Source organism: Ahaetulla prasina, chromosome 8 (assembly GCF_028640845.1).
Source record: "Ahaetulla prasina isolate Xishuangbanna chromosome 8, ASM2864084v1, whole genome shotgun sequence".
NCBI lineage: Eukaryota > Metazoa > Chordata > Lepidosauria > Squamata > Colubridae > Ahaetulla > Ahaetulla prasina.
The window spans coordinates 26,152,547-26,296,725 of record NC_080546.1 but is presented as its reverse complement, the minus strand read 5'-3'; the positions used below and the strand labels follow the sequence as shown (position 1 = coordinate 26,296,725).

At 38.5% G+C, this 144,179-nt stretch overlaps 1 protein-coding gene across 1 annotated transcript; it reads left to right on the top strand.

Moving 5' to 3' along the window:
* The first annotated feature begins 68,226 nt into the window (after window positions 1-68,226).
* TACR3 (tachykinin receptor 3) lies at window positions 68,227-125,690 on the top strand. Its single transcript, XM_058193125.1, has 5 exons — window positions 68,227-68,660; window positions 94,157-94,345; window positions 95,169-95,319; window positions 121,360-121,556; window positions 125,381-125,690. The coding sequence occupies exons 1-5, from the start codon at window positions 68,227-68,229 to the stop codon at window positions 125,688-125,690; spliced, it is 1,281 nt and encodes a 426-aa protein (XP_058049108.1).
* The last annotated feature ends 18,489 nt before the right edge of the window (window positions 125,691-144,179 follow it).

Genomic DNA, 144,179 nt, shown 5'->3' with positions numbered 1-144,179 from the left:
ACCACTTAATACTTTTGCCTAAAAAACATGAATTTGTCCCTGAAACCAGAAGAAATCAAGTTCTATTCATAAGAGACTTTATTTTACAATTATAATTCAGCACGATATATGGTTTCAAAAGCAGCAATATGCATAAATCTACAGCAGTCCAAACTAAAGACTGAATATTTAAGAACTTGGAGCTTTTTACCAAAATTAAAATTGAGCAATATGACAGCAGGGCCTTTTTCTGTAGCTCCTAGAGCCCCTCCTCACAATAAAAGCTGCAAATAAGTGACAGTTTTTCACAATTTTTCTGTAAAAAAAAAAAAACAGGCTAAGAAGAAGTAAAGTTCAAAATATTCTATCCTAGTTCTAATCTTCAAAATTAAAATGCTAAAATATGTCTGGAAACCAACCCAACCCTTCATGAGTATACAATTTTTCAGTAGGTACCAAGCCAAATAAAGTCTATGTGGTTCAGCATCACAATCGGGGTGGGTTCTATTTACCTTTATTACTGGTTCGCATCATGCCTGCGTGCGCTCGATCCGCTCACACGGAAGAGGTTTGGTTATGTTTGGGTCAGTGGGCAGAGCCTCCCGCCAGATTTACTACTGGTTCTATAGAACCGGTCTGAACCGGAGGCAACCCACCACTGATCACAATAGCTCCTCAGCTCTGCCCCAGTCTCACACAACAATAAAATCCAATTGTTCCACCCTTTTTGTGACCTTGCCACCAATGTTCTTATTTCTTTTCTGTGGCAAAGAAAAACACACATACAGCTTCTGGGAGACATTATAGTATCAGATTGCAGATTCAGAATGCAAAGTCTCTATATAACCCCATGTAACAGGAGTCACAGTTGGCTTATTTTAGGAGCATGATGAGTTAGTAGGAAGTGAACAGCATGATCCTCATCTGAAGGTGTAAGTTACAGTGATCATGGAGAGAGCTTTCTGAAGAGTCAGATCTCCCCAGAAATTATTTTAAGCTTCCCACTTTGGGAAGAAATTGTATACTTTTTTGTTCTCTCATTTCATTGAATTTCCTCTTTGGCTTAAAATCAGAAATTGGTATTCTGCTGACCATCAGGTTTGAGGAACCAATGGTTCTCAGAATTCAGCATGTGGTTGCTATAATGAGCAGAGATGTCACTGTGGGGAATGAAAGAGATGGAAAAGAAAGCTTAACCAACTAACAGGGCAATATACTGGAGATGAGAAAGTCATACCTGGCTTTCATTTTCAAAATTAAGCATTGCTTTAGATCCTAAAAAGCAACTTAAGGGGGCAAGTAGTCATTTCTTGTAAGCTCTTAGTGGAAGAACCATCTTAGAAAGTTTAATCCAGAACTCACTGGGTCCTTCAACCAAAAACCTCACTGGGTCCTTCAAACAAAACAAAGTCTTAGAAGCTGATTTCCCAGTATGGCAGAGACAATAATTGTATTTTAAAAATCCATTCTAGATTTCACTAGAAGTTTTTCACCGTCATAAAGAAGACAGCATAAACGGCATTCATTAGCATCCATCAAATAAATATGAGTATTTGTGAGATGAATATGTTTCTATAAATTCCATATAAAATGCTATCTAGACTAAAGATCAGGGGTGAAATCCAGCAGGTTCTGACAGGTTCTGGAGAACCAGTAGTGGAAATTTTGAGCAGTTTGGAGAACAGGTAGCGGAAATTTTGAGTAGTTCGGAGAACTGGCAAATACCACCTCTGGTTGGCCCCAGAGTGGGGTGGGAATGGGGATTGTTCAATCTCCTTCTCCTGGAGTGGGGTGGGAATGGGGATTTTGTAGCATCATTCCCCTGCCATGCCCACTAAGCCACACCACACCCACCAAGCCACACTCACAAAACCAGTAGTAAAAAATTTGGATTTCACCACTGCTAAAGATATAAAATTTACTCCAATAATTTAAGATAATTTTTTTCCATAAAATGATGTATAATGGCATTTGACACCTGCGTAACCTTAAAAAACATGTAAGAACATATCAAGAAAATGTTGAAATCCAGCAGGTTCTGACAGGTTCTGGAGAACCAGTAGTGGAAATTTTGAGCAGTTTGGAGAACAGGTAGCGGAAATTTTGAGTAGTTCGGAGAACTGGCAAATACCACCTCTGGTTGGCCCCAGAGTGGGGTGGGAATGGGGATTGTTCAATCTCCTTCTCCTGGAGTGGGGTGGGAATGGGGATTTTGTAGCATCATTCCCCTGCCATGCCCACTAAGCCACACCACACCCACCAAGCCACACTCACAAAACCAGTAGTAAAAAATTTGGATTTCACCACTGCTAAAGATATAAAATTTACTCCAATAATTTAAGATAATTTTTTTCCATAAAATGATGTATAATGGCATTTGACACCTGCGTAACCTTAAAAAACATGTAAGAACATATCAAGAAAATGTTGAAATCCAGCAGGTTCTGACAGGTTCTGGAGAACCAGTAGTGGAAATTTTGAGCAGTTTGGAGAACAGGTAGCGGAAATTTTGAGTAGTTCGGAGAACTGGCAAATACCACCTCTGGTTGGCCCCAGAGTGGGGTGGGAATGGGGATTGTTCAATCTCCTTCTCCTGGAGTGGGGTGGGAATGGGGATTTTGTAGCATCATTCCCCTGCCATGCCCACTAAGCCACACCACACCCACCAAGCCACACTCACAAAACCAGTAGTAAAAAATTTGGATTTCACCACTGCTAAAGATATAAAATTTACTCCAATAATTTAAGATAATTTTTTTCCATAAAATGATGTATAATGGCATTTGACACCTGCATAACCTTAAAAAACATGTAAGAAGATATCAAGAAAATGTTGGCTTTATATATTAAATAAAGAATAAAAACTTTAAAAAAACATATAACCCACATCTGCATTTCACTTTCCATATATATATTCTGTTTTTATGTTTATTTTATATATAGAATTTTAATAACATTATTTTATATAAAATAAAATGCTATTTTTTAAAAAGAGAATTGCTTTTATTAGGGCAGAATCCATTTAAAATCTAACATGGCTTCTTTATAGGGAAGGAAAACAATGGCTTGAAAACTGCATTGCCCGTGCATTTCCTTTTGCATACTGATGGCATTGACACAGATTTGAGATATTCCAGATTTTGGATAAAGTTCTATATATCAGTTGAGTTCTATACAGTAACATTGTTTCAGATTCCATCTATACCTCCGATTCATTTGCATTCATGTGTACATTTCAGGATTTGGGTAATTACAGATGAACTAAATCATTGCACATCATAAATTGCAGGGTTGGAAGCCTCTGGGTGTTCCAGCTGCTATTAATTGGATACAAAGAATTAATTGCATTTTAAAACTGCATCCAAAATTAGCAGCTTCTCTGTACAAAAGATGCAGATTTGTCAATCTGTTGTCATTTCTGACATGGCGAATTCCACCCTAAAGGCACCCCCTTTTCTCCCCAAGCCTTGTTATTTAGTAGAAAAATAAATTTTCAAGCACCAGAATCCATTTAAAGTTACAAACTTCACAAGAATAGAATAGAATAGAATAGAATAGAATAGAATAGAATAGAATAGAATAGAATAGAATAGAATAGAATAAATAGAATAGAATAGAATTTTTGTTGGCCAAGTGTGATTGGACACACAAGGAATTTGGCTTGGTGCATATGCTGTCAGTGTACATAAAAGAAAAGATTTCTGAAGTTCCAATTCTGTGACTTTCAGTGACTTTAAAAGGAAATAATATCTCAGGTAACTAATATGGGATAGTGGTTACACTGCTCTAAATTCCCTATAAGATACAAAGCTAAATTAAAGTATTTTCATAGTCTATTAGTCCAAGACTGATGCTTCAAATTGCCTAGGATGATTATTGTCTGGGTTGATTATTACCCAAGGATAACATCTCCTTAGTTTTGGCACTATTTATATAATATTTTATTGGAGCTGCCTAGTTATATTTTCCATATATTACAGAGACAAACTGCTTTCAAGATCAACTGCAGTGGACATAGATGATATATTTGATGGAATACTGTAACACAGCAGGTTAAGACAGTCTCCAAAATTACCTACCATACAGCAATTAGGCTGGAAAAAGCTCTTTCCATTGGCCGTTCCTTATCTTCCTTGTCAGAAATGTGACAATTTGAGATGAAAGATGGAATAAAATAACATGAAACAAAACAGAGGAAAGAATAAGGAATGGGTGGGACCTTCAGAATAGCTAAGATTCTTCTCCACTCCCTGCCACTGGCCTTCAGCCATGACTTGTTGCAGATGTCAAGGCATAATTTGTACTCACTTTGTTGATATGGAACTGAAGAAAAGTTTTTATGTTAGATTCTGATAGGACATTGCTGGCGAACCTATTCGGCACTGAGTGCCAAAATGGGAGTGCAGACACGTGTGCGCTGGAAACCAGAAGAGCAGCTGCCTGGTGCGCATGTGCGTGCCAGGAAGACAATCTTCTGGTTTCCGGTGCTCCTGTGCATGTGAAAACCAACTGGCTGACACACCGGAACCTGGAAGAGCAACAGGCGATGACGCTCATGCCCGAAGAGATGGCTCTGTGTGCCACTTCTGGTACGTGTGCCATAGGTTCACCATCATGGTGATAGGACATAGTCCTGAAAGAAGAATGGATGACAGATATGGAGAGGGAAAATGGGAAAATCATAAAAACTATGAAGTGGCCAGCAACCGACAAGTGATTGGCTGCAGCTTGTCAGTGAAGAAGGTGTCCACAAAAGGGAACCATGAAAGAAACATTTTGCCTCATTTCGGAGAGGTAGTTCTTTTGATCACCCAGCTTACCTTTGGATATCTTTGCCTTATCCCTATATTTGTTATTGAGGAAAAAAATAGAGCTATATACCTCACCTTAATTCTGGAAAATAATCATAACAAAAAATAAAGAGATAAATTAATAAATAATCAAAAATAATCTATTTTATATGTGATTATGACAGACTACCTCAGACAAGATGTACCTTGACTGCTGTATCCAGCTAAGCAGAAGCTGGCTAGTCATTTCTCAAGGATGACATAATTTCATTTTGTACTGAAAATCCTGCATTAGTTAAAAGGATTGGTCTGGAAGACATCCAAGATCTATCCAACCTGTAATTTCTAAACTATTTAATTAAATGCCTAAATATTTATTGCCTGAAACTGATTGTTCAAATTACTAATATTTCCGGACCAATACCTCATGTATTTTTTACTTGCTCTTTATTCTGTTTTTTATTTCCATATAATTTGTTCAGGTTGCTGCATATGAACTGTTTGCCACAGTTCATGGTCTTGCAATTTGTGATACTGTTTCTATTACTTTCATTGAAATAATTGTTATTTTTAATGCACTTCTATGAAAGATTTCCTTAAAGGTAGGCAATTTAGCTCTTCTGCTTTCCACCAGTTGTTCTGAAATAGCATCGTCAATCAAAGTGCATTTGAGAGCCACAGTATCTTCCAGAAAAAGAAAATGCTGGAGTGAAGATTATAACTTGTCTAAAGCCCTGTGAGGAGCTTTGCAATGAGAAGTGTCTGTTCTGCAGGTGGAAAAAATTAAATTCAGTCATTGGTAGTTCCTTTGTAGAATTCCAGGGAGCAGCTACTAAAAAGACATATCCATAAAGTAAAGTTCTTTCTGCGCCAACTCAGTAAGCTCAAACTGCCCAAGGAGCTGCTGATTCAGTTCTACAGAGGAATTATTGAGTCTGTCATTTGCACCTCTATAACTGTCTGGTTTGGTTCTGCAACCCAACAAGAAAGACACAGACTTCAGAGGATAATTAGAACTGCAGAAAAAATAATTGCTACCAACCTGCCTTCCATTGAGGACCTGTATACTGCACGAATCAAGAAGAGGGCCATGAAAACATTTACAGATCCCTCACATCCTGGACATAAACTATTTCAACTCCTACCCTCAAAATGATGCTATAGAGCACCGCACACCAGAACAACTAGACACAAGAACAGTTTTTTCCCGAAGGCCATCACTCTGCTAAACAAATAATTCCCTCAACACTGTCAAACTATTTACTAAATCTACACTACTTTTAATCTTCTCATCGTTTCCATCACCAATCTCTTTCCACTTATGACTGTATGACTGTAACTTTTTGTTGATATCATTAAGGGTTAAATTGTATCCTATGACCATCATTTGTGTTGTAAATGTTGTACCTTGATGAAGGTATTTTTTTCTTTTTCTTTTATGTACACTGAGAGCATATTCACCAAAACAAATTCCTTGTGTGTCCAATCACGCTTGGCCAATAAATTCTATTCTATTCTATTCTATTCTACAGCACCACTGGTAGGGTAGACACTGCATACAATACATTTAGATGGCTATTGCTCTGGCTTGCAAAATGTAAAAATAGTCCAGTCAGTCCCATTTAACACAAGCATTCCTATTTTACCAAAGCAGCATGAAACCTAACATATCTGCTCGTTTTTGTGAGCATTAAAGAAAATGCATGCACTTTATTAGAAATAAAGAGCTTGTAGACACCAAGAGCTTGTGGAAGCAATTGGAACTTGAATGCTTCTTCAGTTCTAGGCTTGTTAGGATTGATGTAAATCTTATCAGACATGAAATATGGGAAGATAAATCAATTGAAAGCTATATTAACAGAATCTTGCATGTTTGAAAGTACAATTCTCCCTTTCTCACTTTTACCGCCTGATAACCTAGGTAGAATTCCTCCTGAGCCATTGGGCAATGCTCTCTCTTAATCTGTTCCCTAGGCAGCTTCTCTTTGTCCAGTCTTGAAAGGTCATTGCCACATAGCGTTACACGACTTTATTATATTAAAAATAAATCTTTTTAGTTGATTCATCTAGTCTGGTGTTGATAGTTTGATGGTTTCTCTAAAATGTCAACAGGATTTTCTGTAATCATCCAACCATCATCATGATACAGTAGTTGTAATGAGGAAAGACTTTATAATGTGTCAATGGTAGATGGATAGTGATTTCCTGCAACAATGTAATCAACTATTTTCTCATAGAAGTAACTTTAAGGATTATGTAAGAAATTGATGTATTTCTGAGAGTGGCTAATTATATTCTGAAAAAGATGTGGATCATTACAAAATTATTGAGGATAACAACAATAACAAAACCCTATGCACATTAGAAAAACTGTAGCAGAAGACATAAACTAACAAAGCATATTCATATCAATCAAACTTTGGCACAATAATTATTGCATTTGAATTTGCTGCGTGGAATAACTAATTATAAGAACAGTACATGGTTTATGAAATCTCAGAATAAAAAAAATGAGCAGAAGCCTTAACACTGAAGTTAACATAAAACCTACACACAAAGGTCAATATCTCCATTTTGATTCTCACCACAGGAGCACAAAAGGGGAGTTACCAGAACCTATGCCACCGGCTGAAAGTTTGCTTATCAGCAAATATGGAAAAAGAAAAAGAACAAAAACACAACAAGGAAGCCCTCAGAACTTGACTGTATGAAATCCCCCCCCCCCAAAAAAATGAAGACCTAGCAAGAGCACCTTCATAAAAGACAAAGAAGAGAACAACAAACAAAGCAACTTTGTCATTCCGTATGTTGTAGGAATATCTGAAAAGCTCAAAAGTATTTTCAAACAACACATTATACATACTGTACACACTTTAAACTCCAAAATACACTAAGGCAGAAGCTTGTCCATCCCAAGAACAAAACACTCAGACACAAACTCAGCAATGTGATATATGCAGTACAATGCAATGAGACATGTGCAGATCTGTAACTGGAGAAACAAAACAACCACTTCACAAACACATGGCACAACATAGGAGAACAAAGCCATCCGGACAAGATTCAGCAGTCCATCTGCATTTGAAAGGCAAAGGCCACTCTTTTGAAAACAGAAAAGTCCACATTCTGGACAGAGAGGACTGCTGTTTTGAAAGAGGCATCAAAGAGGACATCTACATTAAGATTGAAAAGTTCTGTGTTAACAGGGGGAGGGATACAACACCACATGTCTCCTGTTTACAACACAGTCCTTTCAGCAGTTCCAAGAAAGCTCTATACCCATTGGCACCACTCAGGTGATCATGAGGGCAGAGATAAACTTCCAAGTGGCTTCAATGACCCTCAAAATGAGTACTAATGGACCACATGACTGCTAGGAATATAAATCCTTCCATCCTCCACCATTCAGTCAGAACTGGAGAAGCTTCTTGGATGTCTTCAAGGAAAAACAAACTTCAGTTACCTTTTAATAAATGCTTTGGGGACAAGCATGACCTGGATGACTGAGAATCTCCGTAGACAATGCATTCTAACATTCCCAAAAATATTTTCAAAGAATGATAATTTCCTAGCCTTTATTTGACAAGACATCTGTATAGTTTGTAAATACTTATTTATTTATTTATTTTATTTATTTTTGTACCGCCCTATCTCCCTAGGGACTCAGGGCGGTTTACAGGCAAATAAAAATACATATAAATACAAAATAAAACATCAATTAAAAAACTTATTCCAAATAGCCGAATAATTAAAAATAACAATGTACATAATAAAACCCATTAAAACCAGTTTAAATTTAAAATCTAAAATCTAGTCCAGTCCTGCGCAGATGAATAGATGAGTTTTAAGCTCGCGGCAAAAGGTTCGGAGGTCTGGAAGTTGACGAAGTCCTGGGGGAAGCTCGTTCCAGAGGGTGGGAGCCCCCACAGAGAAGGCCCTTCCCCTGGGTGTCGCCAGACGGCACTGCCTGGCCGACAGCACCCTGAGGAGTCCCTCTCTGTGAGAGCGCACGGGTCGGTGAGAGGTATTCGGTAGCAGCAGACAGTCCCGTAAGTAGCCCGGCCCTATGCCATGGAGCGCTTTGAAGATCATTACCAAAACCTTGAAGCACACCCGGAAGGCCACAGGCAGCCAGTGCAGTCTGCGCAGGAGAGGTGTTACGTGGGAGCCCCGAGGGGCTCCCTCTATCACCCGCGCAGCCGCATTCTGAACTACCTGGAGTCTCCGGGTGCTCCTCAAGGGGAGCCCCCTGTAGAGAGCATTGCAGTAATCCAGACGAGACATCACGAGAGCGTGAGTGACTGTGCATAGGGCATCCCGGTCTAGAAAGGGGTGCAACTGGCGAACCAGGCGAACCTGGTAAAAAGCTCTCCTGGAGACGGCCGTCAAATGATCTTCAAAAGACAGCCGTTCATCCAGGAGGACGCCCAAGTTGCGCACCCTCTCCATTGGGGCCAATGACTCGCCTCCAACAGTCAGCCGCGGACGCAGCTGCCTGTACTGGGATGCTGGCATCCACAGCCACTCTGTCTTGGAGGGATTGAGCTTGAGCCTGTTTCTCCCCATCCAGACCCATACGGCCTCCAGGCACCGGGACAGCACTTTGATAGCTTTGTTAGGGTGGCCCGGGGTGGAAAAGTACAGCTGAGTATCATCAGCGTACAGCTGATACCTCACACCGAAGCCACTGATGATCTCACCCAACGGCTTCATATAGATGTTGAACAGAAGGGCAGAGAGAATCGACCCCTGCGGCACCCCACAAGTGAGGCGCCTCGGGGCTGACCTCTGCCCCCCCGTCAACACCGTCTGCGACCGATCGGAGAGATAGGAGGAGAACCACCGATAAATGGTGCCTCCCACTCCCAATCCCTCCAACCGGTGCAGCAGGATACCATGGTCGATGGTATCAAAAGCCGCTGAGAGGTCTAAAAGGACCAAGGCAGAGGAACAACCCCTATCCCTGGCCCTCCAGAGATCATCAACCAATGCGACCAAAGCCGTCTCAGTGCTGTATCCGGGCCGGAAACCGGACTGGAACGGGTCTAGATAGACAGTTTCATCCAGGTGCCAGGGAAATTGACATGCCACCACACTCTCTACAATCTTCGCCGCAAAGCGAAGGTTGGAGACTGGACGATAATTACCTAAAACAGCTGGGTCCAGGGAAGGCTTCTTGAGGAGGGGCCTCACCACCGCCTCTTTCAAGGCGGCTGGAAAGACTCCCTCCAACAAAGAAGCATTCGTAATCCCCTGGAGCCAGCCTCGTGTCACCTCCTGAGTGGCCAGTACCAACCAGGAGGGGCACGGGTCCAGTAAACACGTGGTGGCATTCAACCTACCCAGCAACCTGTCCATGTCCTCGGGAGCCACAGGGTCAAACTCATCCCAGACAATCTCCACAAGATCGCCCTCAGCCGTCTCATCTGGATCCACCCAATTTTGGTCCAGACCGTCCCGAAGCTGAATGATTTTATCGTATAGATAACCGTTAAACTCCTCAGCACGTCCCTGCAACGGGTCATCCCGCTCCCCCTGGTGAAGGAGGGAACGAGTCACCCAAAACAGGGGGTTATCTGCCGACGCAATGAGGGACGAGACGTAGCAACGTCTCGCTTCCCTCAGTGCCACTAGGTAGGTCCTATTATAGGACCTAACTAGTGTCCGATCAGCCTCCGAACGACTGGACCTCCAAGAACTCTCTAGGCGTCTTCTCCGGCGTTTCATCCCCCTCAGCTCCTCGGAGAACCAAGGAGCCGGTTGGGATCTACGCCGGGTCAGAGGCCGCAAAGGCACGACACGGTCTAAAGCCCCAGCCGTGGCCTGTTCCCAGGCTGCGGCTAGTTCCTCAGCCGTGCCGTGAGCCAGACCCTCAGGAAACGGCCCAAGCTCCATCTGGAACCTCCCCGGGTCCATCAGGCGCCTGAGACGGAACCAACATATTGGTTCCATCTCCCTGCGGTGTTGGGTAGCGGTCAGAAAGTCCAGGCGAAGGAGGGAGTGATCTGACCATGACAAAGGTTCAGTGACTACATCCCTCAAGTCCAGATCCTTCAACCACTGACCAGAGATAAAAATCAAGTCCAGCGTGCCTCCCCCAATGTGAGTAGGGCCATCGACTACTTGAGTCAGGTCCAAGGCCGTCATGGAAGCCATGAACTCCCGAGCTGCTACTACTCAAAATAATTTTCTCCCCACTCTCTAGAAAAAGGGTTACACTAGATTCTGAAGGTAAAATGTGTTTTGAAATACAAAGGGAAATATCCTGTATTACTCTTTAGTACATCAAGAATTGCTACAAAGAGATCATGCTCTCTTTTCAAAAATAGTAATTTATATTTCTCAGTGAATGTTCAGCTTCTGGTTTGTATCCCATAATAAGGGATAATCTATCAATCTCAGAGGCAGTCAGGTCTGTCATTAAACTACTTATAACATCAGGTAGTCTTGTTTTGCTGTTTTAATATTTGAAGAGGCTATCATATGATCTCTTGATTGCCTCTGCTTGTTATAATTGAATTAATTCAGTTACTTAAATCCACCATCATAGGATTTAATCTAAAAAATCACCATCTTTATGAGATCCTATGATACCACTGACCTTTTGCCTGAGATGCTGAAATCTGAGTATTTAAGCACAAATCAAAGGCTTGCAGGATCATTTTAGATCCACTCACTCACCTTTCAAGTAAACTAAAAACTGTTGAGCTCAGAGTCTGTAGACATTCTCAGTCATCCAGATCATGGTTGTCCCAAAGGTGCTTTTTTTCAGGAGGCAACTGGACTTTCTTGTTTTTCCTTTGAGGACATTCCGCTTCTCATCCAAGAAGCTTCTTCAGCTCCTTCCATTCCCCACTATCCTGTCAGAGCTGAAGAGACTTCTTGGATGAGAAGCGAAATGTTTTCAAAGAAAAATCAAGAAAGTCAAGTTGCCTCCTGAAAAAGCACCTTTGGGACATGTTGAGCTCAGATCAGATAAACTTTCCTGAACATCTTGGAACACCTTTACACTTTACAGGAAAGTGATAGAAAATTAGTCTTCAAACTTAATATTGGTTTTAAAAAATAAAAATAAAATATGACCAGTGCTGCACCTGAATCTTTAAGCACCCATATTTAAGGCATGGGGTTCAAAAAGAACATATTCAGGTACAAAAAAATGTCCTGAGAGAAGACAAGAACCTTGTTGGAAGGAATTCTCAGTCCCTGATGATCTATCCAAGGTCCTGAAAGTCATGTTATTATCTTGTAGCAGACAGGAAGGCCTGGAGGAATGTTGTCCATGGAGTCGCGATGGGTCGAACATGACTTCGCAACTAACAACAACAAAAGCATGAAGGCGAGCCCTGTTTTTTCTTTATATAGTAATCTGTTCTTCTGTTTTGGAATTCATTCTTATTTGAACTCTTCCATCTTCTCTGTGGGTCCTTATAACTAAGATAGGACCAGTATCCTTATTATATTCTGATACCCCATTGAAATAAATAAGAATTATGAACAAATGAAGCTGGAATTCCTAAATAATTAAAGAATTTAACAAAAAGGTAGTAATGGAGATAGATAAGAATTTTATGCACTTTCATTTTTTTATAAAAATCCCCAGACTCATAAATTTAATCATAAAATGCATAATATGATTAATTCATGCAATGCCATCCTATCCAAGAGTTCAAAAAGATCTGCAAAAGAAAATACATAGATATGTAAAAACAGCCCTCAGACTATTCATAATGTCTTTTTTCAGGGATGATGTAGTTATAAATTCCTTCTATTTAACAAAATGAAAGAAATGGGACTTTGGAAAGATAAAATTAGAAAAAGGTAAAAATGCCCAAAGCTGCAAATAGACTGATGTAGCCCTCTTTCAGTCTGGGAAATTGTCAGTGAAAGTTTTGTTGAACTCTGATCAGACTTGGGTACCTATAACAACAAGCATAGAAGCGGTGAGATTTAAACTCTTTTTTCATACTTGTTATTTTTATGACCTACGGCACTTCCATCTGTGTTGTTAAATATCTCAAAGAAAAGCTCTTCAGTGCAACTGCATTTGGTGATATTTTCATTTAGCTAGATAAAAAACCATGGGATGTTTCTGAGATAAGAAAGTTCCATTAGAATGAATTGCTCTTTTCCTCTTCCTAATAGAATACTGTAACAGAGTTGGAAGGGACCTTGGAAGTCTTCTAGGCAAGCGGCTCCCAACATTTTTGGCACCAGGGACCGGTTCCATGGAGAGACGTTTTTCCATGAACGTTTTTGGTTTTGTGTGCTGCCTGCATCCCACAGGTGGTTTTGTGTGCTGCCTGCATCCCACAGGTGGGGCTTTGCTTGGTTGCAGCATGGTTTCTGGCAGGCTCTGGACCGGTGCCAGTCCACAGACCAGATTTCTCAAGCAGGAAATCTCATTCAGACAAATTGTTATCCAATCTCTTCTTAAAAACCTCCAGTGTTGGAGCACCCATAACTTCTGGAGGCAAGTCATTTCACTAATTAATGTTCTAATTGACAGGAAATTTCTTCTTAGTTCCAGGTTGGTTCTCTCCTGGATTACTTTCCATCCAGTAATTCTTATCCTGCCTTCAGGTGTTTTGGAGAATAGATTGATCCCCTCAGCTTTCTGGCAGCTCCTTAGGTATTAGAACACCGCTATCATATCATCCTTAGTCCTTCTTTTCATTAAACTAGGCATACCCAATTCTTGCAACCGCTCTTCATATATTTTATCCTCCAGTTCCCTATTCATCTTTGTTGCTGTTCTCTACACTCTTTCTAGAGTCTCAACATCTTTTTTATATGAAACATCTACAAAAAAACAACCAAGCTCAGAGAGCACCAAGGACCCACAGAATACTATTTATGAGGTCACTATCCAGAGCCAGCAATAAAACTGATGCAAAAGACTTACTTCATTCTAGCTGGAAAGCTTTACTTTCCACAAAAAAAAGAACATTTTTCTAAGTATAATCCATAATTCTGACCATGCTAAAAATACTATTTGGATCTTAATATACAGCAGTATTTTTTGAATATTTTTTTTTATTTTATAAACAAACAAACATTTAATACATCAGTCATTCCTTCCGTGTGGCATCTCGGTGTTTTTTTCGTGGCTCCATCTTTTTGTTGCTTTTTCTTTCTTCATTTCAATTTAATCTATTACAATTTTTTCACAAGTAACAATATTTTAATTATATCATTTTCTTACATAACTATCAATTTGCTTATCTATATCTTTTTTTCTAACCAATGGTAAAATTGATCCCATATCTTTAAATATTCTGAATCCTCTCTTTCTTTGATCATCAAAGTTAATCTATTCATTTCTGCACAATCTAAAAAAATTTTGATAACTTCTCCTTCCAGGGGTATTTTCTCTGTTTTCCAGTTTTGTGCAAAAACAATTCTTGCTGCTGTTATTACATGTATAATCAAGTAAATATTTTCTTTACTAATTTTCTCTGGGAGAATACCCAATAAGAACAATTCTGGTTAAAGTAGTATTTTAATGACTTTTTGTCTGCTGTTACTCAGATGGTCAATTCCTTACCCTAGTCCACAGTTACTTAAGTTTTAACTGCCACAGAGAGATGCCATCAGAAAAATATTACTAAAACTAGAAGAGGAGACACAGCATTTGGAATGGTTATTTTTTAAAAAAAAAATCTGGACATTGAAGAACCTTTTGAGTACACATACTTATACACTGCCAAACAACTTGCATGAATGAAGCAAATGTATACTGTATGTAAAATCCATCATTACATAAATTAATGCAAAAACTATAATTTAAAGCTCAGCTATTCCATACTCTTCTCAAATGTAATACCAGCATTTCTTCTAAAGGTGAAATGTGTATCCCACATTTCATGAATCTGAAATTCTATTTCTGCCCCTAAGGAATCACATTTTTGCAATCCGTATTACATTGAGCAGCACAAATCAGACCCAGACATCAAGGTAAGCAAGTCTGAGAGAGCAGCAATAATTGTATTTTATTGAAAGAGGATGGAAGAATTATTTATGGGATTGTTCTGCCTACTAGCAAAGTATCCTTTCTTTACTTTCTTTACTTGGAAAGTATCCTTCTAATCAAAATACTGCCACTGAAGGTGGAAACTTAGATTAGGTTCAGTTTGGCAAAGCTTGTGAGCAAGTGGTATCCTGGAAGAGCTGAGCATTTTTGTGGGTATTCTTGGACAGACATGCCTATTTTCAAAGTGGCTATAACAATGATCAGCTAACCAATAAATGTTTCTTTTATGGACAAGAGGGTACACTTCCAGAGAAAGTACTGTATTGCAGGCATTCTGCCATCTCTACTTTCTAAAAATGCTCGAGGGACTTATGATAAGGCTGCCTTACAGTCTGCAAAGAAACGTGATGCTGTTGAGAAGTGATTAGGCTGTGAGAAGAATTCCTGAACACTGGTATGGGTCACTGATATACCCAATGCTGCAGGCAATATCCTCTTGTGAAAAGATACCCTTTCTATTACCATCAGCAGGACATTGCAATCTGTTCCTCTTTATTAAGCATCACCGTCTGCAAGTCAATAATTTAAGTGCATAGCAGATGTTAGTTCTATATTCTATAACTAGCAAATTAACTATTAAGAAGCCAAGTAACTGACACTATATTTACCAAACTTGTATACCCTTATAAATAGTTTAAATACTTGCTTTTCTGTAATGAACAATTTTTCCATTTATTTACCTATCTATTCTTGTATTACAGCAAAATCATATATCGATATCTATATCATTTACATCATTTACATCTACATCTGTTGTACAGAGATATATACAAACATAAATAATTTATGAACATTATGTTTATATGCATACATAAATACATAATGTATGTACATACATGTACATAAATACATATCGTATAAGAAATGCATATTATTATATACTGCTATTTATTTTCACATTTTCTATGAGACTGGTGGGAAAATTACTGTTCTGGTATTAGTTATAAGAAAAACTAAGCATTTACCATTTCATAACATGCTACAATAAACACAAAAGATAAGTCTCAAGTTGCTGTCTACATGCCTCATTCATACTTTGGAACAGCAAGTGCCATTTCACATTGTAGTATTAGTTACCATGGTGAAGAAAAACCACATGGCTGCCTTTCCAGTGGGGAATCCATTCATATAAAGCAATTCCTGCATGGATTGTATTGATTCAAAGCTTGTAAGCAAAATGCCCTTTCAAAAGAGGAGCTTTGCTAGTGTGCTTAAGAGAAAAGCTGCTTCACATAAATGGCTCAGAAAAATACCTCATAAAGAAGTTTGTGTCCTTAAAGGCAACCTGTATAGACGTGAAGTGGACAGAGGACTAAGCACACACACAGAAGTCCCTCATACAAAACATTTGCTAGACCAATTCTCGAATACAACTTGTCTGTCTGGAACCTGCACTGCATATCGGACACTAATACAATTGAACATGTCCAGAAATATTTCACAAGAAGAGTCCTCCATTCCTACACTCACAACAAAATACCTTATGCCACCAAACTTGAAATTCTGAGTTTAGAAAATTTAGAATTACACTGCCTTCGGTATGACCTGAGCATAGCTCATAAAATCATCTGCTACAATGTTCTACCTGTCAATGACTACTTCAGCTTCAACCACAACAATACGCTAGCAACAATAGATACAAACTTAACTCGATTGCAGAAAATATGACTTCAGCAACAGAGTTGTTAATGCCTGGAATGCACTACCAGTCTCATCCCAAAACCCCCAAAACTTTAACCTAAGACTGTCTGCTGTTGACCTCATCCCATTCCTAAGAGGTCTGTAAGGGGCGTGCATAAGTGAACCAGTGTGCCTACTGTCCCTGTCCTAATGTCCCCTTTTATTTGTATCCATTTCACGCATTCAGTTCATGCTTATTGTTTGTATTATCTAATACGTACTCGACAAATAAATAAGTAAATAAAATAAAATAAAAAATGTTTCTTCTCTTCCTTCTGATAATGGAGAGGTTTATGCACCTCAGCATAAAATTATATCTATTTGCCAGGAGTCAAATTATAAGCTTTGATCCTGCCTTTCTCATTTCACAGTTTATATTTATATTTTCATTTTCGTGTTTTCGTATTCATACTTTCATAACTTTGCCATGTTGAAGGATGGCATTACCCTACTTCGTTACCAACGTATCTTACTTGCTTCAATTTTTGGTGTATATTGTATGATTATATTAAAACGAGAAAAGGAAAAAAGTTAAAACTACCAAATCTGGGCTGCAAAAAAAAAAAAAAAAACCTAGCTAGAATTTTCATATTCCCTTTGCTACCTTCTACTAGCCCTCTGGATCTTTGCAGTCCAGGTCTGGTACCTCTAAAGAGACAGAAAACTCTAGAAAACAACAGTAACAGAATGATGTTGTTATGGCATTTAAAGATGAACCAATATTCTGTGAAATAATAAAGATAAAGGGAAAGGAAGGGACAACTAGGAAAAAGAAGAAATTAATAAAAAATAATATTTATAATTCTGGGTTGAACTGTGGAATCTTTGAAGCACTATGAGCTTGCTTGCTTTCTGACAGAGGTTTCATTAACCATCTTCAGTGCATTGGATAATGAAACTTCTGCAAGAAAACAAACTCGGAGAGCACCAAGGACTCCAAAGAAGACCCTAAATCAGGGGTCCCCAAACTTACTGTAGCAAAATTCTCTTATCTTTTCCCCCTGCCTAATTACTTGTCTGATCCCCTCCAGTATATTTCCATTTTTCATCCCCACTGCCTCAACCCATCTCTACATTTATACATTTTCTCTAATGTATTGCCCCCAGTTTTAAGACCTTTGTGGCTCTTTGAGGGTTTAAGGTTGCCGATCCCTGGCATAGACTACGAAGATATTGCCTTGAATTTGGCTCTGTGTTTATAATGTTTATGTGTACTTTATGGTTGGGGCATAAATTCAGGGTCATCATCCTTTCAGGCACATCCAGAAATTGTACTGTTTAAATTACTGCTGTATTTGGACTGCGCATGTCATTCCTTGCCCGCAAAAGGAGAGAGAAATGATAGCAGAAGGAAGGATTATGTAGGCTAATTAAATGTAGAGGCATAGTTATTGTTTGGCACAATATTGTTTTAATATTTTGTAAATAATATAAATATTAATTAAAGGAAGAATGCAATTACATTGGGGTCCTTATGGTTATAAATATAACCTATATAAACTGTGAAAATTGTTTCATTTTCAAGAAGGCCTGCCTCAAATGCAATGGAAGTTTTGAGTTTAAACTGCTTTGTTTTGAATTGGAAACCCATTTTAATCTCAAAACATTTTTCAATGTGATTGAAATAACTGATTCAGCGTGAGATACAAATGTTTTGCATTTGAGGCCTGTGTAACGAAAAACAGGAGAACTCCAAATTCTATAACATACCAGTATTATAAAATTCATGTTGTGACAATTTAATGAAAAGCAAGGTATTTGTATAAGATGATGGATACCTATAACCAACATGGTTGAAATCATGCACAAACCAAGGATACTAGAAAACAAATAGGAAAGATGTAAATTAAGGGGAAATCAAATATGGTGTTTTGAATATCTCCAGCACGATCAGATTAACCATCAGGGTTTTTTTTAATGTCAGTTCCTACAGAAACACTAACATCTCTAAAATTGTCCATTAGAATTCATTCCTTTTTCTTTGCTTTGTGTTTGCAATAACTTTGAAAAGGAAAAGCAAGTACAAATATATGAGAATTATGCATTATTTCTTTTATTATCTTAGGTTCCATTTTTTCTCATCATAAATTACAGATAAGTAGAACTACAGTGAATGACTGCTGATATATGTATTGTAACTATTTCACTTTTATATGTTCTCTTTCTATATATTCTGCTGCTTTGCTTTTAATTTGTTTCCAAAATAAATGCACATTAAAAGCAACAGCATCAAAATATTCATTAGCTCAAAATCAGAAACAATTGCTTTTAAATATGCAAAGAATTTAATTGGTGCCATAAATGACTGAAGTTCTGGATTTTATTTTTAAAGCAAATTCTAAGGGATGCTAGACAAAGAATACTTAAAATTTAAATTATATGTTTATTATTGTTACTTTAGCTGAAGGCACAGCAATTTAACCTCATTTACTCCATTTCTCAGTCAATTCAAGTTTATTTATTTATTTTATTTATTTATTTTATTAAATTTCTATACCGCCCTTCTCCCGAAGGACTCAGGGCGGTTTACAGACACCATCTTAATAAGTTAATGTGCCACCATCTTAATAAGTTGCTTTTCAAGTGTACTGTACACCCATTTCTTTGGCAATCAAGCAAAATGTATATAAGTAACTCATTGCTGGGCGTGAAGATGAAGTAAAACAAAGAGGAAACAGGACCTGACTAGTTCCTAAATCCATCAACTGAGCAAAGGACTAGTAGATCCATGCTAGTAGAATTATATATTGCCATGCATTGTTGACCATGAAAATATTTCTTCTAAAGACAGGAGAATTTCATATGGATTTATTTATCATAATATGTCCATGCAAGTAGGAAGATATTGACAAGTTAGCAAATATTTTTTGTTGCGGTCCCCAAGCATTGTAACTCTCTGCCCTCATCTCCATCTTCCCATCTCCAACTAGCATTGCATAAATTCCTTAAAAGAGCCAGGCCTTCATCACCACATTTTTAATATATAGCAATTGTTTAGTGATACCATTGGGAGGTAGAAGGGAGTTACATATGTATGTATGTATGTATGTACGTATGTATGTATATATATGTGTGTGTGTGTGTGTGTGTGTGTGTGTGTGTGTGTGTGTGAAAAACATCATATGTCCCATCTATCTATCTATCTATCTATCTATCTATCTATCTATCTATCTGTAGGTCTTGGCGTATTCGGGTCTTTTCCCTTATAAGGTTGAGAGTATCTTGGCGAAATTTCAATGAGGTCTCACTCATCATCTTCAGGCTGGTGCTTTTGGCTTCGTGCTTGTGCGAGCAAAGTGTGGTCGGAGCTGCTGTCTCTCTATAAATACTGGTGGGGAGGTGGGGAGTCTTGGCTTTGTTGCTGTAAGCGGGTTGGTTGGCTGTGTGGTTGCATCTTGATTGGTAGATGGAGTGAGTGTTTGCAGATTAATCGGCTGTTTCGTAGCATCCTGTGTGGGTGTGGTCCTAGTTGTGTGCCCATTAGTCTTTTGTGTTGTAACGACCTGGGTAATGGGCTGTGTGGAAACGTCGTGAGTTCTGGGAATGTGACATCCTGTAATGGTAATGGACTGTGTGGAAACGTCCTGAGTTCTGGGAATTTGATCTCCTGTAGTGGTAATGGGTTGTGTGGAAACATCCTGAGTTCTGGAAATGTGACCTCCTGAGTCTTGTGCTGTAACATCCTGGGTGGTAGGTTGTGTTGTAACATCCTGAGCTTTGGTGTTGTGGCCTGTTGGGTTCTGTGATATAATGTCCTGAACAGATGGCTGTGATGCAGCATCCCGGGTTTTGGTTTGGCTCTGAGTTTGAGGTCTTGTCATGTGTTCATGGCATGTGTCAGTTTGCTTTGTGTGGGGATTGGAGGGGGGCGCAGCATCCGGTGGTGCCAGTGTGATCTGGCTTCTGGATGGTGGTTGTGTTTTGTATGTGGGATGGGTTTTGGTTGTGGCATTGTGTGTTATCCTGGGTCCGGAGTCAATTTTCGTGGCTGGCACTCTTTTGTTGACTAGGGCTAGTTTCCAGATGTCTGGTAGGCGGAAGATATCATCATGTTTATTCAAGTTACCCAAAATAATGACATTGGCGTTCCTCATCCTTGCTAATTATTCGTTTAACTTTCTCCCTTTGATTTTTTAAAAATATATAGGTGACATTTATGCTAAAATTATATGCTGAATAAAACAAAACCTTCAAAAAGGGGAATAATTTCTAAAGAAATGGAAAATATATCTTTAAAGCATATCTCTGTTTTGACTTTTAGATGTGTAATTGAGTTCATATGTCCCTTTGACAAACCAAAGAACAGCTTCCTAGAAAATCTTACGGTCATAATCCAATAGTCATAAAATCGAATTGTCAATTTCTTAAAGATCACTAGCAGGCTTTTTCTGCAGATAGCCCATGGATTCAACTTAGCTGAAACAGTGCAAGGGCCAAATCATCTCTCTCTATACAAGACACAGCAAATAATATAACTCAAACAAACTGTTATAAGACTCGAGGAATTTCAGCCACCAGAAACTACCTGGCACTTTTTTTTTTTAATTCTAGGGAGTCAATTCAGAGTCATGAATTGCAAAGCTATTATAGCCATTTCAGACTGTGAGACTAGAGAGAAAAATAGGGAGAACCCAGTGCATTGTCAGCTTATAATTGGGACACTGGTGGTCAGTTCTTAAGCAATTCCTAAAATTAATAATTCAGACTCAGAATGGATGATTGCTGACTTTGATAAGGATTCAGGCTTTGACTTGGGCAAGTGTCAAATCCAAGAACATGTGGCCTATTTAAAAGAGCTGAGATAATTAGCTACTGTGAAGAAAGAGTGTTAAAATCCTCTAATTACTCTGGTTATAAATCAACATTCCCTCAAGTTTCCATTGTTGTTGGATATAACTCTCTCTCTACTTCACAGGTGTCAAACTTGATCACTGTCACGTGATATATAATGACTTTTTTTTTTTTGCCATTGCGGAGCCAGGGTGGGTGGGGCCTATACATGATGCATCCAGCCTGTGGGCTCCGCCCGTTTGACAACCTTGCTTTGCTTGATCTATAATCCTTTGGCTTCATATTCCTGGTTTCTCTTACTCCTGGATAGCTGGATATTAGGTTTTTGACATTAGAAGGGGTCTTTTGGAACTCACCAGCTGAACAATAACAAGCTTTCTTGTAATTGTTTGGCAATTCTCATCAAACAGATTTATTATGATGCTGTGCTAAGACTCCAGGCAAAAATCCTGACTTTAACTACATACACACCTCTATCTAATTTATTTCCCTCAGTTCGAACATTATTTCTTTCCTCACTACTGTGTTCATTGATTTATGACCAAGATAATAAATCTCAGAAAGTTGTAAGTGCTATGTCTCTTAAACGGTATGAAAGCACCCTTAGGCCAGACTTCCTCAGTCTAGTAACCTCTGGATGTGTTGAACAACAACTCACAAAATTCCCATCAAGCATCATCAATGAAAATTCTGGGAACGAGAATGCTAAAAAATACGGAGTGACAAAGCTGCAGATGACTCTCTATACTGTCTTATTTCCTCCTGAAGCATCTTTTAGTGATAGCATGGGGTCCTTGTTAAAAGCCCTTTAGTTATAAAAATGCTATAATAAGATGAAGTGTGATGACCTATTGTTTTCCTTGGCCATCTCAAGACATTTTGCTGGCAAATAACTTACTCCTATAGTCTTTTAAAAAAGCCAACTGAAAAACACTGATGATGGCACGGCATCTTTCACAGAACTTGAAGACTGCAGGTTAGCTTTGGGAATAAAGAGAAGCCATATGGCATATAATTCTCTCTTTTCAGTAACTTGCTGTTAACATACACTATGTCTGTTGCCTGAAGCAATCATCTCATGGTAGACCATATTGTTCTCCTTCCTTGGGATTCAAAAAAAATCCTTATGGCTGGGGTTCTCAATCTGTGGTCTGTTGAACCCTGTGGGGCCACGATGTGGTCACAGGGGGTCCACGAAGGCTTGAAGAAATGTTATGATTTAAATCTTAAGTTTTGGGGGTCTGTGGCCACAAAAGGTGTTTAGAGGGTGTCCATGGTGAAGAAAAGGCTGAGAACCACTGCCTTAGGGCAATGTCTGAGAATTCTCTTAATACACAGGGTAGTTTAACATTATTCCATTGCAAATAAAACACCTGTCTTCAGATTTACTAATCTATGTGAATAAATTGTGAGAGTTAACTTGGTAGCATTTATTGCTTCTCAGCCACCAACTTTTGGAGCTGGAACCAGAATGAATAATGTCTTAATGCTAACAATTAAGGCTTGCACTCAAAAGAGTTTACAAGCTAACCAAGCTGTTGCTTTTTATATTTGCCTTCAGCAAGAAAGAAGTTGTAGAAAATGTCTAAATGTTTAGGAGAAAACAACATGGCATTTTCTCACTGGGAAAGAAATGACTCTGTGGTACATGACAAACTTCTCCTAAAACTAAAATCCTACGGCATCTCCGGACCCCTCCACAATTGGATAACAGCGTTCCTGTCAAACAGACAACAAGTGGTCAAAATAGGCAGTGCCCTATCAAATCCTGTTCCTGTCAATAGCGGCGTTTCCCAAGGCAGCGTTCTTGGACCAACACTCTTCATATTATACATTAATGATCTCGGTGACCATATTATAAGCAATTATGTTCTCTTTGCTGACGATGTTAAACTATTTAACACTACCAACAATACAGCTACCCTTCAAAAAGACCTGGACTTTGTGTCAGAATGGTCAAAAACTTGGCAACTCCAAATCTCAACCAGCAAATGCTCTGTCTTACACGTTGGAAAAAAGAATCTGAACACTAAATACAAACTCAATGGACATTACCTTGTAGATGACCCCCACCCTGTTAAAGACCTTGGAGTTTTCATATCAAAAGATCTGAGTGCCAAAGCTCACTGCAATTACATCGCAAAAAAGGCTTTAAGAGTTGTTAACTTAATCTTGCATAGCTTCTTCTCCAGAAACACTACACTACTAACCAGAGCACATAAAACATTTGCTAGACCAATTCTTGAATACAGCTCGCCTGTCTGGAACCCATACCTCATTTCGGACATTAATACAATTGATCGTGTCCAGAAATATTTTGCAAGAAGAGTTCTCCACTCCTCTGATTAGAACAAAATACCTTATGCCACCAGACTTGAAATCCTGGGCTTGGAAAATTTAGAACTCCGCTGCCTTTGACATGACCTGATTTTAACTCATATAATCATCTGTTACAACGTCCTTCCTGTTGAAGACTACTTCAGCTTCAATCACAACAATACACGACCACACAATAGATTTAAGCTTAATGTGAACCGCTCCAATCTTGACTGCAGAAAATATGACTTCAGTAACAGAGTTGTTAATGCCTGGAATGCACTACCAGACTCTGTGGTCTCTTCCCCAAATCCCCAAATCCCCAAAGCTTTAGCCAAAAACTATCTACTATTGACCTCACTCCATTCCTAAGAGGTCTGTAAGGGGCATGCATAAGAGCACCAACGTGCCTACCATTCCTGTCCTAATGTTCCCTTTGATTGTATCCAATTTCATTTAGTTATTACGTACTTATGATTATATTTATGCTTATATATCGTATAGTTATTTCATGCTTATGCTTACATATACTGTTGTGACAAATTAAAAAAAAAATGACATTTTTTTTCAAACTTCAGTGTTAAAGCCTTCAAAAACTGCCACAATTCACGTCCTCTCCAAAGTAGATTTTAATAATAGTGTGCCATTTAGTGCTCTCTATCTCTATGCCAATCTGGAAATCTTACCAAGGTCTATTAGTTTTTTAATGGGGACAAAATACCTATTTTATAAGCACAGTTCATCTAATCTCAAATCTGAATCAGCATCATCTGATCTGGAAAAAAGAAGAATTCAAAAGGGCTATTCAGCCCCATAAGTTTCTCAGATCCTCCCAGCTCTTGTAGTTTATTCTAAAATAAAATCCCCAGAAGCTGCTTCTCTGAATGTAATTTACTCATGAACTCTGAATAATCCCGAAATAGTGTTAGGAGTCATTTTTTCTGGTTCTGCTATGTAATGTAGCTGTTGATCATCACATGCGCATAAGAGACAGAAATTGTAAAGGAACCATCATCATGAATATGGATTGAGTGATATTATATCAATAGATATATTCAAAATAGCAGAATTGATATTGGATTGGGCTGTAGATGCTGCATTGTATAGGCATGGCATCTTTCAGGATATCCGTGCATATATTAAAAAATTGTAAGGAAAGGAACAACGACGATCTACTGATGTGTTTGGTTTCAAGCATTGTTTATTGTTGTTGTCTTCTGCAGGCAGAGCAGGAATTAATGGTTAATAGTAAATTAGGATTAATGTTCATTAACATTTTGTACAAGTAAGCAATGGTTAAATATGTTGTCTCTTTCGTCCTTCACATCAGATATATGTGTGATATTAAATGTTCGTTTCTTCTCTTTTTTAATTTTATATACATTTAGATGCTCCTAAGGATAAACAAGCAGTACAGTGTTAGAAAATACAATCAGGTGGGGGCGTGGCCATGACCGTGGTGGGGTAAGGACCTTTCCTTCACTTCACAGGGCTTAATAATGAAGATTTATGAGGATTAATGCTGTTTGGAATGCACCGTTATGGATGAAAGTTAATAAATCATGAAGTGGAAGTGTTAATAGCCCAGCAGACTGAATTTAAAACTGGTAGGTCATCTGAAACTGCTTGAATTAAGGAGTTTTTACTGCGTGGGATGACCGAACTGGCAGATACAATGAGTTTGGAATAAACTGCTGTCTTTTGCTTTCCTTATTATAATTATCGTGTTCTGTGTTAAATGCTGAGGCTAAGGAATATCAAAGACTGAATTTGCTAATGAGAAGAATTTTAATTGAAGAGATCGATCTTTTGTGCTGGATTGACTGGCTGACTGGCTGAAGAAGCTTTTATTAGGTGGATAATTTTTTTTTAATTATTTTTCTTTTGAGAGGAAATTAATAGCTTGTTTATATTACAGAAAACAAAAAAAGGACTTTGTTTTGAAGTTCAAGCTGGTTTGTTTTTTTTTTTCTCTGCCGACGTGGAGAAAAAATGGCGCTGATTAAGCTGTGAGGTAATTGTGTTTCTTTGTGGAGTGAATATGACTCATAAGTTACTGATAAGCTACTAACGAGTGCAAATAAGCCGTTTCGCTTCAATTAAAAGATTGTCGTCCCTTGATCTTCATCAAGACCCTCTGTAAAATTGGTTTGACTGCTGTCCTTTGATCTTCACTAAGACTCTTTGAAAAATTGGAATCCCAGTTTGAGAAATTTTTTGGTTTCTTTTTTTTTTCAAAATGACTCAACAACTTTCAGAAACGCAGCAAATTGCTGCAGCTTTAAATAAAATTGGGGAAAAAATAGCAGCACTATCAGAGCGTATAGATAATTTGACATTTAAACTGACATCCGAAGTGCAAAATTTAAAGCAAGATATGAATGATAACTTTGCTAAACAAAAAGAGGAAATGACAATGATTAAAGATGAAATGGAGCAGCTGCATGTGCATGAGGCAAAAGTAGATCGGCAAATTGGCAAAATATTTTATAAAATGAGCAGCAAGATAAGAGAATTTGTCTTTTGGAAGAAGAGATGAGGAAATATAATTTTGTTATTAGAGGAATCTCGGAAGAAAGGGAAGATAAATTGAAACAGCGGGTTTTGAAATGGATTAATGATTTGGATACGCAACTTACGTTCACAATAGCAGACCTGGCAAGCGTTTTAGAATTGGATATAGAAGGCAAAATGGTTCTAACAGGAATGTGCTTGTCAGGTTCGCAAATCTTGGTGATAAGTTGGAAGTTATGGCCAAGTTAAGAGAGTTGGGAGATGCTTTGAAGTTTGAAGGGAAGACTATTCAAGTCTTCCCGGATATATCAAGAGAAGAAAGGGCATGGAGATTTTTTTTAAAACCAATTACAAAAGTTTTGAGAGATAATGGAATTAAATACAATTGGAGGCCACCACAACAATTGAAATTTTTTATAAAGGAAGGATGCGTACAATCACCCCAGATATAGATGCATTATTATATTTACGGAGCTTGGACTGATTGAGATGGAGGATTTAATGGAGATAAAAGATCAAATGCTTCAGATGGGTGGAACATACGTGGAAACATCAATCTCAGAAGAAGAAAAAGGGGCTATTGGAGGCAAGACTCTAAAGGGTTAAAGAGGAAAGAAATATCACCTGTGTTGGTTGAACAGAAGAAGAGTCGTGAGGATACAGTAGGAGAAGAAGCAGATAAGAGTCTTGGAAAATATGAAGCTGAATGCGGTCATCGCTATCTTTTTTTGAGTGATGAATTTAAATAGACAGCCGAAAGAAGTGCCCGGCATTGGCACGTCCCTCTCCCCATTCTCTTTATAGAGGCGAAACCGATGAGGATGTGGGGAAGAAGATTGTTTGTATTTTATTGTTTGTTTGTTTTTTTTTTTTTCTGTTTTCTTATTGTTGTTTATATGGTAGTTTAATGTCGGGTGGTGGGGGCACAGAAAGGAAGATGCGGGATAGGATTAAAAATTTATATTTTAAATGGGAGTTATAAAAATAATGTCATGGAATGTGAAGGGTACAGGAATCAGATTAAAAGAAGAAGATTGGAGCTTAAGATTAAAAGGATTTACCAGACATTTTATTTTTACAAGAAACCCATCAGAAATCTGAAGATTCAAATAGAATGTATATAAAAGGTATGCAAATATATGAAAAGCATTTGGAACTTCAAAAGCTAGAGGAGTTGCAACACTGATATCAGATAGGGTGTACTTTGAAAACATAAGGTAATTTTGGATGAAGATGGAAGATATGTAATAATTGTTGGAAATCTTAATGAGGAAAAAGTGACACTTGTTAATTTATATTTACCGAATGAAAACAAAGAGAATTTCTTGAAAAATAACAAAATTTTGGAGAATGAAAGTGTAGGAAAGTAATTGTGGCTGGGGATTTTAATTAATCAGAGATAAAATAGACAGTACTAATCCCACCCGCTGTGGAGGAGCAAATAAAATGGGGATTTTAAATATGTGGATGCTTCAAACGGCGTGGTTGATGTGTGGAGAGAGGTTAAAGGAATTGAGAGAGTATACACTTTTTTCTAAGATATATAATACATATTCTAGAATTGATTATATTTTTCTTTCTAAAGATTTGTTGAATAATGTGGATAAGGTAGATGTGGGAATTTAAAGATTCTGATCATGCAGAAGTTATGGTGGACTTAGATTTTAATTTTGAGAAAAAGAAGCTATTGGAGATATGACGAAATTGTATAAAAATGAAAAGGATAAAAATGGATACTTAAAAATTGGAGGAAAGTTGGAGATTAAATGATAACGGGAGGTTAAATTTGAAATTGTTTGGGATGCGATGAAAGCGGTGTTTAGAGGAGAGTATTAAATTATCAAGTAGGAAATATAAAAATTATAAAAATTAAAATGGAAAGAGATAAAAATAAGATTAAAGAATTGGAAAATCAATTTTGCTTACTAAAGAAAAAAATTCTTCAGGAGCTTAATATGTTAAGAAATAAAATGATAGAAGAAGATACAGAGTTAGTAAAAGAAATTTGAGATTTTAAATAGGAATTTTTGAATTTAGTAATAGAAATTCTAAATTATTGGCAAAGATGGCGAAAGATAAAAGAGAGAAGAGAGAAATTGGAGTTTTGATAGATGATAGAGGTATAAGATGTTATAAAAAATTAGAGAAATGTGAAGTGGTTAGAAACTTTTTTCAGAATCTATATTCAAAGAAACCAATTAATCGGGGAAAATTGCAAAGCTATTTAGAAAAGTATGTGGTGAAAATTGATCAAACATATAAGGAATTGATGGAAGAAGATATAACACAAGATGAGATTAATGGAATAATACAAAAATTAAAATTAGGGAAAGCTCCAGGTGAGGATGGATTACCTGTTGAGTTTTATAAAGAATTTAAAGAATTAATAATACCAAGACTGCAAAAATTATTCAATGGAATATTACATGGTGGGAAGTACCTTCGTCATGGAATAGAACGGTGATATCCCTAATTCCTAAACCAGATAAAGATTTAGAAAGGATTGAGTCCTATCGGCCCATTTCTTTAATTAATCAGGATGCAAAGATATTTACTGCTATTATAAGTAATAGATTAAATAGATTTATAGATAGATATATAAGTTATAATCAAGTAGGCTTTGTGAAGGGTAGATACATGAGTGATATTGTTAGAAGAGTATTAAATATTATAGATGTAGCTGAATATAATGGTGATAAAATTGGTATAGTATCATTGGATATTTTTAAAGCTTTTGATTCTGTACAATGGGAAACAATTAAAGTAATTGTGGAGGCTTTAGGCTTTGGTAATAAGTTTATACATGTTATTTCAAAATTGTACCAAAAGAGCAGTGCAAGAGTGAAGGTGAATGGAATATTAACTGAAGAGATAAAATTAGAAGCTGGTACGAGACAAGGATGTCCCTGTCCCCAACATTATTTTTATTGGCTATGGAAATATTGACAAAATGATAGAAAAGATGAAGAATTAGAAGGATATAAGGGTATAAGATAAATTTGTATGGATGATACTTTAATTATTTTGAAAAATGTAGAGAAAGATTTGAAAAGATATATAAGCATTTGATAGAATTTGAAGAAATGACAGGATTGAAAGTAAATTGGTCAAAGTCAGAATTATTGATGGATAGTAATGGTAATGAGTCTGAGAATATGCAAGAGCAATTTGGGATAAGGATTAAAACACATTGAAATATTTGGGTATAGTGCTTTCACTTAAGGTTAAAGAATTGAAAAACTTAATTATGATGTGGTGATTAACGAAATTGAGAAGAAGATAGATAAATATAAAATTTTAAAGTTGTCTTGGTTTGGTAGAATTGCAATGTGTAAGATGATGTTGCTGCCCAAGTTCAACTTTTTATTCGAGATGCTACCACTAAATTTGACAGAGAAAGATATTGAAGGATATCAGAAAAAACTGGATAAATTTTGCAATGGTGGCAAAAGACCCAGATTAGTGAAGAAAATGTGGTATCAAAATCAAAAGGAAGGTGGATTAGGAATCCCCAAATTATTTAATTATTACTGTGCGTATGGTATCCGGATAGTGGTAAAAATACTTAAAGGTGAAGATAATTATTGGAGAGATTTAGAGTTAAGGGATATAGAGAAATTTGGATCAAGGTGGTTTTAGATAAAGCAAATTTAAAATGTGTAAGTAGAAGTTATTGGTTAAAGGGATTAAGTAAAATGTGGAACAAATTTGTTAAAATTTTAATTCGGATATAATCTTTTGGGGAGACAACTGGAATTTGGCGATTAAAAATAATATAAAACGTAATGAAGTGATTAAAGAGGAAAATATAGAAATTATTAAAGATTGGATAAAAGTTATGGAAATGAAAGGAGGAATAAAGAAATTATTGAAAAATTAGGGTTAAGTTGGTTTGAAAAATACAGATAGAAAAATGGACAAAAAACTAAAGGAAAATTATTCGATAAATAGATGTGAAACTGAATTTGAATATTTAGTATCTCGGATTATGAAAGATGAAATTGGGCTAAAGGGACTCGTTAGTAGGGTTTATAAGATTATAAATTCTGATGAAAAATTACAAAGAGTGATGAGGACAAATTGGGAAAAAGATCTTAATATTGAAATACCAGAATCAGATTGGAATGTGAATTGGAAGAGTAGAATTATGAGAACTTTATCTATAAGGATTAAAGAGCACAATTATAAAGTTGTTTGGAAATGGTATTTGACTCCAGTAAGATTGTCACAAATGGATAAAAAACTAGTAAAAATGTTGGAGATGTGAGATGGAATTGGGGACTTATGAACATATGTGGTATAATTGTGATAAGGTTAAAAGTTTTGGCAACAATTGGAGAAAATGATATTTGAAATGATGGGGAAAGTAATAACATTGAGAGTGGAAACTATATTATTGTTGGTAATTAAGGAAATAGAATTAACAAAATATGAAATGAATTGATTAGAATTATGATTATAATAGGTAGAATTATAATAGCTAGATATTGGAAACTAGATGTGATTTTTAGAATAGAAGAGTGGAATTCTGAAATGTGGAAATTAGCTTTAAATGATAAAATGACATGTGATATTAAAATTAGAAGTGGTGTGTATAAAGAAGATATTTTCTGGAAGACTTGGAAACCATTTGTGGACTTTGCGCTTGGAACATTGGACGCTTCAGTACCTGTACCTCGAGAACGTGGATTTTGGCAATCATGAGGATATATCCGAAGACCCAAATCTTCCTTTTATGTATAGCACAAGGGTGTAATAATGTATTTTCTTTTTGTTTGTTTGTTGCAAAAAAAATAATAATAAAAAAAAAAAAAAAAGAAAATACAATCAGGTTTAGAATAAATGGAAGGTATGTTACCATGCTAATATGTAATATTCCCCTTTGAATCACATATTGGGCAGATGTGACTTTTCTACGAAGTGAAAAATAGATTGTTTTGTCCCCTTTCAATTCACATTGTCATTTGAGAATTCTTTTTTTTTCCCCTATGGAGAAGTATATTTAATTATGCAATCAAGATAATCAGACAAGACTTAATGATGATTCTAAAGTTAGATAATTGAGAATTGAAGCTGTGGTCAAATGATTCAGTTTGATAATTGTCAACAAAGTTAATATATCCTGTCTCCAAATTTAGGCTACTTTGGAAGTGGCAAATGACAACATTTTTAAATCATAGAATTACACAACAGTGGTCAGTGGTCAGATATGCTTCTGGATCTAAGTGCTTCTTTTATAACTTCTTTGGTGCCTCACAATATATAACTTGCTTATCTTTATACTCCATCCAAGAAAAAGTGTAAATTTCTGTTATCAACCATCACTAAGACTACAATCTTTCTTAGGAAGGTTTTCAAAGTAATAAACAGACAACCAGTGTATACATACATACCTTTCTCTGGTAAACCATTACAGAATTGTTTTTTTATTCATAATATTTCAATAGTTAAAATGGATTAGTTTCTCTGTCAGCCATGCAAGACTAAGCTATGCGAGTGAATTTCAGCTACTGCATACTGCATACAGTCTTCTGTTCTGACTTCAGAACAGAGAGGAATGCAAAGGGCCTTGATTTATACCTGTTTGCCTATCCTATTCTTCCATTGACCAGGAACCTGTTTGTAACTTCTCATCTATTATGTCAGGAGTGGGCAATTTTTCCCAAAGAGCCAATGTGAAACTAGGACTGTTGTGGAAAGCCAAACCAATAGGGCCGCTGCCATCTCAAGCCAAACGAGGATAGTTGAAAGGCAAGATGTGGCCCATGTGCCATAGAATGCATTATGTCATAAGAGGCAAGGATGTACAGAAAGACACAATCAACAATACCAAGCAGCATATCAAACTGTTATAGAATACTAAATACAAGCTCAATGGACATTACCTTGTAGATGACCCCCACCCCATTAAAGACCTTGGAGTTTTCATATCAAATGAACTAAGTGCCAAAGCCCACTGCAACTACATCACAAAAAAGGCTTTAAGAGTTGTAAACTTAATCTTACGTAGCTTCTTATCCAGAAACACTACACTACTAACCAGAGCATATAAAACATTTGCTAGACCAATTATTGAATACAGCTCTCCTGTCTGGAACCCATACCTCATTTCGGACATTAATACAATTGAACATGTCCAGAAATATTTTACAAGAAGAGTTCTCCAGTCCTCTGATTACAGCAAAATACCTTATGCCACCAGACTTGAAATCCTGGGTTTAGAATATTTAGAACTCCGCCGCCTTCGACATGACCTGATTTTAACTCATAGATTCATCTGTTACAACGTCCTTCCTGTTGAAGACTACTTCAGCTTCAATCACAACAATATACGAGCACACAATAGATTTAAGCTAAATGTGAACCACTCCAATCTTGATTGCAGAAAATATGACTTCAGTAACAGAGTTGTTAATGCCTGGAATGCACTACCAGACTCTGTGGTCTCTTCCCAAAATCCCCAAAGCTTTAACCAAAAACTATCTACTATTGACCTCACCCCATTCCTAAGAGGTCTGTAAGGGACGTGCATAAGAGCACCAACGTGCCTACCGTTCTTGTTGTGTCTCGCTCGCTTTCCCCGCAGCCGGGTCCCTCTTATCTCCTGCCGAACGCTGAGGAATGTCCTGGCATGCCTCCAGGCCCCAGCCCTGGCACCATGCCCAGACAGGCCAAACAAGACGAAGGGCCTGACGTGCCTCCAGCCCCCAGCCCTGGCTCCATGCCCAGGCAAACGGAGCAACTAGACCCCTTCCTGTTCCCCACAGCATGTGAGCCTGAGGAATGTGAATTACCAACAGCTGGAGCCTGGAGAGATCCTCGCTTCAGGAGAATTGATAGGTAGCGTCAGCAAAAGGAAGGGAGGGGCAGGTCTGGATAAGTGCTGAGTCATGGAGCCACATCCCATGGCCTATATAAAGGATCTGCTTTCTGGCATTCTCTGAGTCAGGCAAAGTCTACCTTGGATTGCTGAAGTCACTTCCTGGTCTCCTGCCTGCCTTGAGAACTTTGCTAGGACTTTGGCAGAGCTGCAGAGGCACGCCTGATACGGACTTCCCCGACCCGGCTGTCAGCGGAGGAGTGGGACACGACAGTTCCTGTCCTAATGTTCCCTTTGATTGTATCCAATTTCATATAGTTATTACATACTTATGATTATATATATGTGTATATATCGTATAGTTATTTCATGCTTATGCTTACATATACTGTTGTGACAAAGAAAGAAAGAAAGAAAGAAAGAAAGAAAGAAAGAAAGAAAGAAAGAAAGAAAGAAAGAAAGAAAGAAAGAAAGAAAGAAAGAAAGAAGAAAGAAAGAAAGAAAAGCAGGACAAGGGAAAAAACAGATTTTCAATTTACGATTAGAATGTTGAAAATAGTTTATGTTATCAAAGTATCAAGTTCATAGTAGATTAGAATGAACCCCCCCAAATGATCCCCATTTTGGGTTTTGCTTTAAAACCATATGTTGTTGTGCCTCGCCTGTCCCCCTCTCCGCAGCCGGGCCTCTCTCATCGCCTGTTACCTCAGCCAGGGACTGATAGTGCAGATGAACGGCCTGGCATGCCTCCAGCCCCCAGTCCTGGCACCATGCCCGGACAGACGGAGCAAGACAAACGGCCTGGCATGCCTCCAGCCCCCAGTCCTGGCACCATGCCCGGACAGACGGAGCAAGACGAATGGCCTGGCATGCCTCCAGCCCCCAGTCCTGGCACCATGCCCGGACAGACCGAGCAAATAAACCCCTCCACCATAGCATGTGAACATGAGGAAAAGGAAGCCAGTCACGAGCTGGAATTGCCGGCAGCTGGCGGGTGGACAGATCCACGCTTCCGGAGAATGGAGAGGTGACATCAGCAGAAGGAAGGGAGGGGCAGGCCTGGATAAGTGCTGAGTCATGGAGCCACATCCCATGGCCTATATAAAGGATCTGCTTTCTGGCATTCTTTGAGTCAGGCAAAGTCTAATTTGGATTGCTGAAGTCACATCTTGGACTCTGCCTGCCCTGAGAACTCTGACAGAACTTTGGCAAAGCTGGAGAGGCTTTGTGGCCACGCTTGATACAGACTTCCCCGACCCGGCTGTCAGAGGAGGAGTGGGACACGACATATGTATAAAACTATATGAACAAAGACTGAAGGTTACAAAAGGCAACCATGTGACTCCAGGACATTGCAACTGTCACAAATACATGGCAATTGCCAAACGCCTGAATTTTAATCATGTGACCTTGGTGAAGCTACAATGATTGTAAGTGTGAGGACTAGTTGTAAGTCACTTTTTCAATGCCATTGTAACTTTGAACAATCGCTAAAGAAATGATTGTAAGTTGAGGACTACCTGTACATTTTCACAGAGGCCTACTAATATGACTCGAGGCCTATCTGTTTTACTTCCATTTAAACAAAATCAGTAGCCTGATAGCACCTCTGCTCTAGGATATTCCTGAACTTGTCAGAGGATGTTGGCATCAAGAGATGCCTACTTTCATCTGAATCAATGGACACATTTAAGTCATTGTGAGAAGATTGCACAATACATAAGAAAACAACAAAGTCATATTTAAACAGATCCAATGAAAAGACTTAAATACATCCTTAGTTTCAGCATAACCACAAACCAGAGAAAAGAATGGAATTGTTCAAGAAAGCATTTACAATCTGGTTGACCCATCTGGGAATTGCCCTTCCCTGGCTGCCATACTTCACAATCATCTGCAAAAAGGCAGAAATATGAACAAAGTATCTGGTGAAAATGCTTGTAGAAAGACGTAATTCCATGTATAGATTAATGCCAAGTATGAAGAGCTTCAAGAGTCAAAACCAGAGGCAAAATGAGTTGAGTTTACAAGCCTGGAACAAGAAATTTTAAAACTACAGAGAACCATTATGGAATTATATCACAGCTGACTCCTGAAACCATCAAGAGGCTGGCCACATGTGTTGTGGTCTGTCAGCAGCCTATGGAGCTGGCAATGGAGTCAGAGAGCGATGAGGCTGAGGTGAGGCCAGGGCCATCGGGAAGTGAGGTGCAGACTCCAGAGCCTCCAGAGACTGATAGTAGTGAGGCAGAGGAACAGAAGGAGCCTGTTCCTAATGCACGCATGAGAAGAGCTGCCAGAAGGCAAGAGCAGCTCAAGCAGAGAGGACAACTCGGGAGTAGGGCCAAGAGATGATTGGCCCCTCCCATAAGGCTTAAAGCAGACCTGCACTGGCATTTGAGCTTTGCCAGAAAACAACGTCGTAGCTGCGTCTTCTGCTTCGTATACGTCTTTGTTTTTGTGGCTGCTGGACGTTTGCTAGGAAGGGCCTTTGCAGTTTGCCTAATTGGACTAAGGTTTGTGAGATAACTAAGGAATTTGTGTTGGGAGGCATTTGTTTTACTTTGAGTTGAATGACACTGGGAATGAAATAATTCCCAGCTGTTCGAATAAAGTTTGTTTTTCCATGGACTAAATTTATTACTACCTACTTGGGCCTGGATCACAACAACATATTTCGGAAAAGCAAGATGAAATGATCAAGTCTAAAACGGAAGCAGAATTAGAAAGTTCTAGATGCAATCAGCATTTGTATTATAAGCTTCATCCACCTTTGAAATGAAGTATCTAGTGTAGCAAAGTAATACCTGAGATACTTCCAAAGTAATCCACTACAAAGGAAGGGGTGAAATGTCTGAATAGCCATGATCTACTGCCAAGCGCTGACATATTGCCTGACAGTTTGAGATACAAATTAATTCAAGTATATTGATCAGTTGCACTATAAATTAAGTGTCATATGCTCCAGAAGCTTTTCTCTTTATCTCAGAGAAAACAAGAAGATGTGGAAGGGCATCTACTGTGTAGATTCAGTATCAACCACTTTCATTGATAGACTGATTATGTGCCATCAACTCAGTGTAACTTCTTAGGGACCACATAAAAAGATTTTCTCCATGAATCAGCTTTTATACAGCAGTATATTATACTGTCTTTATTATGTTGTGGGAAATTTCAGAAAAAAGATACACAACGCTGGGGAAAAAATAGCCAACAGTTTATTCAACTGTGGCGGGGCTTTACAAGAGAAATGCACAGAATAATGAAAAGGTGAAGCCTTTTTATAAGAACTGAAAACTGTGGTGGATGGAAATCCCGGGGCTCTGGTTCTTTAGCAAATTTGGGGGAAGTTGGGCAGAGTCCCTAATGTAAATAGGATCTATTTCTGTTGAAAAAGAAAAGCTGCACTTGCAGAAGAAACTGGGGAAAACAACTGGAGACAGAATGCTAAGATAATCAGGTACATCTCCTTGATTAGGAATGAAATATCTGTGAAGTTACTGTGTTGCAGTTTCCTTATTATGGCTGCCTGTTGGATTATAGTGTGTGAATGGTACGTGGGATTTATTCTCTTCTGATCTAAACAACTTACTTTATTTCAGCCAGAATCTGAAAATAACATTTAACACAGCACAGTACTTGAGCAAAATGGTTCGGTTGAGATTGGCATATGTGGGACTGATTGGGGTTCATTGTAGGGTGATACCGAAAGATAATTTTATATTTTATTTATCTATATATTAAATTATTGTATTTTATTCCAATTTCAGTTTAAACTGTATTTTATTGCAATTTCATTTTACATCATATTTTATTCCAATTTCATTTTAAATTGTATTTTACCCCATTCCATTTTAAACTACCAGATTTTAGTAATGATTTGTGTCTGGATCACTGCACTTTGATATGGCCCAAGGGCTAGTCAATAAAGTAAACTAACTAACTCTTCTGATCTGACTGGATCACTGAAGTTTGATCTAAAGGCAATATGGTATTTTCTGATTTTGAAGGGATTATGCAGAACAGGGGATTGGACTTTGCTCAAGTCATGTCCACATAGTTTGGGAGAAAGAGGGTAGTCTCTATTTTGTTTTGCTGCAATGCTAATCTATAATCTCTTTGTCAGTGTCAATGTTGAAAAAAACATGCGCTCTGTTGTTAAATTTGGAAAAAAATATCATGTAACTTACAACTTCTTCACTGCAAAAACATATGGACTACAAACCTTGATCAGGGCAAAGCAATAGATATGATCTACATAGACTTCTGTAAAGCTTTTGACTCTGTTGTACATGATAAACTTCTCCTAAAACTAAAATCTTACGGCATTTCAGGACCCCTCCACAATTGGATAACAGCTTTCCTGTCAAACAGACAACAAGTGGTCAAAATTGACAATGCACTATCAAATCCTGTTCCTGTCAAAAGTGGTGTTCTCCAAGGCAATGTTCTTGGACCAACACTCTTCATATTATACATTAATGATCTCTGTGACCATATTGCAAGTGATTGTGTTCTTTTTGCTGATGACGTCAAACTATTTAACACCACCAACAATACAACTACCCTTCAAAAAGATCTTGACTTTGTATCTGAACGGTCTAAAACTTGGCAACTCCAAATCTCAACCAGCAAATGCTCAGTTTTACATATTGGGGAAAAAAACCCAAACACTAAGTACAAGCTTGATGGACATTATCTTACAGATGACCCCCACCCTGTTAAAGACCTTGGAGTTTTCATATCCAATGATCTAAGTGCCAAAGCCCACTGCAACTACATTGCAAAAAAGGCTTTAAGAGTTGTATACCTAATCTTACGTAGCTTCTTCTCCAGAAACACTACACTGCAAACCAGAGCTTATAAAACATTTGCTAGACCAATTCTTGAATATAGCTCGCCTGTCTGGAACCCATACCACATTTCAGACATCAGTACAATTGAATGTGTCCAGAAATATTTTACAAAAAGAGTTCTCCACTCCTCTGATTACAACAAAATACCTTATGCCACCAGACTTGAAATCTTGAATTTAGAAAACTCTGCTGCCTTCGACAGGACCTGTGCTTAACTTATAGAATCATCTATTGCAATGTCCTTCCTGTTGAAGACTACTTCAGCTTCAATCATAACAATACAAGAGCTAACAATAGATTTAAACTCAATGTTAACCATTTCAATCTTGATTGCAGAAAATATGACTTCTGTAACAGAGTTATTAATACTTGGAACACACTACCTGACTCTGTGGTCTCTTCTCAAAATCCCCAAAGCTTTAACCAAAAACTCTCTACTATTGACCTCACCTCATTCCTAAGAGGTCTATAAGGGGCATGCATAAGAGCACAAAATGTGCCTACCGTTCCTGTCCTTTCAATTCCTTTCATTATATCCAATTAATATAGTTATTACATACTTATGCTCATTTATATACTTGTATATTGTATAGTTATTTTCGTGCTTATGCTTATATATACTGTTATGACAAATAAATAAATAAATAAAATAAATAAATTGGTAAAAGAGTCCATTCCTATATTAATTAAGGGTCCTTGAGTGGCTCAGACTGCTAATGCAGTCTGTTATTAACAGCAGATGCCTGCAATTACTGCAGGTTCTAGTCCCACCAGGCCCAAGGTTGACTCAGCCTTCCATCCTTTATAAGGTAGGTAAAATGAGGACCCAGACTGTTGGGGGCAATAAGTTGACTTTGTATATAAATATACAAATAGAATGAAGACTATTGCTAACATAGTGTAAGCCGCCCTGAGTCTTCGGAGAAGGGCGGCATATAAATGCAAATAAAAAAAAAATGGGAACACATTTTTAATGTAATGGTATGTGGGAATAATCTTGGGAGACAGGAGGAAGAGCTACAGACTGGACACCAGTATGTTCAAGGTAACTCAGCTCTCTGATGGGCAGATGGCATAGGACTGGGGTCTCCAACCTTGGCAATTTTAAGATTTGTGGATTTCAACTCCCAGAATTCCTCAGCCAGCAAAGGAGTTGGTCCACAAGTCTTGAAGCTGCCAAGGTTGGAGACCCCTGGCATAGGAAACTTCAAGAAAGATCATCCCTAGTTTTCTGGAGACTAAAAGGAAGCAAGGGTAGAAATACATTCAGTCTTGCAAGATTCTTTTAATGTAACCGTAAAAGCAAAATAGAGTCAGTATTCATTGTGGTGGTTTTTTTGTGCGAATTACCTTGGAAGAGCTAATAGATACAGAGCATAACTTTTTTTATAGTTTATCAGCACTATTAAGACGTAAGGGCAAGTGTGTTACAAATTGTTACTAACTTCTCTGCTGGCCCAGGTGGAAGCAATTTTTGAGTTAGTAATGCATTCCTGATAGGAAATGGGTGTTACTGTCTTCATGTTAAACTTCTCTCCCATATTCTATCTTGTGTACATATATACCTTTTCCCTAAATGTTGAGCACAAAAAACTTTTTAAAAGTCTGTCTATAAGATAACCTCAAGGACCTCTCTGAATTCCTCAGAGCCCTCTGAAGACCCCCTGAGAAAATTTGCCCACAGAAATAACAATTGGACATCTTCAGAAGATCTAATTACAGCAGCTGTCCAAAACACTATCAGACTTGTGCATAGAATTCCTGACTCAGATTAACAGGAAAAAAACTTATCTTTCAGAAACCCTTGGGGGGCTTAATGACTTAAGTCTAGCCATTGTTTATCAGAAATTTCCTCTGCTGTTACTGATAATTCAAAGCTATACATTTGTTCCAATTTATTGTATTACTATTACTTTTTCTAGAATACTAGACCTAATTACATTGTTAGGTCTTACTTGTAACATGCTAGAATTTAATAATAGCTGATATATATATACATTATATATTATGTAAGTCTTTGGTTGTTCGGGTTTTCTCCCGTGTAAAATTGGAAATGTCTTGGCAACGTTTCGACGAAGTCTCATTCGTCATCTTCAGGCTTCAGCTTCGTGCTTCTGGGAGCAATGTGTGATCGCAGCTGTTTCTTCCTTTTAACTGCTAGTGGGGGTTTGAACTGATTGGGTGGGAGCTTGGCTGTGCTCTGATTGGATGGAGGTTTTTTTGTGCTCTGATTGGCTGGGGGTGTGTCCTGTTTGGGTGGGGGCTTGGTTGTGCTCAATTTAGTCTGTGTTGCAGGGGGATTTGAGCTGGTGAGCTGCATAGCTGTTGTTTGGCTTTGTGGTGGTGCTACATCTTCATAGTGGGTGTCAGTCTGCTGCATGTATGGATTGGAGGGGTTTGAAATGGCTAATGTTGCAGCTGCGGTCTGGCTTCTGGTCCTTGGTCATGCTTCATGATCAGTGTGGGTTTGGGTCTGCTTTCTGGGTGGATGTGCGGTGGTGACATCCTGTGTGGACCTCGTGAGTGTGGGTCTGGTGTCATTCCTCGTGTTAGGGACTCGTTTGTCAATAAGGGCGGGTTTCCAAATGGCTGGTAGGCGGAGGTATCATCTCGTTTGTTCATGCTGTGTGGGCGTTTTTCTATCTCAATGGCTTCTCTGATTATTCTGTTGTTAAAGTGTTCAGTTTTGGCGATAGTTCTGGTCTTTTTAAAGTCAATATCATGTCCTGTGACTTTAAAGTGTTGGACCAGGGAAGAAGTTGGTTCCTCTTTTTTGAATGAGTTCTTGTGTTCTTCAATGCGTGCACTTATTCTTCTGTTGGTTTGTCCAATGTATGTGGTGGGGCAGGCGGTGCATGGGATTTCATATACTCCTTGATTTTCTAACTCAATTTTGTCTTTGGGGTTTCTTAGGATGGTGGATATTTTTCGGTTTGTGCAGAATGCTGTCTTGATGTTGTGTATGTGGAGGATCTTGCTGATTCTGTCTGTGGTGCCTTTTATATATGGGAGGAGGGCTGTGCCGTTTTCTTGTTCTCTGTCTTGGATTTTTGTGGGGGTTCTTTTGGATTAGCTTGGTAATCTTATTTCTTTGGAATCTATTGGATGTTAGTACGTTAATGAGAGTGTCTAGTTCGGTTTTTAGGTGTTGTTCGTCAGCTAAGCATTTTGTTCTGGAGATGAGTGTCTTGGCTACGGAGTTGATCTGTGCTGGGTGGTGGTGTGAGAGTGCGTGCAGATAGCGGTTTGTGTGTGTTTTCTTCTGGTAGATGGTGTGTCCTAGGGAGCTGTAGACTAAGACATCCAGGAAGGGAAGTTGGTTGTTAACTTCTGTTTCCATGGTGAACTGTATTTTGGGGTGTAGGCTATTGAGGTGTGTGAGGAAGTTGTCAAGTTTTTCTTTCCCGTGTGGCCAGATTATGAAGGTGTCGTCTACATATCTGAGCCAGAGTTTGGGTTTGTGATCAGATTTTTCTAGAGCTTGGGTTTCAAAGTGTTCCATGTAGAGATTGGCAATGACAGGTGAGAGGGGTGATCCCATGGGTGCTCCTTCTACTTGTTTGTATTTTTGTCCATTATAGATGAAGTATGTGTTGGATAGGCAGTGGTTGGTCAGATCTAGGATGTGCTTATTTGTTTTGGATAGCTGTCAAGGCTTCTTTGATTGGCACTTGGGTGAAGAGGGATATGACATCAAAGCTCACGAGTAGGTCGCTGGGCTGTAAGTTTTGTTTCTTTATGATCTCTATGAACTGGAATGAGTTTTTACGTGAGGTGATGGATTCTGCATAGGGCTGTAGTTGTTTGGCGAGAAATTTGGCTAGGTTTTGTAGAGGTGAGCCTATGGAGCTGACTATGGGTCTGAGTGGGGTTCCTTCTTTGTGTATCTTGGGGAGGCCATAGAGCTTAGGGCATCTGGATGATTTCTCTCTGGGAATGATTCTTTGTTGGATTTCTTCGCTGATGGGGGAGGCTTTTATTTTGGATCTAGTGGTTTTTTCTAGGTAGGTGGTGGGGTCTGTGTTTAGGGGCTTGTATGCAGGGTCTTGGAGTAGGTTGGTTAATTTGGTTTGGTAGTCAGATGTGTTCATAACCACCGTGGCGTTGCCCTTGTCTGCTGGTAGGATTATTATGCTGGTGTCTTTTTTCAGGTTAAGTAGTGCTGTCTGTTCCTCTTTGGGTAAGTTGCTTTTGGGTGGCTTGCTGGTGCAGAGGATGTTGGAGATCTCGAGTCTGATTTTGTTAGCATCATCGGGGTTGATTTTGGTCAGGCTGGTTTCAACTCCACATATAATTATTATATGTTTATATATAATATAATTATATATTATATATATAATTATATATTATATATTATATTTATATATTATATTACATTTTGACAGCCCATTTCTGGACAATACTATAATTTCTTTGAGTGTCTTGGACCATACTTCATCTCTTTGGCAAAATACAATTCCATCTCCAGAAGATATTAGAACTTTCATCCAAGGAAGATACAGGCAAACTCTGTTGTTACCTTGGCTAGGGACCAGGTGGATTTTCCCCCACAAAAGGATCTGGGGAAGACATTTTCCTGAGGTCACATAAAATTATTAAATTCTGTTTTCATGTCTCCTCTGATACTGATAACTATACCTACTTACCTTTAGTTCATATAATTTACCTTTTTTTCAAATAACATATAAATATATTCTTTCAAATATTATCATTTGACAGGTCATTTCTGACAGGCCTGCAAAGCAGTATAAGGACCTGATGACAGCTACTTCTCTTGTGTGATTTCAGAAAGGTGTCAGGGTTCCAAGTAATACCCCACCAACCAAATAAGACTCCAAGGCAAGCAGTTCCTCAAAGTTCCATTTTATTAGAGACATCATATAGGCACATCTGGGAAAACCCAAATCTGAAGTCTCCCAGGTTTTCCCCACCCAAAGGAAAGTCAAAGCCCCTTCCCCTGCACCCACATGTTCATCACATGATCCAATCAATCCACCGTCCCAACTGGAGATGTCCCCCAGTCACGCCTCTCCAGGTGAAGGTGCAGGCTGAACGTCCTTGATTCCCAGAGAAAAGAATGTTGGTATGGCTATATGTCTCTACCCACTCCATACTACCACCCTCCCACATTCCCACAGCACTAAGTGTGGCAGCCCTGAAGATTCAAAGAAAAAGATGGCTTCCAGGGCTGACAAAAGGAGGAAGAAGAAGCAATTTTAGAGGTGGAAAACCACCTCACACTTGATTTGTGGCACAATTGCATAACAATTTCTATTCTCCTGGTGGGTGCAGAAAGGAGCACCATCCAACAATAGTTCTTTCCCATTCTTTGTGGTTGCTTTTGCTTGTTGTTGAAGAGGAGGAAAGACTGATCCTATGGCCCTTCATTTGTTCTCTATTTTAATGTTTAATATTTATTTATTTATTTATTTATTTATTTATTTATTTATTTATTTATTTATTTATTTATTTATTTATTTATTTATTTATTTATTTATTTGGTTATCCATCGGTTTGAGTCTGCTGTTATCAAAATAGAATAGAATAAATAAATAGTTTGACAGTGTTAAGGGAATTATTTGTTTAGCAGAATGATGGCATTCGGGAAGATACATGTATACATATACAGTAATACCAATAATGTATATTGATTGTAGGTCATCCAAGTGATGTTTAGTAGCTGTGTGGGTCTGACCACAAAGCAACAGACTCAGGAGCAATCTGGAGAAGACCAAGTGACTGGGATTATTTAGAATCCCTAGGTCCTGGGGTTTCTCCACCTCTAGTCTTGGGTGGGGCGGTGCTTTCCCACTTGAGACCAGTATGCAATCTTGGGGTTTTCATCAGTTCACAGCTCCTGCTTGAAGAATAGGCAGCAGCTATGACTAGGAGGGCTTTCACTCAGACCCATCTTGTGAACCAATTGCACCAGTTTCAGAATTGGGGAAATCTCCAGACAGTCCCTCAAGCCCTACTCACTTTGTGAATGGACTACTGCCTTCTACATGGGGCTGCCCTCAGACATTACACCTGGTCCAGAATGATGTTACTGCTCTTCAAACTGCACCGGTTGGCAACTGGCTTCCAGTGTGCTTCAAGGCGCTCAAACTCAAATTAAATCATTTTATTACAGACCTAAGGCTAGACACAATAAAATAATAGTAGAACTGTTACATACTTATATGTATAATACAGAAAACTAGTTAAATATAATAGAAACTAAAAATAATTAAGAACAAATAATGAAATAAATCAGAATAAAAATAGTATTATAAGAAGTTTAGAACTTAATTGATGGTGTGGCATATTATACAGCTGGTGGCACAAAAGTGGTTGACTTGGAAAGACATTTTTGAGTCCTTGCATGAACGAAGTAACATTAAATGGAAATCACACACCCTACCCAGAAATTTTTTGAAGATAATATAAATGTAGAGTCCTTTTATAGGGAGGGAGAAGACATCCATATAGCTGAGAGTTTCTGTTGAATCATCATCACATAAGCATACCAGAAAATGTATTGCAGTACCCTTATAGTCTCCAAAAAAGGATTACTAAGGGCAGGGCATCCAGTTTCACCATAGCGTAAACCTAGCAAAAAATTCTGAATCCTAATGGATAATAAATAGAAGAGGGACCCTTTTGGAAAAAAATAAGATAAATATTAGATATGACACTTTAAAATTGAAGATCTATAATGAGTTCTTAAGTTTTTCTGCTGAAATTAAATTCCTCCAATTCTCTCTTACAACCTGTCTTTTCTTTATCTTCAGAGGGTCTTTATACTTTTTTTCCTGCGTCTCAGGTAATTGAGAAACACTCAAAGAATTTCCCTGAGAAAAAGAGTTTATTCCTTTTGGCCTTGATACAATCCTCATCATACAATCATATGGAGCTTTTATGTGCATAAACACTGCTGGCTGTTGAAAATCTTGTCAGGGAGACTTGAAGATTAGCAATAATTGACTGTTGCAGAAGGAGTACTTGTTCACATGAGACAGCTGAGCAGATTTGGGTATGCATTTGATGCCCTGGAGTCAAAAGCCCAGACAAAACATTATCCAGAACTTGAGATCATTTATTCTTTAGTTGCTGTTCTTCCTATGTAATGGACTTCATGGCCACACCCACCCAATCACATTACTCACCACCACCAAGCCACGCCCACAGAACCAGTAATAACAAATTTTATATTTCAACCACTGCTTTAACCAACGTTTGGAGAGTAGGTCTAGGCACTGATAGCAAAGAGGTGTATCACAGAATCATGTGCTAGAACCTACTGAAATTCAAAATAAATATATTGCTCGTGGCCACCACTGAAAGTCTTCAAGCAACCAAAGTAAACAAGGTTGCTGATCTTGTAAAATAATATGTAATTAATATGTCCTAAGTCTGACACTAGGCCTCAGGAATGTATGAAGCAGCAAGAGAGAAGAGAAGGAAAGGGGAAAGAGAGACAGACAGACAGACAGAGAAGGAAATTGATTACTGGACTTCTGTAATTGGAAAGCTGAAGATTTCAAATTATAAATTCTCCTGCAGGATCTTGCAATAACTAAATTCTTGGACTTCGTGTTCATGCTTCAATCAGAGACAAAGGGAAAATCAATAGCATTATTATTAAAGGTTGCACAGTGTGTGAATGTTCTGTAATAAAAGCTACACAGTATGACCCTCCAATTAACAGTACCTTTAATTTATCTACTTGTTAGCTCTGTTGGAGAAGAAGTACTAGAACAGCTTGCCTAAAATGCTGGAAACATAGCTTCTCCTGTAATGCTTTGTTCTGTCTCATCTGTTAGCGACCTAACCAACCTTGGAAACTAAACATGGTTGGTCCTGGTTAGAACTTGAATGGTAATCATATCCATATATTCCTGTAAAACGTTCCATCATTCAAATGTATTTACGGTACTTGATTATGGATGCTTTGTCCATATCAAGAGCTGAATAATCAGCTCTCTTTCTTGCATTTATCCATTTCTCAGTGATCTGCTTACAAGCCAAAATCTGATCTGAATGTTCCCCGTCTGATATAAAGCTGCATGAAACTTCTCAAATTTTATTCACTGTCATCTTTCATCGCCTTTCAATCAGAATTCCGCTCAACACTATCGCAGGCACATCTAGAAAATAAATTCCACCATGCAAGTTGTGTTCATGCATTATTTTATCCTTTGTGTACATGGACAATTGCAGCATTCTTCCAGACCTCAGGCACAGATACAATCTTCATATAAAAATAAGTTTGTGGCCACACCATAAACAAATCATGTCCATATTTTACCATTTCTCTGGTATGCTGTCTAAGCCAGGGGCCTCCAACCTTGGCAACTTTAAGACTTGGGGACTTCAACTCATGTCAGAACATGCTGGATTTCACTCCTGGTTCAATATATATGGCTGCTCATTTCACAATGGTAATGCTAACGTTAGTTAAAAACACACCAAAAAAGAAAATGAAATCTATTACTAGCACTGATGGCAATCCAGCCACCCTCTTACCATGTTATATGTTATATTTTTTGTTTTGAATCTCACTGCCCCTGTAAAGATAACCCTATTATTCAACCTCAGCTGATATAGTATATGGTCCAAGTCTTTGGAAGTAGTAGATTCAAGACTAGATCCATACTTCTATAATAAGTATGTCAAGCCCCGAGGCCCGGGCTTGCCAAAGTGGGGCAGGTGAAGTGGGGTGTCGGAACCACCATTGCAACGACCACGGAGCACCAGTGGTGGGGGGTGTTGGGATGGCTGCAGCAGCAACAGAGGTGGCCCAGCTGTGCGGCAGGGAGGCGTGGTGTGGACGGCTGCTCCTAGCCACAATCGGCTTGGCTGAGATTGTCCAACATATAAGGAGTAGGCAAATTTGAAATAAGCATTTGATCAGGAGCTGTAAGCTTCAACACTTGATTTACAATTGCTTGCTTCTGCTTCCAGCTATGAATGATGGTGTTATTACTGTAGAAGGGATACTATTTCTGCATCATTACCCAGATCTTCATTTTCACAGATAGTTTAGTTCAAGATCTCTGCCTAATCATTTATTTTAATGGAGAGCTAATACAGGAAGTGAGTGTGTTAAATCGTTTCGTGTAAACATTTTAGATGTTAGTAGCATCCCTTTTCTACATCTACTTCTAATGCAGTAAGGTTACATTCTCTGGAGACTGGGGCACCTAACTGAAATACAGGCTTTTATCTTCCCCCTCCTTTGAGCTCTGTTGAGATAACATATAATTAGCAGCAAGGTTCTCCCTTTGTAAAATTATGACCTCAAATCTACTGCTAGCACAGGGTCTTACTGAATTGCCTGGCCTATCTTAAGCACATTTTTCTCTGAACAAATCACTTACCAATTTTTCATTTATAAAATTATTACAGTTGGTCGCATCATCAACCAGATGTTTAGACTGGACTTGTCATTTTTTTATCCACCTATTGAGTCAGCGGTAGGATTCCAAATCTTTTCCTACTGATTCTATGAGAGCGCACTTCGCGCATATGCGCACCACTCAAGGACTGCCCTCAGTGTCAGCGCTGGTGAGCTAAGATGTTGTTTAGCTCAGGGGTCTCCAACCTTAGTAACTTTAAGGCTTGTGGACTTAAACTCCTAGAATTCCTTAGCCAGCTTCCCTGGCTGAGGAACTCTGGGAGTTGAAGTCCACAAACCTTAAAGTTACTAAGGTTGGAGACCCCTGGTTTAGCTCAGCTGAGCGCAGAAATCTGCTCTGTCATGCAAATCAGCTGAGCTAAAAAACAAGGGAATAGGAAACAGCAGGGATGGGAGGACGGAGCCAGCCAGAGGTGGTATTTCTAGTTCTCTGAACTACTCAAAATTTCCACTACCAGTTCACCCGAACCTGTCCGAACCTGCTGAATACCATCTCTGTATTGAGTCCTCCTCAAGGAACTGGGATAAGCAGATATTCTTGTTTAATGGTGTTAAAGGCATTGTGGTTGGATATAAGCAGCTTCAAGTGTTGGAAGAAAAGGGCTTGCTTCTCCATCCGGGAAAGGGAATGCGAGAGAGACAGTGTGTCACCTCAATCAGGTGAACACGCGAAGCCAGCTGCTGGAAAGGAGTCTCTTTATTGTAACAGAAATGAAGTGACATACAGCAATCGGTTCTGGGACAGCTGACAACTGGGTCTGGTAAATAAATGGATTTGATTTTTGTGCTTTGTGATTGAGATATCTGGCTTCTTTGTGCAATAGACTTGAATGTGTGCCATTTAATATTCTAATTGTAGTATGTTGGCTCCCCTTGTGATTGGGAGGTGATGCCCTGTCCTTGAGGTTCAGTAGAGAAATGTAGATTTAAGTGTTATTGTTTTTGTATCCTTAATCTGCTCAGTTTCAGCTTCTTGTGAAAGCTGCAGCCGATAGCACTTTGCTTATGAATGAGCTGCAACCAGAAGCGTTTTGTTTATGAATGGAGCTGTCCGGATACTGAGTATCCATTCACAAGGTGCACTTTGCTTTTATGAATAGATACGTAGTATTTCATTCACAGGCTCTCAGCTTATTGTAAAAACTTCTTCGGGAAATTTTCCTGTTAGCGAGAGGATGTGAGTTGGCTTTTATTTCAGGGGAGCCTTGTTCCTATTTCGGGAAGACTGTTCTTCCACCTGATTTTCCTTCTGGGCAGGCTCCTTACACAAGTAAAGTTGGCTTTTGAAGCACTAATTTGCATGCTATTTACAGAAAAGGGTAGGCAACCTAGCAGGGGTGAAATGTAAAATTTTTTACTTTTCGGTTCTGTGGACATGACAGGTGGGGGGGGGGTAATGTGACTGGGGGGGCGTGGCCAACTTTTTTTTTTTACTTTTAAAAGCTTGCTTTTAAAAGCCTCTGATGATCAGGCAACTCAGCTGGGATCGCCAGAGGAGCCTTTTAAAAGAATTTTTTACAGCCTCCTTGGCCGAAGAGTTTGTAGAAAAAATGCTTTTAAAGGGTTCTGACGATCCCAGCTGAGTTGCCTGATCACCAGAACCTTTTAAAGACATTTTTTCTACAACCTCTTCGGCTGAAAAGATTGAGAAAAAATGCTTTTAAAAGGTTCAGACAATCCCAGTTGAGCCATGTGATCATCATAGGCTTTTTAAAAAACTTTTAAAAGCATTTTTTCGGCCAAAGAAAAAATTTAAAAAGAAAAAAGAAAAAAACTGATGATCGCACAGCTCAGCTGGGCATGCGGGGGGGGGGGGGGTTTGCTACCAGTTCTCTGAACCACCCACCACCATCGCTACTGGATCAGGCGATCCAATCCAAACCAGGAGCATTTCACCCCTGCAGCCTAGTGGCTTCCCAATATTGGTGTACTGAATCTTCCAATGCCCCTAAAAAGCATGATAATTGGTGAAAGATTTTGGAAACTGTAGGTTCAAGAAATCTAGAATATTACAACAGCTATCCATCAGAGGAAGCAAACATAAAAATAAGTGCATATGCAGGTGTATATAATGGGATCCAGATGTTAGACACAAGCGTTTGTAAATCTATATGTGAATGGGCCAATCTACCTCCTTTACTAAAAGGAGCATGAAGCTTTTGATGTCACCAGGCATGCTGAATAGATATTAATAAAACCACTGTAATGTTATATTCCCTGATGCCATTTGCAATACATCGACAAAAAGTTATCATTCAACAGAAGAGCTAAGCATTTGATTCATTTTAATTTTGCTGTCCATTCATTCTAATTTACAAGGTACTGATAAAATGAAAACATTTTTCAACCCTGAAAAAGGTTAAGCAAGGTAATTCTTAATTAATCTCAATCTGCATCTTGTCAAAACCCTTCTCAAAGGTCACTAACAATTAAATTACATGACCTGCAAAAGTTGGTTTGGTTCTGGTCCAGTCTATCATCTTTAAAATAATATCACTAGAGCAAGAACCGTAGACGTCATGTCAAGTATGCTGCCTGCTCTAGAAATGTGTTTCTCAACTTGAAAACATGGAATTATGGCAGTTGAAGTCCACACATCTTAAAGTTGTCAAGGTTGAGAAACTCTAGACATTAAAAAAATATCCTCTTGAGACAATCTTGACTCATAATGACCACTTAAGCATGTCCAGGTGGTTTATTAACAAAGTGCAATGGGTTTGACATTACCATTTTCTGGGACTGTGATTTTTCTCCTTTCTCCAAGATTATTCTGGGTAGTGTTGGTGGAGACAGAACATTAGTCTTAAAATGATTTTAATGGAGTTCTTCAGGACTCTACTCTCTCCTCTGTATTATTGAACCTGTACAACAGGGGTGTCAAACTCAAGGCCCGGGGGCTGGAGCCGACCCATGGGATGCTTAGATCTGGCAAGGGACCAGCCCACGGTGCCTCTGCCAACAAAAGGTGGCTCTCCTGAGCTCCATTTTTGCTGGCTGAGGGTTGCAGGAGGTTGTCACAGCCAAAAATGGAGCTCGGGAGCCCATTTTCGCTGGCAGAGCGCTTGGACCACCACAGGTGCCCCAACATGAGTGACGTTGAGCTGGCCACACCCACCCTGGCCCACCGAGGTCAAACACAACCCTGAGGTCAATGAAATCTAGTTTGGCACCCCTTCTGTACAAGAAACAACTGAGTGAGGCCTTCATTGGTATGATTAAGCAAGATGGTGATGATGCTCAGTTATATATATATTGTTACCTCTGGCTGATCAAGTAATGCTACCAAGATTCTCTTTCATCATCTAAAGCTGTGGAAGGACTGGATGGGGAAGAATAGGCTTCAGTTTATTGCTAACAAGACTAAGTGATTGTGGGTTTTAGATACACTAAAATCAGAGGAGATTCCCTTATTTGGTCTGGATGTAGGTAGCAGTCCTCCAGACAGAACTAATACACAATTGGGACTTTGTCTGAACTCTTGGATCCAATTTGAGGAATAGGTGGCAACTGTAATCAGGAAGACCTTTCCAGGCCTTTTTACCAGTTCTTAGATCCAGGAATGGTCCAGTTCACAGTCATTCATGTTTTGGGCATCTGTCCTGAAGACCACTTAGAACTATAACTGATCCAGATGCTTATGGATGCACCTTAGTATGCCCATGGAAAACTATTGAATAAACTAGCCCTCATGGCACAAGGTTACTAATGGGACTGTCTATCTCTAAGTATTTCTGCCTGGGTCCCACAAAATCCAATAGAATAAGCATGTTGTGGTCCTCTCTGTATTTATTTTATTGAGACCCAGGAGACATGCCCTTTCTGTCCGTATACCTGGCCTCTGAAACAACATTCAGTATAGTGCAATATCAGGTTTTCAATTTCAATTATATAAAATGTATAGGATGTATGTTTGTGTTTTTATTTTTATAATTATAATGTATACTGAGGATGGCATTTAATTTCATTGTACCGGGTACAATGACAATAAACTAAACTAAGCTAAACTAAACTAAGCTAAAATAAAATAAAATAAACTAAGCATAGCCCCTGATATCAGAATGGTCCCAATCCTGCCAATCTTTTGTAAGACATTGAAAGTTTGGCTTTTCCCTGGGGTATTGGTCAGAATCTGAAGTAGCCTACCTTTAGGAATTAGTGGATTTGAATGAGATTGGCTTCAGGAATACTGTGCTTTCATTTCTGATATTCTGGCGCCTTTTAATAATAGTTAATCCCAAATCAGCCCCCTCCCCAAGATACACTGTGCAACAAGGGAGACAGAAATCAAATAAGTGAACAAAAACAAATCCAAGAGACAAGAAGAAATGCAAGTTCTCCTTTGTTTTTCCTTCAGTGGAAAAATTCTCCAAAATATCAGGGGAAAAAATACTTCATATTTTTTTCTTAAAAATCAGAGTTGCTCTAAGATTCATGAGAAATCTAGTCACTTATGAACATAACTGAATATAAATTAAGGCACAGCCATATAGCGTTGAGGTTATTCTGTGGTGTACAGATATTATCAAGTAGACAGGCACAGTTTTAGTTTCCATTGGAAATGACAAAAACATGTCCTTATAAAATTCATCATGCTCAATTTTTTCATCAATATTCATTGGAAGCCAAACTGTCTAAATGCCCTGTATTAATGCGATTTATTTCAAATGCAATATTTTTTATCTAAGAACAAATTCCATGTAATTTGGGAGAACAACATAGCATTGTCACTGAGTAATGTGAGTAATACAAGAACTGCATTGACAGCCAGTATGTTTCTAGGTGTGATTCATGATGCTACTAAAAAGTTTAAAATTCTCTGTCCTGAGACCTAGCTATCTGCAAAACTATTTGCTCCAAGGAAAATTGGCCCATGCAAGATCTCCCAAGAAGAGTGAACATGCCAAGAATCCCATCCCTAAAGAGGAAAAGCAGAAGTGGATTCAGAAACAAGTATTTTTTTGCCAGAGGTCTCCTTCTGTGATCCCTAACAGTCAAGAAAACCTACTTGGAGAGAGGAACCAATGATGAATATACCAGTATGTACGGTATATAAGGTAACAGTAAAGGTTCCCCTCACATATATATGCTAGTAGTTCCTGACTCTAGGGGGCAGTGCTCATCTCCGTTTCAAAGCTGAACAGCCAGCACTGTCCAAAGATGTCTCCATGGTCATGCGGCTGTCATGACTAAACACCAAAGGCGTCCAGAATACGGTTACCTTCCCACCAAAGATGGTCCCTATTTTTCTACTTGCATTTTTTACGTGCTTTCAAACTGCTCAGTTGGCAGAAACTGGGACAAATAACGGGAGCTCATCCTGTTACGCGGCACTAGGGATTCGAACCGTTGAACTGTTGACCTTTCGATCGACAAGCTCAGCATCTTAGCCACTGAGCCACCACGTCCCTAATATGTATATAGGCACTGCTTAATAGTTGCTATCTCTCTGTCTGGTACACATATATACATACATACATACACACATATGCACATACACATACACACAGTATATATAATAAAATATATACAACGACATTTATGACATATATGAATAATACACACCGATTCACATACAGAAAAATATTTTGTTCATAGCTTTTGCACCCTTACTTTATTTATTTTAAGCAGCATAAAAGCAACAGTCATTTAATTTAATCATCTGAGCCCAAGGAATTTTTTTTCTTTTAAGCATTGAAACTGTCCAGAAAGAAGTGAATTTGACAAGATACAGCACCCCGGCCCCACCAACCATGTATTCGTATTTAGATGAATATACTGAAAATACTTAAAAGCATTAATTTTACTAATGTTGGCTTAGAAATTGAAGTTAATTATAATTACAGTTCAAGTTAATTTTTTTTTGAAAAATTTTATTAGATTTAAAAACAAACAAAAACAATGGACATTGCTCCACATCTCTGGTTTCTAACATTTACGTCAAGTTCAAGTTACTATATCATATATTCTTCAGTCTATATACAAATTTACATATCTCCTAATTCCTTATATATCAAGTAAATACTATATTATTACTACTCCTACAACTATGTACATATTTTATAAATATATTATACTCTCACAAGTACAACATACATTGATATATACATTTCCAGACACTCATTATCTCTTGTTTTTGGCATTTTTCCTCCTCTCAAGCCATTCGTAGAATTTACTCCAGACCTCATAGTACCTCGATTCACTTTTATCTTTGAGTTCTAGAGTAAGTCTGTCCATCTCTGCACAGTTGTAGATTTTGTTTATTACTTCTTCTTCTGAGGGTATTTCTTTACACTTCCATTTTTGAGCACGTTAATCTTACCGCGGTTAATATATGCAATGTTAAGTAGGTAACATATTTATCATATTTGCCATCCATCATGCCCAATAAGAAAAATTCTGGTTTGACCTCTATTTTGACCATTGGTTAATAATTATAATGACAGTAAGTATATATACTTTATATATTATATAAAATTAGTATAAAGTGTATATACTATATATAAAGTTAATATACAGATATGCATCTTTAACATGTTTTATAGAGTTTAGTGATTTCCCTCAGTTGTTAAGAGTTTTTTGTTTGCAAGGTTTAATGTTTTAAATTGGTTTTAAATTTGTGATAGGCCACCGAGTCTCACTTTGAATAGAGCAGCCACATAAATTCAATGAATGGATGAAAGGTTAGATAATGAATGAATTTCCTTTCCTGTACATATCAGACTAGGATTTTCACTGTTCTGCTTGGTTGCAGTGTCTAAAGGTTCTGTAGTAAATCCACATCAAATAATAATTGAAACAGGATAGTCTTGCCTTATATCTGCCTTTAATAAAAAGGGAAAATCTCATTATTCCTCATGTGGATTTGAATAGAAAATTGCATGCTGCTTTAAGAATTCATGGAGACAAAATGAGATGATTTGGAAAGAATAAAAAAGAGACACTGCCAATAATTCTTTAATCAAATCTCTCTGCATCTAATCAAATATCCTAGCGATATTCATCTTAGCATATTTGAAGCTAAATTCTTAATTAATCGTTTTAAATGTTTTAGTGCTTCACGATTGATAAACCCTGCCTGAAAAAAATTATCAGGCATTATCAATATCTTTTTGGATCCCTTAGCAAAAATCCCAGATAATATTTTAACATCTAGATGTGTTAATGAAATAGGTTTATAATTAGCACAATGAGTATGACTTTATGTGTTTTAGAAATTACTACAATATGGGCTTCATTGCTTCCACAATGCAGCCTAAGTTCCATCTTTCCTGTGCCACTTCTGGCTGTTTTTTAACTCAACTTCAGAAATTCTGGACCAGTTGCAATGAACTGGCAATAGGGTAATGCTCATTATGGGTTATGACCCCTGCAAAATCCAGTAAGTCATTTGCCTGCTTCTTATTTTTCCCACCCATGCAGGGAAAGCAAACTTTTCTGGCTAGGTCATGTTCAGTGCCAGATTTCAATTTCAGAATTGTTCCCTCCTAAATCCTTATATTATTCATTCTCTTTGCTTTCCCACGCCTTCTCCTAGCTCCCTTGAGGCTGAAGCAGATTCTGTCTACTTATAATTACAGTAGGATACACCGAGGCTCTGGAAATTTTTCCCAAGAGGAAGCCAGATGGACTTTAGCAAATTTTTTAGACATACTCTCTGTATATCATTCTCTGGCTGGTTTCATCAATGGCCTTTTCATAATTTATACTGTTGCTAGGCTGAAAGAAATTATCAAAAGGCAATAAAGAGAAGGGGATGTCTAAGGGAGAAACGATGAAATTAAAAGGGAAGGAGTATGGATTACTCAACCCACCTTTGGGCTTGGGCCTGCCCATTGCCAGATTAGTTCATGTTGTGACCTAGGCCCAAGTAGTTATTACCAAACACAATCAGTTCTAAACAAACATAATGTATTAGAACAGCTGAGAATTACTTCATTCTCAGCTTAGTCCAAATTAATTCCAAAACAAATCCTTCAGAAAAAGTCCTTCGGCCTTATCACAAACCTTTGTCTTCTTTGGCAAAGCCCCATGAAGTTCAGAAACAAGAGACGCCGACTAGAAACAAATGTAGCAACGTTGCTTTCCTACAAACAGCCCAAGCGCCATTACTGCTCTTTTAAGCCTTATAGGAGGGGCAAATCATCTCCTGGCCTTACTCCCGAGTCGTCTTTTTTGCTTTAGCTGCTCTTGCCTTCTGGCAGCTCTTCGCATGCGTGCACTAGGAACAGCGCCTCCTGTTCCTCTGCCTCTCTGCTGTTTGCCTCTGGAGGCTCCTGAGTCCGTGCGTTGTTCCCAGATGGCCCTGGCCCCATCTCTGCCTCTAATACAGAAACCTCGTCTGGGCCTTCCCCTGACTCCAGGACTGGCCCATTGTCCTCCCCAGCCTCCTCACTGTCAGACTCCGCTGCCAGCTCTGCAGGCTGCTGGTGGACCACAATAGTTCAGTGGGAACTGGCCAATTCTAAATGAAAGGATCAGTCCTAGAGACTGATTAGGCTTGTCATATTTCTTGTGCTGATCTGGGTTATTTATTTGAGTGGAATTTAAGATACCTGATTAAGAAGTGTTAAAGTAACTGGCAACTAGAAAATGATGGCTTGTGCAGATGGCAAGGCAGGACGTTACACTGATGTTGATGACTTGTCACTCTCTGCTGAGAACATCCTTGCTATGCGGGGACAGCCAGAGAATTTCAATAGCTTTGCCATTTTTCATACTGCTAACCATACAACAAAGCTGATATCACATTGTTTAGAAGCAAAAGGAACCTCAGGCTTGTGGAATGCATAAAATAAATAAGCACTATTGCTTTTTTCAGCATCAGTAAGTGCTGATGCCTCTTGGTATTTCTTTTTAATTTTATTTGCCAGATTTGGAACTAATAAACCTACTCTTCCTCTTCCTTATCTGGCACAGTCACCATGAAATCAGAATGCTGGTTATAGCATCTGTATAATTAGATGTCTCTCTTTTGTAGAGTGAAGTCTTTATTTCATATAAAAAAGATACAGATTGGAAATATGGTCTGATAAGATAAACACAGCCTAGCCGGGGTGTATGTGCTGTGTTTACACAAACAGCCTATTTTTTAGTGGCAGTGATAGCAGCGTAATTCTGTTTCTTCACTGATTAAAAAAAAGTTTCTAATCCTTCAAGTGAATTTGCACTTGAAAATGTTAGAAAAACTCGTTACAACTGCAAAAATACAGATAGGTCACTGAGTAAGTTTTGTAACTACCTTCAATATACCGGACTGCTATTTGCCCTTTTCCTGTAATTGACAGTAATAGAATAAATGAAACATAATAAGAAAACAAGGTAGAGGTTTGTGCTGCTTTGTAGAATTTTAATTGCCTAGACTAACATTTATACAATCCTGAAAACACCTTTTAGTGCAAATTAAATAAATCTCTTTGCCAGTCAAATTCACTCAGTGCCAATATTTTCATGAGGTAAGCAAGAGTTCTTTTCAATGTGTAATTGAACTGTCCACAATGTTTATGGAGATTCTCAGTCATCTAGGATCATGGTTGTCCCAATGGTGCTTTTTCAGTCAGAAATGAAGAAGCTTCTTGGATGAGACGTGAAAGATCTTCAAGGAAAAACAAAGTCCAGTTACCTTTGGAAAATCATCTTTGTGAGAACTATCCACAGCATAGCTGCAAGTTTCAAAAAACAAATCAACCCTTACTTAACTGCACTTTCAAAAATACTAGGACAAGGCTAGAAATGAATTGGCCCCGTTCTTGAACATAATAGATGGGAGAACTGTTGCAGAATGAGAGAGCTTTTAGTGCAAGGTAGCTTTTATTCCTAACTATGAATTTATTCCCTTTATAATTTTGATTGGGTCCCTTGATTTTTAGAAATAATGTCAAAATGCCTCTGTACAACTTAACCTAAAATATGAGTAATAATTACACATTCTTATTCTGCCTTATTTTTCTCCGTTGTTGAATCAAATCAAGTTTTAGTGCATAATCTTATTGAGGGAAAGGATCTGACTCCTTTTGTTTGCTAACATACCATGCATACTCAGAGGGTTACAGAAATAATAATAATAATAATGATATATTTTATTATTTCCACTTATGGTCTATAAGCAGATACTTTAATTTAGTCCAATAAAACTGTTAGCTGACTTCATGCTAAACATAAAAACTGAATGAATTGTTCTCCATCCATCAAGTATTATTGATATCTGGCAGTCAGAGTGTTTCTTTTAACTCAACAATCAGGAATAATATATTTTGCTTTTTGAAAATATCTTATATTTCATTCATTCATCCATCCATTCATTCAATTTATATATCCACCCAGTTCACCCGTATAACTCGATTTTCCAAAATTTACAAAAAATTAAACAAAATAATACTAACAAAATGCAATTAAAGTAATAAAAATTATTAAAACCATTAAACACATAATCAGGGGGAGACATTATTAAAATGTATCTAAAAAATAAAAAGCCCTATATAGACCTAACATAAAACATAAAATAGAACACAGATTTTACATAAAATTTAACTTCTTTATGTAAGCTTATCAATATGGGCCATAGTGGCTCAGGCTGTAAGATAGCCTGTTATTAAAAAAACACAGCAGCCTGCAATTACTGCAGGCTCAAATCCCACCAGGCTCAAGGTTGACTCAGCCTTCCATCCTTTATAAGGTAGATAAAATGTGGACCCAGATTGTTGGGGGGGGCAATAAGTTGACTTTGTAAATATACAAATAGAATGAGACTGTTGCCTTACACACTGTAAGCCGCCCTGAGTCTTCGGAGAAGGGCGGGATATAAATGTAAATAAAAAAAAATATGTTTGGCATATCATAGTCAAAGCAACAGCTCATTGCTGTCATCCTCAGTCTGAGATGGTTGATGACTCTTCCTCATTATCCTCCAGATCAGGGGTCTCAAACCTTGGCAACTTTAAGCCTGGTGGACTTCAACTCCCAGAATTCCCCAGCCAGCTTGCTTTAAGAATTCATGGAGACAAAACAAGATGATTTGGAAAGAATAAAAAAGAGACATTGCCAATAATTCTTTAATCAAATCTCTCTGCATCTAATCAAATATCCTAGTGATATTCATCTTAGCATATTTGAAGCTAAATTCTTAATTAATGGATTCAAATGTTTAGTCATTCACGATTGATAAACCTTGCCAGAAAAGAATTATCAGTATCTTATCAATATCTTTTTGGATCTCTTAACAAAAATCCCAGATAATATTTTAACATGTATTAATGAAATAGGTTTATAATTAGCACAATGAGTATGACTTTATGTGTTTTAGAAATTACTACAGTTTAAACTTTATTACTTCCACAATGCAAACTAAATTCCTTCTTTCCTGTGCCTTTCTGGGTGTTGATGTCCACCAGGCTTAAAGTTGCCAAGGTTGGAGACCCCTGCTCCAGATAACATCACTGTGATTGGTCAGGTTGAAGTGAACTATTATCCATCAAGGATATTGAAGTGGCGAAGACAAATCCCCAATAGCTCTTGGCTTCAGCAAATTTGGAAGGTGTAAGGTGCCGATCCATTTTTAATGGTGTTCTTGAGTACTCTCCTGTTCTACAGTAGTCAATAAATGAAGAATGGCTTATTATGGGATTAAAATGGGTGGCATGAACAGCACGTTTTCTAAACGTAACACTCTGGTGACATAGAGTATTGCAGTGGCTTATTTGATCCCCAATATTTCTTTTTTGTATGAAGTACAAAGTCCCTTCTAATATAGCCTAGAATATAGATCAAATCCCATTTTATTTATATAGATCTCTTCCATTTCCTGTAATAAATTCACAGTTTCAGTTCTAATCAAAAACTTTTTAATGACAGTTATTACCAGATTTTTATGGTATGATGAAAGAGTCATAAAATCAAAGTGCACAAATTGTAACCCTAGTAATGATCTAGCAGATATGGATTCTTTTCAGTGAACTTTAAGGGCAAAAATGGCAGCTGAGGAAAACTGGACACAATTCTGGAGGGAAAAAATGTACGGCTAAGGTTGGCAAGACTTCTTTCCCTAAAACCAGGGGTCTCCAACCTTGGTCCCTTTAAGACTTGTGGACTTCAACTCCCAGCGTTCCTCAGCCACCTTTGCTGACTGAGGGACTCTGGGAGTTGAAGTCCACAAGTCTTAAAGGGACCAAGGTTGGAGACCCCTGCCTTAAACTGTGGCAGAACAAAGAGAAATTATGAAGGGTTTACTAATCCTGATAAGTAGATTGAAAATATTTTCCAGGTGTGTAAAATTTCCCATCCTGGGACAAAGAACTCTCTGTGCACCTTTGATTATATTAAATATTAAGATTGTATAAATAGTATAAATATAAACATAAAGATAACATAAATATAATAAATATAAATAAATATTATAAATAAATATTATATAAATATAAAGGTTTATAAATTTAAACCTGACTAGGTGGCTCAGTGGCTAAGACACTGAACTTGTCGATCAGAAAGATCGGCAGTTCGGTGGTTCAAAACCCTAGTACAGGTCTCCTGCGTGAGCAGGGGGTTGGACTAGATGACCTCCAAGGTAGCTTCTAACTCTGTTACTGTTAAAAAAAATCTGTTAAATTATCAAATATTGACCACTTACTGCTATAGCTAGAATCTTATTAAGAGTATCCAAAGAAGAAGCAAAGCGCTACCATTTGTAAGTAGATTTTACAACAGTTTCTTACACTCAACAAGAGTCTGTAAAATCTTTTTCCCCCTGCTACCAAGATAAAAATTGCATAATAGGGATGAAATTCTGGCTCTACCAACCCAATTCTTTTGCATTGCCCTTGACTTTGCCAAATGTCCCTCTACCTGTCAACTTTTTCTAATAAATAAAGTTTTCCACTCTAAGGATTTTTTTTTCTCAACACAAAGGTTGATTCTTGCCAACAACCCACGTTACCAATGAGAGGTAGAAAGAACCACTATTGCAAGTAGTTCTCTTAACTTCTCAAACTCACTGCAGATGCTTCTTATAGTTTTCTACAAAAACGACTTATGCCTTTCTCATTTTCTCACTGGGCAGGAGGAAAAGGAAGAAAAGGGGAAAGGATGCAAGACAATGTCAAAACATGAAAGAGAAAGAAACCGCACCAAACTTGATTGCAGAAAATATGACTTCAGCAACAGAGACGTCAATGCCTGGAACGCACTACCTGACTCTGTGGTCTCATCCCAAACTCCCCAAAAATTTAACCTTAGACTGTCTACTGTTGACCTCACCCCATTCCTAAGAGGTCTGTAAGGGACGTGCATAAGAGCACCGGTGTGCCTACCATCCTAATGTTCCCTTTAATTGTATTCATTTTATGTATTCAATTCATGCTTATACTTATATATATTATCTAATACGTACTCGATAAATAAATAAATAAAAGAAAGGAGTGGCAGGGAGGAAGAAACTGAACACTTTAGTGTTTGGTTCCAGGCATGCTTGGTTTGGCTAAGTTACTGATGAAAAGCAGTTCCTGAATGATTATTTGCTCACTGCCTTTGCTTTATGGGAAATCTGTGCAAGCTTTTATTGGGCAGGTGTCATGTGTGAAGCTTTGCAGCAGCCAAGGGGCAAGAACTGATTGGGGCCTCCAGGGGCATCCACAGAAGTGGTCCACAAAGTCAGAATGGCAGGTGCAACCAGACAATTAAGTCCTACTCATTTTTATGCTACATTTGTGATGCATGTTAAAAGGTGAGGCTTCAGCTACCCAATCGTACCCATCATTTTGACTTCCTTTGCAGATGCCCTTGGGGGCTAAGGGCACGAAACACAGGGTGTTGGTTACGAAACACAGGGTGGAATGTTCTACGTAGGATTTATTTTCTTTGCGGATTAAATGGAACATGCCTATTTTAAAACTTAGTACTATGTTCACATATTCTCCAACACAGAATGATAAGAACCTTTCCCGTCAGTTTTCAGAATTTATAGTGGCTTACTTTTAGCATCAATAGGGACGCAGTGGCTCAGGGGCTAAGATGTTGAGCTTGTTGATCAAAAGGTCAACAGTTCAGCAGTTTGAATCCCTAGTGCCGCGTAACAGAGTGAGCTCCAGTTACTTGTCCCAGCTTCTGCCAACCTAGCAGTTCGAAAGCACATAAAAAATGCAAGTAGAAAAATAGGGACCACCTTTGGTGGGAAGGTAACAGCGTTCTATGCGCCTTTGGTGTTGAATCATGCCGGACACATGACCATGGAGACGTCTTTGGACAGTGCTGGCTCTTTGGCTTGGAAACGGAGATGAGTACTGCCCCCTAGAGTAGGGAACGACTAGCACATATGTGGGAGGGGAACCTTTACCTTTACTTACTTTCAGCCCAGGCTGTTTACCCTATTCCAAGGCAAGAGGAAAGGAAAACAAGCTACAATGGAACTGATTAATTCATTTCTCAGGTTAACTGTACAGGTTGCTATAATTATAATGAACGCTCTGACATGTTCTCTTTCTTTTCATCAGGTTGTTTCACATGCATCACAGTTGTTTACGCATTATGAGGAGGGCTGAAAAAAAATACATGTGCAAGAAAAGAACGAAACCTAGGGAAAATAGCATCCATGACATCTTGCTATTTTAGGAGAACAGCTCCATAGTGGGAAGCAAGTAGAGCTAACAAGCTCAAGAGAATAATTTCACACAAATAAGGTGCCCTAACAAATAAGGTATCGTGGGAACATTTGTGAATAAAGTAGATAAACCAATTCTGAAAGTGAAGTAGGGTGAAAACATCCCCAAATGTGTCAGAATTTTTTCATCAATCAATTCTCCTGCCAAGAGAGAGGTGGTATTTCAAATTCTCTAGCCTGTCATTTGGCCAGAGGATAGAAGACAAGGGATTTAAAGCAGCTTACAGGAGAAAAACTGAACCATAAATAGGTAATTTGGCAGGGCAAAAACTTGGACTATTTTCAAAAGCAAGCCAGTCCAAAATGGCAAGTCAGACAGTGGATAGTTTAAATTAGGAACCAATCCTTCAAATCTTATTTATCTGTTTCGACTTACTATTCATTCATTTAGCATTTTCCCCTTATCCTTTGCTACGAAGAGGATAGGGAGATGGCAGGTTACTTCTTAATACAACATACCCATTTGAATCATGCACCTAAGGAGAATTACACTGCACTTGTATGGATTTAGTCATTTCCTGGGAATAATTAGTTCTTAATTATAAATCATTTTGCCCAAATTGATACTAAGTTGCATTTATATTTTGCTTTTCCTTCTGGAACTCTAGGCAGTGTGTAGCCTAGGAATCATTATCACTACTTTTTTAGATACTCAGTGACAGTCCTGCAAAGTTGATCGTGACTGAGAGAAAAACGACAGGCCCTCAATCACTGGTGAGGTCTGAGATTAAATTGGAACCCAAATCATTCTCAATCCACTAAACCACTCTTGATTCTGAGCCATGGAAACAGTGTAGTAAAACTAAGTATGGGAGGCTTTTATTTACCCAGACTTTTGGTTGGTTAGTTGGTTGGTTGGTTGGTTGGTTGGTTGGTTGGTTGGTTGGTTGGTTTTGGCTCTGCCTTGGAATTTGGCAATGTAGAATGGAGTAATTGGTATAAAATTGCAAACATCATTTCAAGGGCAATTAAAAGCTTGTAGCTCTATAAATGATGCCTAGGATTTTGAAACATAGTTATTACATTGATAAAATTCACTTAGGAACCTGACCTAGAGTTAAGAAGTGATCCAAGTCATCCTGGACTGAACCAAGGGATGACATTTTCAGGCAAATTTTAATGTTAAAATCAAATCTGACAAATGACCCACAAGTATAAAATGACCCCTAAATTTGATTTCTGGTAGAGGGTTGAAAATCCATAGAAAGATCTGTCTGCACAATGAGTCCCAAACAGGATAAATCCAACCTCATGTTGCCACCTAGTAATCAGTATAAATCAAAATCAGTGGTTTTTAAAATATATATTCTCTTTTTTTCCCCCTCACTCTGTTGTTTTGATTTCAGAATTGTCTTTGGAGACATTTTGTGGCATTTTTAAACTGATAGGAGCTATGAAGCCAAAGGAAAATTATTTTGGAAGGAAAAACTGTCTACCTTCCTGATTTGTCATTCCTAGGACTTGAATTTATGAATACCCATCATGTAAGACTGTAAGATTGAGTACTTATCTGGGACAACTACATTTAGCAAAAGTAATGTAGAAGTAGTGTAGAACAGTGGTGAGTTGCCCCCAGTTCGGACCAGTTCTATAGAACCGGTAGCTGGATGTCACCAGAGGTGATCTGCGCATGCGTAGAAGCTCAGTGCAAGCAAGCAAAGCTCGGCATGCACACGATCCCGTTGCAAACCGGTAGTAAAGGTAAGTAGAACCCACCCCTGGTGTAGAATTATATAAAAGTAAACAGCACAATTCATAGCCAGGAAAAGAGTTGTAAGGAGTTGTAAGCTGAGGTACAGGACGAGGGAAAAAGAAAGGACAAAGAAAAAAGTAGCACAGCAAGCCAAAAAAGCTAACTTCCCAAAGAATCATTTGTGAGATTTTCCTAAGTCAGAATGAGCACAGATTTTGCAGCCATCTGTATCACAATCCACCCCTACAATGCTGACATTGATTTAGCCCCATTACCCTGATTGCTAAGCACACCACAGCTTGAAAAAATACTTACCACTTATTGAAATCCAGTATTGTGCTCATTGCTGCAGTCTATCTCGGTTGTTCGAGACAGTTTTCCTAAACTGCAGAGATGTAAATCTAGACCACGTATCTCTGACAGGCCAGGTCCCAGCCAAGCCCCTATTGGCTTAGCCTTATTTTTGCCCTGGAACACCAAACAAATTGCCTTAAATTATTTTGCTTCTCCTTTGAATTTGCTCCAGATGCTTGCTTCTAGAATGGAGGGAGAGGAAAAGGCTAATGAGAACTGGAAGGAAAGCTTGCCAAGAATGGTGAAACATGTGTCAGTCAGTTAACATTTGTACGTTAACCATAGGCGTTCGTTGCACACGCACGCCCAGACCCAGAAAGTGAGAATAATTAAAAGAGTTGTAAGGATACTAGCGGAGAAAGAAAGAAAGAAAACGGTTTTGTGCTGCTGTGATTTTGTTTCGTGTTCTTTTTCCTTGCTGTTCTTCAATGGCCATATTAGATTATTGAACCTCTGTACTATTGTCTAAACCAGGGTTCTCCAACTTTGGCAACTTTAAGCCTGGAGGACTTCAACTCCCAGAATCCCCCAGCCAGCAAAGCTGGCTGGGGAATTCTGGGAGTTGAAGTCCTCCAGGCTTAAAGTTGCCAAGGTTAGAGACCCCTGGTCTAAACAGCTGTTTGAGTTTTATTTATAGATACAGTCACTGCATATCTATTTACTATACTAGCCTTGTGGTTCAACCAAAACAATCTGGAACTGAACACACTCAAAACCGTAGAAATGGTGGTAGACTTTAGGAGAAACCCTTCCATACTTCCACCTCTCACAATACTAGACAACACAGTATCAACAGTAGAAACCTTCAAATTTCTAGGTTCTATCATATCGCAAGATCTAAAATGGACAGCTAACATCAAAAACATCATTAAAAAAGGACAACAAAGAATGTTCTTTCTGCGCCAACTCAGCTCAAACTGCCCAAGGAGCTGCTGATTCAGTTCTACAGAGGAATTATTGAGTCTGTCATTTGCACCTCTATAACTGTCTGGTTTGGTTCTGCAACCCAACAAGAAAAACACAGACTTCAGAGGATAATTAGAACTGCAGAAAAAATAATTGCTACCAACCTGCCTTCCATTGAGGACCTGTATACTGCACAAATCAAGAAGAGGGCCGGGAAAATATTTATAGATCCCTCACATCCAGGACATAAACTATTTCAACTCCTACCCTCAAAACGACACTATAGAGCACTGCACAACAGAACAACTAGACACAAGAACAGTTTTTTCCCGAAGGCCATCACTCTGCTAAACAAATAATTCCCTCAACACTGTCAAACTATTTACTAAATCTGCACTACTATTAATCTTCTCATAGTTCCCATCACCAATCTCTTTCCACTTATGACTGTATGACTGTAACTTTGTTGCTGGCAATCCTTATGATTTATATTGATATATTGACCATCAATTGTGTTGTAAATGTTGTACCTTGATGAACGTATCTTTTCTTTTATGTACACTGAGAGCATATGCACCAAGACAAATTCCTTGTGTGTCCAATCATACTTGGCCAATAAAAAATTCTATTCTATTCTATTCTATTCTATTCTATTCTATTTATAATTATAATGAATTATTATAATTTGCTTTAACAGAACAGTAAAACCATTTCATATCGAGGCCCAACCCATTATAGAAATTACTTGAGTAATATGATTGTGAAGTATGTTCAGCAAGCCCAGCCATGGAAAACCAACCAGTCTGTTCATCCTGATGGCCACAATTAATTACTGATTAGTTTGAAATGCCTTCTAATTACTATTTGTCTTATAATTGGTAGCCACCCTTCTCTCATTACTGCTCAAATTAATGCTGCAGCTTGAAAGTGCTATTTCCCTTATTACTTGAAATATTTCAGATGCCAACTGAGACAGCCAACTTTTGAACAAATTCTATGTCTTCAGATGCCAATTGCCAATCATTTAAATATATAACGCCTTTCTATTTGTCAAGTAGTAACAAAAGTAACTCATGACAATATGAGAAAAATCAAAAGACAACATCTAAAAAGTTGCGTTTTTTGTTGTTAAATAAAAAAAGGCAGAGATCCTTAAAAGGTATGATAGTAAAGGAATAGAAGCTTAGCTGGTGCTATTTCTCTAGTCTTTATAATATGCTAAACTCTTTCCATAATACGCTAAGCTAACCTACAGTGGACTAGTTTGTGTGTCAATGTGCTATGCAAACCCAGTAAATGCAGTTTGTTTATGGCTTGGTGTGTTCTGTGAATGGAGATTATTGATTTAGTTAAGTAAATGTGGATAAATTAATCACAGATGTGTGTGTTATGTGAACACAGTAGATGTGAAGCTGATGGGGAAACATGTAGGGCTCGAGCCTGCTTCCTGCCCTAGAAGTAAGATGTAAAAGAACAGGCTACATTTAACACAGAGAACATTAAGGCAAGGCATGATTATTTCTTTAAAAGTGATCAAGTAGAGGATGATATAGCCCAGGGCTATCAAACTCCTGGCCCACGGGCCAGATGTGTCACATGCTGGCCACGCCCATGCCTGGTTTAGTGAAGGGGGGGAAAGTCCCAATACGTCACGTGACGTTGCTATGATGATGTTAGTTTGATACCCCTGATATAGACTTACAGTGTATATATAAGAACAAAAAGCAGTAACCTTCCAGATATTGTTGAACTATGTTTCCAATTCGCCTAAGTCAACATAACCATTGTTAAGAGATCCTGGAGTTTTGTTTAGCAATATCCGGAGAGCCACCAATCCACCTTTCTGCTTTAAGGGAACAAAATTTCCTGGGCAGCTGGATCTCCCCAGAGACAAATCAGCCTGGGTTTTTGAATGTGGGTGAGATTCTAGAATTGCATAAATGTCAAATGGCTAGAGAGAGCCTGTTCTATTAATGATCATATTAACTTTTTGCTCTGAAAAGCTTCACTTGTTGATACTTACATACACATTTAAACATGGGAGAGATACAAAGCTGCTCTTGCCCCTCTTTCTAATACTTTCATGAGAAATAAGAGCTAACCTTAGACACTGAAGCAAATATTCACTGACATGCGATTTCATGATGATTAGCTGTGGAACTGAGGGTGACAAGGGTGAAATGAAGCATCCATTAAACATCTAATAAGCCAGAACTCGGGTGGCAAAGGCTGGGAGTAGCTTTCCTTACTCCTTAAGAAATTCTGTTTGAATGCCTAACTTAGCTTCTGCCTATCCCAGTGGAATATCACAGCTGCCATTTTATCTCAAGGACAATGATGACTTCTATCTTGAATTTTAAAGGCATTTTAGTAGAGTGCACTAGGACAGGGGGTCTCCAACCTTGGCAACGTTAAGACTTGAGGATTTCAACTCCCAGAATTCCTCAACTAGCAAAGCTGGCTGAGGAATTCTGTAAGTTGAAAGCCACAAGTCTTAAAGTTGCCACGGTTGGAGACCCCTTCAGGAGGAGGTTCCCCCATTGGCTTCTATAGGACACATTTTAGAAAGACCATGAAGAACGAGAGAGAGAAAGAGAAAGAGAGAGAGAGAGAAACTGTAATTCAGGAGAATTAAACAATATGCTTGAGAAAACCAGAGGAACTGTAAATGGAAAACTTACTTGAGCATTAATTCCATTGAATAGAGCAAGAGAGAATGTCGGAGGTGGGGGGATTGTCTTGGAATGATAAAATAAAATCTCCTTCAAGTCCTACATGACTCTTGGACCATTCATGGATTGGCTTCTAGAGGAAAGAGGGGCAGGTTTTATTCCTTCTCTAGCCCAAATTTCCCATTCAAGTATCAACCAGGTGTTTACTCATCTATGTGGACAGTGTATTTGACCAGAATCCATGTTCACTCTGTGAAGTTTGAGCATCTTTAGGTGACATTCCTCTCTGGATCGTTGGCACCGGAGTCCGGGCCAGTGGCTTTAAAGAGTCGCACGAGATTTCAGATGGGCGAAAGGTGGGAGAGAAGGTGAGAAGCTGTGTTGCGCCGGCGGTGGGAAAGACGGTCGCGGGGAAGGGGGGGGGCTTTCCGCAGTGGCTTCAGTTAAAGGACCGCCGAAAGCGTTTTGGTGGGGTTTCCTCGAAGACACGTCCGAGCTCAAAGCGCCCGCCGCTGTGGCCAAAGCCAGCCAAGGGGAGGGACCGAACGAAGGAGGGAGGGGAGAAGCCGCCCCAGCAGCCTATGGAGTCGACCATCCTCAACTCCGCAGGGCTATATAAGAGGCTTCGACGGCCACTCGCCCCCTTTCTCCGAACTGCATTCCGGGGAAGAGCCACCGCAGCGGCGCCCACCTGGGGAGGGGACCCTCTGACTTCCCAAGAAGACGCTTGGCCGGGTTCTTGGGTCGGGAGGTGGGGGAAAGGTTCTTCCGAGCCAGAATGACTTCCATCCCCGCGGTCAACTGGAGCGGCGCCGAGCTGGGCGGCTGGAACGAGAGCCTGTCCTCACCAGCTGGGAGTAACTGGTCGTCGCCGGTGGCCAACTTTTCCAACCAGTTCGTGCAGCCGGCGTGGTGCCTGGCGCTCTGGTCCTTGGCTTACGGCGTGGTGGTGGCCGTGGCCGTCTTCGGCAACCTGGTGGTGATCTGGATCATTCTGGCCCACAAGCGCATGCGGACCGTCACCAACTCCTTCCTGGTCAACCTGGCCTTCTCCGACGCCTCGGTGGCTGCTTTCAACACCCTGGTCAACTTTATCTACGCGCTCCACGGCGACTGGTACTTCGGGGAGGCTTACTGCCGCTTCCAGAACTTCTTCCCCATCACCGCCGTCTTCGCCAGCATCTACTCCATGACGGTCATCGCGGTGGACAGGTGAGAGCGGGGCGGCGGGGAGGGTCGGGATGATCCACGGTCCGCGCACTGGGTGGGTGGGTGGGACCCGATCGATCCTGGTCTGTCAGCGCGTTGGCTGGCATCACCCTGCCGCCCTCTCTGCCTTTCTTTTTTTACGGCAGATCTCGTGCATCGCCTTGGCGCCCCAAAGTTTAGGAAAAACCTGAATGCATTCGCCGGGAGGGCAATTGTTTTTTGCCCCAGTGTTTTTGCCGTCGGCCACGTGGGATCCATGAAGAGGTGGGGAGAGGCGAACCTCCCCCTCCCCTCCAAGGAGGCTCTAATTCAGAGGTCCGCCCCCCCAGCTCCCCAGTCTTGGGAAGCTCTATTTAACCGCCGCGACAGTTGGTCCATCAGATCCAGCTCTTCTTCAAGCTATGCTGTATGTTCAGCCTCTTTTCCTTCCGCCCGAAGACTTTTCAGCACCTTTTCTCCGGACGGATTTGCTATTGAAGCATCCATAAATACCGACCAGCTCATCCGTTCTAGAAAACGAAGCCATTCAAATTCCCCTCTTGTCAATGTCATATTTCTTAAAAGAGCTGGAATCCACCCTCTTGAAATTATAGGGTGGGCGTTGTGGATTTAAACTGAATTTAAAAAGCTCCACAAACATAGTTTTCTAGGTACCTTTTTCCTCTGCGATTGTTCTAATTGCTGTTTTTCTGTCTTCTTCCCATTTATCCCACTTGGAGATCATCTGAATGAGTGGTTCCTTTCCCCACCCTACCCCCATAACTGCTTACAATTACCATGATTGTGATACCCATCCTGGTATTTATGCAAGTTGCAGACAGAATACCTTCCCTTGTTTTAATCGAAGTTAAACATTGTAATTATATCGAAGTAATAAAGGAGATGCATTCTTTATATACCAAGGGATAGGCATTGCTATCTTGCAAATGCATAAATCAGGATCGTAGATAGCGGATCAGACTACAACTACTGTATGACAATGCCTATGGATTTCTCTTGGAACTGAGAAATCTCACTGCCGAAAACTACCTCTCAGGACTATTGTGTTGGTAAAAGGAAGTAAGCCTGGATCCTGGTTTGAGGAGTTGAGAAGGACTGAAGGAGATTTGTAGTTCTTGATAGCCACTCATCTTCTACACTTGTGCCTATTATTTCCTTTTAAATCTAAAGCAAAAAAAAAAAAAGGCAGTAAACATCATGGTTCAGGAAGTTCTGTTATCTTTTATATGAAGAAATACTTCTATTTCTAAAATATACTACTAATTGATAAATAATCCTGTTTGTACGTGTCTATTTCTGGGGAAGCTAGACAGGCTTAGACATTTATGACTGGGATTTCCACTCAGGTACTTTCAAGTTCTCAAAAGTACCTTAGTTTTGATTGTTTTTTTTTCACTTGGAAATGATGATGAGGACTCTGTTGTGCTTTGGATTTGATTCTGAATAATACTTTGACATGCTGAAAATTAGCCCCTCTTTGGAAGTCTGTACAGCAGTCTAGAAGATATGCCATGAATGACTCATGTCCTTTGGGAGATGTATATTTGCACACCTGTATCTTCTGAAGCCCCTTTATCAGTGGTGAAATCCAAATATTTTTACTACCGGTTCTGTGGGCATGGCTTGGTGGGCATGGTGTGGCTTGGTGGGCATGGCAGGGGAAGGATATTGCAAAATCTCCACTCTGGAGCCAGCCAGAGGTGGTATTTGCCGGTTCTCCGAACTGCTCAAAATTTCTGCTACCAGTTCTCCAGAACCTGTCAGAACCTGCTGGATTTCACCCCTTCCCTTTAAGGGAGTTGAAATAATGCCCAGCAATGCTGTGGTTGCCTCTCCCCTCCCACTTGCAAAAAAAAAAAGTGCTAAAAATGAAAATGTCAGATCAGACAAAAATCCATCTTATTCCACATTCTGAAATACAGTTTTTCTAAAAGTGGTTTACTCTGTGAAGTTTTCTTAGATAAGCAGCAAACAACTATAACTCAATCTTATAGATGAGTTATAGGAAATAGAGGACATTCAAGGGCATCTGCATATCTAACTCAGCCTAATTTCTAACTAGTGGATCAATGGAAATAATGGGTCTCTTAGGAATAGTTTTCATATGTTTTCCTTTCAAATGAATGCATGGTGATTGCTAGCCTTACTGCCTGCTGATACTGTTCTGAATGAATCATTTGTATCAGTTTGGTGGCTGGAAAGAGGGAGAAATAACCAAAACATCACTTGTAATTCCCTTAAAATTTAATATCAAATTAACATGTTAATTTGCAAGTAAGTGTCTATTTTATCATTATAGATATAGATATATATAACAACACAGCAGAGTTTCTTTTTCTGTTTTTAAATAATAAAGTGTAGCTGGAATTGAATGCTGAAGACCTGAAGAAAGTTGCAGATGAAGTGACAAGGCAACCAATGCAATTTTGACTACACAATCTCAGAGAGTGAGAAATGGTTAGAAGATCCAGTACTAAGTATATTCCATTATTCAGTTTTTAAAAATAGTAGAATAGGTCTGTCTGATGTTCACCCTCAAGACATGAAGATTTCATTGAGCTGTGAGATGGAACAAAGACACATAATAATGAACTATATTAAAATGGTGTTCTTGAGCTCTCCAGATTTTTATACCAAGACATATTGCTATCCCTTGTATGCCACTTTGAGTTCCAGGATGAAAGAGGCATCTCAGAGAAGACTCTTAACCAACTGCTTACTTTTTAATAGAATAGAATAGAATTTTTTATTGGCCAAGTGTGATTGGACACACAAGGAATTTGTCTTGGTGCATATGCTCTCAGTGTACATAAAAGAAAAGATACGTTCATCAAGGTACAACATTTACAACACAATTGATGGTCAATATATCAATATAAATTATAAGGATTGCCAGCAACAAGTTATAGTCATACAGTCATAAGTGGAAAGAGATTGGTGATGGGAACTATGAGAAGATTAATAGTAGTGCAGATTCAGTAAATAGTTTGACAGTGTTGATGGAATTATTTGTTTAGCAGAGTGATGGCCTTCGGGAAAAAACTGTTCTTGTGTCTAGTTGTTCTGGTGTGCAGTGCTCTATAGCGTCATTTTGAGGGTAGGAGTTGAAACAGTTTATGTCCAGGATGCGAGGGGTCTGTAAATATTATTTTCCCGGCCCTCTTCTTGATTTGTGCAGTATACAGGTCCTCAATGGAAGGCAGGTTGGTAGCAATTATTTTTTCTGCAGTTCTAATTATCCTCTGAAGTCTGTGTTTTTCTTGCTGGGTTGCAGAACCGAACCAGACAGTTATAGAGGTGCAAATGACAGACTCAATAATTCCTCTGTAGAACTGAATCAGCAGCTCCTTGGGCAGTTTGAGCTTACTGAGTTGGTGCAGAAAGAACATTCTTTGTTGTCCTTTTTTAATGATGTTTTTGATGTTAGCTGTCCATTTTAGATCTTGCAATATGATAGAACCTAGAAATTTGAAGGTTTCTACTGTTGATACTGTGTTGTCTAGTATTGTGAGAGGTATATAATACTTATGCAATAACAATAGCAGCGTAATTTAAGATTCTGGATTAAAAGCACAAGATACGCATATGCTCCCTTGCTGAAGTCAAGCAAAAAATAGCTGCAGTCAATACCGGGATGCTAAATAACTTGCAAGCCTCACACTGCCTTGTTTTTGGTTTGAAGGAAAGTTGAAAGCAAATATAATAAATACTTCATAATAGTCATTAACTCAATCAATGCAAGAGATTTTGAAGTCAAGGACAAAGAAATTGCTGTCTGCCCTGATTTCTACATCCAGAAAGGAGCTAGAGTGACTTGTGGTTGGTAGTGGGTTGAGGGTGCTGGTTAGTTTTTCTGTTGCATATATTCTTCTGTTCTTTAATATCATTGCCATATCCCTCTTTATAGCATTTGCTGCTTAAGGCATTGGGCAATTTTAGACCAATGGAATTCCCTTCCTGACCCATTCTGGCTTCACAGCTCTTGATGCATTTGAGAAAGATTTGAAAACTTATTTAATAAGACAGACTGGTTATGAGCAGGTGTTTAGAATGGTTAGTAAAGGTAGCTGATGTGACTGTTTTGTTATAAATATTTCTAGCTGGCCGGGAGAATTGGGTGCATAGGTTGAGGATTTCATCACTGTATAAGGATTATTTTTAAATGTGTGTGTGTGTGTATCGGGGTGTATATAAATTCTATTGCTTTGGGGCCATTTTGACATTAATGTTCATTCATTAGTTTTGCTTGTGGTTGGATGGTGACTTGAAGATATGCGGGTTAGAAATACAGTTTTTGTAGTTTGTTATAATAAATGTGTTGGGTAAAGCAGTCAGAGGTTTAAACATGTAAGGAATCTGATATATTTGTGGCAGCAATTGTCCATTCATTATTTTCATGGAATGGTTTTGCCCATTCCTTCCCTCTGAGCCACTTCATATTGGTGATGGCAGAAATTGAAGTAGGAATTTTCTTCATGCAAAAATGTGCTCTGCGTCATCTCTATAGCTCAGGGGTGTCAAACTCAAGGCCCAAAGGCCGGAGCTGGCCCACGGGGTACTTAGATCTGGCCCACGGGGCCGCCCTGGAAACAGTGAAGGACCGGCCCACGGTTCCTCTGCCAGCAAAAACAGAGCTCAGGAGTCCATTTTCACTGGCAGATTGCTCAGGCCTCCACAGGCACCCTCCAACATGAGTGATGTCAAGCTGGCTATGCCCACCCTGGCCACGTCCACCCTGGTGCCCCAAGGTCAAACACAATCCTGATGTGGCCCTCAATGAAATTGAGTGACAACCCTGCTATAGCTGAAGGAAAAATAAATTGCATCACTTTGGCCTATAGGTGATGAACAAATGATGAACAAATACAGGTGGCCTGCATTTAGCAACTGCCTCATTTAGTGACTGATGATACTTACGACAGTGATGTAATAATAACTGGCCAATCTTTGCATTTACTGCATGACCTTCACAGGTCTGTAAAGCAAAGGAAAGCTGAAGTAAAATCATAAGTACAATCACAGATTTGCTTCACTTAACGACAAGTTGCAGGTCCCAGCTGTTGGGTCTAAACAATGACTCTCTGTAAGTCAGTTCAGAGGTACGTTCTCTTCAGCCACCGTATTGGCAATAGCTGCCAATGGAGAAGGCTGAATGTAGATCCTTGTTTGACACCAAGATGAATGTTGTGTTTTTCAAATATTTAGCTGATTCTGCTGTATTTCTGTAATCTTCTTGCAAAGCTTACTATATCAGTATAAAGGAAAGGATTATGAAGCATCCTTCATCAAGTTAATTATTCTGCAATCATGCTGAGAGATATGGTATTTATCCAGGAATGATTTTCTTTTCTATGCAGATGCAATCTCATATGGTCCATTAAGCTTACAAACGGACCTGTTTGTTCTGCTATATTGCCACTGATCGGTGTTAAAATAGGGAGTGTTTTTAATGGATCAAAATGATATTCTCAGAATTCAGCATATTGTTTGCTGATAAAATCAAGCTGATGTCTTTATTAATGATATTTCCTCTTTTTTAAATCCCTTATATTGGTAGTGAGAGAATCAGCTGTTGTTAATATAGATGATGCTTAAGATCTGCATATCTATAAATCTGCACATCCTTGGTTGCTTGATTTACCTGTGCCAAAGAGCCCTTAATTTTCCCCGAGTTCATAGAAGTTCAAAAAAATAACATATCTTAAAAATATAAAAGAAAGCATCCAATTAATCTATATTAAATTGGCTTGAAGCATTGATAAGAGAATAATGGTGTTTGAGCCTTCTCTCATTTTGTTGATATTAAAATTTATACATTTCTGTAATACGCATGGAAAGGTGTGTCCATAGCCTCTTGAAATTCTTTATTCCAGTTGTATGCAGAATAAGGAAGGAGGCAGAAAAATTCAAATTTCTTCAGTGCTCAACTTTAGCATTAATATTTATTGTTGTCTCCAACAATACATTTTTGTTGACTGGCTATCTCTTTTTTTCTTTGTCCTACCAGCCGGGGGAGGTGGGGAAGCCCTGGTTAAAATTTCTCTTTGGCTGTAAAGAATTCTCTCTCCCTCCCTCCCTCCCTTCCTCACTCCCCTCCCCCTTTCAATTCTCAGAGACTGCCTATAAGGTAAAGGTAAAGGTTCCCCTTGGATATATGTGCTATTCATTCCCGACTCTAGGGGGTGGTGCTCATCTCCATTTCTAAGCCGAAGAACCAGTGCTGTCCGAAGACGTCTCCGTGGTCATGTGGCTGGCATGACTAAACACCAAAGGTGCACGGAACGCTGTTACCTTCCACCAAAGGTGGTCCCTATTCTTCTACTTGCATTTTTTAAGTGCTTTCAAACTGCTAGGTTGGCAGAAGCTGGGACAAGTAATGGAAGCTCACCCCATTACGTGACACTAGGGATTCGAACTGCTGAACTGCCACCTTTCGATCAGCAAGCTCAGCATCTTAGCCACTGAGCCACTGCATCCCTAGAGACTGCCTATACAGTCCTTGATTTGTGTCCATCTTATTAAAAGGCATTCTGTTTGAATGGGATGCTGTAGATCAGACAATTCTTATCCGCACAGTTGTTTAGCATATGCAACAGCAACTTTGTTCTCCACCTTTCAAGTTATACTTCAGATAATCATGAAGTTGGGCTAGTGATAGAACGATGAGATATATTCAGTATCCTGATTAAATTCCTGGACTATGAATTCTTTCATTGTTTGGGTATGGATCTGTTGAACTGAGTTCTGTTGATTGGTTTGTCCATCACTTCAAAGTAAAGATTTTTACTGTCTACTATTCAAAGTAAAGATTTTTACTGTCTACTATTGACCTCACCCCATTCCTAAGAGTTCTGTAAGGGGCGTGCATAAGAGCACAAGCGTGCCTACCGTTCCTGTCCTATTGTTTCCTTTCGTTATATCCAATTAATATAGTTATTACATACTCATACTTATATATATGCTTATATATTATATAGTTATTTTCATGCTTATGCTTATATATACTGTGTGACAAAATAAATATAAAAAAAAATTGACCACCCAAAGGCTGACCAACCTGTGGTGATTGAGGCTTTCAAAATATTTTGCAAGTGACCGTCAGAAAGCCGGCTGATAGGGAAAGCAACTTGCTAAATTTATTTTGAAATTCATTTCATTTTCCAGAAACTCTTTGGATACTTCATCTAAGGAGTGAATCTTCTTTTCACTTGCTTTGACTTTGCTTGAGGGAAGATTTTGATATTCTATTTTCATAACTTGGATGCAAAGCAGACTAATTGTATATATTTCTTCATTGTCATGCTGTCTTTTTTTCCCCTCTGATATACTTTTTTATAATATGTCATTCTTTATAGAGAAGGACTAAGATGTTTTGACACCTCAGGCACATTTTCCAATTACTGAGTGGTTTTTTAATTATTATTTTAAAACTACATTAAAAATAAAAATAAGATAGCGTGCTCTCATTTTACATATTTTAAAATGCTTTCTCTAAGACAGATGACTTCAACCAGCTTCTTTTATCTCTCTCATCACTTGATGATAATCCCTGGCTAAAAAATAGCAAAGCAATCTATTTCTGCCTACCAGATATAGTCAAGGAAAGAAGAAAAGGGGGAGCCAGTTGGGAGTCACAAAATTAGGCTGTACAAGGGGAGAGATGAGGGAAGGGAAAGAGACTCCATTGCTATCCAAATTCTGAGCATGTTTGAGTGCAGCTTTAAAGGAGGAAAACAGAAAGCAGTTCAAGTTGGAGATTCTATTGTATTTATTATTAAATTTGTACACTACCCAATCCTGGAGGCTCACAAATAAAAACATTTTATATATATATATATATATATATATGGTAAAATGTAAAAATATAAAACTGCCAACAAAAGTGCGTATAGTCAAGGCTATAGTTTTCCCAGTTGCAATGTATTGCAATATATTGTATAGTTATTTCATGCTTATGCTTATATATACTGTGTGACAAAATAAATAAATAAAATAAGTAAATAAAATAAAAATGTATAGCTGTGAAAGTTGGACCATAAGAAAGGCTGAGCGCCAAAGAATTGAGGCCTTTGAACTATGGTGCTGGAGAAGACTCCTGCAAGTCCCTTGGACTGCAAGGCGATCAAACCGGTCAGTCCTAGAGCAGATCAACCCTGACTTTTTTTTTTAATTTCATTTTGTCACAACAGTATACACAAACATCGATATAAAACAACAACACATCATATAAGAAAAATATATATATAAGTAAAAGAATGCAATAACTATGTTAATTTGATATAATGAAAGGGAACAATAGGACAGGAACGGTAGGCACATTTGTGCTCTTATGCACGCCCCTTATAGTCCTCTTAGGAATGGGGTGAGGTCAATAGTAGACAGTTTTTGGTTGAAGATTTTGGGATTTTGAGTAGAGACTATAGAGTCAGGTAATGAGTTCCAAGCGTTAACAACTCTGTTACAGAAGTCATATTTTCTGCAATCAAGTTTGAAGCGGTTGACATTAAGTTTGAATCTATTGTTTGCTCTTGTATTATTGCAACTGAAGCTGAAGTAGTCTAGAAGGCCAGATCGGGAAGGTGAAACTCAAATACTTTGGCCACCTAATGAGAAGGTAGGACTTACTGAAGAAGAGCCTAATGCTGGGAAAGATTGAGGGCAAAAGAAGAAAGGGATGACAGAGAACAAGGTGGCTGGATGGAGTCACTAAAGCAGTAGGCATGAACTCAAATGGACTCCAAAGGATGGTAGAGGACAGGAAGGCCTGGAGGAATGTTGTCCATGGAGTCGCGATGGGTCAGACACAACTTTGCAACTAACAACAAAAATATTTTACATATAAAAATAGTGTGTATGGGTTGATATTTCAGAAAGAGAGTGATCTAAGTAGATCTTTGTGGCTCGGGGAGATAACATAGAAGAAAGCCAAGGAACAAGGACAGATGGAGATGCAGAAGGGAGGGAGAAATGAATTGTTGTGAATATATGTTTGTTCATGGCAGCTGACATATTTTTAGGAGTTATTTTCAATTAGAAAAAGGTACAAAGGGGCAGCTTTGTGATTTGATATTCAGAGTTCACTTTTACTTTGGACTCATGCTCCTGAGTGAGTTATTTTTAATATGGGTACACCAACTTTTTGTGAAACAGACATTTTGTATCTGGATGTCCCAGCACAGCAGCTAATTTATGAAACAGTAATTTTTCACTCTTGTAGAGTTTCCCTTTCATAAAGGACCCATTATAATTTTCCCAAATGGCAACAACTGGAGATACTTCAGATAGGTGTGAAAAAAAATTCTTATGTGTGTGATTTCAGTGTACTTGTGTCTTTTTGAACAGGTTTTGAATTTCAGCATTCTGAAATGGATTTGACCTCTTTTGAGGTCAAATAATGAGAGAAACGCTACTGTCAAATAATGAGAGAAATGTATTACAGTCCTACTAGTGCAAGACAATTATTCCCAGTACCATTCAGCAAACACAAGATTGCAGTTTAACTTTTAAGCATATTCTGTAAGCTAAAATACTGAGAACAATTTCCAGCCTCAGGCCAGAAAATCGGAAGTTATGGAAGACTGTCCCCAACCTTCAGGACTAATTCTTAAAGATTTAAAATAGCAGTGTAACTTCCAGGGTGAATAATAATATATTAGTAATATTGCATTTCTCTCCTAGTCTTCCTCATTGTATTATATACTTACTTCCTTTTGATTTTTTAAAGGGTGTTTTTGGCATGGTCAGGATTCTGCATTATACATGAAAAAAAATGTTCTTTTATTATGGAGACAGTAAAGCTTTCCAGCTAGAATGGAGTAAGTCTTTTGCATCAATTTTATTGCTGACTCTGGATAGTGACCTCAAATAATATTCTGTGGGTCCTGGGTGCTCTCTGAGTTTGGTAGTTTTCTTACAGGTGTTCTTATAGATGTTTCCTTATGGAAGTTCTTATAGATGTTCCTATAAAAAAGATGTTGAGACTCTAGAAAGTGTCCAGAGAAGAGCAACAAAGATGATTAGGGGACTGGAGGCTAAAACATGAAAAATGGTTGCAGGAACTGGGTATGTCTAGTTTAATGAAAAGAAGACTAGGGGGGATATTATAGCAGTGTTCCAATATCTAAGGGGCTGCCAGAAAGATGAGGGGACCAACCTATTCTCCAAAGCAGGTAAAGGCTGAACAAGAAGCAATGGATGGAAACTAATCAAGGAGGCAGCCAACCTAAAGCTAAGAATTTCCTAACACTGAGAACAATTAATGAGTGGAGCAATTTTTCTCCAGAAGTTGTGGGTGCTCTAATACTGGAGGTTTTTAAGAAGATATTGGACAACAATTTGTCTGAAATAGGATAGGATTTACCTCCAAGGTCCCTTCCAACTCTGTTATTCTGTTAAAATAATTCCTTTGTTTAAACGAAGGATCTTTACTAAAGCCACCTTTGATTGCCTACAACAAAGATCCTTAATGGTCAATTCTTAGCATCTTAGTACTTGCTAATACAAGTAGTCCTTGCCTTATGATCATAATTGGACCAAAATGTATCGCTAAACAAGGTGGATGTTAAGTGAGACATGCCAATTTTTACTACCTTCAGCACCAAAACTGTAAAATTCATTCTGATACACTACACAAAACTCACAGGCTGGTAAAAGAACTCCCTTCATAGCAGTTCCTAAAATTACACAAAAACACTTGAAGACATCAGCTGGAGATCTGGATTGAGCTGTAATTGGCATGCAAGCTACGGCACACTCTCTTCTTTCCATCACATTCTTGAGAGTCTGTTTCTATTCTGATTTACTACTGGTTGTAATTACAGCTTAATGAGGGCAAATTGAAGCTTAATTCAGAGAAATTCTAGCTTAATCTAGGCAAGACAAGTTTTCCAGGATATGAAGATTTTTGGATGATAGCATTTACCTTTAGATTTAAACATCACAGCTTATTGATCCTTAATAATTGCTTCTTTTTCACCGAGTCTGCAGCTGGCCAGATAGATTTTGTCCAGTTTTGGCCAATGTGCCACCTAACAGAATCTGCTTCTATTTAGTCTTGGTGCCACATTTCTTTTAGACTGAGTTATTGTGATACATTTTCTAACAGGCTGCGTTTAGTTTGTCCAGACTGAATAGAAAGTTAGCTGATGCTCCCGTATGTGGGGATATGATGAAAATAGTTGTACTGGTTACCAATTTCTTTTAGGATATAATTCAAGTCATGCTGGCACCAGCATCATGGAAGTGACTTCAGACAATGCAGATTCCCTCGACTAAGAAATAGAGATGAGTACCAACCCCTAGGGTTGGACATGACTGGACAGGGGAAACCTTTACCTTTATCATTCAAGGTGGCTACTGATTTCTGTTAAAATCCCCAAGGCTAGTTTGTTGTTGTTAGTTGTGAAGTTGTGTCTGACCCATGGACAACTTTCCTCCAGGCCTTTCTGTCCTCTACCATCCCCTGGAGACTATTTAAACTCATTGACTTGCTTCAGTGACTCCATCCAGCTACTTCATACTCTGCTGTCCCCTTCTTTTTTTGCCCTCAATTGTTCCCAATATCTCTTCTCTAGTGAGTCCTTCCTTCTCATTAAGTGGCCAAAGTATTTCAGTTTCATCTTCAGGATCTGGCCTTATAAAGGTTTGGTTACCTTGTAGTTCAAGGGACTCCCAGGATCTTCTCCAACTCTATAGTTCAAAGGCTTCAATTCTTTGATGCTCAGCGTTTCTTATGGTCCAATTTTCACAACCATTCATTGCAACTAGGAAAACCATAGCCTTGACTATATGCACTTTTATTGGCAGGATGATGTCTCTGCTTTTTAGTGTGCTGTCTAACTTTGCCATAGCTTTCCTCCCCCAGAGCAAGCGTCTTTTAATTTCTTGGCTGCAGTCCCCATGTGCAGTGATCTTGGAGCCCAGGAAAATAAAATCTGTCACTACCTCCATTTCTTCTGCCATTGTTTGCCAGGAATTGAGAGGGCCAAGAGCCATGATCTTACCAAGGCTGGTTACAGTAGAACATCTCACTATACTTTCAGCTTCTAAGTTATGAAACTCTTACTTCTTTGCCCCTCAAGCTCTTTCAGCGGCCTAGCTAAGAAACTTTTCAAATTCAGATAAGTTTTTAAAGCCAAGTTTTGATATTGTAATTGGTTTTCTTAACTGCCCTCTTTTATTGCTTGTTTTAAAAATAATGGGATTTATTTTCAACCATGTCCATCACAAATGCTGTTTTTATTTTTTTTCATGTGACAGGGCAGGATAAAATATTTCTATAATAATAGTGTATTTCACGGAGAAGGAAGATAAAAGTCTGAATAACATTATTTTGTTTCCAATAGTAAAGGGGCAGAGATTTAAAGAGTTCATTTCAAGAGGATAAAGAGAATAAATATTGCTAGTCGATGTAAAACACAGCAGTTCTTCCAAATTATTGCTTTGCTTGAGTTGTAATGCATGAAAGTGAACAGGAAAGACCACTGCTGCAGGTTGTAGTAAGAACACTAATTTTCTAGCAACTTTATTTTAATTGATTTTATGGTAAAAGAGCAAAGCATATGAACCGGAGAAACAGAGAGATGTTCATATTAACAAAGCTAAAGAATACTAAATAAAAATGTACGTAGACGGGCAAATCAATTTTTTAAAAAAACATGCAAATTAACAAAATTGCTAGACAGTTAAATGTCTAACAGCTGCTGCAATTACAACACACTGTATGATCCCTCTGTATGATACCTGGTGATTTGTCAGTGAAGAGGAAGCTAATAATCGCCTCCCAGGAGCTAACATGGCTGTAGATGGTGAGGCTTTATTAATTCAGTTTGCTAAACTGTGGACAAGGGGCATTGCAAGAGCGCACAAGAAACTCCCTTTCCTCCAGCAGACAAGAACAAAGTCAGTCTTACACAGGGATATTGTGAAAGGTTCATTCCTCCAGAAAAGTTGGCAGGAAGCTGTAACAGGCAAGGGGGAAAACTCTCCTGTGTTCAAAATACACATACTTCAGGGGTAAAATGCTCCTAGATCAGATCGGATCATGCGATCAGTCGCAATCGTGACCGGTAGTTCGGCGATCCGGTAGCGATGACAGAAGGAAGCTCCACCCACCCACCTGGGGCGTGTTTTTTACCTTCTGCACATGCAGGAAGGTAAGTAGATTTCACCCTGGACATACCTGCTAAATAGTTAGCAACAGATAAATAATTCCACTGCAATATTGGCACATGCAAAATGTGGGAAGGGGCTTTAATGAAACCATGTAAAATTTCTGGGTGAAGGACTCATTGTTCCAGTTCAGACAAGCCTCTCCTGGAACTAAATGGTACCAAATAATGAAGTGAAAGTATTTAAATATTTAAGTCTGCCGCAATCTGTCTTCTATAAGGATATGAATATATCCTTATATTCTATAAGGATGCGAATGCCATCATTCTGTTTAACAACTAATTCCCACAACACTGTCAAATAATTTATTAAGACTGTATTACTATTCTTCTTCTCTTCCTTCCTAGTATCTATCGCTTCCCACTTATTACTATAACCATGTTGCTTGTATCTTTCAATTATATTGTTTTTATGTTTCCTAGTACAATTTGATAGCTTACTAGTAACCTAGACTATCACTAAGTGTTGTATCTTTTTGCTCTTGATGAATGTATTTTATTCTCCTTATGTACACTGAGAGCATATGCACCAAAGACAAATTCCTTGTGTGTCCAATCACACTTGGCCAGTAAAGAATTCTTCTATTCTATTCTATTCTATTCTATTCTATTCTATTCTATTCTATTCTATTCTATTCTATTCTATTCTATTCTATTTTCCAACATGCTACACAATCAATCAGGTGAAGATGCTACCCAGAATAATTACACTGTAATTTAAACCAGTGCATCAATCCAGCAAAGCAGCAAGTAGATATGCAAAGAGATCATCCTTGGATTTCAACCTCAGCAGGGCATTCAGAGCAAAACCTGGATTTGGACTGGGCTGCCCCATTAGAACTCATGTTGTGAATGTGACAAGTCTTTGTGCCACATAGCAGAGGATTGATGAACTTAGTTCTGAAACGTTTGGTAAGAGTTTGGAAATAGTTAAGTCCGTTATAGCAGAATGGCACTTGAAAGATTACGGGCACAGGTTAGTGAAATCAATACCCCCCCTCCATAAATATAATAAGCATTAGAGAATGATTATTGAAATAAATATTCAGGACACCTGTGGCTATCTTTGCATTTTAATTAAATTTGTTGTAGGTAGACCAGGCTAGGAAACTAAAGTTACGAATGATAATGCTTCTTTTATGATAGGGTTACAATAAAAGAGTCTTGCATGTCTGAATGCAAGCACCCAAGAACTAGAAAGGATCAAACCTGAGACACTTTCTCAAATTATCTTTTTTTCTCTGACTCAAATGGTTTTTGTCTGACTATTGTCTTGGTTGTGGCTTTTTCTCCTATTCCTCAATATTACTCTTAGAGCACATTGCAACGTGTCATATACAGCAATAAGGAGTACTGTTGTTTAATTAAAGAGGATTATTTTTCATACACACACACACATAATCAATCTATATCTATCTATCTATCTATCTATCTATCTATCTATATCAGTTGAGCTTCACCCTGATATTGTTGTCTTTATTTTATTTATTTATTTATTTATACACACACACACATACATACATACGTACATACATACAATAAAGACGACAACATCAGGGTGAAGCTCATCCCCTGATGGCTATATGAATATCATCCTCAAGGTTTTCCATTATTAGAACTTCTGATTCAGAGGTGAAAAGAAGTGTCAGAGTGTATAATGGTGTGCACATAGCACCCATGTGCACTCTTTAAAGCAGTTGCATGATTGTCTGCAGCACAATTACAGGAATAGATGGGTTGTGCAGAAGAACATATAAGCCTGTGTTACATGCGTTGTTATAGGGGCTCCATGCCATATTTCTACCTTCAAATCCTCATTGTAGCACACTGTGTGCACTACAATATTTTGCTGATGTCATCAGAAGTTTTTTGACTTTCAGAATTGTCCATCAGATGTTTCTCTTTCTGCGTTCATTTCAAAGCTGACATCTGTGTAAAGTCAGGAGACAAGTGCTGAAAATACAGTTCAATCTTCCAATTTCTACTTGAAAAAGTTCTGGATTGGCTGGGCTCCATGGACCATTGCATCTATATCTGAGTAGCACAGTTTAAGGATTCAAACACATGCATGAAAGTTGCTTTGGGAACCATCACATTATTATCTCTTCACTTCCTTAGATTTTATCCATCACAGAAGCTCTGCGAAGATGTGACTAGCTGCCATTGCTCTTGATCTCCTAAGACAAAGCCCAAGGTATCAACCTTGTGACATTGCTCAGCTTGTGACAATAGCAGAGAAAGAAATCTATCTTATCTTTCATTTTGGCAGCAATCAACAAGTAGCTATGAGGGATAGAATTGCAATCAGATTTCTGATTTAGTATGCCATCACTAATAAACCATCAAAGCATGGATTTGTCACCATCTTGTGTAGTTATAACAGATATATTTCCTTGCAACAATATGTGGCAATGCCCAAGGATAACATGGCTTTAAAGAGGTAATTATAAAAAATAATTGGAAAATAAGGCCATTGATGTTTATTCATTGTGATAGTTCTTTAGTCACCACATCTATAGGCAACATGGATCTGAATTACCATAGCTAGCTGTTATTCTACTAAGAAATTGTAGTCCTTCTGTCTTGCTTTTCTTCCCTAAGCCATCAGTTGGCCAATGTCAAGAAACACTGCTGGCTGTGATCCAAGTCATATATTCTTGGCTAACATAAGATGGTGGCATTGTTATCCATTTTTGATACATCAAAAATCCAGTTGATACATGTTTGTATATTTCAATTTCTTTAATGAAAAGATTGGGAGAATGGAACTCTTCTGCTTTGGCTGCCATGGAGTATGAATCTCACTAGAGTATAAACTGTATATATAAAAAAATAAGATCCTGTTTGGATGGGTATGGAAGCTCTTTTGAGGTTGTTTTTTTTAATTATTTATTTATTTATTTTGTCAAACATGTATAAGATAATAGGTATAACTCTAAACATAATTATGACTACAAGAAATATATACAAATAAATGGGGACAGTAGGACAGGGAAGGTAGGCACATTGGTGCTCTTATGCACGACCTCTTAGGAATGGGGTGAGGTCAACAGTAGACAGTCTAAGGTTAAAGTTGTAGGGGTTTTGGGATGAAAACCACAGAGTCAGATAGTGCTTTCCAGGCATTGACCACTTTGTTGCTAAAGTCGTATTTTCTGCAATCGAGTTTGGAGCGGTTTACCTTAAGTTTGTATCTATTGTGTGCTCTTGTATTATTGTGGTTGAAGCTGAATTAGTCATTGACAGGTAGGACATTGTAGCAGATAATTTTATGTAATACACTTAGGTCAGACCGAAGGCAGCGTAGTTCTAAGTTGTCTAAGCCCAAAATATCAAGCCTGGTGGCACAAGGTATTCTGTTGTGAGCAGAGGAATGGAGGACTCTTCTTGTAAAATACCTCTGGACTCTCTCAATTGTATTAATGTTGAATTCTTTTTTCCTACATCAGGTTTATGTGCATTATTTTTAAAATGGTGTTCAAGCCTCCCAACTGTGATATATTTTCCTCTCTTCCTTGCAGTTCTCTATTCCTTGCAAGTTGTATATAGATAGTTATGGACAGATTTTGAAAGAATAAAATTTGCCGAAGTCCCTGATGTTTACATTACTAAAGCTGTGGGAAGCCTGAGTTGATGATGTTTCTTGACTTCAGACTACTTCATAATTTTTAAAGTGAAATGTTCAAAGACATGGGTGCTAAAGAAGATTGGTTCTTTCTCTTTTTAATATGCTCCCTTGAGATCCTTGCTTTTTGTTTTTGTTCGTAAGAAATCATTTTATGGGTAATTAATTTTATATGCCTCCAGTGTACACAATGCATACCATGAGTGCCTCTTTTGCTGATCTTTATAGTAATGAGAATGAGTAGCATTTGTTTTTTACAAATAGTAAAACTGAATGGGCCACTGATTGCTGGAATCAAAAAGGGAGGGAATTTAAAAAAATAAAGGAAAATATATTTGATGCTTCATGCATAGAACATTGGAATGAGAATCTCTTCAATTAAAACATGTCCCAGTTGTGAGTTGTCTAATCAAAGGAAATGCTTGTTCAATTATTTATCTCAAATGCTCTTCAAATAAAATTCACCAGGGCAGAAATCTGCAGCCCACTTTCCTGTTCTACAATGCTTCACACATAATCATTTTGATGCCTATTAAAGTACCTCTGGGGAAGAAAATTGAGGTTTATTGCATTGTTGATGGTTCAGTTGCCTGGGAAAAACAAAATGTTGCCTTCAGGTAAGTAACCTTTGGCTTAAGCTTCAAACAGATGCTTTATTCACAGACTTTTCCTGATTCCATGCAGACTAGTTGAGAGCACAACTCCCAAAGTTCCCAGGTACACGTCCTTTGCAAATGCTCGTATATTTTAATGTTTTGGGGTTTTATGATTGTTTTTATATGTCTGCTTTTATTGATTGTGATATGCCAGCCAGCTTTTGCTTCTTGTGAGATGGGAATGTGATTAATAAATAATAAATTTCATATATAAGCAACATGCAGTTGAAAAAGATACTGTTCTTGCACATCAGTAGACAGTTGGGCTTATAATCAGGATAGCAGTGTGAGCATAAACATGACATTAAATATGTTAATATAAGCCATGGTTTCTATTAACTTTGGCTGGACGTTTTAGTTTATCTTAAAGAGCTGAAACTAATATGATGCATATAGTACACTATACCATAATAAAGTTTATTTTGGTTCCCTTCATCCAACTTCTAAACCACAGCTATGGTTTAGCAGTTGCATGTACCTAGCTTATTAAGTAAACTAGTAAGGTAAATGATGTCTTAATGCAGTAGCCATGGCTTAATGCCGTATAGAAATCCAGCCATCTTTAGCGTCAACATATAATTTCTTGCTTAGAGTACGGTGGTTCAACAGATGGCTACTCAAAATGTTACCAGTTCTAATACTTTGAATTAATTGCACACGTGTTCTCTGAATAGCCAAGGTGTGATTTTTATCAATGCAGTTTATGATACTTTTTTTTTTATTTTGTCACAACAGTATATACAATCGTCAACATAAAAATAACTCATCATGAGAGAAACAGTATATATAAGTAAAAGTATAAGTAAAAGTATGCATATAATATTATAATGAAGAGAACAATAGGACAGGAACGGTAGGCACTTTTGTGCTCTTACGCACGCCCCTTATAGTCCTCTTAGGAATGGGGTGAGGTCAATAGCAGACAGTTTTTGCCTCACCTGGTTCATTCCTGACAATAATTATGCAATGTTTGTTGCATTGTATACTCAAGCAGATGCTGTCAAAAAAAAATACATAATTGATTGCCATTTTATGAACTCTGTTTATCCCACACACCCAATGTATATTTATAAAGTAGTTTTAGTTTATCCATATAAAGCAGTCACTAACAGAGTATTACATTATCAAAGTATAGATTCAGTTTTTATTGCCAAGTTTTATCGCCCATAGAAATGCAGGCAGCAGCTAAAGCAGAAAAAAAATTAAATCTTTATGAATATAATAAAGATGTTTGAGAGAACAAAAGAGATTGGCAAAATTCTGGAGATTGTGAGTGTTAACATTGCCATTGCCATTTTAGCAGGAGAGCTTTTCCTGAGAAGGAAAAAAGTTGTGAAAGTTACTCAAATAATAGTACAAAAATGGACATCATTTCTCAAAATCATTCGTCTAGACAATCTATTCAGGAATTATAATGATAATAATAATAACAACAGAGTTGGAAGGCCTTCTAGTCCAACCCCCTGCCCAGGCAGGAAACCCTAAACCATCTCAGATAGATGGTTATCCAACATTTTCTTAAAAATTTCCAGTGTTGGAGCATTTACAACTTCTGCAGGCAAGTCGTTCCACTTATTAATTGTTCTAACTGTCAGGAAATTTCTCCTTAGTCCTAAGTTGCTTCTTTCCTTGATTAGTTTCCACCCATTGCTTCTTGTTCTACCCTCAGGTGCTTTGGAGAACAGCCTGACTCCCTCTTCTTTGTGGCAACCCTTGAGATATTGGAACACTGCTATCATGTCTCCCTTAGTCCTTCTTTTCATTAAACTAGACATACCCAGTTCCTGCAACCATTCTTCATATGTTTTAGCTCCAATCCCCTAATCATCTTTGCTGCTCTTCTCTGCACTCTTTCTAGAGTCTCAGCATCTTTTTTACATCATGGCGACCAAAACTGAATGCAGTATTCCAAGTGTGGCCTTACCAAGGCATTATAAAGTGGCACTAACACTTCACGTGATCTTGATTCTATCCCTCTGTTTATGCAGCCCAGAACAGTCTTGGCTTTTTTAGCAGCTGCTGCACACCACTGGCTCATATCTAAATGGTTGTCCACTAGGACTCCAAGATCCCTCTCACAGGTACTACTATTGAGCAAGGTACCACATATCCGGTACCTGTGCATTTTGGGTTTTTTTGCCTAAATGTAGAACCTTACTTTTTTCACTGTTGAATTTCATTTCATTGAATTCATTGAATTTCAGATGTCATTTTTAAAGTAGACATAGCAAATTAGATCAGGGAAATATTGAACACACAAAATTAATATTGAGTAATTGTGTCTTTCAAAAATGGCTAAAAACATCCTGTACTTTTCTTTGAATAATCCAGGGAGATACTGATATAGCAAATATTGCTTTTGAGAAAACAGCCACAGAATTTTAAGTTTTTTTCAGAATTACCCTTTTGTACAGTTTATCTTTCTGAGGCAAATTATCTTTCATTTTGTACTTTTCAATTCAGATGGAATTCTGCCCTTTAATTATTATTATTATTATTATTATTATTATTATTATTATTATTATTATTATTATTATTATTATTTTTCATATTTGTATACCGCCCTATCTCCCTAGGGACTCAGGGCGGTTCACAGGCAATTAAAAATACATATAAATACAAGTTAAAATAACAGTTAAAAAAACTTATTCTATAGCCCATTATTAAAAATAATATAAAAAATAAAAACCCGTTTAAAACCAATAAATTTAAAATCTAATCCAGTCCCGCGCAGATGAATAAATATGTTTTGAGCTCGCGACGAAAGGTTCGGAGGTCCGGAAGTTGACGCAGTCCTGGAGGGAGTTCGTTCCAGAGGGTGGGAGCCCCCACAGAGAAGGCCCTTCCCCTAGGCGTTGCCAGACGACACTGCCTAGCTGACGGCACCCTGAGGAGTCCCTCTCTGTGAGAGCGCACGGGCCGGTGAGAGGTATTCGGTAGCAGTAGGCGGTCCCGTAAATAGCCCGGCCCTATGCCATGGAGCGCTTTAAAGATTATCACCAACACCTTGAAGCGCACCCGGAAGGCCACAGGTAGCCAGTGCAGTCTGCGCAGGATAGGTGTCACGTGGGAGCCACGAGGGGCTCCCTCTATCACCCGCGCAGCCGCATTCTGGACTAACTGGAGCCTCCGGGTGCCCCTCAAGGGGAGCCCCATGTAGAGAGCATTGCAGTAATCCAGACGAGACGTCACGAGGGCGTGAGTGACTGTGCATAAGGCATCCCGGTCTAGAAAGGGGCGCAACTGGCGCACCAGGCGAACCTGGTGGAAAGCTCTCCTGGAGACGGCCGTCAAGTGATCTTCAAAAGACAGCCGTTCATCCAGGAGGACGCCCAGGTTGCGCACCCTCTCCATCGGGGCCAATGACTCGCCCCCAACAGTCAGCCGAGGACTCAGCTGACTGTACCGGGATGCCGGCATCCACAGCCACTCTGTCTTGGAGGGATTGAGCTTGAGCCTGTTTCTCCCCATCCAGACCCGTACGGCTTCCAAACACCGGGACAGCACTTCGATAGCTTCATTGGGGTGGCCCGGTGTGGAAAAGTACAGCTGGGTGTCATCAGCGTACAGCTGGTACCTCACACCGAAGCCACTGATGATCTCACCCAGCGGCTTCATATAGATGTTGAACAGAAGGGGCGAGAGAATCGACCCCTGCGGCACCCCACAAGTGAGGCGCCGCGGAGCCGACCTCTGCCCCCCCGTCAACACCGTCTGCGACCGGTCAGAGAGATAGGAGGAGAACCACCGATAAACGGTGCCTCCCACTCCCAATCCCTCCAACCGGCGCAGCAGGATACCATGGTCGATGGTATCAAAAGCCGCTGAGAGGTCTAATAGGACCAGGGCAGAGGAACAACCCCTATCCCTGGCCCTCCAGAGATCATCCACCAACGCGACCAAAGCCATCTCCGTGCTGTAGCCGGGCCGGAAACCGGACTGGAACGGGTCTAGATAGACAGTTTCATCCAGGTGCAGGGGAAACTGATGTGCCACCATACTCTCTACAACCTTCGCCGCGAAGCGAAGGTTGGAGACCGGACGATAATTACCTAAAACAGCCGGGTCCAGGGAAGGCTTCTTGAGGAGAGGCCTCACCACCGCCTCTTTCAAGGCGGCCGGAAAGACTCCCTCCAACAAGGAAGCACTCGTAATCGCCTGGAGCCAGCCTCGTGTCACCTCCTGAGTGGCCAGCACCAGCCAGGAGGGGCACGGGTCCAGTAAACACGTGGTGGCATTCAGCCTACCCAACAACCTGTCCATGTCCTCGGGAGCCACAGGGTCAAACTCATCCCAGACAATATCACCAAGACCACCCTCAGACGCCTCATCTGAGTCGCTGCAATTTTGGTCCAGACCGTCTCGAAGCTGAACGATTTTATCGTATAGATAACCGTTAAACTCCTCAGCACGTCCCTGCAACGGGTCATCCCGCTCCCCCTGGTGAAGGAGGGAACGGGTCACCCGAAACAGGGCGGCTGGGCGGTTATCTGCCGACGCAATGAGGGAGGAGGCGTAGCAACGCCTCGCTTCCCTCAGTGCCACTAGGTAGGTCCTAGTATAGGACCTAACTAGTGTCCGATCAGCCTCTAAACGGCTAGACCTGCAGGAGCTCTCTAGGCGTCTTCTCCGGCGTTTCATCCCCCTCAGCTCCTCGGAGAACCAAGGAGCCGGTTGGGATCTACGCTGGGTCAGAGGCCGCAGAGGCACGACACGGTCTAAAGCCCCAGCCGCAGCCCGTTGCCAGGCTGCGGCTAGTTCCTCTGCCGTGCCATGAGCCAGACCCTCAGGAAGTGGCCCAAGCTCCGTCCGGAACCTCTCCGGGTCCATCAGGCGCCTGGGACGGAACCAACGTGATGGTTCCGTCTCCCTGCGGTGTTGAGTGGCGGTCAGAAAGTCCAGGCGAAGGAGAGAGTGATCTGACCATGACAAAGGTTCTGTGACTACATCTCTCAAGTCCAGATCCTTCAACCACTGACCAGAGATAAAAATAAGGTCCAGTGTGCCACCCCCGATGTGAGTGGGGCCATCCACTACTTGAGTCAGGTCCAAGGCCGTCATGGAAGCCATGAACTCCCGAGCCATACAATGCTCTCAGCATTCCTGGAGGTCCTTATAAATAATAATATATTTCCCAGGTCAGAGGTAGCATTACCCACTTTGTGAGTTCCCAAATGCCACCATCAGATTGGTCACAAAACGGCCATGATACATTTATTCCACAAATTAATAATGAGGCTGCTCAATTTGAGATTTGGGTATTTTAAAAATCCCAAATGTCCTTGTCATCTATTTTAATCTTGAGACCATGATTAAATTTGGAGACATAGAAGTGTCCAAAGGGGCTCATGAGTGCTGTTTTCATGAACCTTGATGTTACATTTGATTCACTGGAAGTATTTTATTATTCACAGAAAACATAAGAATCGGAAAGGACATTTCTGGTGATCAGAATTGAACTTGCTCAGTGTATGATACATTATGACCATCCAGTCTCTGTTTGAAGATCTTTAGTGAAGGAGAACTCATCAACTCATGCTCCACTTGTTCAATGGACTAACAGCTTGTATAGTTGGAAAGTTCTTTCTGAGGTCCAACTTGAACCTGTTTCCTTGTAATTTTAATGTTCTGTCTTGCATTTTGCAACAATAGATAATAAGTGTACTTCTGTGCGACAGTCTTTTAGATGTTTGAAGATTGCTATCACACCTATTCTGAGCTTTCTTCTTCTATATGCTAAGTATGCCAAATTCTTTAACCATTCCTTGTAGGGACCATAAATTTTAAGTAAATTCAAAGAGAAAATGGTTAACAGAAGTATGTTCTTTATGAAAAGACATTGACATTATCTTACAGATAAAGTCTATTTATTCACAACTGATGTTTTAAAATTAAGAAAAAAGCTTCTAACCAGGAAGAAGAGCTGGACTAATACAACTCGCATTCTATTTCTGGCTTGCATGAGGCATTGGGAATAGCTCTAAAGAAGGATTTGGGAAGGAGTAATAAAGGAGGAGATTTCAGATGTGATGTCTTCTAAGGCTTTTCACTTTTCTTGCCACTGTATCTGAATTAAATGCTCATAAGGAATAATCAGACAAGTGAATATTCAGTGTTGTGTCCTTTCTTGCCAGGAACAATTGGATTATAAGAACAGACTAGATTGCCTTTGTAAATGGAGCAACAGGAAGAGGAATTGGGACAGTCTAGAATAAATTGTAGGTTTTGGTAAGCGCCTAGCTATGAAGACCGTTGCTGTGTTCTGCATTTAAAATTCCCAAACAAAGAGTATAGAGTATAGAGAGCAAAAACCCCAGTCTGACCACTCAAACCAAGGCCTTTGTATAGGCTTTTACTGTGAATGAGAAGATGCATATGTATATGTATAGGTCATGAAGGAAGTAGCGTTCCCTTTAATTTTAATCGATTTAGAATAGAATAGAATAGAATTTTTATTGGCCAAGTGTGATTGGACACACAAGGAATTTGTCTTGGTGCATATGCTCTCAGTGTACATAAAAGAAAAGATACTGTAAGTGAGTTAAAGTGTGCATATGTTTGCAAGCCTTGGAAAATAAAAATAGTAATGAATGGTATATTAACAGAACATCAGAGAAGTCAATCTGGGGATATGGTTTTCATAAGTTAGATAACATCACTAAAAAGTCTCTTTCCCAATATGGTAGTCATATATGCATCTCCCTTCTCAGACCTACTCACAGAAGAACTCCTAAAGAGGATTATAAAGTATATCTGGAATGAAGTAAAATTCAGATACTCCTTAAAGATCAGTCGAGTACTGTGAATTAGATTAATAACTAATTATAGAAGGTTAACAACAGCAATTTAGATGAAAAGGGTAGGCATGCTCCAGGTCCCATCCCTTACATCAGGGGTGTCAAAATCAAGGCCCTGGGGGCTGGATCCGGCCCACGGGGTGCTTACATCTGGCCCACAAGGCTGCCCTGAAAACAGCAAAAGACCAGCCCATGGTGCCTCTGCCAGCAAACACAGAGCTCAGGAGGGCCAAGTGCAGAGGGTTGCAGGAAGCCATCACAGCTGAAAATGGAGCTCACAAGGGCCACCCACAGCTCCATTTTTGCTGGTGGAAGGTTGCAGGAGGCTGTTGCAGCCGAAAACAGAGCTTGTGAGCCTGTTTCTGCTGGCAGAACACTCGGGCCACCAGAGGCGCCCCCTACACAAGTGACATCGAGTTGGCCATGGCCACCCTGACCATGGCCACCACCACACCCAAGTCAAACACAACCCTGATGTGGCCCTCAATGAAATTGAGTTTAACACCCCTGCCTTAAGTGCTGCCATCTTAAATGGAATCCAGGAAGCATGGCTTTCTGTAGTAGGATCTCCACAGTGGATCTACCTTCCCCCTGAGATCTGCCAGCCCTGCCACCCCACTTTTAGCCTTCCAGAAAGCTGTGAAGATCTGTCTTTCCCCCAAAGTCCCTAGCATAGGATAAGAATTATATGGATGGGCAAATTGGAGATGGTAGGTCAGCTGCCTGATTTTCTTGGTTTTCATGGTTTTGGTGTTATTATTACTGTGAGCCATCTAGAGTTGCGTTTTAAAAAGATGGGCAGCCGTATAACTCCTTTGAATAAAAGAAGTAAGGGAATTTTGAAAGGGAATTATGAAAAGAAAACAGATGAACCAAAAAAGAAGTTCAAAGGAACATTTCTTTATATTGAAATATAGTATTAGTGAATTTGCATAGGCTTCACTCATACAGAAAAGGAACTATTGTCCTGTGAATGGCAGCCCTCCGCCAAGCCTGATGATTGGAGACATTGTCAGAGATTACCATGATGAGACACATAATCAGAGAGTCATCTATGTTTTGGAATCAAACTCACAGAACCAGATATGCAGAGAATTCCAATGTGGCATTTTACAAGGGTCACCTTGAAGAAACCTATTGTGATTCAGCACAAAACTGCAATCCCCAAGTTACAATTCCCTACTATCTATACATCTGTAATAATGTCTTGCTGTTCACTGGTTGTTGCTTTCTTGTTTGTTTGTTTTAACAGATACATGGCCATTATTGATCCTTTGAAGCCCAGGCTGTCTGCCACTGCTACAAAAGTAGTGATTGCAAGTATATGGATTCTAGCATTCCTCCTTGCATTTCCTCAGTGTCTCTTTGCTAAGACTCAAGTGGTGCCTGGACGAATTCTGTGCTATGTTTCCTGGCCAGGTGGTATGAAACAACGTTTTACGTAAGTCAATACTTTAAATAGTTGTGTATTTTTGCATGCTTCTTTTGCCCTGCCAAAGCATAGAAATATGATACCTATCATAGCAGTTCAAACTAAAGATGACAGCTTGGAGAGAACTGAAAGTGTCATCCAAGTCCATCGTTTTCATAGTTGCACTTCATTGTGATAGTAGTGGAAGAAGTAGATTGCAAATCTCAGATGTTGTGGAACAAGATCTTTCCAAATAAGATTCTTAACCTTTCCCAACAGAGAACCATGAAAACTTGGAGAAGTGGTAAATGGCTTTGCTTTTCCATCTGTGAAAACTCATATAGAGTTCTGTATCACTTTAAATAGGAGTCAGTCTGTTACTGTATAACTGGTAATGTAGCATATTACAGTTCATCAGATGCATGGAATATTGTGCTATAGAGGTGACTGAATTTGTGTGTGTGAATGGGTTATGTGGAGGGGAAAGGAGTATGGTGCCAGAATAGAGTATAGAAGTATTAACAAAGTAGTAGATATGACACAGACATGCTTGCATTGGTGAACTGGTTTGCATATTTTAACAAATCATGGTCTTTGTGTGAATCCATGAGACATTACATCTTTTTTAATTCTTAATTCCAGTCTTTTGTAATGAAATCAATTTTTGTAATTATTTTATTTAATGATAGCTATGTTGAAATTAATATTATTTGAAATGTTCCCCACTGATTTTGAACAATTGCAAGTTCTGATATTATATTCATGAAGAATGCTGGTTGCTTTTAAGAGCACAAATGACAGCATTTTTTTAAAGAAATGTTTTCGGTGTCAGGCTCATGTTCTTCTCTTCTAGGTATCACATCATTGTGATTGCGTTAGTCTATTGTTTCCCGCTGCTTGTCATGGGCATCACTTATACCATTGTTGGAATCACCCTGTGGGGTGGAGAGATCCCAGGTGATACTTCTGACAAATACCATGAGCAGTTGAAAGCTAAGAGGAAGGTACTGTAAAACTTCAGCTTTTTTTGTTTAACAATTATTTACAATATTTATAAGCTCCTGAAAAACAGGGAATGGGACAACTTGCTACAGCCAACTTACCACGGCCAACTCACCGCAGGACAACTCGCTGCAGGACAATTTAACAATTCCATTTAATTATTTAAAATAAATAAAAATTATTTTTAATTTTTGCCATTTACATTTTATTCTGTCTCTCCTTTTGCATCCTTTCTTTAATGATTGCATTCCACCATTTCTTTGATATTAGTGTAACTCTTGGTGAGATGGTCGTGGTGAGTTGTCCTGCAGGGAGTTGGCTTTCACAAGTTGGCCGTGGCGAGTTGGCAATGATGACTAGGCCATGGTGAGTTGGCCATGGTGAATTGTCATAGAAGCACAACATAATGGTCTTACAGCATCTTCTGTAGTGTCAGAAGGATGGGTACCATGTAATTCTCCAATGAGAACATGTTCCACAATGTAGGATCAGCCGCAGAAAAGACATATCGTTCTTACTTCATTTAAGGTTGGGATTTTCAGCAAGCCCTTTCAGTGATCAGAATGGGCAGGAAGAGCCATATGCAGTAAGAAAGTCTGATTAGTAGCAACAATAATTTATGCATCTTCATAGCTTTTTATCATTCAAAACCATTTTTCCCTCCATCTTGCTATACCACTTTTCATGCAAATAATAAAACTTGATTTAAGACAAATAGAATACTGTATTGACATTGCCTATGTTTCATTTCTTTATTGTCTCATTTATTTTCTGGCTGTCATGTTATGTAGTATCTTCACTTACTTTAATGAAGTTTTCAGTATTTAAGTTATATTGGTGGGCACTTACATATAGAAGTTTTTTAATGCATTTGGAATTGGCAATACCAGGTGGTACACATTTTATGCAGTGTAACTGACTAATTTCATGGTGCATTCCAGTACAACTTCGTGTGATGATTTCCTGATTAAAGTCCTAAATCTCTAAGTTTTGTCTCATTTAATAGACCTTTCTGCTTTGAATGTGATAAACAGGAGTCTAGAGCTTGATGTTCTAAGAATGCCATAGTGATCTTTTCTCCTCTTGGCTGTAACCTATTATAATATAAAATGTGCTCTTGGTATGTTTTAGCGGTTGCTGCTAGTAGAGACAAGTAATGCAGTAAGATATTGTCATATCTTCCATTTTAATTTAGGATAGGATAGGATAGAATAGGATAGAATAGAATAGAATAGAATAGAATAGAATAGAATAGAATAGAATAGAATAGAATAGAATAGAGTTCTTTATTGGCCAAGTGTGATTGAACACACAAGGAATTTGTCTTTGGTGCATATGCTCTCAGTATAGTAGTAGACAAAATAGACAAAATACATTAGTCAAGAATCATAAGGTACAACACTTAATGATGGTCATAAGGTACAAATAAGCAATCAGGAAACAATCAATATCAATATAAATCATAAGGATACAAGCAACAAAGTTACAGTCATGCAGTCATAAGTGGGAGGAGATGGGTGATAGGAATAATGAGAAGACTAATAGTAATAGTAATGCAGCCTTATTGAATAGTTTGACAGTATTGAGCGAATTATTTGTTTAGCAGAGTGAGAGCATGCGGGGGAAAACTGTTCTTGTGTCTAGTTGTTCTGGTGTGCAGTGCTCTATAACGGCGCTTTGAGGGTAGGAGTTGAAACAATTTATATCCAGGATGTGAGGGTCTGTAAATATTTTCACATCCCTCTTTTTGACTCGTGCAGTATATAGGTCCTAATGGAAGGCAGATTGGTAGCAATTGTTTTTTCTGCAGTTCTAATGATCCTCTGAAGTCTGTGTCTGTCTTGTTGGGTTGCAGAACCAAACCAGAAAGTTATAGAGATGCAGATGACAGACTCAATAATTCCTCTGTAGAATTTTCTACTTATTTTCCAAGAAAGGAAGATGTAGTGTCTGATGCAGTGATGTACTGAATCTGCCTCACACCAGATCGCTACAGCCAATTGTTAATTCTGGAATGTTGTAACCCAGCTGACAACTGAGGTAATCTGAGGTGCACTAATCAGTGATAGAAATGCAGGTGGCAAAACTGGTTTTTAAATATTTAGCAGCAAACGTTATGTTTTTCAGGAAGTAATAATTTAGACACCAAAATGTGCATATGTAGATTGTATCCATTCATAAATTTAAGAATTACTAATCATTGAAAACACATTGCGTTTTGCAACCAAGGAGAAGACTACCTAGATGACTTGCCTATCTGCTCATTGATTGATTATCTGCCATCAAGTCATTTTCTATTCCTAGTGATCACTTAGGTAAATTTTCTTCATGACAATCTGTCCCTAACCTGGTCTTTACATTTTCCAACAGTATAACCGAATCTATCCACCTTGATGCCAGTTGTTATCTTCATCTTCTCCTTCCTTCCACCTTTCCCAGTTTGAAAACCTTTTCCGGAAAGCTAGGTCCTTGTATAATATGTCAGAAGTAGGATAATGTGAGCCTTGATTGACAATTCTAGGTAGATTTCTTCTGTGATCCTTTAGCTTGTTTTCTTGGCTGTCAATGGCATTCTTGGGAGTCCTCTTTAGGGACAACTTCAGAATCTCTTTATCATTAAATTGTATTTGAATAGGGATGCTTATAACGTTTGCGGTTTTGAATTGCAGCTATCAGAGCCTCAGCATTGACCATGCTAGGTAGAGTTAATAGAGGTCATAGTTCAATATTTGGAGGGCACCAGATTCCATACCCTTCAAAACAAGATGCTGCAAATGGAAGATTCTTCTCTAGCGAATCTGTCAATAGATTATGTCCTTTGTAAAGGAAGATGCATGACTACACTGACATTAAATCATCCCCTAAAGTATCTAGTTCCACTCCAAGTCACTATTTTCCAATACAGACAGCATTAAACCTTGACCATGCAGAGTAATATTGATTGGTCTTTTCATTTTGTCAATAAAGAACAAATTTATACAGAGAGAGCTAACACATTTAATCAATCCAAAATTGCAAATCCAGGATGGCACTGTCTTTCCATTGTAAAATCCTATTTATTTGAAACCTTGCAAGTAGCTGATAATAATCTGTTATTGTTTATATCTATTATTAAATAGTCTTTAATAATCTGTTTTAAAAACGCATTTCAATATTGAGAGCAATTCAAGAATTTTAGATGTCCCTAATGATAATAAAATATTCGACCATTACACTGTTGTGGGCAATCCAGATTTCTACTGCGAATATTTAAATATTTGATCAATAACATTTGATCAGTAATGAAGAGCTCTAAAGAGTGAATTCCGCAAAATATGAATCATATGAATAGGGATCAAAAGACAAAAAAAATTTTACTACGTTACCTTTTTTCCATTTTTTTATTAATTTTCTTTTTCTCCTTTGTTTATTTTTGTTTCTATGATGAAGAGATTTTTTTTAATGTCCCAATTATGCTTAAAATGAACTCATATTCAGTTACTACTTTAATAATGCAGGATCGTGGGCTCTCTCTCCACTGTCCTGACTCTGGCTTTGCTATAGATTTTTAAATGCTCTGAACAAAATGAACAAATCACCTCATGTCCCATTTATCAATTTGTTTTTTGTCCATGGCTTTAACGGCATCTTGTTTCATCTTGACTGGATATGTATATGGCCTTTTGCATAATGTGTGGAATGAAACATTTGGGTGATAAGTTTCCCCATTTTCATTAGTTGAAACATTGACAATTTCAGAAGCACAGCTAGCACTTTTCTGTCTCAACAGGCATTTGATGACTGATTGGAGAACAGCAGTTTTGGAGACAAGCAATAAATGTACAGTGCCTACAATTTATCTGGATCTGAGCTTTATAAAAATACCCAAAAAATCACCTTAAGCAATCAAAATTGAAAACTTGATTTTCAAGTTATTTTGCCTAGTACTTGTAAAGGAATGGTGGCCCAGTGAGGTTTTGGGAGGTTGGTGAATGGTTTATGGTGGGAAATGGCCCTCCTATTCTCCTTCAACTGTTTCATCAATGTGGATGAAACAGTCTAAGACAGTGTTTCTCAACCTTGGCAACTTGAAATGGGTGGCTTTCAACTTCCAGAATTCTGGAAGTTGAAGGCCACCCATTTTCAAGTTGCCAAGGTTAAGAAACATTGATATAAAAGAATTGGAATTGCAGAAGACAGTGGACCCATGAAAATCAGTTAATAATGGGAACTCAAGAAGGGTACGCATAATAGAATCTTCAACTGAAGAAAATTAAGGAGACATATCTTTTTTTGTTAATGGTTTTCAAGTAGCATTAGCTTGACTGTTTGTTTATTATCTAGATTAATTTTTCTACTTGGGAATAACTAACAAAACTAAACAGAGTTAAATATACAGAGACAGGCTGGTATTGTATTAAGCCATCAGGCTAAAAACCAAGAGACCGTGAGTTCATGTCCCCTCTTAGCGGCCGGTCCCTCTCATAGCCCTACAGTATGAATGGAAAATAATTTATAAAATCTTTCCAGGAAAATTTCAGGGACTTCCACAGGCAGTCACCCTGAATTAACACACACTTGAAAGATCCAAAACAAACCCAGATATATAGTCCATATTTAATATATCAGACAGATGAGTGGTACCTGGCTAGATAGAATTTGTGAAAGTAAACATTTTTCTCTTTCCAAATATCTCTCTGGCCCCATATAGTATTCGCACTAATTCAGCACAACTGGAAGAGACCAGCAGGTTAGTGGAAGATGATTAAGAGTTCTTATCTTGTAACATATCAGCAACTTGTGGAACACTAGATGCAAATTGATCGTTCTTTTTTTCCTGCAAAATAAATATTAGCGGGTCATTGAAACATGGGGCACCTGCTATAAAGTCTGTCTCTCTTTTTTTTTCACGCTGAAATTTTCATGGATATGTGGCTGAAAATGATTTTAGTAACATTTAAGTTAAAGCAAGATCTTAGGCTTCTTCTGCTTAGCTGACAAGTTTGACATTTAAAAGATGAGCAGCTAGTTTAATAACTTAGCTACAGAGACAGCAGTTGCTGTACTGATTAGAAAAAGGTGAGGGCTCTCTGAAAACTTCACCATGATTCAAATTCAGTTATAAACATTTGAAATGCATTTTTTTTATGAAAATCCAGTTTCTACTGCTCATGTTCTAATGAAATACATACGTACATACATACATACATACATACATACATATACAAACATATATAAATATTGCTCATGAGAAAATGATTTCTAAAAATCTGACCATTTTGCTTAATAGTCCATGTTATTTCATATTTATGCTGACTCTGCCAATCAAGAGTGCTACAGTAAAGTTTTATATATTTATGTTTTATTTATTCTTATCCTGCCTGTATTATTTTTAGGGGAAAAAACTCAAGGTGGCAAACATACCTTATATTCTAATATTCATTCCTTCTCCTATTTTTGCCACAATACATGACTATTTTCAAATTATAAAATGACATGCAATGTAACAAAAGTCACAACCAATTCTTTTTTAATAGAATTTTCTCAATTATTGCCATCAGCTTATTTTCTTGTACCAAAGGCCTTCCAATCTTAGGAATTACTAGGGGCTGACTATGAAGATAAAATGACAGATGACGTTTGTGAAGGAACAGTATTATACTTGATTTAGGAAAAGGTTAGGGCCATATCTGATAGTAAAATGAATATTTTGCATATATGTATACCCAAGGTTGACAAAAATATAATCACTCACATATCTTATTCTGAGATTCTTACCAATCAAACTAAGAGACAATACATTTGAGCACCAACTCGGGTGCTTCAGAGTTTGGATGTAATCCCTAAAGCCCTTCTAAACTTTGCTAGGAAAGTGCAATTTTTACTATGGGAGAATTTATACTTTACTAAGTAAATATATAGGGAGTAATAAAATTAACTGAATATCATTAGTACAGTTTAGTTGTCATACAGAGGCGCTCATTACAAAATGGTGATGCATGCGTTACATCAGACAAGTGACACTATGAAGTAATTACATCAGGATGTTTGATGCAAGTATGTAAAGCATGCTGCTTATACAATGATGTCATGTCAAGTTATGTCATCATTTGGTTTCTTCCCCCCCATCTCCTTGAGATGCCCAATTATGGAGCTAAATTGAGTTGCTGATATCCTCTCAAAGTCCCATCCTTTTGTTTAATATTGAGAATTCTGCCTTCTAGAACAGTACTTTGCTGGCTGAGGGACTCTGGGAATTGAAGTCCACAAGTCTTAAAGGGACCAAGGTTGGAGACCCCTGTTTTAGAACCTTATTCACTCCCTGAATATATTTAAATGTTTCAATCCTGTTATCCCTTTCCCTTCTGTCCTCCAAGCTATCTGGCTGTACACCGCCCTGAGTCCTTCGGGAGAAGGGCGGTATAAAAATTTAATTAATAAATAAATAAATAAATAAATAAATAAATAAATAAATAAATAAATAAATAAATAAATAAATATGTATTCAGTTCAGGGTGGGTTGTATTTAACTTTACTACCGGTTCACAAGAGGAGCTTGCTTTGCGCATGTGCGCATGCTTCTGTGCCTGCGCAGATCACCCAAGATGATGTCATGGCGGGTGGGCGGAGCCTCCTGCCAGTTTTACTACCAGTTCTATAGAACCAGACCGGACCATGAGCAACCCACCACTGATTCAGTTCCTCCAATCTCTCCTACATATTTTGTCCCTCAGACTTTGTAACTTTGTTGCCCATCTCTGGACTCGCTCAATCTTATCGATACCTTTTTTTAAGTAGGGCCCTATAACGGGACAGAGTATTCCAAATGGAGTCTGACTAAAGCCCTATATAGCAGGATTAGGGCCTCTTTCTTGCTGGTGGATCTTACTTTGCTATTGATTCTTTGCCTACCCTTTGCATTCTTTTCCTTTCAAAGAATGAAAGGAAAATATATTACAGATCAAGATTTCAATGTTCACCATGTGTCCTCACAAGAATAAGACTCTTGGACTATCTCTGAGCTGCAAAAACTGAAGAACAATTATATGGAGCAGAGAGAGGCAGAAAAGCCTAATTCAGGGGGTGGGGAAAACCTCCTAGTCATCCAGATTTTCCAATCTAAATTTGGTAGTCCTTGTGGCTAAGACGCTGAGCTTGTCGATAGAAAGTTCTGCAGTTCAGTAGTTCAAATCCCTAGTGCTGCAGTAAGCTCCTATTATTTGTAACGGGAGTGAGCTCCCATTATTTTTCCCAGCTTCTGCCAACCTAGCAGTTCAAAAGCACGTAAAAAATGCAAGTGGAAAAATAGGGACCACCTTTGGTGGGAAGGTAACAGCGTTCCACACGCCTTTGGCATTTAGTCATGCCAGCCACATGACCACGGAGACATCCTCGGACAGTGCTGGCTCTTCGGCTTTGAAATGGAGATGAGCACTGCCCCCTAGAGTCAGGAATGACTAGCACACATATGCAAGGGGAACCTTTATCTTTAACTCTTAAAATATGTTATCAAAAATACATCATGTTTACACTACAGTGCAGTTTGCTGATTCACTCGCTTAAACATCACAGTAATTTGAATAGTGACCATATAACAACAGCCTTACTCTAGTCATATGATTTCACTGCATAAATTTGGACACCAATTTTTTTCCCCCAGGAGATTATATGAGAGTAGCAGGATTCTCTCTCTGAATAATTATTGTCTAATTTCCAGAGATAATGAAAAAAGACATTGGAGAAAGCAGAGCTAATGCACTATTCTTTACTCTCCCGTGCACAGTTTTAATTGTATAATTCTATAGTGATGATTGTCAAAAACTTTAAACTGCATCCTAGAAATGTCCACAATTTAAAGAGATACACTAACTAATATACTAAATTATATTAGGAAAACCAGAATGTTCCTTTGCCACATTATTTATGAATTCCATCTGTACTTCTCTTGTATTTCAGCTTCCAAGCCTGGTGTTCACCAAATCTGTTAGATTTCAATTGGAAAAGTCCCACACTGGGCATTTTTAATTATCATTCTGGCTGGAAGTTGAGGAAGTTGAAGTCCAAGAATCTGGAGATGACCAGATTAGGTTCGGGTACCCTATTTCCCATCCCCTTATTAACTATAGATGGTCTTTTTGGCAGGGTCATTCTGTGAAATTTTCTGTATTTTTGTGGGGGGGTTTTCCTGATTATATTGTTTTCAAAAATTTCTGGTCACAATCCTTTCTCTGAATCATTAATAGGCTTGTTTGGATGTCATTTTGCTTAAAATTAGCCAAGCCCAGAAGGGAGATGATGAGACTGTGTATTGGATTAGAAGCGATTTAAACAGTGACTATAACTAAGAAGCTGGAACCATGTTCATAACTGCATTCATATTCTCCTCTGTGTGTTCATTGCATCCTATGACTATCATTAAATGTTGTATCATTAAGTGTTAAATTTGTACCCTATGACTATCATTAAGTGTTGTAAATGCTGTACCTTGACGAAGGTATCTTTTCTTTTATGTACACTGAGAGTGTATGCACCAAGACAAATTCCTTGGGTGTCCAATCACACTTGGCCAATAAAAAATTCTATTCTATTCTATTCTATTCTATTCATAGCACCAGAAGTGTGTGAACCATTTGTGTGAGAACTTTCATTTATTAGGCCAAAGAACTTTGGCCAAGGAAATAGCACCCACAATTGTTATGAAGGCATGTTGTTGTGAAGCTTTCTTCTGTTCTTAATTCTAGTAGAGTTTACTGAAACAGAATCATGAAGCTAATATAGAATTATAATTTAATTTAACTTAGACATAATATATTTGAGATTTAGGGCAAGTTTCCTCACCTACTACTTACTTACTACTTACTTCCTTACTAACAGTGGTGGGTTTCAAAAACTTTTACTACCGGTTCTGTGGGTGTGGCTTGGTGGGTGTGGCATGGCTTGGTGGGCATGGCTTGGTAGGCATGGCAGGGGAACGGTACTGTAAAATCTCCATTCGCCCCTACTCCTTGGGGAAGGATACTGTAAAATCCCCATTTCTTCCCGATCAGCTAGGGCTTGGGAGACAGAGAATAGAAGGGGGTGGGACCAGTCAGAATTTTTACTACCGGTTCTCCGAGCTACACAAAATTTCCGCTACCAGTTCTCCAGAACTGGTCAGAACCTGCTGAAATCCACCTCTGCTTACTACTACCGAGAATAGTCACTATACAGCTCTATGAGTAGCTTAGGAATGATTATATAGCTGAATCTGATCAGATTAATGAATGTGTGAGAGAGACCAACAAAAAAAAAAACCCTTGCACCATATTCTTAAGTATCTGAGTAAATAGCTACACAGAAAGATCAGCCATGTTATAAAATACAATATATTAACAAAACTATGAATGAATCTCTCAAGCTGGGCTTCTAATTGCAAATATTTCACGAATGTTGGAACTGTGCACCTAGGTAGTTATAAATGGGGCATAGATAGATTGAAGGAGATCAGGCCTGTCGATGGAAGACAACCACATGGAACAACACTGTTAGGCAGAAGCTTTGGATTTACAGGCTCCAAGGCCTCTTTTTCCCTAGAGCCACCAAAGATGGGAGAGTATAGTATAGTATTCCTAGAAGAGTATAAAATTGGATTTTCAGTTGTTTCAGTGGGAGGCAAACCATTAATCTTCCAGGTGCAATTCAAGGTTCAAGTCCCACCAGGCCCAAGGTTGACTCAGCCTTCCATCCTTTATAACGTAGGTAAAATGAGGACCCAGATTGTTGGGGGCAATAAGTTGACTTTGTATATAATATATAAATGGATGAAGACTATTGCTTGACACAGTGTAAGCCCCCCTGAGTCTTCGGAGAAGGGCGGGATATAAATGCAAATTTTAAAAAAAAGGTGTTGGTGATCATTTTTGAAGCTCTTCATGGCATGAGTCCAGGTTACTTAAGGGACCATCTCACCCCACTGGGTTGGCCCGTACCACTTGTGCCGGCCAAGGAGACATGCTGCAGGTCCTGTCAGCTCAATTATTTTTGCTGACAGGGTCCAGGAGGAGGACCTTCTTTGCAGTTGCTCCTGCCCTCTGGAATATCTGCCCTCCCCCCCTCCCCCAATGTAAGGTTGGCCCCAATCTTTTTGTAAGGGCTTAAAGATGTGGCTGTGTTCCAGTAGGGAAACAGTGCAATGGAGTTGAATAGTAACAGATCCCACCTCCTCACCTCCACTCCACCCCCATCCTCCCCATGTGTCTTTAGTTTAAGATTTGATTTTAGCATTTTTATTTTAATTAAGATGTTACTAAGCCACCCAGAGTTACCCTGTGGTAAAATGGGCAGCCAATGAAAGGCAGAGAAGAAAGAAAGAAGAAAGAAAGAAAGAAAGAAAGAAAGAAAGAAAGAAAGAAAGAAAGAAAGAAAGAAAGAGAAATAGAGCAAGGAAATGTCTTCCAATAATGCTCATTAATACTGGCTGTATTTAGCCTATGGCCACATGTTGTTTTTTCCCCACCTAATTGTGGAAGCTCATCTTCCAGATGCAATATAGTTAGTTATTTTTGCTGCTTTTATTTCCATCAATCTTAGTGGAGGAGATGCCTGGGAAGAATTGATTTTGCTCCTATCTTTCCCCAAGATCAGGACTCAGTTCTATATATTTATTAATTACCCTCTATATTTCTCATCCCAAGTATTAGAAAGGCTGGAGAATCATCTGCATTGTCATTCTCGTCTCTAATTCAAATTAAGCTTGTTAATTCCTTCATTTCTGCACTTGCACACTCCTTGCACATCATTTCCTTGCATTATGCTGATATCTGTAAACAAAATAACAATGTATTAAATTTCCAGCATTTAATTTATAATTTATACACTTAATGAGGCGATATGCCATTGATGTGTAACTTAGTACTGAATTGTTTTCAAGCATGACAATGCAGATATATTTCAAAACATTGACACACTTCCCTAATGTTAATGGAAGAGAATATATTTCCTAATGCTTTATCCATTCAGTTCCAATTAATATTCCAAATAAATGATGGACGTGTGTCAGATCAACACAGTTTCCAGTGATGAATCACATCTGCAAGGGGAAAAATGAATTTATCTTGTAGAATCCATATTGGCAATGTTTGAAATACGCAGCAGCATTCTGCAATATTCTTTGGCAACCGATAAATGTCTCACGGTGGGCAGTTCCACACTGCCAAATAAATGCAATCATAAAATAAGACAAAAGATGGTACAGATGTACCTTATCATGGCACAGAAGAATAGAAACAAATACTGATCATCACTACTGTCCTCCAGATACATTCACTGACTCTTTCAGTCCATCTAATCTGACTTTACACAGGAAAGGAAAAATTAAGACCGATGGGAGGTGATCATTTATAAGAGATAAATGCTGATGGGTAGAAGGTAGAATATCCTCTGTTGCCTATTGTTTCACATTGTAAAAACTTCCTAATGAGCATACAAACTAGATAAATCCCACGTTGAGGCAATACTGTATTTTCCATAAACAGATATTGTCAAGAAGTAAGAGTTGATAGGGAAATGAATTCATTCAGGGAAGGAGAGCCTTTGATAATATCTTAATAATGTTTCTTTACTTAGATCCGTGATGTCGAACCTATGGCACATGTGCCAGAGGTGGCACACAGAGCCATCTCTACAGGCATGTGAGCCATTGCCCCAGCTCATCTCCACAGCGCATGTATGCATGCCTCCTACTGGCCGGCTGGTTTTCGGGTTTCTACCAGGCATGCATGTGGGGGGTGCATGTGGGAGACACGCATGCATGCTTTGGGGGGTCATGGGGGTCACTCACACATGCACAAGGGGTGGGGTGCATGGGGGTGGGGTCATGTGCACATTGCATTATGGGTGGGAGTGCACGCTTTCAGCCCTCAGTGCCGAAAAGATTAGCCATCACTGACCTAGAAAGTTCTACATATAAATACATAATTTTGTCTTTAATTTCTGACTAACTCATCATTCAAGAATCCCTGACTGAAAAGTTTTTTTAATCCACTGTCACATCTTTCACCGAAAACTTGGTCAGCATGCCCAAGTATGCTGATTATTACCTGCAGATTTGCAGGTTAGAAATGTAGGAAGAATAGTCACTTTTTTAGTCCAATCGATTAGAGGAAATAAAGTTAGACTAATTACCAAGACTGAATAAAATTTCAAGGTGGTGTTTCAACAAAGATTTCAGGAAAGCACATTCGGAAGCCGCTTTTATGAAATATAGTATCTTCTTCGCTTCTTGGAGTAAAATAGCAATAGCACTTAGACTTATATACCGCTTTAAAGTGCTTTACAGCCCTCTCTAAGTGATTTACAGAGTCAGCATATTGTCCCCAACAATCTGGGTCTTCATTTTACCGACCTCCGGCAGGATGGGAGGCTGAGTCAACCTTCAGCCTGGTGAGATTTGAACTGCCAAATTGCAGGCAGCCGGCAGTCAGCAGAAGTAGCCTGCAGTACTGCACTCTAACCACTGCGCCACCATGGCTCAGAAATGAAATATATTTCCTTCATTCTGCAGTATCTTTCTCCCCCATGGCTTTCTCCAACAATTCTAGAGTTAGAAGAGACTTCTGGAAACCTCTCTAGTCTTTGCACAGAAGATTTCTGAAAGAAAATAAATGATATTGAGGACACTGTAATGCAGGGGTCTTAATTTGAGAATTTAAGGCAAACTCTTTCTTTTTTTTCCCCTGGAGAGAAAGATTCATGTTATCTCCATGGCACCCAGAGTTCTTGTCAAGGCAAAAATTACCCATCTCCCTATTGACTATTGCAACTATTAACTGAGCCGTGGTGGTTAGAATGCAGTACTTCAGGCTATTTCTGTTGATCACTGGTTGCCAGCAGTTTGGCAGATCAAATCTCACCAGTTCAAAGTTGATTCAGCTTTCCATCCTTCTGAGGTGGGTAAAATGAGGACCCAGATTGCTGGGGGAAATATGCTGACTCTGTAAACCGCTTAGAGAGGGCTGTACTGCACTATGAAGCGGTATATAAGTCTAAGTGCTAGTGCTAGTGCTATCCCTCTGGCTTGACAAAATGTATGGGGATTGGAAAGAAATTTGTAAGTACTCCATTATGCCAACTTTACAGTGTCTTTTTTAATACCAGCGCAGCAATGACATTTTAGCTATAAGAAACAGCCAGCCTTGGATGCCAGGTCTGGTGGATAGAGAGAATCCAACAGGAGATTTCCCTCTTTAAACATGGAAATATCTGCTTGAGATGAAAATATTAGCAAAGTAACATCCTTGGGTTTCTCTCTTGTTTGTTTATTAATGTCAGTTGCTCATTTCCAGAAAACTAATAGATTTTAAGCAGCTTATGGAACTTACAAATAAACACAGTACAAAATAATTTTAAGAAAGCAGAATCTAAAATGTAATTTCCCAAGTTAAGCACTGAAATTAATGAGTTAAAATTCATTATTGATTATGTGCAGCAAATTGATGTCAATATCACAGACTAATTTTCTCTAGGATGATTTGAACCTGGTCCTTTGTGCACCAATTGTCCTGAAACTGAATCCGTCCATTTTGCTGCTGATCCTTCTCATCTCCTCTTTTGTTTTACCTTTCCCATGATTATGGATTTCTCCAGAGAGTGATTATACAATATGTACAATTTGTTTGGTGGGTTATAATTAATCCTCAAAAGCTTCTAGGAAAGCCAAGTTTTCAATGGCTAATCAAAAGCCTTGACAGTAGGAACTTCACAGAGCAAGCTCTCTCCAAGGTAAGGAACTGTTACAGAGAATGTTCATTCACTATCATAGTAGTAGTAGGTAGGTAGTGACCTTGGGGAGTGTAATTACCCAGAAAAATATATAGACTCTATTAGGGAAAGGCCATGATAAGATAGCTGGGCTCCATCTCTACAGTTCTCTATAGATAGCAATTAGCCCATTAATTGCTATCTATAGATAGCAATTAGCCCAGTAGGTTGCATATAGAAACCTATTGGAAACTGGTGCAGCTCCTACTGACTTTCTGACCCAGAGACTATAGGTGTTGTGACCCAGGCACAAGTAGGTAGTAGTAAACGCAATCAGTTCAAAAACAAACATAGTTTATTAGAACAGCTGAGAATTAACTCATTCTCAGCGTTGTCCAAACTAAATCAAAGCAATGTCTTCATAACACAATTCTCCAGTCTCATCACCAACCTTGGTCTAATTAGGCAAATTGCCAAAGGCTTTTCTTGGCAAAAGTTCAAAAGACACTGACAAGAAATAAATGCAGCAAGACAAGGAACAAGGCTATCAACGTTGTTTTCCGACAAAGAGCCCAAATGCCATTGCTGGTCTTTTAAGCCTTATGGGAGGGGTCAAACATCTCTTGGCCCTACTCCCAAGTCATCCTCTTTGCTTCATCTGCTCTTGCCTTCTGGCAACTCTTCTCATGTGTGCATTAGGAACAGGCTCCTCCTGTTCCTCTGCCTCACTACTGTCAGCCTCTGGAGGCTCCGGAGTCCACACATCACTCCCAGATGGCCTTGGCCCCACCTCTGCCTCCAATGCAGAGCCCCCATTTGGGCCTTCCCCAGCCTCCAGGACTGGCCCATGTTCTTCCTCAGCCTCATCGCTGTCCGACTCAGTTGCCAGCTCTGCAATCTGCTGATGGACCACAACAATATGATAGAAATAAGCCCATTCTTCTTTATTAATTAAACAGTTCTTTTAATAGATGTGGCATAGAAACAAAATAAACTAAGCCTTTGATCTGAGGGATTATATGCTTGTGGCAAAGGTGAATACCAAAAGTATTTGTGACTGAGCCAAAATTCCTTCGGTCTATGAATCACTGGAAAAGCTTTATTTTCATCTCTTAGCCCAATCCTTCCTTAGATGTCTGTGCACTTATTCAATCAACATTGAAAATCAAATTTCAGAGAACCTCTTTTCTTGTCAGGATAAGCAGACAAGAATAGCATTTTTCCTATTGCAGGCTTTTGTTTCCATTTTTTTTAATTTTTTTTAATTTTTTAAGCGCTCCCATTTTTTTAGGTTCAGTTTTAGTAATGCAGTGATTCTCAGTCTCTGGTCGGTGGACCCCTGGGGAGAGGGACGCAATTTTGTCTTAGAGGATCTGTGAAGGCTTGAAGAAATGTTATGATTTAAATCTTGAGTTAAGTCTTGTGGGTCCGGGGGCCCTGGTCCAAGCCCACAAAACTTATTTAAAGGGGATCCATAGTGAAGAAAAGGTTGACAACCACTGTAGTAATGGATTGATGGTATTATATATATATATATATATATAGGTCTTTGGTTGTTCGGGTTTTCTCCCGTGTAAAATTGGAAGTGTCTTGCCGACGTTTCGACGAAGTCTCATTCGTCATCTTCAGGCTTCAGCTTCGTGCTTCTGGGAGCAATGTGTGAAGCCTGAAGATGACGAATGAGACTTCGTCAAACGCCGCCAAGACACTTCCAATTTTACACGGAGAAAACCCAACAACCAAAGACCTATATACAAACACCCGTGAAAACCTCAGAAAACAAATATATATATATATATATATATATATATATATATATATATATATATATATATATATATATATATATATATATATATTATTTATTAATCACATTTATATACCGCCCTATCTCCCGAAGGACTCAGAGGCGGTTCACAGGCAATTAAAAACATATAAATACAAGTTAAAATAACAATTAAAAAACTTATTCTACAAAGCCAATTATTAAAAACAGTATAAATAATAAAACCCATTTAAAACCAATAAATTTAAAATCTAATCCAGTCCTGCGCAGATGAATAAGTGTGTTTTAAGCTCGCGACGGAAGGTTCGGAGGTCCGGAAGTTGACGAAGTCCTGGGGGGAGTTCGTTCCAGAGGTGGGAGCCCCACAGAAGGCCCTTCCCTGGGTGTCGCCAGGCGACACTGCCTCGCTGGCGGCACCCTGAGGAGTCCCTCTCTGTGAGGCGCACGGGTCGGTGAGAGGTATTCGGTAGCAGTAGGCGGTCCCGTAAGTAACCCGGCCCTATGCCATGGAGCGCTTTAAAGGTGGTTACCAGGACCTTGAAGCGCACCCGGAAGGCCACAGGTAGCCAGTGCAGTCTGCGCAGGATAGGTGTCATACGGGAGCCACGAGGGGCTCCCTCTATCACCCGCAGCCACATTCTGGACTAACTGCAGCCTCCGGATGCCCTTCAAGGGAGCCCCATGTAGAGAGCATTGCAGTAATCCAGGCGATATATATATATATATATATATATATATATATATATATATATATATATATATATATATATATATATATATATATATATAGGTCTTTAGTTATTCGGGTTTTCTCCTGCGTAAAATTGGAAGTGTCTTGGCGGCGTTTGACGAAGTCTCATTCGTCATCTTCAGGCTTCAGCCGTGCTTCTGGAACACATTGCTGCCAGAAGCACGAAGCTGAAGCCTGAAGGTGACGAATGAGACTTCGTCGAAACGTCGCCAAGACACTTCCAATTTTACACGGGAGAAAACCCGAACAACCAAAGACCTATATACAAACACCCGTGAAAACCTCAGAAAACAAATATATATATATATATATATATATATATATATATTATTTATTTATTAATCACATTTATATACCGCCCTATCTCCCGAAGGACTCAGGGCGGTTCACAGGCAATTAAAAACATATAAATACAAGTTAAAATAACAATTAAAAAACTTATTCTACAAAGCCAATTATTAAAAACAGTATAAATAATAAAACCCATTTAAAACCAATAAATTTAAAATCTAATCCAGTCCTGCGCAGATGAATAAGTGTGTTTTAAGCTCATGACGGAAGGTTCGGAGGTCCGGAAGTTGACGAAGTCCTGGGGAGTTCGTTCCAGAGGTGGGAGCCCCACAGAGAAGGCCCTTCCCCTGGGTGTCGCCAGACGACACTGCCTCGCTGATGGCACCCTGAGGAGTCCCTCTCTGTGAGAGCGCACGGGTCGGTGAGAGGTATTCGGTAGCAGTAGGCGGTCCTGTAAGTAACCCGGCCCTATGCCATGGAGCGCTTTAAAGGTGGTTACCAGGACCTTGAACCGCACCCGAAGGCCACAGGTAGCCAGTGCAGTCTGCGCAGGATAGGTGTCATCACGGGAGCCACGAGGGGCTCCTCTATCACCCGCAGCCACATTCTGGACTAACTGCAGCCTCCGGATGCCCTTCAAGGGAGCCCCATGTAGAGAGCATTGCAGTAATCCAGGCGATATATATATATATATATATATATATATATATATATATATATATATATATATAAAATTGGAAGTGTCTTGGCGGCGTTTGACGAAGTCTCATTCGTCATCTTCAGGCTTCAGCCGTGCTTCTGGAACACATTGCTCCCAGAAGCACGAAGCTGAAGCCTGAAGGTGACGAATGAGACTTCGTCAAACGCCGCCAAGACACTTCCAATTTTACGCAGGAGAAAACCCAACAACCAAAGACCTATATACAAACACCCGTGAAAACCTCAGAAAACAAATATATATATATATATATATATATATATATATATATATATATATATATATATATATATATATATATTATTTATTTATTAATCACATTTATATACCGCCCTATCCCCCGAAGGACTCAGGGCGGTTCACAGGCAATTAAAAACATATAAATACAAGTTAAAATAACAATTAAAAAACTTATTCTACAAAGCCAATTATTAAAAACAGTATAAATAATAAAACCCATTTAAAACCAATAAATTTAAAATCTAATCCAGTCCTGCAGATGAATAAGTGTGTTTTGAGCTCGCGACGGAAGGTTCGGAGGTCCGGAAGTTGACAGAGTCCTGGGGGGAGTTCGTTCCAGAGGGTGGGAGCCCCCACAGAGAAGGCCCTTCCCCTGGGTGTCGCCAGACGGCACTGTCTGGCTGACGGCACCCTGAGGAGTCCCTCTCTGTGAGAGTGCACGGGTCGGTGAGAGGTATTCGGCAGCAGTAGGCGGTCCCGTAAGTAACCCGGCCCTATGCCATGGAGCGCTTTAAAGGTGGTTACCAGGACCTTGAACCGCACCCGGAAGGCCACAGGTAGCCAGTGCAGTCTGCGCAGGATAGGTGTCATACGGGAGCCACGAGGGGCTCCCTCTATCACGCGCAGCCACATTCTGGACTAACTGCAGCCTCCGGATGCCCTTCAAGGGAGCCCCATGTAGAGAGCATTGCAGTAATCCAGGCGATATATATATATATATATATATATATATATATATATATATATATATATATATATATATATAGGTCTTTAGTTATTCGGGTTTTCTCCTGCGTAAAATTGGAAGTGTCTTGGCGGCGTTCTAGGAACACATTGCTCCCAGAAGCACGAAGCTGAAGCCTGAAGGTGACGAATGAGACTTCGTCAAACGCCGCCAAGACACTTCCAATTTTACGCAGGAGAAAACCCAACAACCAAAGACCTATATACAAACACCCGTGAAAACCTCAGAAAACAAATATATATATATATATATATATATATATATATATATATATATATATATATATATATATATATATATATATATATATATATATATATATATATATATATATATATATATATAAGGTTTCTCGTGTGTGTGTGTGCGCGCATGTGTGTGTAAGCTTTTCACTAGTATTACTGCATCAGTTTCATTTCCAGTTCAGATGTAAATGTTTTGCAGCTTTGTTCTTTTAGTTTTTAGCCTCCCCAAATTTTTTTGTAACTTATTCAGCCCATCAGTTCTGATCTCTGCACTAATTTTATTGAAGCTATAAAAAGACAAAGGCTTGTCAAAGAAGTATTTTTCTTTTCTGAGATGATTGGATGGGAGAATGAAGCCTTTGTTCTCTTTTGACAACCTTCATGAAGAAGAAACTGCTTTAATATCGTAATAACTTTCTTACTATTCGCTTGCTGGTTTTGTACCTTTGGCCAGAGACTGGGATAAATGAGAGAGAATTCCCTTTTGTGGATTTGCCTTCCTTAGAAGAGATAAAAAGTTCTGCAGAGTATCGTTTATGTGCACAGCTTGCAGCCTGCTCAACATCCTTATCTTCCCCCAGATTCTTTTGCCCACTAGTAGCAAATCCATCACATTGATGCTTATTTTTCTCTTTGTTATCTCTTCCATTCATGAAGCACATTTGCATATCTATGGGAGAGTACGTGTATGAAAGAATAAGCATTGTTGGCGGGAAAGAAAGTTTAAAAAAAGAGCCCCTTCACAAATAAAGTCATTACAATATTTAATTATTCAACATTCATTCATTTTCTATTCATTTATTTTAATCTTTTTAGTTTAGTGATCCATTTTGCAATGGGCCTTTCCCAACATATGGTCATTGACACAATAAAAGTGTGTGTTTGAGAAATAAAGGTTGTGTGAGGGAGCTGCAGGCCATACAGCAGACAACAGTGAAAAAAGTGCATTATGCACATAATTAAATATGTGCATAAGCTCCTAAATATGAGCATAGATACTGAATTAAGTGGGATTCCATGCAAAATCTGTTCATATAAGGGCTCCTGTTCTCAGTTCTCTACAGACCTTGCTGGCTTTGAGTCAAAGCCGTACTGTGCCAAATCCATTCTCTGAACTCCCTTCCATATTCTTGCAATGAAGACTCATTATTCAAGTCTGCTTCAGATTTTATTCTTTGTGATAATCATTCTCATAAAGTTTATGCAAGGCAAATTGTGAGGGGTTTTTTTTAATACAGCGTAAAGGATGCCATCATAGGGAACTGTTATCTTTTGAACAGGTTTCATTCCTACTTCACTTTCTGTCTTCTCATCAATTTAATCTTGCAATAACTGTCATAACCACAGCTTCACAAAACAGATTAGGGACTGACATACTGATTGGCCCAAAATTGTTGTTCTGTGACCTTGAAGACTGAATGGTGATTTGAACAATCTTATCAGAAAAAGACAAGACAAATTCCTTGTGTGTCCAATCACACTTGGCCAATGAAAAATTCTATTCTATTCTATTCTATTTTATACCATTCTATTCTATTCTATTCTATTCTATTCTATTCTATTCTAAAAACAAATGTATACATAGAGAAATACATTTTACATACTTTGTGCTTTCAGTTGAAATATCTGAATGTTCAGTTAAAAACCATTGCCTATTTCTTACGAAATAAAACTGGGGAAGCATTTTAGAGAACCATTGAATCAGTTTGACTGATCACCAAAGGCTTTCTCATTTTGATGAATGAAGCTGTAATTCTTCCAGTTATGCGCACAGAAGGATGTTTCCTCTTGGGACAAAGAGTAATGGAGTGTAGAGATGTAATTTTCCTTGGAAATTATGCTATGATTTATGCCGAAAAATCATTTTTAGCACTATTCTGTTCAATAAAGATGCCATAATGTTGTCAAAAAAGTAAACACTTCTGAAAATTAAGACAGATGAAAAATTATATAAGAAAACAGTACTCTAGGGGGTCACCTAGACGTGGACCTGCCATGAAGTTTAAAGATGAATGAACTGGTATTATTTCTCTAATTTTGAATATTTTAAACAATAGTAATCAATGTAGAGGTTTAAAGCAGGGGTGTCCAAACTTGGCAACTTTAAAACTTGTGAACTTCAACTCCCAGAATTCCTTAGCCAGCAAAGGAGTTGAAGTCCACAAGTCTTAAAGTTGCCAAGGTTGGAACCTCTGGTTTAAAGGCTTCTTTTAAGAATAGATGATATGTTGTTTATACACGTTACTTATATATTATGATTTGGAGACGCTTCAGTTGGGTTTTAGATCACAATCTAGTGTCAAAACGGCATTGATCATTCTTTGATTATCATTTTGGAATAGAGGTGGGAATGGCGCATCTATTCTTGTGCTCAATGTCTATGGAGATTCTCAGTTATCCAGATCATGATTGTCCCAAAGATGTTTTTTTTCAAGAGGCAATTGGACTTTCTGATTTTTCTTTGAAGACGTTTTGCTTCTCATCCAAGAAGCTTCTTCAGCTCTGACTGGATAGTGGAGAATGGAAGGATTTATACGCCTTACATACAGCTGGTTATTTGCATTCTTTTAGTGAGTCATTGTCATCAGGGTCACCTGAATGCTGCAAATGGGTGTGGAGCCTTCTTGGAACTGTTGAAATAGATAGATAAGATAGATGATGCTGTAGTCCTCCCCATCTGTTGACAGAGGGCTGTTCAGCTTTGATATAGATGGCACTCTCTTACAGTGGTTTTCCTTCTTCTGGGGCCAGTTCCAGTAAATGTTGATGGGGATAGAGGTTGCAGTAATGGACTGCCTTGGAGCTCAGTACCCTCTACTCTCCCATTTAACATTTAGATAAAAACAATGGCTGAGTCATCCATTGGTTTAGGATCTAATATAGAGTACACCATGATACCTAGTATACTTCTTCATCCCAGGCTGTCCAAGTGATACTTTTTCAATGTCATGAACCAATATTTGAAGGCTACTTGGATTTGGATGGGGAGAAACAAGCTCAGGGTCAATTGTGCCAAGATCAAGTAGCTGTAGTTATTTGGGGCCCTAGATCTGGGGATTTTTAATCTTTAGTCTTGGATGGAATTGTACATCCCAATTTGAAATTGATATGCACCTAGAGGGTTATCCTGAACTCACAGCTCAAAGTAGACAGCCGCTCTGGCCAGGAGAGCCTTTACAAGATCCATCTCATGTACCAGTTACACACATTCCTTGAACATAATATTTTTGTCATTTAAGCTACTCATCTCAGAACTAGGCTACTACAAAACATCCATAATGGAAAATAATGATTTAGCAAAAACTAGAGTAGTTTTTTAGCAATGACAGTGAATAAAGAATTTATTATGTTAAAATATAAACTTAAAGGATTATACAGAGGCTATCAGAGAGATATAAAGATGGGGGGAAGAGGAAAAAGGGAGAACCAATAGAAATATAGGATAAGCTATGAAAGCATGGAATTTTAAGTGAATAAAAATAAAATCAAAATAGTTTAAGAATAAAACTTCTAAGAGATGAGAATATATAAGCATGAAATAAGAGAGATGTTTGCTCCTTTTTACTTTTGCTTTTATAAGATTAAGAATAATAATTTCAAAATCTTCATTGATAAAGAAATGGCTGATACTGAAGTTATGGAAATGGGCAGAATTTATTGAAATACAAAATATATTGTTTTAAAGCAAGGAACTTTAAAGAAAAACAAGACGGGAATTAATATAGATTAAGATTGAAATATTAAAGAGATTAGAATTAAATATATAAGAGATCTTTTGGAAATATTAAAAAGATGAGAATTAAATACATAAGAGATCATTTGAAATAATGAATATTAGCTGATATTATTTTGTTTTTTTCTTTGTTTTTGTTTTTCTTTTGATAAAATTAAGAAGAAGAATTCTTTAAAAAGTGTTTATGGAAATGTAATGGAATTATGGATGTTGATGATATAAGGATTGAAAAGAAATTTGTAAATGGGAATATAGGGTTTTAATATAGATGGTTGAGATAAAGGGGGGATAAAAAAGGGGGAAATAGACTTGATTAAAGGGTTAAATTCAGGACAGAGGGTTAAATTAAATTTTATATTAGAGATATGCAAATAGTGAAATTAAAAAAGGGGGAAGGGAAATATATCTGATAAAGTATAAAAGAGGGTGGTGGAAAATTGAATTGGATTTGACTATGTACCTGACTGATATTTTGTTCAAAAAGTATACTGTATGTAAGTATACAGTATACAGAAAGTATACTGTATTTAAAAAAAAATTAAAAAACTTGTTCAAAAAGAAAGAAGACATCCATAATGCCATTGAAGACCACTCAGAGCTGATCCAGAACATAGCAGATTAGGAAATAAGGAGTGGATCACATTATGCCCATTTGTTATCCATGCCTTGCAATCTACACTTGTTTATAAACTATGCTTGTTGGCTTCTAGGTACTATTCAAAATGCTAGTTATAACTTGTGAAACCCTTTATAGAATTAGCCCTGGGTATCTGGGAGCCATATATTCCCACCCAGTAAGAGCTAGAAGAATGGATACCTCCAAGTCTCTTCAATTATCTCCAGGCCTCTTCACTAGGTCCTCAGTTAGGATGTAGAAAGTATGCCTTCTTTGTTAAGGTTCCTGACTTCTAGAATATGACACCGTCCCCTCCCCTCCCCCAAAAAATCTGTACAATTCCCATCTTGATGGCATTCTGAAAGTCACTGAAAACTTGGTCTAGCTGCCAGTTCTGGAAATAAGGGGTCCCCTATCTATTTTTCTTAGAGGCATTTTGGAAAACATTTCAAATATTTGTGATTTTTCTCTCTATATTTTTATTTAATTTTATAATGTAAGCTGCCTTGTGATGGTTGTAACTAAGCAGTCTCTAAATGTAAATTAATAAATAAATATTTTATTTATTTATACTAAAATAAATAAGTACCGGTATAGCCAATGAAGTGCAACAGAATGCAAAACACACATATAATGTAACCTTTCCCTCCCAACACATGGTTCTTCAGGTTTGTTGGGCTTCAACAATACCTTAAAAATGATTGTAGTGAAAATGATTGCAATTAATGCACAAAACAAGTGTGCATTAGCATTAACAAAGCAAATGGCTGATTCTGCAGTGGTGCAAAGCAGTCTGGATACAGTCTGGATACAGTCAGAGAAAAAACAGATACAAAACTAGAGTTATGGAAACCTTTCATCCTACAGTTCTATATGGAACTGACAGACAACACAAATGGAAGAACTATACGGAGCAAAAATCAATTTTAGTATTGTGCAGTATAGCAAAGAAGCCACAAGTCCATCAGGTATCAACCAAAGAAACATGCCAGGGATAGAAAAGGGCTCCTTTCAAAGATTGCACACTGATTACAAAGTGTTTTGCTTCCGAGATGTGCAATCTTTTGATAGCTGAGTGGGTGAGGCTGGGACTGGAGCCCTTGTCTTTGTTTCTCAATTGTGAGAAAATTATTTTAGAGATTATATTTTTTATGGGACAATCAACACAAACTATGAAAATGATAACGCTACCATACATCAAAAACATTTCAGAAACAACCACATGATATCACTGTAGCACACAAACTAACACCTTCGAAAACATCCTAAGCAAACGAAAAAAAACTAGTAGCCCAAATTAAAAAAAACAACAACAACCAGGAGTCTTCTACAATATATAGTAGAAGGATTGTAACAACCACTGTACAGGCAGAAAACATCCATGAACACCAACTAGCACATCCATGAATATATTCATGAACATCAACTTGCAGTCCTAAAAACACAATAAAAATTATTTAATCTCATAACATAGGAGCAGCCCCAGTCTCAGCTGGGAAACTATTAGCATCCTTTTTCTTCTTCATCTGTTCAGTTGTTTACATTTTTTGGAGACTGACCTTAGACAAAGCTAAATCCAAAAGCACCAGGGAATTTTTGGACATTTGGCTTTTTGACAAATCAGACATCAGTAGATACATGGAGATAAAGCATATTTATATACCATTTAAAAGACACAATAAAAAGCTAAGAAACAGAAAGACCAGAACTTATCCTTTCCAGCAGCCAACACTCAGATAAGCAAAGATTAGCACTAGACAAACAATCAAGCAGAAAATAATGTTCTAATCAAGGAACTACCAAGAAGAAAACCACAACCCCACTAAAACTGGCAAGGCAAGCTATTGCATATAAACAGGGAGCAAGCCCAGTGGTGGGATTCAGCCAGTTCACACCATTTCAGGAGAACTGGTTGTTAACTTTCTGAGCAGTTTGGCAAACTGGTTGTTGGAAGAAATCATTAGGGCAGAGAACCGGTTGTTAAATTACTTGAATCCCACACTGAGCAAGCCCCATACTCATCCACACTTACGATGTAACCTAGCTGGATAATGAAATGTCTGCAAACAAACAACAAAGCTTAGAGAACACCAAGAATTCCATAGCTCAACTCTAAGCAACATCATTTCCTTTATTAGAATTTCCCATCTATCTGAACATTCCCAAGAGATGTCAACTGTGGTGCCACATAACATAACATAACATCAGAGTTGGAAGGGACCTTGGAGGCCTTCTAGTCCAACCCCCTGCCCAGGCAGGAAACCCTATACCATCTCAGTCAGATGGTTATCCAACATTTTCTTAAAAATTTCCAGTGTTGGAGCATTCACAACTTCTGAAGGCAAGTCGTTCCACTTATTAATTGTTCTAACTGTCAGGAAATTTCTCCTTAGTTCTAAGTTGCTTCTTTCTTTGACCAGTTTCCACCCATTGCTTCTTGTTCTACCCTCAGGTGCTTTGGTGAACAGCCTGACTCCGTCTTCTTTGTGGCAGCCCCTAAGATATTGGAACACAACTATCATGTCTCCCCTAGTCCTTCTTTTTGTTAAACTAGACATACCCAGTTCCTGCAACCGTTCTTCATATGTTTTATCCTCCAGTCCCCTAATCATCTTTGTTGCTCTTCTCTGCACTCTTTCTAGAGTCTCAACATCTTTTTTACATCGTGGCGACCAAAACTGGATGCAATATTCCAAGTGTGGCCTTACCAAGGCATTATAAAGTGGCACTAACACTTCACGTGATCTTGATTCTATCCCTCTGTTTATGCAGCCCAGAACTGTGTTGGCTTTTTTAACAGCTGCTGCACACTGCTGGCTCATATCTAAATGGTTAAGCTGCTATTTTACTTATTCACTTTATACCAATGGTTATTTGAGTCAGCTATCCTGTAAAGCACAACAGCTATCTACCCATATGTCAGACTTAATTCAGGCCGTAAGTAAAGTGCAGAAGGCTCAAATCCATATCAAAATACTCTCTGTTATCTGAGCAAAGCAAAGGGGAAAATGTCAAAATAAATTAATTCCTTTTATATTGTTCTGTTTTGTTTTTTCCAAATTATTAAATAGCTGTATTAATTTAATATTCCAGCCATAGCAGCTTAGTATCTAGTGTTGATAATATTAAAAGGAATTTACAGACTTACAGAGTTGTAAAAAATAGGAAAATCCATTTTTTTCCCCATCTGTTTGCTTCCAGGTTGTAAAAATGATGATTGTAGTTGTATTGACATTTGCCATCTGCTGGTTGCCATATCACATTTACTTCATTCTTACTGGAATCTATGAAAATTGGAATCGGTGGAAATACATTCAGCAGATCTACCTAGCAACGTTTTGGCTCGCTATGAGTTCTACTATGTATAATCCCATTATCTACTGCTGTCTCAATAAAAGGTAAGGTTGTAATTTAAGCATAATCTCTCTAGAGTTGGGAAGCCTGGACATTTATTTTTTCATTCTTGTATATTAAATGAATTTCATATAGTCATTGTTCATCCTGGAAATCAAGAGAGACAGAAAAAGAGTACTTATAGATCTCCTGCACTATAAAAAAGTTGATTTACCTAGATGCTCAGAGCAGTTGTTTAGAAATATACACTTGTGTTGACATTCTTCAATCTATATTCATTTCCTTCCTGTATCCTTTTTGTCACCATTTAGAGCAGGGGTCTCCAACCTTGGTCACTTTAAGACTTGTGAATTTCAACTCCCAGAGTCCACAAGTCTTAAAGTGACCAAGATTGGAGACCCCTGATTTAGAGGTAATCCTCCAGTTATGACAGTTCACTTAGTAATCATTCAAAGTTACAAATCCCTGCCAAAAGTACTTACAACCAGGTCCCAAAGTTACATATTTTGCAGCATCACAGCAGTCGTTCACACTTACGAATGATGGCAGAGATGCTGCAACATGCTCCTTTGGTGCTATGCCTGAGAATTCTGCGCTGCCCATGCTCCTCTCCCCTCCTCTGCTGAGCTGCAGACTCTCTCACAAGTGTGTGCAGCCCTGCCCAGCTGCTTGCTGGAATGGCGAACCTCTCTGGATTTAACAAATTGTGCCGCAACAGAATTGGAGAGCTTGGCGCACCATCGCCCTGCTTCCCCGCGCATGCCAAAAGCACTCCTTAAAAATTGCAAGAGGGGTTTCCAAACAACCTGCTTTCCAGCTCCATAGTGTTTCTCCCCACAGCTCAGGATACTCTTCTTTCACTGGAAAAATGGAAAAACTGGATTGCGAATGAAAGAAACCCAAAAAGTTTGTATTGCTAAAAAAAAAAAAAAGTAAAATCAGACCTTCCAACTTCTCACAAGAAAAAAGTAAGCTGCTGCAAAGTTGGGAAGGCTGATTTTACTTTTCTGTAACCTCTTGTAACTAAGAAAGTACAATATAGCCTATGGAAACTTACTTGAAATTCTCTCCTTTGAAATAATGTTTAAACCAAATTGAATTTCATAAATGAAACTTGAACCAACACACAATAGATTCGAGAAGATTTATTTACTAGCACAAGCCTGTTATATCAAAATCAATATCAAAAAAATATGGTAGTAACAAGGCATTATCTCTATCCAGTGGTGGGATTCAGCCAGTTCGCACCACTTCGGGAGAACCGGCTGTTAACTTTCTGAGCAGTTTGGCAAACTGGTTATTGGAAGAAATCATTAGGGCAGAGAACGATTGTTAAATTACTTGAATCCCACCACTGTCTCTATCTTGTACAAAGTCAACATTTTTTAATGTTGATATTTTTAAAAAAATGCTAGTTGAATCTGTAACTCTCTGAGCAATTATATGAAATAGCAAATGCTTACAACACATAAAAACAATTGCATTAAATTTATATGTGATATAAATAAGATATAAATGGATAATAATTCACATATTAAATGTGATAATAATTCACATATTAAAGAGATATAAGACCTCTCATCAATCTTGTGATTCTTTTGGTCAGATGTTTTAGTAGCAGATGCTGTCTGAGAGAATCTATCTAATATTATATGACACCCTACCTGAGAGCCAGCAAAATTCAAAAATACAGATGGGAATAGGCTACTTGTCTTTGCAATATAAGCAAAATTGATACACAAACAAAACTCAGAACCTAATTTCATTTTGATAGACATTTCAAAGGGGACATTAATTCCTGCCATATATATGCAAATATTTTTAGATGATAGCAGAAACACAAGCACAGCCTTTCAGCATCTCGTTCAAACACCTGGCTGTTGCAATCTTATTTAACACCCACATAAGCCCCTCAGGATTTGCATCTGGCACAGAAATGATGCTGTGTTGTTCTTTCTGTCTTCCCATCCAAATTGAAAATGTATTGAAACATTTATTATTTATCCCCAAAAATTCACGATGAATTTAGATTGCAAGTAATTTATCTAAAGAGAGCTTCGTTTCCTTACATTTTTTGTATTCAGCGGTGTTGTTTGTAATATTGCTTTGCACATTCAAGCTACAATTAGGCATGAGTTGAATCAACTGAACTGTAGCTCAGCGGTAACTGAAATGGATGAGTCAGTATTTGTTGTGTTTAGGTCTAAGTCCATTCCATAAACATTCTTACAATTTTCATTTAACAAACTTCAAACACTCAATATTTGTTTTCAAACTATACACATGAAGTTTTATTTTGATTCACTCAGCATGTTGCCTTGTCATCTGCTCTCATTGTATTTTAAATACTTCCCTTTAAAACTATCTTTTTCACAATTACTGCTAAAACATTACATTTTCTACACATTCCTCTTCAAGATAGGCACTTTTATAATTACCACTGCAAAATCTGACAAAGCATTCAGTTTGAACTGCCTTCTCATCCACAGTTTTATTTATTTGTTTATTACATTTATATACCATCCACCTGGATCCACATATTAGTTGGGAACTGCAAATTATGTTCTTTTTTAAAACAAATTGTAGTCAGAATTATCCTGTCTCTGAAGTGGTATTTCAAGGTAGATATTTAGGACACAAATGGGCCCTGCTAGCAGAAAGAGCAGGAGGGACCCAATTCATCAGGGATGCTTTATCAGATTTTGAAATAAGTGATGGATTTTTTATAACGATGGCAATGCTACAAGTTATAAACATGTTTTCTTCAACTGTATTACTTTTTTGGATGGAGCAATGGCATTTTCGGATTCTGCACATATACAAAATTATAAGAAAGTGCATGTTTGTACAATGCCAAGCAGTCTTGCCTCTTTTTTTTCTTTGTGAAAGGAGTTTAATCCACAGAAAATACAGGTAGTCTTTGTTTAGTAACTGTCACGTTTAACAACTGTTTACAGTTACAACTGTAATAATAAAAAAACCTCTGCAACCAGTCCTTGCATTTACAAACTTGACAGGTATGTAAAGCAACAAAAAACTGAAGTAAACATAGCTGTGATTTTATTTAGACTTCTTCACTAGCAATCACATTTCCTGTTACAACTGTAATCACTAGGGCCACCTGTGAAGTGCCATCTAAGAACAATATTATTCTTAAATCACATCTAATATACTGTATATGTAAATCAATTCTAAATTAACCAGCTGAGAGGGAGGAGGGGCTGCTAAAACATCTAATCCATAACTTTTCAGATGATTCATTTTCACTCTCCTGATGACGTTGTGCGTTAAGGAATAGCTGATAGCTGGGCAGCACAGTCTGACACTCTCTTTGAAATTAGATGCAGAGATGCAGCTGGATTTGCATTCTGTTTTATTAGGTTTCTAGTAGTTTCAACAGATGGGAATCCAGTCCTTTTTTCCAATCCTGCTATTAAGAAGTCTCTACGCATCTGTTACAATTAGAAAGTTTCTTCTTTTGTTGAGCCAAGTTCATTACACTTTTTATCCATTAGCTCTAATTCTACCCTCTGGAGTAATCAAGAGCAAGTTGCTTCCATCTCCGGTAGGATAACTTTTCAGATGTTTAAAGGCCACTATCATGTTCCTCTTTTAATTTTTTTTTTCTCTAGGCTTAATAATTATCTCTAAGCCATTCCTAGTAGAACCAGAATTGACAATCTCTATCATGTTCGTTTCTTATGCTGTGCATACTTCAGTTTGTATACATTCCTGAAGATGTGAAGCCCAGAACTAAACTCAGATATCTAGAAATGTATATTTGATTAACTCTTCTCTAAAAAATGTGTTCTATGAGATATGTCAAATATCAAGTACATACACTATGGCACGTGCATGTGTTTTACAGGTTCCGAGCTGGTTTCAAGAGAGCTTTTCAATGGTGTCCTTTCATTGAAGTATCTAGTTACGACGAACTGGAGCTTAAGACAACAAGATTCCATCCTACCAGGCAAAGCAGTTTATACACAGTTACCAGGATGGAATCCAGCATGTCGGTAGTGTTTGAATCTGGTGATGGTGAAAGCAGCAAGTCTATGCGCAAGAAAGGAGCACAAGAAGCCAATACAAATGGGTGTTCATGCAGGAGTTCAAAAGCTAGTTCAGCAGTGTCAAGTTACATCAATTCTCCATATACATCAGCGGATGAGTACTCCTAAAAGCTTTTCATGAGTTTATAATAGATGTGAGACACATAGCTAAGAAATAAGACAATGCTATTCTGCCTTAGGATCAAACATCTGGAAAGCAACCATGGAGCACTAACTGCATGTGTATACCGTATATCTTGCCTCTTATCATCAACCTTCTTTGATCCAACCTGGGTTTATTTTTGTGTGTGTTTTGGAAAAGGCAAAGAAAGAGTCTTGTTTACATTAACATTGTGACTTAGTGCCATGGGATAAACTGGAACATCCATGTAAATTATGTAAAATGGGCGATTAAGAACAATTTATATCGCATTGAAATGAGCAGCACAAAAATATTTTCAATGTTACTTAAATAATTGCTCTAAATCCACTCCTTATGGAACAAGGGGTAGACCTGTTCTTTGGAATTAAGATAAATCTGATTTTTTATTTATTTATTTATTTATTTATTTATTTATTTATTTATTTAGCCAGCCTCCCACCTCATCAAATGACTCTGGGGTGGCTCACAACTTAATGTTACTGATTTGCATCACGTACGTTCTTCTAGGGGGATAATGTGATTTTAACAGTGAGGCAGATAAATTGCTATTGTCCTTCTGAAAACCTGAGATTGCTTACAGCTCCATTGTTTGGAGTCTTGAGTGAGGAAGAGCCAACTTTTAGTACAAGGGCTCCAAACTGTCAAGTTACATCTCTGAAATTCACTGCACCACATTAAGGCTCTTAATTAAGCATGAGACACAGCAGTTGTTACCATTTTTTAATCTGTTCTGCATCTGATTTCCTGCCCCATCAACTGCACAGCAGGTGCAGAACATATTCACGACATGGACCAGAATGAAGCAGGCCTTTCCATTTGCTACTTTCATAGACATACAAATGTCTGAGTTGCATTCAAATAGAAAAAAAAATCAACAAGTGCTTTTCACTGTATCACACTAGAGCTTTAGCTTAGCTTGTGTGATAGCTTTCTTAACTCTGTTAATCACATTGTTATCCATAGGTATCCAGTACAAATTGCTATGTGATGGAAATGACAAAACATATATTTCAAAGTCACGATGTAATTCCCAGGCTTTCCTATTTGCATCTTGTGGTTGTATGCAAGCATGTTATTCATATGATTTGCATTTCAATACATGTTTCATAATCTGCAAACACGTCATCTCTCTTTTGCAGATGTTTATGTGGAATCCTCTTGGAACTGATGGTATCTTTTAATTATCAGCAAAATATCTTCCAGCAAAATTGCTGCTTCTGTACTGCAGTTTGGAAAAAACAGCTGAAGATTTTTTTTATAATTGACCTTCTTAACATTTTCTTTCATCTTTCCATCAGTTTTTACATTTTGAACAGTGTTCTCTCCAAGTCAAATATACCCGTATTTTTCAGAGTGTAAGATGCACCTGAGTATAGGATGCATCTTAATTTTTGAGGAGGAAAATAAGAAAAAAGCTGATTGGCAGGTGGATCTGCCTCCTGGAATACCCCCAATCAGCTGTTCCCAGAGGTGAATTTTAGCAACAGGTTCCTTGGTTGTGAGCTCTGTGCCTTGTTTTTTTTTTTACTTTTTTTTCTGCCTCTGAAACAGCTTCAGAAAAAAAGCCTCTAAAGCTCTGTTTCGGTGCTTCTTTTCTGAAGCTCTGTTTGGGGGTTTCTGATGCTTTTTTCAGCCTCTGAAACCTCCGTTTGAGAAGCTGGGTGGGGCTACATTCAGAGTATAAGACACACCCAGATTTTCACTCTCTTTTTTGAGGGGGAAAAGTGCATCTTATACTCAGAAAAATAACATAGCTGCTAAAAGTCCTGGGCGAAAGTTCTCTTCTCTGTATCTTAAAGTTGATAGTTGTTTCCAGTGTGTTCCAACAGTTCAAGAAATTTAAAATTACTTCATCACCCCTAATTGTCCAGTATCATCCAATCCTTGTTTCAACTCTTTGCATCCTTTCAGGCCACAAGAGGATGGAAGTCACTCATTACTGTGGGTGATGTTTAGATGATGAATGGGTTTGTGAGGGTAACAAAACAACCTGACTGTCCTGAGCTGTGGAAGATGCTATTTTATTGCAGTATTAAATGTTCGATTGCCAGTCCTGTGGGCTTTTTAACTTGCGAGTAGTTGCATTTACATGTGTTGTAAATGTGTTTAAATGCTTCGTGCGTGCCTACTAGAGATGGTGAAATAATGAATTACCCATAATCTTGCAGGACTGCAGCACATTTTAAGCATAATTTGTCCGTCCTAATCTACAATGGGGTGTTACATTCTAATTAGGAAGAATTATTTTCCAAATCATGAGGAAAAATAAATGCTGCATACGAATATACGTGGCACAACCACAGTCCGCCTCCCCAAAGCAGAGAGAGTTCAATTTTAGACATCAGCATGAATTGCAGGAGATAAACTTCAGCAATAAAGGACAATGCTTAAGACTCAAGTTCTAGGGTACAGAGATATTTGAGCCAAGGAGTGCTAGTAACTCAGGGGTGTCAACCCTGCAGCCCACGGGCTGGATGCGCGACGTGTTGGCCACACCCACACACAGTTTAGCGAACAGGGGAAATTGCAATACGTCGTGACGATAATATGTCATCATGTCATCACAATATGTCATTTATTTATTTATTTATTTATTATTCGAATTTATATACCGCCCTATCTCCCAAAGGACTCAGGGCGGTATATAATCACACCCCTGCAATAACTGGATATTTTCCTTCAACTTGGTTTAGGTAGCAGAGATAATTTATTGAGAAAACGGACTTTATTCAATATTTTATTCCATAAGGAAACATTTTGCAACTTCAGAACCTTCCAAGATCCATCACCCAAAATTTGCAGGTTTTGGAGGCTTTTTCTTTGATGGGTTGGTTGGGAGTTTTTATCCAAAATAAGGCTTGGTACACCTATTTGTCACATTTGTGATCACTGAAAATAAATCTTTCAAATTTGCAAACTTCCCTTAAAGCAGGAAAAAAAAATAGTCTCAACCCCTCTCACTGTGCTACACATTATCGCCATATCCCTGAATGCTCTAATATCATCTCCAAACAATATAAATAGGTAACAAAATGTGACATTTAGGCAAAAGATAATTGGCCACATCTGGTGTGCTTCAGCATTATTTGGATCATTACCTACTAGAGTCGCATGTTATTTATCTCTGCCACTTTCAGTACTCATATTATGAGAGCTGTTAGCCTCTCTTAATATACTCACTCAAATAGCTTTGCAAAAGAAAAAAATGCATTTAAAGTACCAGACAGTTCTAGCCAACACAAATGAAATGTGGCAGTCATATTCAGTGACTGAGGAATACTACCTACATATCATGAAACTGAAGATAATTAAGCACTGGAAGTTCTGAAATGATGACCACAATTGAGCGCACAATTTCTGTTGCTAAATGAGACATTTGTTAAGTGAATTTTGCCCCATTTTACAGCCTTTCTTGCCACTTAAGTGAATCACTGCAGTGGTTAAGTTAATAACCCAGTTTTTAAGTGAATCTAGCTTTTCTATGGATTTTGCTTGTCAGAAGGTCGCTAAAGGTGATCACATGACCTTGGGACACAGCAATGGTCATAAATATGAGTCAGTTGCCAAGTGTCTGAATTTTGATCCCGTGACCATTCGTAAGTGTGAAAAAAAGTTGTAAGTCACTCTTTTCAATGCTGTTGTAACTTCGAACGGTCACAAAATGAACTATTGTAAGTCGAGAATTACCTGTATGATTGCATATTTTACAGGGACATTTTTCTCCTTAACGCAACTTGTTTGTAAAGGTTTAATATTATATGGTTTTTGGATTTACTGTATATAAAAAATGCAATTATTAGTAGAATGTTGCTATTTTGCTTGAGAGAGCCTGAGTTCCAAATGTTGCAGAAAGCATACAAGCAATTTATCAGATCTGTATTTATTATATTGATATGTGACACTTTCTTTTTTTGCCACAATCTGGAAGAATAGCTGACAAGATCTAAACTCTGGGAACTCCCACAGCATTCCCATCAAACTTTATTTTTTATTTTCCTTTTTTTCTTTTTTCTTTTTTTTGTTTCTTCATAAATTATACTGTTGGATTTGAAGTTCATCATTAATGTAAAATGGGGGGGGGAGTAATATATTATGTGTTGTTTTGATTAATCCAAGGCTTTTAAAAGGGAGGCGGCAGAATTTAAATATTGCATCTGAGGCCAGGGCCTTAAATCAAAATGAGTGATGATAACAAGGGGGTCTGGGAAGATTTGGAAAGCATTAGGAAATGAGACAGTGCTCTCTCTAAATCAGGAGTCTCCAACCTTGCCATCTTTAAGACTTGTGGACTTCAACTGCCAGAGTTCCTCGGCTAGCTTTGCTGGGAGTTGAAGTCCACAAGTCTTAAAGTTGACAAGGTTGGAGACCCCTGCTCTAAATAACAGGAGTATGTACTAAATTTGGATGGTCTTCACTGTTTCAAGGTAAAGCAGGATCAATGTGAAGTGGTCCTAGCCAGAACCAGGCTCTTTAGAAGGTTTCACATACAATTTGACTTCTTAGAGAACTGCTAAAGGGAACACAAAAGCAGCTGCAAAGATTTTGTTCTCAACAACTGATCAGCTTGTCTGATCTTGGAAAGCTTAACTTGTTAGATCTCATTATTATGCGGGTAAGGGACCACTAGAGTAAGTGGAGCGGGTTCTGTTATGTTCTCAAGATAGCTACATAGTAGTGTCCAGAGCAGTAGTGGGTCTCACCTTCACTACCGGTTCAGAACTGTGAGCGAGTGTGCGGCGCTTCTGCATGTGCACAGAACCTTCTGTGCATGTGCAGAGTGTCCGTGATGACGTCCTGGTGGGTGGGTGGAGCTCCTGCCAGCGCCACTACCTATTTGCCCAAACCGGGGCGAACCAGTAGAAACTCACCACTGGTCCGGAGGCCGAACTCAACTTGAAGGGATTTTATCTTTATCTTCTCTGAAGAATTTGTGTGAAGAGAAATGAGTTTCTCTGACTAGCTGGTCCCCCAGTAGTAACATTTTGAATTCTTTACTACTGTGTAGTTTAGTTCTGCTAGCTTGTGCATTCTGTTTGTTTTGTCCAATTTAAATAGCTTATTATATTGCTAATCTTATTATTAATCCTTTCTTCTTTTCTATTCCTTGCCAATCATTTCTTCTCAATGTTTTATGATAATTACTTTTCCAACTCTTATTTTGGGAAAAGGGAAAGAATCAGCAGTGTAACTTTAATGATTTCAAAGCATTTTTAAAATATTGTAATAGAATACTAAATGCCACCTGTTCCTCATTGCTGCATAATGCACACACTAGGGTTTTAGGAGGCAATGTAAGGTTATATGGGTTATTGTTATATTATCTGTACCACATAGCTAGTCATTTTTTCTAAATACATATGGGAGGTTATTAAAATGATACCTATCTTGTGTTTACCATGGTAAGCATAAGATACCAGTCCGGGCAGGGGTGAAATTCAAAATTTTTCCCTACCAGTTCTGTGGTGGGCTTGGTGGGCATGGTGTGGCTTGATGGGCATGACAGGGGAAGGATATTGCAAAATCTCCATTCCCACCCCACTCTGGGGCCAGCCAGAGGTGGTATTTGCCGGTTCTCCAAACTACTCAAAATTTCTGCTACCGGTTCTCCAGAACCTGTTAAAACCTGCTGGATTTCACCCCTGAGTCCTGGGTATTTATATAAAGTTCATAGTCATGATTCCTCTTAATTTTTAAACTCTCTTTAAAATCAAAGAAAACATGCACTGGGTTAATATATCATGCTAAATCCTGATTTGTTTTGAACCTGATTTGGTGAACAAGTTATAGAGGACTTAGACCATGTTAATTTGTTTTAGCCATGGTTTATTTGTGGTTTACTAAAGTTGATAAAGCATAGACTACCTTGCATCTCAGGAGCAAGGAATCTCTAAGCCATCTTTTATTGCCCTTCAAACAAGTGGAAATCCACTTCCATAATCCCTAGTCAGCTCAATGTTTAGTCAATGCTTATCTGGAATTATGGAAACTGGATTACATAGAGTTGAGGCCACTTTAGATTAATTAGTCCACTTGTAACACATATAATAGAAAAGAATGAAGAACAAAATCAACACTTCTTTCTTCAAAAGTAATTCTATGATTTTGGAAACTAGCAGTTTATGCATGTTTTTATAAGGAGTAATTTTTGTATTCACACAGTATAATGTCATAGTAGAATCATTATGACATACGCTAAGGAGTAAAGTCTTTTGCCATTATGAAACTACATAAGGGAAAGTTTAATTAAAAGCCCAGGTTTGCAGCTGTTCTTCCCTAAGTGCCTTGTATTATTCTAAATATGACACGAGCTCTTTTAATCTTTCCTTCCATGCCAAATGCCAGTTGCCCATTCATTAAATGGCTGTAACCATCCACGTTACAGCTGTCTAAATCCTGGTGAACAGGCCAGTGTGAATGCAACCTAATCGGAAGAGAAATTTTCCCCTGGAAAATGTAATAACTAAGCATCAACAAATTCGGAGCAACTGAAAACACAACTCTCAAGACTGAAACTCTTTTTTCCATTCCTTAATGGGAACATAATTATATGTTGCAGTTTTCCAAGACAGTTGATATGTGTGTGTGTGTGTGTAGGTTCAACCTACTTTGTTTTATATCACATTATCTTAAGATTGATGACCCTGTGCTAAATTAAAGCCTAACAAATCATATTAAGGGGAAACGGCCCCTGCCAGTCAACAGGAACGCTGATTTACCACCAGCTTATCAAGTACTTCGGAGGCGAGGGCTTGGCAACAGAAGCAAACAAAAACCAATGACTTAATAGCCAGCCACCAACATCCCAATCAACATCTAAAAAGCCACATACAAAAGGCACCATATATAGTAAAAACCATTCACAAAACCGCCCAAAGCACACGCTCTGCTAGAGAGAAGTTTTCTGAAGATGGGCTCAAGTCCAAAAGCTTGGAAGACAAAACTTCTGGTCCTGGTGACTGACCTAGATTGGATCCTGCGAGACTACCCTGGGACACATGTATTCACCTTCAATCATATTAAAGTTTAGAAGAACTGTGAGTATCCTTAGTTTATGACCATTGTTTGGGATCCATCCAATGATGAAACACACAGTGATCAAACAAGACTATTGCCACACACTAGTCCAGGGGTGTCCAAACTTGGTCCCTTTAAGACTTGTGGACTTCAATTCCCAGAGTCCCTCAGCCAGCTTTGCTGGCTGAGGGACTCTGGGAGTTGAAGTCCACAAGTCTTAAAGGGACCAAGTTTGGACACCCCTGCACTAGTCCATTTATTGTCTCATTGATAATTCTCTCCCTTGCTTTTGGGAAAAACGATTATCCTTTTCAGGTATATGTGGGCTGTGTAAAAATTAATGATATTCTTCTACCCATTATAATCGATTCCCAATTATCCATATTCTTGTATTATTTGTTGTGCTTTCAAAATAGATAACAGCAGTTTTTTTACTACCAGTTCTGTGGACGTGACTTGATGGGCACAGTGTGGCTTGGTGGGCGTGGCTTGGTAGGCATGAAAGGGGAAGGATACTGCAAAATCCCCATTCCCTCCCCACTCCTGGGGGAAAGATATTGCAAAATCTTCATTCCCATCCCACTCTGGGGCCAGCCAGAGGTGGCATTTGCCAATTCTCTGAACTACTCAAAATTTCCCCTACCGGTTCTCCAGAACCTGTCAGAACCTGCTGGATTTCATCCCTGGATGAGAGGAAATTAGACTGAACAATCCTTTATGGTATCTCTTCAAGGAGGTTGGTGTTTTGGGCACAGAATTCAAAACTGCAACCAAAGAAATTAAGATTACAAACCTTGGAACATGGCTTCTTATGGCAACTGTAAATTCCTATTTACAGCCTATTAGAAAAATTGGTAACCACGATTAAGCTCAGATTCTTGATAAAAGCATAGCAAACACTGAAACATTGTACTAAGCCATAATGTGGTTTGTTGAGTCTGGCAAAATGTACTATGTGGTTAGCCAATGTGGTTTATAACAATTTCTGGCTTTGTGTGACTCTATGGATCTAGTAAACCTTCAACAAAGTTTAGCACAATATGTGAAACCAACCGCTTGACTCAAGCTATATCACCTTGATAATATAATAATTTCCATAATAAGATGCTCACTGAAATAGTAATGCTGATGGTGATTTTTTTAATCACTTTCTACAGTGCAAACCCAATATACCATATTTTTCGGAGTATAAGATGCACCTTTTTCCCCTCTAAAAGGGGGTGAAAATTTGGGTGCGTCTTATACACTGAATGTAGCCCCGCGCACCCACTGGCCCCCACCCTGCCAGCAATTTACCTTCTTGCATCAAGCAGCAAGAAGAAACATCCCATTTCAGCTTCAGCACAGCCTAATTAGCACAAGTTGATTATCCATTGGATTGGCCTCCCGACTCAGCTATTTCAGGCTGCAGGGATTGCCATTGCCTATTGCTGCGCAGGCCTCTGGTGCTTGCTGCAAGGAGGTAAATTGCTGGGAGCAGATCTTTTTTTTTCTTGTGCTAATCAAGCTATGCTGAAAACGAAAATGAAAGTAAAGCAGGCTGTTTGCTGTTTGCTGCAAGGAGGCAAAATTGCTGGGAGGCAGAGGCAGATTTCTTTTTCTTGTTTTCCTCACCAAAAAAGGTAGGTGCGTCTTATAGTCCGGTGCATCTTATACACCGAAAAATAGTAAGTTTAGGATTCAACTTAATTGTTTCTTTTTGACTAAACTTAAAACCCTTGCAGATAAATTTTGATTCTGTGATAAGATATGTCTCTTTTATATGCAGTATATTGTATGACATTCTTCCATAGAACAGCTCTGCATCTAGCAGTAATTTCTGGTAATGTTTTGGAATTGCAAAGATCTCCAAAGAAAGAAGCCACAGCTGAGCTCAGGGCTGCTTTAATCAGACAGACTCCAACATTAAGCATTCTGAATATCAACTTCCTAACAGTCTCAGGTGTCTGCCTAAAGCACCTAATCTCTTCAGAAAATATCCACTGAGCTACATAAGTGGACAAACAAATTTTCCATTCCAAATACAAAGGAGAAAAAATATTCTCAGAGCTCTGTAAAAATGAAAAATAATGTAAGAGAATTGGAAGTCTTTACTGCAGCAAACCCTTAACTTTTAACTTAAGGCAGAGCAATTTAAGCATACCTAGTTCTTTATTTACAATTTAAGTCCTGTGACACACTAAACCTTAATGTTTTATTTTGCTACAGCATATTGTATGAATCCTGCTGTAGTGGTTTAGAAACAGTGGGTAAGGTCTTCAACTATCATGTAAACTCAGCCAGCTGTGCTTCATTTATCAGTGTGTTGGTTTGCGCTCAGCAATTTGGTTGCAAACGTTTCATCACCATTCAAGGACAAATCATCAGTGCATTTTGAGTTGTGCTCATCTGTTAGAACACAGGCATTTAAATACTTTTTATGAGATGCAAATTAGTCTGCATCTCATAAAAAGTTATTTAAAGACCTGAATTCTGACAGATGAGCACAACTCAAAATGCATTGACAATGTCTTCTTGAATGGTGATGAAACTACCAACCCAAGCTACTAATATTCAAACACGCTTCATTTATTACTCCATAGTTAGACAAGGGAAGGTTTAGTGCAGCATGTGAACCCAGCATCAGTTTGGGGTGTATTTTCTTGCATTTACTTTCTTGTTAATTTCAAATAATGTTCAGGCTGATGTATCCTACCAGTGGGATAGGATCTAAAACCTGCAATTATCTAGATAGGGCTTCTGATCATACTAATGTTTGCTCAAAAAGTATCAGTTTTTTTCAGTGGATCTCTCTTCCCAAATGAGTATTCATAGAACAGCAGTCTGAATGCCAACTCAGTTGGTGGTCTACACACAAAAAAGAAAAGGGTAATCCACATGGTAAATTAGATGTCCTAATTAGAAAAACACATTGAGCTATAATTAACTATAAAATATGATATAAGTCACAATTGGCTAAATATTGATGAAAAAAACACCTTTGAGACCACCTATGGCTGGTTGTGCACCATACACAAAATAATGGTTTGCAAACCATAACGTCTGGGTTGTAAAATTCCAGACCGCCAAGAGTTGATAGCAAAAAAAAGTCTATTGGTCATTTAGAATTTTGCAACCCAGGTATTCCTAAATATAATATAGTAAATGTTCTTCAATACAGCAGCTGGAAAAAAGCTGTTATCACACTGACCAGGCAATAGCAATAAGCACTTAGACTTTACAGTGGTTTACAATGCTTTACAGCCCTCTCTAAGTGGTTTACAGACTCAGCATGTTGCCCCCAACAATTTGGATCCTCATTTTATCCATCTCGGAAGGCTGAGTCAACTTTGAGCCTAGTGAGATTTGAACTGCCACATGGCTGGCAGCCAGCAATCAGCAGAAGTAGCCTGCAGTACTGCACTCTAACCACTGCGCCACCGTGGCTCTTACTAATTGATTTAATGTGAACCTGACCATAGTGGTCTGTAAAGCAAGATGTTGGTTTAAATGTGCATGAATCCAATGAATGATGATTAAACAAATTACGGTGTACTATAATATGTGAACCCAACCATTTGAATCAAGTTTATATAAACTTAATAACAGACTAACTTCCCTAATATAGTTATATCCTCATTAAAAAAGTAAACAGATGGCAAAGTTACTTCCTGCAGTTATATTTTAAAAGCTTTCTAACTTAAATGTGTGCATATACTCTATGCCTCTGAGACATTGTTCAATGACTCCTTGCAGTTTTCTTGGCAAAATTTCAGAAGTGGTTTGCCTTCCAAAGACAAAGAGAATGGCTGACCAAAAGTCACCCAGCTATTTTCATGCCTAAGGCAAAACTAGAATTCCCAGTTTTCCAGTTTGTAGTCTGATATGTTAACTATTGCATCACATCTCTTAAAGTAAAGCCTGCTACCTTAAAGCAGTATGAACTGGGCTTCCAGCCTCATCCTGAATATGAAATCCTGGATCCAACTTCTCTTGAATTTAAATTTAAATTTAATGTTTAAGTTTTAAGATATTTAAACTTAAATTTAAATATATCTTGAAGAGTCCAGAAACAATATATTTAAATGTCTAAACAGTGCACACTTTCTGATTGGATGTATGAACAAAAATGAGATTAAGTAAATTAAGAATCTGTGCTACATATGAATTATTTTTAATGCTGTTTTGCATTTACAATCTGATTTTTGTTCACTTTATTTTCATTGTCAGTTTTAAGGAAGGTTATTTGCAAAAGTTTCCAGATCAAGGTACCTCTTTTTACAATTCTAAATTGCTAGTATTAGAAGAGGCATCAGGACTCAATAAGATTTCCGTAGTTAGATGAATGTAAAGGCTAGAAGCTTTGCTGTCAAGTTCCAGATCACTGGTCACTGACATATGGTAAATAAATTAATAACTGGTAAAAAAGAAAGTCAGAACAACAGATTTCATCTGCTTAATGCTGATGTTGGGGAAAAGTGGAATCTTGAAAACTGCTAACAAATTCTCAGCCTTCATTGTAGTGAGTTAGTTAAGGAAGAGCCTTTGTGTAATGCTTGCTTCAAGTTTTTATTCTCCAACTTATATCTGATCAATCATATGATATTTTGGCCAATCTTACTGTTAACAGTTCTTGGGACAAAGAATTCATACAATGCCAGTGCCCCTCACCTGGGTAATTTAGTTCATATTTCAATAACTTTTAGAATTCAATTTTAATTGATTATATTATTTGAATAATAGGTATCAATCATTTCAAATATTCAAATACTTCATTGATGGAATCCTAGGCAATCTCTTTAAAAAGGCCCTGCATCAGTCGAGCTTACACATCCAAATAATGGTTTATTATTCCATGAGTCGAATAAACTACTACTCAATGGATTCACACAATACACTAAAGCATAAGGCATGGATTAGAAGACATGCTAGCTATATCTACGCATGTCCAGACCCTTTTCAGTTTACAAAAATTGAAAAATAAAATTAATATGAGATTCAATCCAAGAAAACTATGTGTTATGAGCATTTGTTGTTGCTGTTAGTTGCAAAGTCATGTCCAACCCGTCATGACCCTATGGACAACGTTCCTCCAGGCCTTCCTGTCCTCTACCATCCCCCAGAGTCCATTTAAGCTCACACCTACTGCTTCAGTGACTCCATCCAGCCACCTCATTCTCTGCCGTCCCCTTCTTCTTTTGCCCTCAGTCTTTCCCAGCATTAGGCTCTTCTCCAGTGAGTCCTTTCTTCTCATTAGGTGGCCAAAATATTTCAGTTTCATCTTCAGGATCTGGCCTTCTAAAGAGCAGTCAGGGTTGATCTCCTTTAGGACTGACTGGTTTGATCGCCTTGCAGTCCAAGGGACTCGCAGGAATCTTCTCCAGCACCATAGTTCAAAGGCCTCAATTCTTTGGCGCTCAGCCTTTCTTATGGTCCAACTTTCACAGCCATATTGGGATAACCATAGCCTTGACTATACGCACTTTTGTTTGCAGGGTAATGTCTCTGTCATGAGCATTACAATTATAATTAATTGTAATCATAACTTAACTGGCTGCAACATAGTTATCTTGGCATGGTATAGGGCAGGGATCCAATTGTCTGAACAATTCTTTGTCCATTTCACATCTTGGGATAACAGTGAAATGGGAGATTTTGAGGACTGCAACAACATGGAAGAAGTATGTCGTTCTCTGTTGATCAAACCATGTGGCAGGCATCTTTGCATGTGGGATGAGCTAAAGACTTGAGGAGATCCCTCTTCTGATGCAAAATCCCACCCTCTGGGGGGAATTGGATGCCATAGCACCTATTGCATGTACCCAATACCATGTAAAAATGAATCACATCAGTTATCGGTTTCCTAAAAGTTTTTTTCCAGTTACAGATGTTTCATTATCCTAACTAGGTAACATTAGCAGTGCTAGTAAGGAGTGTTGTTTGCTGTCAGTCTATATTCTGGTCTGCGTGGGTGGAGTTGCTCTTAAGAGATTCTTTGGTTGGACTGTTTACTGATTACTGATGTCTTTTTGGCAGGTTTTTGATAGGGGTATTGCTTACTTGATTGTTGGTCTGAAGTTAACCTTGGAGCTAATCCATCAGCATAGATCTGATGGATACCACTCCTTACTAGCACTGAGATGTTCCCTAGTTAGGGTAATGAAATGTATGCAAGAAAACAAGCAAGACCAGAGGTGGGATTCGCTTACCTTCCCTATTGGTTTGCAAATGGGATCGCATACACCACCTCTGCACATACGCACGGCCTTCTGCGCATGCGCAGTAGTAGTGCATTGCATCCAGGTGGGTGAGCAGAGCCTCCCGCAGTCGCCGCTACTGGTTTGCATGATCCAGACAGAATTGGCCAGATCCCACCACTGAAACAAGCTCAGAGAGTACCTAGGACCTGTCATTTCAACCCTGAGCTACAATATTCTCTTTTATTGGTGCCATACTGTATGTTCTAAAATAAATTACAAAAATTTGCAGTCCATTAAATGAGCAAAAATACTAACATCTTTGAGAACAAGTTTTGTCCACATACAAGCTGGGCTTACCTGGAATACTATGATGAACTATGTCATCTGAATATGATGAATGACTTTGGGAATCAGAGACAAGTTGCTTGATTTGTCTGTGTATGCATGTTTTTATTGCATTGTTTGTAAGGGATATTTGGTATCAAAAACTGAGTCACAGATGTCATTCCATCCTTTCACCGAAAAAGTCACAGCTGGCTTCTTAACATAGGAACAGCTTTGAATGGAACATAATTAGGTTGACCAAATAAATACATCCTTAACATTCTGTCTCAGTTCTTGTCTATTAAACAGTTTGATTCATAACCAGTAAACTATGAAAATGAGATCAATAGGCACCATGCATCATTCAAAGGTTTTTCAAAGCTAAAAGACCAATTCCATGATTCATAGAATGATGTATTTAAAAGATCATTATGGTCTCGTTATGATTTAATGCTGCTGTTGTTTCCAATATAAGTTGTCACAACAGAAGCAGCTATTTAAGAGGTGCTGTTTTAATTAATCCTGGATTTACATTCAGATTCTATTCATCTATGCTGCTGGACCTCACTTTTAACTTCTCTGTGTAAAAAGCAAAGCTTACGGAGAATAAAATCCTTGAAATGAATGGAAAATGTACTTGTTTCTGTGGGAGTTAGAAAGCAATATTCATCTCGTTGAATAACAGATGTATCAAGAAATGCCTGTATTTAACACTGAATTTGGCATTAGGATATTACTCATCCATAATATAGAGATCAAATAGCAGCTTTCTCCATCCAATTTAACTCAGAATTGCATACAGCATGGTGAAAATATTAGGTATAGAAAATGGAAATGCTGTAGGAGTCTAACTATATATTATGTGGAACTCTTCCACCGACAATGTCAAATGACCATTTCCCCACAATAAATAGTAAGTAGAAAACAACCCTTTGGATTTGATATCAAAATGTGTGGAAGGGAACATCAACAAAACCAAAGGAGCAAACATTGAATTGGCAATTGAAGAATTCTTCCACTGATGCCAAGGATTGGAAAGGAATCAATGGCAAAGCACATAATACAAAGAAGAATAGAATGTTGCTTTTACTATTCCTAAAGTTGATCAGAACAGATCTCCAGAGATTCAGTTACGAGTGTTTTCAGTCTTACTAGCTTACTGTCATGGCCAGCTCACTCAGAAGATGTAGAGGGATCATGGGAGGGTCATCAGCTTGCAAAAATTCAACTGGAAGAGTTGCAGGTAGGGAAAGCAGCATTTCCTAGCAACCAGAAGTCATCACTGGTCTCAGAAAAGGTAGAGCTAACACCTCTCCAAAGCAGGGGTCCACCAGGAAAAGAGGAAAACTGAACAAAAGCAAGATCATAGGCCAGAAAGAACCCACCCACACCCCGCCGCAAAGGAACAGATCAGGGTCCCATGTCCCTATATAAGGGGACTAACAAATCAGTTGGTAACAACTCTCCATTTACTTCACAAGTACCGTATTTTTCAGAGTATAAGACACACCAGAGTATAAAATGCACCTTAGTTTTTGGGGAGGAAAATGAGAAAAAAGCTGATTGGTAGGTGGATCAGCCTCCAGAATATCCCCAATGGTGGGGGATAAATTCAAATGCGAAACCTATGCTCCTTAGTGTTTATGTTTCTTGTAAATGTGTTATTAAATTTTAGACATTTAGAATGTATTGGAATGATGCTTACACCCCACCCAGATTTTCACCTTTTGTTGCAGTCTAATTGCAATATGACTTTGCCAGATAAATTATCAATTACATAAATGATCATTCTGTCTTCAGAGCTGGATTTTGGCCAGTTCAAACTGTGCATGTACAGAGTAGATTTTATTATTATTTTTTTCTGGACTTGCTATTGAAGACCTGATATCTGAGTTATGCCTAAAATCTAAGATAACTCAAATACTGTATGACACACTGAACCACAAATTAACTGGCTGGATTTTTCTTACCATGTTGTGCAAACCCTCCTATGGAAGACATAGAGGATAAACACAACCATCCCTATATAAACTCTTAGTGTCCAAGATAGTTGAATCTTTTGTTAAATTAATTTTAAGATATTTGCTACTAGTTTGACATTATTGAAGGCCCTAACCCAGGGGTCTGCAAACTTGGCTCTTTTAAGACTTGTGGACTTCAACTCCCAGAGTTCCTCAGCCAGCTGGCTGAGGAACTCTGGGAGTTGAAGTCCACAAGTCTTAAAAGAGCCAAGTTTGCAGACCCCTGCCCTAACCCCTTGATTTATTACAGCAGTATATTCGGTGTCATTATGCCAAATTACCTGCAAATTACCTAACTTAATTGTATTATAGGAACATCGTTTTAATGACATTAATAGTTTAGGAACCTGATGTGTAATTAAAGCATCAAATTGAACAGTGAAGAGATGTTTTAATTGGATACATTATATTGCAACTGAGCAATCTTAAGATTGTCTAAACTGTTTGCAAAACTTCAAATATCTTTGGAAAGCAAAAAGCTAATGCTGATCTAAAGTATCACTGGCAATTTTGGTCCATGAATTTTTGAAAACTAGTTTACCAGCCATTGTAAATATTGAATTATCCTATAATATCAAATTCCATCAAAGTTCAGATTAAACTTATCATTTTAATCATTTATTATTGTACTTTGTTATTGCTATGTTTGCTTGGTCTTCCGTTACAAATTAAAAGGCATTTTAAATGCATATTTATTGCCTGTTTATCCTAATTCCCAGAACTTAGCAAGTCAATTTCATTAAATGAGGCAAGTAAAGGCTAGGCAGCCAGGCACAAATAACAATTAACCCTTAACATCTACCACCCTGTACCTTTCACTTTATTGCTATGTATAAAAGTAAAAATAATAGGGCAGATACCACTAATGACCTGTTATTGGTGAGACATAATCCAAATGTTTCTTACCAGTGGGAATACTAGAATAATTTTCTTAGAGTAATAGTAAGGCTGAAATAAAATTGTTTCATTTCAAAACAAATGGATAAAAATTATTGAAAAGGTTTTGGTTGACGGCGTTGTTCCATTTCTCAGCAGGAAACAAGGAATGGTGTTTTCATCTACCCATCATTGCACTTTGTATTACCATTTTACTTATATCTCTACTCTAAACAGGCTAAAGGGACTGAATACAGTATAACTAGATAGGAAATGTTTGTAATTGAGATCCAAAAGGAGCAGTTCAATTCAGACTGAGGAAAGTTCCTACCAGTCCATGTTGATATTTATAAGGCTCAATCAGAACTATTCAAACTTTACAGTGTCATATCCCTTCAAAATGATAAAACAGACCTCCACTCCCATGAATAAAATATGAATAGAATAGAATAGAATAGAATAGAATAGAATAGAATAGAATAGAATAGAATAGAATAGAATAGAATAGAATAGAATAGAATTTTATTGGCCAATTGTGATTGGACACACAAGGAAATTGTCTTGGTGCATATGCTCTCAGTGTACATAAAAGAAAAGATACGTTCATCAAGGTACAACATTTACAACACAATTTATGATCAATATATCAATATAAATCATAAGGATTGCCAGCAACAAGTTATAGTCATACAGTCATAAGTGGAAAGAGATTGGTGATGGGAACTATGAAACGATTAATAGTAGTGCAGATTCAGTAAATAGTCTGACAGTGTTGAGGGAATTATTTGTTTAGCAGAGTGATGGCCTTGGAAAAACTGTTCTTGTGTCTAGTTGTTCTGGTGTGCAGTGCTCTATAGCGTCGTTTTGAGGTAGGAGTTGAAACAGTTTATGTCCAGGATGCGAGGATCTGCAAATATTTTCACGGCCCTCTTCTTGATTCGTGCAGTATACAGGTCCTCAATGGAAGGCAGGTTGGTAGCAATTATTTTTCTGCAGTTCTAATTATCCTCTGAAGTCTGTGTTTTCTTGTTGGGTTGCAGAACCGAACCAGACAGTTATAGAGGTGCAAATGACAGACTCAATAATTCCTCTGTAGAATTGGATCAGCAGCTCCTTGGGCAGTTTGAGCTTACTGAGTTGGCGCAGAAAGAACATTCTTTGTTGTCCTTTTTAATGATGTTTTGATGTTAGCTGTCCATTTGAGATCTTGCGATATGATAGAACCCAGAAATTTGAAGGTTTCTACTGTTGATACTGTGTTGTCAAGTATTGTGAGAGGTGGAAGTATGGAAGGGTTTTCCTAAAGTCTACCACCATTTCTACGGTTTTGAGTGTGTTCAGTTCCAGATTGTTTTGGTTGCACCACAAGGCTAGTCGTTCGACCTCTCGTCTATATCGGATTCGTCATTGTCTCGAATGAGACCAATCACTGTTGTGTCATCTGCGAACTTCAGTAGCTTAACAGATGGATCATTGGAGATGCAGTCATTGGTATACAGAGAGAAGAGAAGTGGGAGAGCACACAGCCTTGGGGGCCCTGTGCTAATTGTACAGGTATTTGATGTGATCTTGCTTAGCTTCACCTGCTGCTTCCTGTTTGTTAGGAAGCTTGTGATCCACTTACAAGTCTGTTCCGGTACCTGTAGCTGGTTTAGCTTAGTTAGAAGAATGTCTGGAATGATGGTATTGAATGCTGAACTAAAGTCTACAAAAAGGACCCTTGCATAGGTCTTTAGAGACTCAAGATGTTGTAGGATGTAGTGCAGAGCCATATTAACAGCATCATCTGTTGATCTATTTGCTCAGTATGCAAATTGCAAGGGGTCTAAGAGCGGATTCGTGATGGTTTTCAGGTAGGAAAGCACTAGCCTTTCAAAGGTTTTCATGACTACAGATGTTAGAGCAACTGGTCTGTAGTCATTCCGTTCCTTGATGGTGGGCTTCTTCGGCACTGGGATGATGGTAGAGCGTTTGAAGCAAGAAGGAACATAGCATTTATTGAAAATATGGGTGAAGATGGGGGCCAATTGGTCAGCACAGA

Coding starts and splice junctions, on each gene's coding strand:
- TACR3 (XM_058193125.1), top strand. CDS start 68,227: ATGACTTCCATCCCCGCGGTCAACTGGAGCGGCGCCGAGCTGGGCGGC. Junction 68,661..94,156: donor ACGGTCATCGCGGTGGACAG/GTGAGAGCGGGG, acceptor TTGTTTTAACAG/ATACATGGCCATTATTGATC. Junction 121,557..125,380: donor TACTGCTGTCTCAATAAAAG/GTAAGGTTGTAA, acceptor TGTGTTTTACAG/GTTCCGAGCTGGTTTCAAGA.